A 144,179-nucleotide genomic window follows, 5' to 3' on the forward strand; every position below is an offset into this window, starting at 1 on the left:
TACCCTCGTGTTCCCCTTATGTGTACGGGGGGCTGGGGCGAGAGGGAGCCCCGGGACCGTGCGCCTGGGCCTTGCCCACCACGGAGCAGCAGCTGGGGATCCTGCAGGGGCCCTGGCCTTGCAGAGGGGAGCTGGGTTTCACACACCTGGGCCCCTGGGGTAATTGACCGCTGGTCTTCTTGCACCACAGCTGCAGCACCGGGGCCTGCAGGGCGCACCACACCGCCTGCAGCAGGCGCCCGCGCCCGGGCAAGCAGGACAGCCAGGAACCAGGAGGACTACCAGAGGCGGCATCTCCGGTTCCTGGACCGACAGCTCCGTCTCCAGGACCACTGGGTCCAGGAGGACCTCAGGCTGCGCCGGAGGAGTCTGGAGGCCCTGGAGGAGCAGGGCCGTGCCCTGCGAGGCCACCTCCAGAGCCGCTGGACCGCTTTCCATTTCCTCCTCCCCCTGCTCCCCCTCTTTCTCCCCCTCTTGCTCCCCCTGCTCCCCCTCTTTCTCCCCCTCTTGCTCCCCCTGCTCCCCCTGCTCCTCCTGCTTCCGCTCCTGCTTCCGCTCCTGCTTCCTCCACACCCCCTGTCCTCTCTGCCCCCCCCTCCATAACCATTCCCCACCGACGCCCCCGGACCCGCAGTGTGGCGAGACGGGAGAGGCAGCCAGACTCCCACCCCTGAGCTTTCCTTTCCCTTCCCCCCTTCCCTCCCCTCCCCTTCCAGCTCCCTCATCCCAGGTTTCCCCCTCCCTTCTCCCACCTTCATTCCTCCCTCCCCCACCCCAGTTCTCTGAAATAAACAGACGTTTTTGTTTGAAAAACAGGTGTCTTTATTTGACAGTAGGTAGGGAGGGGAAAGGGGAAGGGGGGGTAGGGTGGAAGAAGGCCCCGGTGGGGCATGCAGGGAGAGGTCAGTTCTCCTCCTCCTCCACCTGGAAGCTCTCCCGCAGGGCTTCCCGGATCCGGATGGCCCCCCGCTGGGCTTCCCGGACAGCGGCGGTGCGGGGCTGACCGTAGTGTCCAGCCATGCGGTCAGCCTCAGCCATCCAGGCTGGCAGGAAAGCCTCCCCCTTCCGCTCACACAAATTGTGGAGCACACAACATGCCGCCACCACGGGAGGGATGTTGTGCTCGGCCAGGTCCAGACGGGTGAGGAGGCATCGAAAGCGGGCTTTCAGTCGCCCGAAGGCCCCCTCCACCACGATGCGGGCCCTGCTCAGCCTGTTATTGAAGGCCTGGTGGGAGGGATTGAGGTGCCCCGTGTAGGGCTTCATGAGCCACGGCTGCAGTGGGTAGGCGGCATCCCCCACCAGGCAGACGGGCATGTCCACGTCCCCGACCCTGATGTGGCGGTCGGGGAAGAAGGTCCCGTCCTACAGCCGCTGGCACACGGAGGAGTTGCGGTACACCCGTGCGTCGTGTGCTTTGCCGGACCAGCCCACATTTATGTCCGTGAACTGTCCCCGGTGGTCACACACGGCCTGCAGGATGACGGAGAAGTACCCCTTGCAGTTCACGTAACGGGACGCCTGGTGTTCCGGGGCATGGATGGGGATGTGCGTCCCGTCGATGGCCCCCCCACAGTTCGGGAAGCCGAGGGCGCCGAATCCCCGGATGACGGCGTCTGGGTCGGTGAGGCGGACCACCCTGCGGAGCAGCACCCGGTTGATGGCCTTGACCACCTGCGGAGAGAGACACAGCAAAGCGTCAATCAGTGGGGCGCCCGGGTGGCTGGGAGCGTGCGTGTCCTGGCAGTGCCCCGCGCCCCACTCCCAGAAGCAACCCCCCTGGCGGTGTGTAGTACGGCCGGGACAGCCCGACCCCTCCGGTGCGGGGCGCCTTCGCCTCCTCCTGCCACCCCCTTTGTCCCTGGGGCGGCCCATCCCCTCCTCGCAGCCCCCCTCCCCCCCGGCTCGGTGGCCGACGAGCGCCGTACCTGCATGAGCACTGCTCCGACAGTGGATCTGCCCACGCCGAACTGGTTCCCGACGGATCGGTAGCTGTCCGGCGTGGAGAGCTTCCAGAGGGCGATGGCCACCCGCTTCTGGAGGGGGATGGCGGGCCTCATGCGAGTGTCCCTTCTTTGCAGGGCAGGGGCGAGCCACTCGCAGAGCTCCAGGAAGGTGTCCCTCCTCATCCTAAAGTTCTGGGTCCACTGTCGGTCCTCCCAGCACTCCAGGACGATGCGGTCCCACCAGTCGCTGCTGGTGTCCAGACGCCAGATGCGGCGGGGCACGCCGGTGCCGGGGCGCCGCCGCGGCTCCTCCATGGCCCCCAGGGCAGCCAGGCGGAGAGGCAGGGGGCTGACGTTCCCCAGGTGGTGCCAGGCAGCCTCGAGCCATTGGTGGCAGGCTTGTAGCAGCAAGTCCAGAACGTGCACCAGAAGGTGCAGGGCGAGCCGTGGCTCCATGTTGCCACCTGCGGCGGCCCCCCCCCCCGAAGGGAAGCACCGACACAGACGGGCACAGAGACCGATGCTTTGCTGTCCCTCGGCGAGGTTGGCAAGCAAGCAGGAAAAGCTGAGAACCGGCTGTCCAGGGGGGTCCCTTTAAGCACGAGCCTCAGATAGCCTCAGACAGCAGCCACACAAAGCAACTGCTGACCTGATGCCCTGCCAGAACCGGTTTCAGCTGCCCTTAAATGCCCCCCTGTGTCCAATCAGTGTGGACGCGCTAGTTCGAACTAGCAAAACGCTAGTTCGAACTAGTTTTTAGTTCTAGATGCGTTAGTTCGAACTAGCTTAGTTCGAATTAACTAATTCGAACTAAGTTAGTTCGAACTAGCGCTGTAGTGTAGACGTACCCTCAGAGAGTAGTTATTAATGGTTCACAGTCACGTTGGAAGAAGTTCTGCAGAGGTCAGTTTTGGGACTGGTTTTGTTCAATAGCTTCATCAACAATTTACATAATGGCATTGAGAGTCTACTTATAAAATTTGCAGATGATCCCAAGCTGGGAGGGGCTGCAAGTGCTTTGGAGGATAGGGTCATAATTCAAAATGATCTCAACAAACTAGAGAAATAGTCTGAGGAAAATAGGCTGAAGATTAATAAGGACAAAATGCAAAGTACTCCACTTAGGAAGGAACAATCAGTTTCACACATACTGAATGGGAAGTGACTGTCTAGGGAAGGAGTACTGCAGAAAGAGATCTAGGGGTCATAATGGACCACAAGCTAAATATAAGTCAACAGTGTCACACTGTTGCAAATAAGGCAACATGATTCTAGGGTGCATTAACTGGAGTGTTGTGAGCAAGACATGAGAAGTCATTCTTCTGCTCCACTCTGCACTGATTAGGCCTCAATTGGTGTATTGTGCCCAGTTCTGGGCATCACATATTTCAAGAAAGATATGGAGAAATTGGAGAGAAGAACAACAAAAATTAGGAAAAACTTCCTGCCTGTAATTGTGGTTAAACACTGACGTAAATTGCTTAGGGAGGTGGTGGAATCTCCATCACTGAAGATATCTAAGAGCAAGTTAGATAAACATCTATAAGGAGGATGATCTACATGGTGCTTGGTTCTGTCGTGAGGTTAGGGGACCTGACTTAATGACCTCTTGAAGTCCCTTTCAATTCTATTATTCTATGATTCTGTGTTTCTATTGCAGCACTAAAATAATTTGCCACTTTAATTATGGAAATATGTGTACTTGCACTGGATTTGTGGACTGTATACAATTCATGTTTGTTCATTATAATGTATTCACCAAACGTGACTTATTTGGCCAATGTTCTGCTTTATATAGCTCCTCCAGTAAAATAAGGGAATCCCAAATTATTTCAGTAACAGAAATATTCAGGATTCAGTCATCAGCCACAGAAGTTCACCGATATCTGGAATGAGAGCAATGAAAGGAAATAAAGAGAGCAATACTATACAACAATTTAGAATGAAAAGTGGGTAATATTGTTAGTATCCATGGGAGCAATTTAAACTGGCAGCATTTATTTACCCAATTTGGATTTGTACAGAGAAAATTCCATGGAATCTGAAGTATTGAGTCATGATCTTGGTTTCATGGCTCTTCTATCCACAGTGAATTAACTCATTGAGTTCTCTGGCAATATCAAATGAAACTGGAGTTGAGGGGGGGGGGTCAACATCTCTGAAAATAGGCAGCCCATTTGCAGGAAGTGTCTAATCATGGATTTAGGTGCCTAACTCCAAGCATTCACTCTTGAAAATTCTGGCTTTCATTTTGTTTTAAGTATTGTATTTAAAAATACTACATAGTGAAAGCTATTCAAATATATACACTTAGTGTGCCTTGATTTTTACTTATGGCATCCACTGTATTTCTGTTACTTAGAAAAGAGATGCTCACAAATACTGTGGTAAATGTAACTCATGAAAGTGATGTGTCACAGGCCACCTCTTCTGTGTAAATTGGCATAGTTCTATGAAAGTCAATAAAGCCACATTAAATTTAGACGGCCAAGAGCCAGGTCCTAAGACTTAGGTGACACATATCTTTATCCAAAGAAACAGTCACAATCATATTTAGGAGAAAATGAGCAAGTGAACCAGAAGAACTACCTAGAATTCATCTGTTTAATTCACAGGTGATGATTTAGTTCAGTTATATATGGTTCTGTGCTGCTTTACTTTGACTTTCATGTTTAATAAATTCAGAAGCAAAATTTACTCAAGTTTCACATCTATATTTGTCCAGTTTGTCAAATCAAGTTTCACATCCACCAAGTTTTATACCTATATTTACTTGTGTGATTTTGAAATATCCATGGTGATTGATAGAGCAGCAGTATGCTATTGATGACCTACTGATGGGGTGGGGCAAAAGGGGCAATTGCCACAGAGCTTGATGATTTAAAAGGGCCCAGGTTCCCAGAAGCTCCAGACCCTTTCAATCACTGCCAGAGGATGGTGTGGATCATTCCAGGCAGCACTGAGGGTTGGGAGGGTTGTGAACTGCTGTCAGGTTGGTACTGAGAGCAGGCTGCCCCAGCTCCACCCCTTTCATGAGGCCCCACTCCTTTTGGGAGTGCAGAGTTGCCTCTCTCACCTACCTTGTTCAAGCAATGAGGCAGTCGGTTCCCCTGAATTTTGGGTCAGTCCTCCATGTATCCATCCTTACATCCATGAAACTGGGGCTCCTTTTCCTGAATTCCAAGTTGTCAACGCTGTTCCCCACTCTGGAACTCTGAGTGCAGAAGGTGGGGGTCCACACAAGACCCTAAAATACCTTGCCTCTATTGGTTTATGCATAAAAGCTTCCCAAAGTCACAGATTCCTTGGCCTTGGGTGGTAGCTGTCACCACCAAGTAAACCAAAAACCCTTTTCTTCATGAACCCAGGAAGAAAGTATTAGGATATGTAAGAATTAATAGGGGTCCAGGAAGGCAATACAACAGTGGTAGGGGTCTGGCCAGAGCAGGCATTGTTCTTTGAACATGTTTTTTTCCCTTTGTCCTTGCAGCCTGGAAAGATAGATAAAGGGTCTGGCTAGAGCAGGTATTCTCCATTTTAATGTATAGAAATGCTCTTTCCCTTTGTTCTTGCAGTCTAGAAAGAACACTTGCTCTGTAAAAATTCTTTCAGGATCACATCCTTTGTAATCTCTGTAATCTGCTGAATCAGAAAGCATGTAATGTAGAAAAGTGCTGATCTAACTAAAAATCTTGTGCACAGTAAACAGAGGCAGGTATAATAGTATTAATTACCTGCCTATTAATATTCATTGTATATGAGTTAACATTTCTAAAAAATATTTAAGGGAAATATTGATAGATATGTGAATTAATACACTAAAATGGTTAAAAAAACTGTAACTGGTGCTGAATCATTGCTTACTTGGAACATTATGTTGGGGGTTTGAGGTGGAATGAGCATCCGCAATAAAGAGGTCCATTTTCTCCATCCGCTCCTGGGTATTCTGTTTCTTCTCTAACAGAAAGCACTTCGACTTCTTCTAGAAGGGTACCCCAACCTCTTTTAACACAAGAGAACTTTTAAAAAAAGAGAGAAATCAAACTCCAATCTCTGATAGCTGACCTCTCAATCTTAGGCATGCATACACAGACCTCCTACTATGTTCCAGGACAGAAGAATCAAATCATCGCCTTAAGGTGATTTTATTAACAAAACCAAAGGATATACTTGATAAAGCATACTTAGTTGCTAGTTGTTACAGAGCAACTGAGAAAAGGACAGCTTAAAACACAGAGAACTTGTATCTCTGGGATACAACTTAAAATACATTATACAAGGGGGTATATGAACTTGGCACAGAGAAGTGTAACCTAACAACAAAACAAAGAAAATAACCTGATCATGTCTAAATAGACATTTCATTCCCTATCTACTTACAGATTCATGGTTTAAGGTCCAGTCCATTACCAAGCCAAGTATTCCTTGTATACATGGTAGTTCTGCCTGGCTCACTTCATCTTGTTCTCCCAACTCCTGGCTTAAAACTCACACAAAGAAAAACAGCAGGCTTCCAATATCTTCCAATTCAAATTTCAACACCCTCTCCCATTGGCTCTCCTGGCTCCCTGCCAACACTCCCTAGCTACTTGATTTTAGCCCTTTAGTCTCTGAAAAAACTTAAAATACAAAAAATGGTCTTGCAGCACCTTAGGCTAGGTCTACACTACAGAATTCTTGCGCAAAAACTCACAGAGCGTCCGCACCTCAAGTGCATTTTTGTACAAGTAAAACAAAAGAGGGGTTTTTCTGGTGTAGGTATTCCTCCTTCTACAAGGAATAACTCCTTTTTGTGCAAGAGTTCTTGCACAAAAAGGTGAGCATGGATGGAGAACAGGTTTTTTTTGTGCAAAAAGAGGCAATCGAAAAAAGCACAGGTGCCCTGGTGGCCATTCTGTACATAGCAATCGGAGTTTCCTTTCGAGAGAGCATCCATGCAGTCTGGATGCTCTCTTTTGCAAAAGCGCAACACTTTTTCAATATGCCTTTGCAGTGTGGACGTGCTCTTGCGCAATACGTTTTTGCAGAAGAGCCCGTAGTGTAGACGTAGCCTTAGATACTAACAAAAATGTAAATGGTATCATGAGCTTTTGTGGGCACAACCCACTTCTTCAGATGAAAAAATTGGGTTGTGCCCAATGCCCATGAAAGCTCATGGTATCGTCTACAAGGTGCTGCAGGACCATTAATTGTTTTAAAAGTTTTTTTCAGTTACAGATAACACAGCTCTCCCTCTGATACCTTTAGTCATCAAATGCTGGCCAGCACTCCTCCTATCCATAACACAAGGATACATATCATTGGGAGTTTGAGATCACCACCACTTCTTCTCTCATAATCCTTCTGTGCTTGCTCTAGTCAAGTTTCAGGGCAATCCTTCCTTCTTTATTTTCTGTCCAGGCAAGTTTCTGCACAGGAAGATAATATTAAGCTTTAATTACTCTTGGCTAGGTTTGTAGTTGGTATAAAGTAACATCTCTCCATTGAAGTCAGTGGTGTTATTGAATTTATACCAGCTGAGGAGCTTGTTTATTAATTTTTTCTTGCTTTGTTAGTTATTATTGTAAAAGAACCAAGCCAACTATTGACAGAAATTTTACTATGTTCTTATTTTTTTCTGACGGAGGAGATTTGCAGTTTTTAAAATTTGTCTTTTACTTCAGCTGACATCTAGTTGTCTCTTGTATATGATTTTTAATTTAAGTAAAAAGAATATTATGATTGAAGAAAAGATATCTCTATTATAGTTCACTGAGCTCTAGGTCAGCATAGTTTCTCATTTATTTCATTTTGGTGTGTAATTTTTTACCATAGCTCTGTAGTAAATTTCTTACATTAAAAAGTTTTAATACAATTGAAAGCACATCAATAGGCAACATCCAATTTATGTGGCAATCCTGAACTGTAGTCATTGGCAATAGAGAAATAATAGAATAGAAGTTTTGACATGTTTTCTTTATTTTGTTTTTAGCAATTTCACACTAATCATATACAACTATTGCATGTTTTCAGTAAAATAAAATAGTAATGGGCGATGGCATTAGATCTGAATGACAACTCAAATCAAATCCAAGCCTCTGTCAGGCAAACAAAAGAAGCATATTCAAGGAAAATGTCAAGAAAAATTGCCTTTAGACAATCTCAAATATCTTGATCCTTCACAGATAGACCTGCACAGCCTCTGGTTAATTCTAAAGCATATGAGGGGGCATGACAGGAATGCATCATTTCTATAGGTGTGGTTCAAAATCTGATTTCAGAAAGCCAGAGTTCACTGAATATGTCTTTCTTATCTCGATAAGACATTAAAACCAGTTCCCTATTCTGTCTTCAGATTATTTTTAAGGTAAAATGATTCTGGCCTTTTGATGAAATATGTGCAAGAAACAACTGTGATGTGAGTACAGAATCCTTTCAGTATATTTTCAAAAGACCTAAAGCAGTTTATTAAATATGTTTATCAACATCAGTGAAGTAATTTTGTCTGTTTAGATGGCCTGTAGCTAGACAAAAATGAGCATGTAGAATCTTGCCATTTGGAGGCTTTTAGCTCTCTTGTTCTATATAACATTGTTTGTAATCAGATGTAACATGACAACAACATCTTGACAGGCTGATCATAACCTTCACTTGCAAAATTCATGCATCAAGACCGCAGACACATTCTTATTTAAACTATATTGTATTTATATACAGCAGGTGGATTTTGCTGCTAATCTGCTATAGAAAAACTGAAGAAATATTTAAGTTTTTATTGTTTTAATGCACAGCTTAGATATTTTCTATCTGAGAAAATTTAACTTTTCCCAGTCACACTAATTTATTTGGACAGTCATTCAGATTCACAAGACAATCGAAAAGAAGTTTCTATATATACTTCTGCTCCTTGGAGAATGTATGTCCAATTTTCTAGCTGCTAATCTGTTTCATAACCTCATGTTGGTGATAAGCAGGAGAGAGAGCCCCACCTCTGGGAAGGACTGTTCATATGAAGAGGTTATATCAGTGACTTTCATCCTGAGGTCCTATAACTCCATGCAACTTTTTGAAGATACCACGTGTCTCTTGAGTTGATCCATAAATATGGTTGGAACAATCAGAATATACCCATTATCTTCTCTGATGCACAAGCAATAGGGCTGAGTCAATGAACCAGAGCCATCAGGAATTGTTGTCCTCTCATTCTCCAGGCAAGTGGGCTAAAGAAGGGACAAAGAGGAGGAAACCTCATGTTTACCTGTATGAAGTAGTCAAGGAAACCTCAAAGGTTTCAAACTCCATGCAATTTTATTTCCTACACCTGGGCTTTTCTCGTGTAGACAAGAATGAGGACTTAAACAAAAGTTTTCAGATGTGGCCTGTATACCTATAAGCTAGAATGTCCTATACACAATCAGTCAAAATAAATTGAGAACATCAGTTTACATAATCTGAGAACCTGGTCCAAAGACTCCATTTGGACTTGCATTTTTGTTTTGTTTTGTTTTTCCAGATGACGATTAAAACTGCCAGCATTTGTTTTGTTTTGTTTTCCCTATCATTTATCTAGTCAGTCTATACATATTCTATCACATACAGTAATTATTTAAAAAATTAACCATGACACTGTCCTATTCAGTTAAGGCTTTGTATCATACCCAGCACCATATTAGTGAACCTAAATTTATTGCATCTAGTGCATGCTATTGCTTTATCGAATGAACATTGTGCAGACTTCATTATTTAAAAAATCTAAAATTCTATTTCAGAAACTTCTGATATTGCTTGTGTCCCTGGAAAAGCATTGTGCAGACACTTGCATCTAGTAGAATATTATTCATTTCTGAATACATAGAAACAGATCTCTGAATGAACAGCAATTTCTTATACAGTATTTAGTAAAAAGCAGTAACTAAAAACCAAAATAAGGTAAAGCATTCACTTTCATTATTGAATATTTTATCTTTATTATTGTAATAGAGTTACAGTGTGACATAAAATAAGGAGCTTTTGCTAAACTCTGTAAAGCAAATACATGCTTCTGCCATAAACAACCTCTATTAGATTTAGATTTTATTGCCACATTACTGCACTGATGTGCAATAAACATTCAATGTCATCTTTTTAAAATTATCCCAGGAGTAAACAGAAACTGTCCTCTATAAGAGTGTATCATTATTTTCAAGGAAGACTTACTATTATTACATGGTTTAGCAAAGCACTGTAAAAAAGCTACATAGCGAATACTTTGTATTTGATAAACTGTGCAATCAAATTTATACAGTATACTATTCACATAGACTAATAAACTAAGAGGTGATATTATGCAGTCATTGCATAGCAAAAAGCAGACTAATTAAGTAATATTCACATCTAATGTGCAAAATGCAGACCAAAAGGTATAGCTTGGAAGGTAAAACACCCTAACTGAACACACTAGATTAACGCCAAAATAACAAGATAAACAAGTACACAGAAGTTAAAGAGCCATATTTTATTTTTTTCTATACATATGTCTACACATGAACCAGAAGATGAAACATCCGCTTTAATAAACTCCAATCAAATTAGCTCATCAAATTTAGACAGGATTAAATGTTTGACAATGAAAAATAGTTTTTGGTTTTTTCTAAAGAAAACTCCAATGATTTGTTTTTATAGACTGTGAATTGTAACCTCTTGAATTATTGAGAAAGAGTTTAAAAAACATTGCCTAAAATGTAACTATGAAACTTGACTGTCTAATTAACTATTTTGCTGAAGGTTCATGTGGCATTGTTTTTAAATTAACTTAATATAATGTTTTGTGGATTCTGAAGTAATACTGGCAAAAATCCATCAATCTCTCAATTTCTCTGAAAAATCCTTATCTGAAATTTATACTTCTAAGAAGTTTTCAGTAGTAATGAAATTTACTAGAATTGTTTTAAAGGTAATACCATACCTGCAAAATGGACATCTTGTATTTAAAGCCCTTACATATTGTTCCTACAAATATATTGCTACAGTAAAAATGAAATGTAGTAAGTTTATCCAATAAAATCTATTTTCCTGTACATTCTTTTGTGTATGATTTTGTATTGAATGCTACATATATTACATCACTTATTGTAACAGTTATGTATCAGCAAATATAGCAGTAATATACAGACGATTTTTGTGTCTTAACAAGTATTTTACCAGTTTTTCCTACTAAATATACCCCATTTTTTAGTATTTATGCATGACCTGAGCAGACCAGTCATTTATCTAATAGTATACATTGGATGGCATTATCAAATTGCAAACGACTGTACACTTAGCCACTTTACAAATTTTCTCTTTCTTTCTTTCTTTCTTTCTTTCTTTCTTTCTTTCTTTCTTTCTTTCTTTCTTTCTTTCTTTCTTTCTTTCTTTCTTTCTTTCTTTCTTTCTTTCTTTCTTCCCTTTCCAGGACTACTGACTTTTTTAATGCAGGCTCTAAATATGTTTCCTTTACCATTTAACAACATATTAAGAGCTAAAATAGATGAACTCTACACAATATTTTAAGAACACAACTTTAAAAAAGTAAAAAAGTACAATCTCATGCTGCATATTTACATATATTATTTAAATACTATATTTTTCTTTTTGCTATCCATAAATTTTAATCTAAAGCTTTTTAATGTACTGTTTTATAAAAGAATACATTCAACATATCTAGAGCTTGCAAAACATTTTTTCTTTCTAAAACATATTATAAATAAAAGCTACCTGTAAAAGCATCCAGGTGTTGGTTTGATTACATGGGGGTAAAGGGCATTTGAATTCTATTCTTAATTGTGCAACTGATTTCATGTTTAGTCTAGTGACAAATTAATGCTTAGACCAAGACTGCCTGAAGACAGCAAATTAAAGCATTCATTGCCACTGAATCATAGGTGCTGTACAGTGATAAACTGCCCCAAAAGTATGCAGATTTTCCTGTCTTTAAGAACATCTAATATTATTAGACCAGTAACTGGAGATTGGGGAGGAGGAGAGAAAGAGCTGGAAATACAATGTATCTTATGGAATTTGACAAAATTCAAAGCTTTACAACCTTGAAAAAAACTACCACATAAACAGTGCTCTATAAATGGCAAGCACACTACAGAATGTGCTACACGAACATCGTATTTCCCCCAAAGTCATTTTGCATAAAATATTTCATGAAAATGTACAGTATCTTTGTTGGGACATTCAGTAATAAGCTATCTACAAATGATTTAGAATTTGTTTTCATTACTAAACTTTTCCTCTCCCTTCTTCAGAATCATGGTTCCCAGGTGTGTACATTGTTATGGCCTTAGTATACAGGATTACTTTTTTAAATATACTTTTTAAAATAAAGAAACCTTCATTTTCTTTAAGACAGAGGCAATGAAACAAATGGGAATTACTGTGCATCAAACAGAAAGCAATTCCCAGTGCAAAAGACTAAACAAAATTACATGAGTTAACAGGATTATTGATGTGGAGTTGGGGCTTTCAGCTGGGGTTCCCTGTTTAAGTAAGTTGCCCAGTAGACTAAATTAAAGATTCCAAAAAGCAGTGGAAAAGCTATTCTTGATAGTCGATCAATTTTGCTGACACTGTTAAAAGTTTTCTTGGGTTCTGCTGGTTTTGTTTCTGGTTTAACTTCTTTGGGCTCTATTGTTGCACTTTTAGCAATGGTAGCCAGTCCAGGGTCTCTGGCAATATTAGGGGTATAGCTTGTTGCTGCTGCTGTGTATGTGTTATTTTTCTTAATGAGAGGATCCTTCAGTTTCTTTGGCTGGGAAAAGAAAAACATAATTCTTATTTAGGCCCATCTTTTCAGTGGATAATATTGTTATAATATAATATAGTAAAAAGTGTTATTGCTTACAGGTTGAAATTATACATCAAACTGGACAAACTAGATGTTAAGTGTGCATGGAAATTTGCATAAAACACTGTATACAAGCACAAGGCGCAATCTTTAAATTTAAATTACTATTCCTGGAAATAAAGCAACTAATTAATTTCCCCAAAATATTAAGAATAAAAAATACATTTTAGAATAGGCTATTTTTTAGAGTGAAGCAAAGCAATATTTAGTAATATCTGCAATAACAATCCAAAAGTAGCAAACTAAACATAGTTCATTATCTTCTGAATCAAATGACTAGAACAAATAAATTGAATTTGAGAGATATCCAGAACATAAAATTATTTCCAAATTTGTCATTCAGATACCAAGACATATGTTGCATGATTTCTAATACAAATGATCATATATATCATTTTTATCTTCCTTATATTGAGGGTGCAACTACACTGCAGGGCTTAACTCGAAATAAGCTATGCAAATTGAGCTACATCAATTGTGTATCTCATTCTGAAATAGCTTATTTTGAAATAGAGAGCATCTACACAGCACTTATTTTGAAATAGCAGTCTCTTCCTTTGACTTCCCTTATTCCTCACACAAAGAATCATAGGCTATGTCTACACTGCAGAGAAAAGTCAGAAAAAGGTACGCAAATTGTGAACTGCAACTTGAATATATTTTTCTGCTTTTTTTCCAAAAGAGGCTTTTCTGAAATTTGGCCCTTCTACAAAGGGCCAAATTTTGGTAAAACCTCCTGTTTTGGAACATCCCTTATTGCTCTCACTGAGGCTATGTCTACAATAAACTGCTTCCAGAAAAAGCTACACAAATTGGCTACGTCTAGACTGGCATGATTTTCCGCAAATGCTTTTAATGGAAAAGTTTTCCGTTAAAAGCATTTGCGGAAAAGAGCGTTTAGATTGGCACAGACGCTTTTCCGCAAAACCAATCTAGATGCACTTTTGCGCAAAAAAGCCCCGATCACCATTTTCGCGATTGGGGATTTTTTGCGCAAAACAAATCTGAGCCGTCTACACTGGCCCTTTTGTGCAAAAGTTTTGCGCAAAAGGGACTTTTGCCTGATCAGGAGCAGCATAGTATTTCCACAAGAAGCACTGATTTCAGACAGTAGGAAGTCAGTGTTCTTGCGGAAATTCAAGTGGCCAGTGTAGACAACTGGCAAGTTTTTCCACAAAAGCAGCTGATTTTGCAGAAAAACTTGCCAGTTGCGAATTGTAATTTTTTTTTGTGTTGCTTTTTCTGATTCTTTTTTTGGAAGAGGGTTTTCAGAAGAAGCTAATCAGATTGGTCAGGCATGACTTGCCCTTGGTGACTCCATGTTGACTATTCCTGATTACTTTCCCCTCTTTCAAGTGCTTTGAAGTGGATTCCTTGAGGATCCCCTCCATGATTTTTCCAGGGATTGACATAAGACTTACTGGTATGTAGTTCCCTGGATTGTTCTTCTTCCCTTTTTTAAAGATGGGCACTACATTTACCTTTTTCCAGTCATCTGGGAGCTCTCCCAATCTCCACAAGTTTTCAAAGATAATGGCCAAAGGCTCTGCATTGACATTTGCCAACTCCCTTAGTACCCTAGGATGCATTAAATCTGGACCCATGGATTTGTGTATATCTAGCTTTTCTAAAAGTTCCTATTCTTTCTTCACGGAGGGATGCCCACCTCCATCCCATACTACATTGCCTGGTGCAGTAGTCTGGGAACTGACTTTGTCTGTGAAGACTGAGGCAAAAAACATAAAAATAAAAATTGAGTACTTCAGCTTTTCTCACATCATCTGTCACTGGGCTACCTCCCTCATCCAGTAAGGGCCCAACATCCTCTCTGATCACCCTCTTATTGCTAACATGACTGCAGAAACCTTTCTTGCTACCCTTTACATTCTTTGCTAGCTGCAATTCCAATTGCGCTTTCACCTTCCTGATTACTGCCCTACATTCTTGAGAAATATATTTATACTCCTCCATAGTCATCTTTGCAAGTTTCCACTTCTTATAAGCTTCCTTTTTTTGTGTTTAAGCTCACCCAGGATTTCCCTGGTAAGCCTACCTGGTTGCCTATTATATTTACTTTTCTTACTGCGCATCGGAAGGGTTTGGTCCTGTGCCTTCAATAAGGCTTCTTTAAAATACTGCCAGCTCTCCTGGATTCCTTTCCCCTTCATGTTAGCATCGCAGGGGATCCTGCCCATCAGTTCTGTGGGAGTCAAAGTCTGCTTTTCTGAAGTCCAGGGTGTGTATTTTGCTGCTCTCCTTTTTCCCTTTTGTCAGGATCCTGAAATCCACCAACACATGATCACTGCTGCCCAGGGTTACAGGAGTTGAAATAAGAAGTCCTTCAGCTTGACAGTATTTGGAAACTATTTCGAAATGATGCCTTTTGCTGATTACCACTGGGCTAGCTGAGTTGTAATGGTTGGTGTTTAAGAACATAAGAACATAAGACCCATATTGGGTTAGACCAACCGTCTATCCAGCCCAGTATCTTGTCTGCCGACAGTGGCCAATGCCAGATGCCCCAGAGTGGGAGAACACAATAGGTAATCCTCACGTGATCCCTCCCCTGTCACCCATCTCCAGAGAAATAGAGGCTAGAGACACCATTCCTGGCTAATAGACATAGAGGGGCCTAATCTCCATGCAGCTATATAGCTTTTTTTTTTTAACCCTGTTAAAGTCCTAGCCTTCACCACATCCTCAAAAAAGAAGTTCCACAAGTTGACTGTGCACTGTTTAATTCTGAACATGTACTGCTAGAAAACTGTATATCCCCAGGCCTTTTAAAAATATCTCACTGGAAAGTACAAACCATCCTAGAATGCTGCTAAATTAAACAGTGCTTATATCTCAATAGAAAGTGACTGAGTTATATTAGACATACTAGATCCTGGTCTTTGATCAGCCATTGTGCTAATTTGAACGTCTAAATTAGTCTTAAAGTCTTTTAAATGGCTTTAATATATCTGCCATATGGTAATCTCACCTGGCATAAAGCTGTAGGCAGTCCTACTTCCCACTATAGCCTTTGTAGATGAACAAGTTGGAAAATAAGTTTGGGTGGAAGGGAAAGGAAACATGAGGGAAGTACTATGGTGTTTCAGCTACCCCTGCTATGTCTCAGAAGGACTCTAAGCTATGTTTGACACTGAGGCCAAAATGTGATATTTTGCTCCTTGAACAGAAAAAGAAGGCATAGATGAAAAAGAACCTTTAACAGATTATTTTATTTATATAAACAAATATAATTCTGTATACATTTTTATTTATATTTTCTGTCCCCAACCTCCAAATAAGGGAAGAACAAGAAAAAAAAATAGAACCAGCGGAAAAAAGAAAGGGAGGCAAAGAGGAGAAAGTAGAGTGACTTCTCATTTTTCATCCAAGAGAAATTAATATTTCTAAAAAGTTAGACCAAATCCCTGTGTGAGGCCTCACTTCTTCAAAACTGTGGGGCAGCACGTATCCTTGAGGTTGAGGAAAAGCCTTCAAATCCGCTTCAGCATAAATGTTCCAGACTATTTCCACCTAATTCCTTTTCAAATTTGAATGAATGTTTATAGATTTCTACACTGGCCGCTTGAATTTCCGCAAAAGCACTGACTTCCTACTGTAAGAAATAAGTGGTTTTTGCGGAAATACTATGCTGCTCCTGTTTGGGCAAAAGTCCCTTTTGCGCAAAACTTTTGCGCAAAAGGGCCAGTGTAGACAGCTGAGATTTGTTTTGTGCAAAAAAGCCCCTATCGTGAAAATGGCGATCAGGGCTTTCTTGCGCAAAAGCGCGTCTAGATTAGCAACGGACGCTGTTCCGCAAAAAGTGCTTTTTTTTCCGAAAATTCTTTTAACGGAAAACTTTTCAGTTAAAAGCATTTCTGGAAAATCATGCCAGTCTAGACGTAGCCTTGATGTTGTCAACAGCTTTTGCTACTTGATCACATTTTAATCTAATTCATGATTATGTAGGGATAACTCACTATGGGCAAACCAGGTTCAAAGATAAATGCCGTCATTGCTGTTCATGAAGAAGCAGCAATGAAAAGTAGATGTTATAGAATGTGTGTGTGTGTCTGCAGATTCAGCCCTGTTTCATGTTTCACTGGTAATGTCAAAGGAATTTGATTCTTTGTTTTTACACACTGCTGTTGCTCTCATACGTTGATGTAAGGGATAAATGATGTTCAAAAATATGGGTGAGAGAGGGAGGAGCTAGTTTCTTCAGAATCATAAGAAGTCCCTGTTGTCTAATAACCATAACAAAGGCCTAAACCAGATTAATGAAGGCTACTGAGTGGCACTCGTTTTTCTCTATACTTGTCCTGCGGTTGCTTAACCAAAAATCAGCGGTGGAGCTTCCTGAGTAAAATCTGCATTGTCTTTCAGTATAGATTCTTTCATTTAGAGATTGCAAGCCTACAAAGCATGTTGTGAGTAGTAACTTCTCTGATAACATTCAAAAGGAAAATACCTCCATAGATGTCACAGTCACTTCTATCCCCCTTGTTTTTGTATAATTGTATACCACATAAATAGGTCTTTTTCTATACTTGGTTATGTGTGCCTGCCATCATCTACACACATTTTTCACTTTTGTTAATTTACGGTGCTGGGAGTGAAGAATTTTGAAGAAATAATAATGAAAAGGTTTTATTTTGTTCTCGATGTTTGTTGGTTTATAAGATAAAAGCCCCACAATTTGTTTCTGATTTCCACAGAAAAGGATGGTATATATATTTGCTAATATGTAACTTCCACTATTGTGGAATCTGATCAGAGATTCCCTTGAGGCTCTTCTCAGATGCAGATGAAGCCCATTCACAGAGTCATGATTTCTAGGCTTTTTCACTGAACTTATATTAAGAAATAAAGATTCACCTGGACAAGCTCCGATTATTCAAAACCCTGTAGTCTGTCTATTTAGCAACCATAGTATCCCACTCTTTGCACTGACTAATAGTCTCATAGGCTACGTCTACACTGGCCCCTTTTCTGGAAGGGGCATGTTAATTTCAGAGATCGCAATAGGGAAATCCGCGGGGATTTAAATATCCCCCGCGGCATTTAAATAAAAATGTCCGCCGCTTTTTTCCGGCTTTTAGAAAAGCCGGAAAAGAGCGTCTACACTGGCCCCGATCCTCCGGAAAAAGCGCCCTTTTCCGGAGGATCTTATTCCTTCAAAGTAGGAATAAGATCCTCCGGAAAAGGGAGCTTTTTCCGGAGGATCGGGGCCAGTGTAGACGCTCTTTTCCGGCTTTTCTAAAAGCCGGAAAAAAGCGGCGGACATTTTTATTTAAATGCCGTGGGGGATATTTAAATCCCCGCAGATTTCCCTATTGCGATCTCTGAAATTAACATGCCCCTTCCGGAAAAGGGGCCAATGTAGACGAGCCCATAGACTTTAAGGTCAGAAGGGACCATTATGATCATCTAGTCTGACCCCCTGCACAGTGCAGGCCACAGAATCTCACCCACCCCTCCCAGAATAATCCTCTCACCTATATCTCAGATATTGAAGCCTTCAAATACTTTGAAGACCCCGAGATGCAGAGAATCCTCTAGCTGTGAGCTGTACCCCATGCTACAGAGGAAAGCGAAAAACCTCCAGGGCCTCTGCCAATCTACCCTGGAGGAAAATTCCTTCCTCACCCCAAATATGGAGATCAGCTAAACCCTGAGCATGTGGGCAAGACTCATCAGCCAGACACCCAGAAAGTTCTCTATAGTTACTCCCTGTTGAACATACTGTACAGTTTAAGATATCCATGGTATTAGACCTAGATATTTCTGATTTCCATAGAAATCAGATTTCCATAGAAATACCTCTCTTATCCTTCAGAGATATGCTCTACCATGAAAGCTACCTTTTAGTGGCACAATTAAATAATTATTCATTGTGTCAGACAGAGCTCTCCAAAGGGCTGGATTTAGATTATGATATTCATTCCACGAGAAATGAGAATGACCATCACCATGTTCAGAACTTAATGGAAAGCTCATTTACTTAACTTAGTTTTCTCTCATCGATTTCTTCCTACTCCCAGACTTGCAAATAGGTCCCGATCCATAGCTTTTGAAAATCAAGAGACAGATATTAACTGCTTTTAGTGCACTTTGGATCGGGCTCACAGACACTACACATATCCCCTGTATGTCTGTCTGTCTGAGACACACACACACCAGCTATGTCTACACAGCAGCATTATTTTGAAATAACATAAGTTATTCCAAAATAATGTAGTGCGCTTCTAAACAGCAAGCTTGTTATTTCAAAATACAGTAAACTTCCGATAATCTGGCACCTTTAGGACCCAGGGGGTGCCGGACTATCAGATATGCTGGGCTATGAGGGGTCTGGAGTGGGGTGGGAGGGGTTGCCACCCCAGAGCCCTCATAACCCCCCCTTATGATAGTCCGGCTCTGCCCCAGGCATTCCTGGAATCAGCCGCTGATCTGTTTCAGCAGCGGCTGAATCGGGGACCTCTGGGGCAGAGCAGCTGGGGTCCTGCCGGGTTGGTCCCGCAGCGCCGTCCTTTGGTCCAAGGGGCAGCGCTACGTGACCAACCTGGCAGCACTCCAGCTGCTCTGCTCCCTGCTTCCCCGATTCAGCTGCTGGTCAGTTTCAGCAGCAGATGAATGGGGGAAGCCTGTCCAGCTGCCCCAGCACTTACGGGTTCCTGATGGTGCCGGACCATTAGGAGTCCCGGAGCATTGGATGCCGGACTAATGGAGTTCTACTGTAAATTCAAAATAAAGGGCTTCTTACTCTGACTCCTGTAACCCTCATTGTATCGGAAGAATGCTCTATTTTGAAATAACTGCTATATAGACATCACCAAATATCGAAATAAGCTATTTTGACTTAAGCTACACAATTAGCATAGCTTAAATTCCATATCTTATTTTGAGCTTAGTCCTGCTGTGTAGATGTGCACACACTCATGTGCATGTGTGCACACACACACAAACACACACACACAAAGTAGACAATCTAATCCTACTATAGAAAAAGAAAGGGTAGATTGGTAGAGGCCCTGGAGGTTTTTCACCTTCCTCTGTAGAATGGGGCACAGATCACAGCTGGAGGATTCTTTGCATCTTGGGGTCTTTAAACTATTTGAAGGCTTCAATATCTGAGGTATAGGTGAGAGGATTATTCCAGAAGTGGGTGGATGAGATCCTGTGGCCTGGGTTGTGCAGGGGGTCAGACTAGATGATCATAATGATACCTTCTGCACTTAAAGTCTATGAGTCTATGAGTCTATGAAAGAAAAAATAAAGAGAGACAGTTAAATAACTGGGAGGTGCTACACTGATGGGAACCATATAAAGACATGAAAGGAAGCAGGAGAGGAGTCTTGGTCTCAGTGTTAAGAGTGCCACAGTGTTAGCTTGAGTCAACTTGTATTTTTCATATTTGAGGCATGGGACAGGGATTGTGTCTTCCTCTTTTTGTCACACAGTGCTGCACATCCGAATGATGCTTTAAAAATGATAACGCTGATAATATGCAAATTATGAGGGGTTCCAACATACAGTTTTACCAGAAAATACTGAACAGAAATGTGCAATATATCCAGTAGATTATCTAAATCATTTTGATAAACAGACTTAATCAAGCACAAATATTATTAATAGATATAAATGTTCATATAATAAAATCTATTAAAGCTGTTACCTTTTCAGGAACAACACTTTTGCCATCCCATGCATAACCTCTCTTTGTGAAGTAGTTCACTGTTGCAAATTCAATGAGTGCTGAAAACACAAATGCATAGCACACTGCTATGAACCAATCCATAGCAGTGGCATAGGCCACCTTTGGAAGGGAATTTCTTGCACTGATGCTCAAAGTGGTCATTGTGAGGACAGTTGTAACACCTGTGAAGCAAGAACATCAGCATTTTTATCTCAGTTATTATATTTTTTATTTATCAACATGGATTCACAAATGAAACACAAATTTTGTTAATAGAAATATGTTTTCCAACCAAAGAATATTAAATTTCAAGTTACAATAATAATCTTCTGTCTTGATCATTTAACATGTGGAAGTGAGGTTTGTGCATTAGGAGACATCGTTGCTGCAACAGACGAGGAGTGCGTTGGGCAGGGGTGGACAAAAGGGCCTCCGTGGGCTGGTTCCAGCCCACCAAGTGGGTTGATCCAGCTGGTGGAGGCCCTGCCACTCCTCTGCCCCCAGGCTAATCAGGGCCTAGGGTCCGGGGAGCATTCGACACTTAGAGTCAACCCCGGAGGTTGATTCTAAGCCCTGTGCAACCAAGGGCAGGGCAGGGAGCGAGAGACTTCATACTCCCCCTGCCTCCCGGCCAATCAGGGGCATTCAAAGTCTCCTCCTGCCCTGCTCCCATCCTGCAGGGAGCATGCAACACTCTGATTGGCCTGGGGGAGAGGGGAGGAGAAGCGCGCAAAGTCTCCTCCCGCCCTGCAAGAGGAACGATGCTTAGAAGAGCGGTGTGGTCCTTGCAGGATAAAGGCAGGGTGGGAAGAGACTTTGCGTGCTCTCCCCCACCCCCAAGCCCTGATTGGCTGGGTGGCGGAGGGAAGTTTGTGAAGTCTCCTCCCACCGACAGAGGCACAGGCACCTAGAGGGAACTGCCACTTGTTCAGAACAGCTGGTGGGGGATGTTGGGGGCAAACACTTCACATGCTCACCCACTCCCAGACCAATCAGGATATGTGGGCGGGGAAGAATGAAGGGCCTGAGGCCTCACCCCTTCTGAAGCCGCACCCCTTCTGGGGTGGCCCGGGGCCACTTCAAAAATTTCTGAAGTGGCCCCTGGTCAAAAATTATTGCCCACTTCTGGTGTTGGGTAAGTGGCATTGTTTGCATTGACCACAATCAAGTAAAAGAGACTAGGAGTCCTGTGGCACCTTATAGACTAACAGATTTATTGGAGCATAAGTTTTTGTGGGCAAAGGCCCACTTCGTCAGATGCATCTCTTTATGCTCCAATAAATATGTTAATCTATAAGGTGCCACAGGACTCCTCGTCACTTTTGCAGAATCAGACAAACATGGCTACTCCCCTGATACTTGACACAGTCAAGTAGTTGTCAGTTTTATTATCTGGCCTTTTCAGATATCTGTGTATTTTCACTAGTGCTCAGTAAAGTGGTTATAAACTGTAGCGGTGTTTTAGTACATGACATTGTCTGCAGTTGTCAAGATAACTTGCAAATTTGTGATTTGATATAAATGTCCAGCTTGAACTGGGACAACTTAGAAATCAAGCAGATAACAGTGGAAAGATAATGTGACTTTGTATGTAAGAGGGACAAATGTGTTTTTTCAGTGTTACTGATAATACTGATAATCTTTTGCTGAACCATCTAACATGAGATATATGTGCTTCTTTTAGGCAGGAGTTTGGACACTATATCTCAGAATATATACAGTATATACAAGAAGTCCATGTAGTCATGCATCCTGTCTGTGATGGTAGACAGTTCAGCAATGCTTCAGATGAAGACAAAATTAAAACATGAGGCACCCACCCAGGGGCAGATGACCGTTTTGCGGGGCCCCGGGCAGCATAATTTCGCAGGGCCCCCCTTTGCCACGGCGCATGCGCGGGGCTTTTTGAAGCGCGGAGCCCGGTGCGGCCACCCCGTTCGCCCTGCCCTATATCCGTCCCTGCACCCACCTAAATTCCTTCCTGACCCTCAAAATTAAGCAGATTATGTCCCACAACATGAGATTAGATATACTATTTACGTAGACTGGACATAAATTCAGTGATTGACTAACATTTCAAAAACATTATTTTTAAATGAGACTTAATGATCATCCCAACAAAATTAATGAAACTGGAAGAAGAATGTCACCTAATCCCAATAGTTGTCTGGACTTATTGAATAACGTAATTTCCTTGTCCAGAAGAATTAGAGAAGGAGTTAATTTATGTCCCAATTCTGTTCTCACCTAACATTTTAGTAATCATGTAAGTTGCAAGTCTTTTTTCCATCTTGCCAATTATTTAATTTCATATCATAATAATGATAAAACAACTCACAATTATGTAAACTTCAGCTAGGTGTTGGATGCTGTCTATCTTATTTGTATAAGGGTTTTACTGTGCTGTATTTCCCACAAAAACAAAGGATATTAATTGTTTTTATTGCTGATTAACCTGTTTGGGGCTGAACGAAGTAGCAGGCATATTTGGAAAATATGTTACTCCACAATAACCCAAAATAGACTATGGTGCATGTTATGATACTGCATTTAGTTGAACTAATGTTTTGTACAGGTTTCTGTGCCATCACACAATGATGCTTTGGTAATAGTAAAGATAATGTAAAGTAAAGTAAAATATAATGATAATATAATTTGCATTTCTAGTAACAGAACTTTTAATTGACAGTAGGGAGATTGCATTGCTATCACAGATTTTTTTCAAGTGAAAGCTGGACATTTACATCAAATCACATATTCACAAGTTATCTTGACAAATGAAAAAAATTTCATATACTAAATCACTGCTACAGTTTATAAACACTGTATTGGGTATTAGTAAAAATATGCAGACATCTGAAAGATACTAAGGACAATATCTTGAATTTTATTCAATATCTTGAATATTATTGGAACCTAATGATGTTGTGGTTTTTGATCCTACAAGGAATTTATAAGATCTTATTCCACTTATGACTAATGAGCTTTTGTTGCTGTTATATAGTAAATCCTGCTATGCTGCAGTTTGTGTTTTTACTAATTGTGCTAAAAGAGTGCTATAAATCTATATATAGAATAATAGTATCATAGAATCATAGGGTTGGAACAGGCCTCAGGAGGTCATTGAGTCAAACCCCCTGCTTAAAGCAGGACTAATCCCAACTAAATCATCCCAGCCAGGGCTTTGTCATGATGGTACTTAAAAACCTGTAGGGATAGAGATTCCACCACCACCCAAGGTAGGCCATTCCATTGTTTCATCACACTCCTAAGTGAAATAATTTTTCATAATATCCAACCTTGATCTACCTCACTACAACTTGAGACCATTGCTCCTCGGTCTATCATCTGTCATCACAAAAAACAGCCTCTCTCCAGCCTCTCTGGAACTCCCTTTAAGGCAGTTGAAGAATGCTATCAAATTCCTCCTCACTCTTCTCTTCTACAGACTAAGCAAGCCCAAATCTCTCAGCCTCTCCTCATAAATCATGTGCTTCAGTCCCCTACTCATTTTCTGTACTGAGCTTCTCTGTGTGAATGCATGTATGAATATTCTCACATAAAATATTCAGAGACATTTTTTTCACAGTGAAGTTAGGAAATTAAAAAATAGAATTTAAGAATTGGTTCAAACATATGTAAAAATACACACGTAATCAGCAAAATAATTATATTCTAAAAAGAAGACTATTAAAATGTTTACATTCTTAAAGAAGTGTCAGAAGGCTTAAAAGAGCTGCATAAAAAATGGAGTATAATATCAGAGAGGTGTTAGTCTGTTTCAGTAAAAGAATGAGAAGTCCTGTGGCATGTTAAAGACTAGCTAATTTATTTGAGCATAAGTTTTTGTGTGCTGCAGAGCTAGCCAGATACCCAGAAGTCACCTACTACAGGACCGACCCAACAGAGAAAAGAACAGAACGGAATGACACTAGCAATTATCTACAGCTCCCAGGTAAAACCACTCCAGCGCATCCTCAAGGATCTACAATTCATCCTAGTTGATAATCTCTCACCCTTAAAGACCTTGGTAGGCAGGCCATTCCTTTCCTACAGACAGCCCCCCACTACACACTACACAACAGGAACACTAACCTAGGAAAAAATCCCTGCAAGAAACTGTGTTGCCAACTCTGTCCACATATCTATCTTAGTGATATCATAGGAACTAACCACATCAGTCACTCTATTGGAGCTCATTCATCTGCATATCTACTAATATGATGTGCTGGCAATGTCTCTCTGCCATGTACATTGGTCAAACCGGGCTAGTCTCTATGCAAAAGAATAAATGGACACAAATCAGATATCAAGAATGGTAACATTCAAAAACAAGTCAGAGAACACTTTGATCTTCCTTGACATTCATAACAGACCTGAAAATTGCCATACTTTATTTTAAAAAACCTTCAAAAACAGACTGCAGCGTGTAATTCAGAGCTCAAATTCATATGAATGTTGACACCATCAGACTGGGTTTGAAAGGGTCTTGGGATTATTAAAAATGATAATTTTCATCCTTTTGGTATTCTCACTTTCTTATCAACTATTGGCAGTGGGCCACATCCATCCTGATTGAATTAGCCTTCTTAGCACTAGTCTTCCCCATAGTAATGTAACACTCCCATCTTTGTATGTATGTATAAATCCCTGCCAAACTGAAACTTCCACATCAGGCATACAAAGAAGTGGGCTGCAGCCCACAAAAACTTATGGCAAAGTAAATTTGTTACTCTTTAATGTGTCATAGGACTTTAATGTCCCAGCCTGATATTGAGCCATTGGTCACTTCCCATTGAGCCTGACAATCTAGCCAGCTTTCTATCCACTTTACTTTCCATGTATCCAACCTGTACTTCCTTAACTTGCTGGCAAAAATATTGTGGGAGACTATATCAAAAGCTTTGCTGAATCGAGGTACATCACATCCACCACCTTCCCCATATCCACAAAGCCAGTTACCTAGTTATAGAAGGCAATCAGGTTGGACAGGTACCCAGAAGTCACCTACTACAGGACCGACCGACATGGACTTGGTGAATCCATGCTGACTATTCCTGATCACTTTCCTTTCTTCCAAGTGCTTCAGAATGGATTCCTTGATAATCCCCTCCATGATCTTTCCAGGGACTGAGGTTAGGCTGACCTATCTTTATGTCTCTAGATTGTCCTTCTTCCCTTTTTTAAAGATGGGCACTACATTTGTCTTTTTCCAGTTGTCTGGGACCCTCTCCAATCGTCATGAGTTTTCACAGATAATGGCCAATGGCTCTGCAATCACATCAGACAACTTCCTCAGCGTCCTCAGATGCATTAGACCTAGCCCCATGGATCTGTGCATGTCCAACTTTTCTTTGTTAACATTAAAATGCAGTGTTTTTGCTGTGACTAATCTCTACATGTTTTTTGGAACCCCCTACTTTGTCATGCTCTTGCACTATGTTGAGAGGAAAAATTGCTGCAGAAATGAGGTTTGTTGGATTTATGCACTTCCACTCCTGCCAGAAGCATTCTCAACTGTATAGTTATTACTTGAACAACACAGAATGAGCTGGAGCATATTGGAGAAATCTCACTCCCCTTCTTCTGTAATCCTCTAGGAGTGAGCAGGAGTGGGTCTGGGCATGGCATCAAGGCAGGCAGGAGCTTAAGCCATGGTTTACTGGTGATGAGCAAATGAAGGTTTACTGCAGAGGCATCAGTTGTTTCTCCTGTTTCATCCAGGTTGCCATGTGAGATATCAGTCTTCTCCAAATCACACAGAGGGAGCTGATTCTGACAGAATGTTGCCAGAAACCTGAACCTTATGCTGCAAATCTTTGTGCTGCAATAATGCCAGACCACTTACTGGCAGGCCTCCACAGAGACTCTGTGAGATGGATTAAAGTATTCCTCTATGAGAGCTTTATGTAGATGAGCTGGAAGGATTCCCACTCTGTCTCCAGACTCATTAACAAGCTGTTTGGGGGATGCACAAATCACAGCCAATTGCCTTACTTTAAGTAAGATTAAAAAAACGTGAGCTCACCAGAAGTGCCCTCCCCAGGATCAGTGTCCAACGGTGAGATGTCCTGGGAGGAGGGGATTGAAACCAAATTATACAAAATTTGTGGCTGTCAGTAACATCTGTTGCTCCACTCATCTGTTGACCATCCTCCTCCTCCTCTTTCTCATTCATGCTGTCCTCCACAGTGCTGTCCAAGGTTGCTTGAGGAGTGTCTTGGGAAGAATGCATGGACTGCCTAGGGAAGCTGGTTGAGTCCCCCCAAGGATTGTGTGCAGCTGCTTATTGAAGTGGCATGTTTGCAGTGATGCTTCAGACTGTCCATTTGCCTGCTTTGTCTTTTCATATAACTGCCTCAGCTCCTTTATTTTCACTCAGCACTGCTGGTGTTCCTGGCATATCCTTTCTCCTTAATGCCCTTTGCAATCTTGGCATAGATATACACATTTCTTTTCATAGTACTGTGAGAACAGATTTCTATATCCACACAGCAGTGAGGCCCAGGATCTCCCGAATGCTACATATTGGTGCTCCTCTGTGACCCTGGGAACTCATGAAACTGATTGAACTCATCGTCAGCTGTGCTGCTCAAGTGTGCTGCTCACTTTGAGGTGTGCTCACCATGCTAGCCACACAGGAAATTAACGTTCAAATTTTCCCGGGACTTTTCTTGTTCATCTGGGGAGTAGTAGAGTTGAAACTCCTGGCCTGATTGGTCACCACCGAGCATTGTAGGACACATCACAGAGGCCAAGAATATTGACTTTTACAGCACTGTGTCTGCACTACCGTAAAGTCAACCATGCAAGACTGAATTTAGCATTGCTCATCGTGAAAAGCAGGAGTATTGAAATCAGATTTAATAGTCCTTAAAGTTGAAGAATGGACCTGATGATGTGAACACATTGTTTAGAAAATCGACCTAATGCAGCTAAATTTGACCTAATCTCACAGTGTAGAACAGACCTCAGAGACCCTTCCATTCATCCCTGCCTGAATCCTATTCAGAGAGAAGTGATTAAGAATTTGTATCACTAATTTCTGTAGCTGCCCTGGGCTATAAGGTCATTTGAAGATCTAGCAGATAAGATCAACCCACAGATTTATTAAAGCTGGGATTTTCATTGGGCCACAAGATCATTTGAGGAGCTAGCAAGTTGAGATCAACCCACAGAGTTATTAAAGTTGGGAGTTTCAAGTGGGACAAGAACCATGGGAAAAACTCCCTTTGAATAAATTATCTTTGAAAATCCAAGCCAAAAGCTGTATTAGTCATTTTACTGTAGAACTTCTCTAACATAATTCCATCTACTAGAAAAGCAATTTTAAAATTATCTGTGATGGAGAATCCACCATAGCCCTTGAAAAATTGTTTCAATAGTCAATTATACGCACAGTTAAAAAATTGTACCTCATTTTCAGCCAGTCTGAATTAGTCTAGCTTTAACTTCTAGCAATTGGGTAATGTTAGCTTTTTTTCTCTGTTAGACTAAAGAATGCCTTATTAATACCCCATATTGCTACTTTACAGACTGTAATCAGGTCACCCTTAACCTTATGTTTCTTAATCTATATTAAATAAGCTTCTTGAGTCTGTTGGTATAAGGCATGTTCAAAAGCTTCAGAGAGGTAGCCGAGTTAGTCTGTAATTGGAAAAACCAAAAAATAATGAATAGTCTAGCAGCACCTTAAAGACATGTAGATGGTATCATGAGCTTTCTTGGGCACAACCCATTTGTTCAGCTGAATGGATTATTAAAAGTCCAGTTCCAAAATAAATAGGGGATGGGGAAAGGAAGAAGGAAGGGGAAAAATAGCATATTAGAGTGTTCATGTTACATGAAGTTGATAGAAAAGATACAAATTGTTCTTAAGTACCCATTGTTTGGTTGGCTAAGTCATTAGGATGTGGAAGGTAATGTGCTAGCCAGGTAATGTCTTTATTCATACCTTTGTGATGGGTCCCAAACTTGTAAATGAAGTTAAGTTCCAATGCTTTCCCGTGTATTTGGCTTGTGGAATTTTCCTGAAACAACACAGTGACTTTGAGATCCATTAATGAGTGCCTAGGCAGGTTAAAGCATTCTCCAACAGGTTTTTGTGTGTTGCCTTTTCGGATATCTGATTTGTGTCTGTTAATTCTTTCCTATAAAGCCTCTCCAGTTTGGCCAATATACATGGCAGAGGGGCATTGCTGGCTTTTGATGGCATAGATAACATTAGTGGCTGTACAGTTAAATGAGCCTCTGATGTAATGGCTGATGTGGTTGGGTCCAGTGATGAGATCGCTTGTGTAGATGTGTGGACAGAGCTGGCACCAGGGCTGATTGCAGGGATGGTTCCTGGATGATTATGATGGAGGTGTGCTGCATGGTTACTGAAGAGAATTTATTTCATGATGCCATCTACATGTTTTGTTAGTCTTTAAGATGTTGCTAGACCATTCATTGCTTTTTTAGGTATAAGGCATGTTTTCTAATCCTTTCTTCATGTGGTTCTTCTTTGAACTTTCTCCAATTTATCAATATCCTTCACCAGTGTTGAATACTGAAGTAAAATAGTCTCTCTACGCCAACATGAGAGTCTTCTGTTTATGTATCCCAGGATCATGTTAGCTCTTTAGGCCCTGGCATCATGGTAAAAGCTCATATTCAGCTGATTATCCACCATGATCTCTAAATCCTATTCAGAATTACTGCTTTCCAGATCTGTGCCTTGGCTGGGGGAGAGCAGGTGAGCTGGCCCAGCAGGACAGGATGGTGAGAAGTCCCAGAGAACAAGGAGGAGGGTGTCAGTGGCTTTGTCAGCACTCTGGGAAGCACCCCCAAGGGGTCCTCTGTGACCTCACCCTGTCACACCTACAATCCAATCCCCTAGCCCAGGTCATAACTCTCTCCTTCACCCAAACTCCCTCTCAGACCCCACATCCTCTCCTGCAACCCAATCCGTTCCTGGAGCGCTTTTCTACACCTAACCTCGATCCCAGACCCTGTATCCCCTCTATAAAAAAGTGAAGCTCCTGACCACTTACCAAAATCTTGGAGTGGCCCCCGCCCCAAAAAAAATTATTGCCCAACCCTGGCCTACAGTCTTGTTCCTAGATGTATACATTTACATTTAGCAATATTAAGATATATGTAAGATAAACCTTTTGAATATTACTTTTCAGTTTTATATAAACAAAAATAGTTTAAGATGTTCAGATCTAAAGCCAGATTATCATCAAATTATTTTTTAATTTTGCATTGTTGTTCATAAATTTAGACCTTATAAAATAGTCTGTTGCATTATTTTCAAAGTGAAGCACATTTCTTATCCACTTCTACCATGTCACATATTAAAGTTAAAGTAAGAGTGCTTTACTATATGTAGAATATGACCCTGGCAAATTTTTGTTTTGTTTCACTTACCAAATACAGTTCTTGCTGGAACAGATTCTCTGTTAAGCCAGAAGGAAACCTGGGACAGTATCACTGTCATGATGCATGGCAGATATGTCTGAATGACAAAGTAACCTATCTTTCTCTTCAAATGGAAGTGGGTAGTCATAACAACATACTCCCCTAGAAACCAATAAAAATAAAACACAATGAGAGCCTTTGCCAAATGCATAGATTAAAATCTTGTGTCTGAGTTTGTGCATCAGTAATAATTTCTTTATAATTTTTATCCACTGTTATTACAAATTTTGTTTGAGACAAGTTTTGTTTAGCCTGAAGAAATTTTTAAATAATGAATTGAGGGTGTATAGGCCTTTCATCTCAAATTCAGCTACTTTGGGCAGCGAATAAAATTTAATGTCAAAGTAAGTGATTTAGTGTCCTTTGTGTAAAAATGGTTATGGTGGTTTTGCAACGTCCAAAATTTAAATGAAACCCGAAGACTGATGTTTTTCATTCATATCAGGCTTAGGACACAAGGATTAGTTATGTTTGTATTGCCATTACTTGTGTTCTGCCTGTTCTGAAAATAGAAGGCCACTTTCTACTTCTATTAATTTAGTACCTTTCAATAGTAATACTTTCCCTTAATGTAATTGGCTGATCAGTGAATTATGACAGAGTTCTGTCCATAACTAGCTTTTCTGAATATTGCAAAACCATACAGAAACAACATTTCTGTGGAATTTGTCACTATACAAAAAGGTTTATAAAAGCTTAGAAAAGATACATGTGGCTTTAAAACTGAATGAAACCCTCTTCCTAAACAGAAGGTGATGCATGAAATCACTGTGATTCTCTTTTAAAATATAAACAACTGGCAATAGAACTGGTAAAGGAAAATCCTAAACTGAATTGAAAAACTGTGTCTAAACATTAACTGCTTGCCCTTTTCCTCTAATTCAGATTCCAGAAGATCATTCATAGGAACATTCTTGTCCACATATAATAACCCCGAGGAAAGCTTATAAATAGCTTTATTTGATGTTTGAATACATAATAAAAGACAGTGGCGGTGGGGAAGGGTGGGGGGGAGAGAGTAAGAGCATTAGATATGAATTCAGAGGTAGAGGAAAGGGTATATGAAGAGAAAGACATCTCTAAAATAAGACTGGCAGGAGCATTTTCAAGTGAAAACTAAGTAAGATGATTGATGTGATCAAACCCCTTCTTTTTTTATCATCCATTTATCTTGGGTTTTTTGTTTTGTTTTGTTTTGTTTTTTCGGCCTGTCTCTTTTTTTTTAGCTAGCAAAGCCAGCAAAGAAGAATTAATCTAAAATATGACAGCAGGAGTTATTTTAATAAAATCAAATATAGAAAAATCAGAATGGTATGTAAGCATTAATTCATTGTGTGTGGAGTTCAAGCTAAGAAGGTCAAAGAGTTAACACATCATACTACTCTGAATACTTATTTGACTGCTTAAATTATCAACGTATTTTTGACCTGTGAAAAATGATAACACGATTCAAAGGAGATAGGAAATTTTAAAAGTCTGAGATTAATAATGGCTTGGTTAATACTGCAGTTGCTTTGAGCTAGTCAAAGGTAACACTACACAGCACTTATTTTGAAATAAATCACTATTCCAAAATGTCCCTTACTCTTCATGGAATAAGTTTTACAAGGACGTCGGAATAGCGAGCCTGTGATTTTTCAAAATAATGGGCACGCTCAAAAGACGCAGAATAGCTCTGGTATCCCAAAATAGTGGTACAGTGTAGACATAGCCTAAGTGACATATTGCAGATGACCACACAAACTGGCAATAATGCCTGCTATTAAGTTACAAAATAAAATCCTTTTAATTAATTCTGAATGAATCTAAAATACTAACCGATTGTAATCAATTATTAAAAGACAGCCTCTTTGAGAGTGGTTGATTTAATGGTGGGAAGTGTACTGCTCTTTTGCTACTCTCTGAACATCTGACTTCTTGAACATTTCAGACTTTTTTTTTTAACTGAAATGCATAGGGGCATCCACTACCCCTACTGTTCATTGAGCTTATCAGCCATTCCCATATAATTCTGTTTTCAGAAGTCTATAATTCAGGTCAAGTCTATAACCTCTAGTCCAAAAGTTTTATAGGAAAAGTACTGCTCATAAGTTATCAAAATATATTTGACCAGTTTTAACTCCTCATTCAGAAAAAGCATTTAAAACATATTTAGTCATGTGCTTAAATCCCATTGATTTAAAATATGTCTAACAGACTGTTCATATGGTAAGCAATCTCCATATCATATTGTTTTATTTAATTTTCAACATGTTTTAAAAAACTCTGCTTTGAAACTTTGGGAGTCATTTTGATAATTAACATCTATTTGGTAAATAGGCCCTTTTTCATTTATTTACAATAATGGGGTGAAAACAATCTTAAATAGAGTTGTGATTGAACCAGACCATCATAGCTGAATACTTCCAGACTCTGAGATTTCATGTTGTATTCAAAATTTTGCTGCTGGATGCTTTTTCAAAAATGGGCCAAAACAAAACTCTAAATCCAAGTGCAGGGAGTGGTCTGATCCAATTCTAAACTCAAACTTTATTTATGAGGTCTAACTCTTATGTTCTTATGTTCTAACTCCAGCAATTAAAGTTCAAATATTTGTGAGGTATAAATCAAAATAGTTCTATTGGGGAACATGACATTGTAGTCAATAGCAGCAATTTCAGTACTTTTACCTTGTTTTCTGTGTTTACTTTTTTAAATGGTCTTTGGCTTTAAAAATAGAACATAAAGCTAGGTGTGTGCTGTAATACAAAGGGATGGGTGGTTAGAGTTAAAGACAAAGTATTAGCCATAATTTTATATTTCCTTATAATTGTACGTAGAAATCAGCCAGTTTCTGGTCTTTAAACCACATTAGTTTTCATTTAATATTTCTACAGTATAACTAACTAGAAAGAAAAGCTTATTTAGAAAAGAATCCTCTCAGCAAATGCATAGAGCATAAAGAAATAACAATATATCTGTTAGTGAGCACAAATATTGCTGATTTTTGCTGCAAACCAATATTTTCAGTGTCAAAATAATTTCCATATAAATAGAAATTTGTCAGAGTCTGTTAAGCACCTGGTTTTCTTTTCACAAAACCTTCCAGAAAATTAAAGACATTTTAAAGACTTGCTACATCAAAAAGTAATGTGTGGATTGTTGGGGAGTGACAATAGATTCATGTGCATCTCAAAAATTAAAAAGGGTTCAGTGACTCCATTGTCATTAAACAGTCATTAAACCAGTAGTAGCATTATTAGTTATTTATAAATAACATTTCCTAAACCAATGTTGTAGTGACAGCTTCATGCAAGGCAAAAGATATGTGTACGGCAGATTCTTTCTTTGACACCATACAATATTCATAACACCAACAGGATATTTTAGTCATACAATGTGTGACGTATAGAAACCCCTTACTGTAAACAGTTTGGAAGTAACCACATCCACAGATCTGAATATTAGGGCACAATGTAGTGTTTATGAGGCAGGAAAGAAGAAGAAGAATCAGGTGTACTGCTCCACTAAATAAATTCTATACCTCATAGAATATTTGTATCACCCCAACTTCCAATATAACTTGAAAAGTAGGAGGGAAAAAAGGCAGTCATCTGTTTATGGAATTTTTGGCAAATCTATACCTCATGAATGCATATAAAAAAAACCTCTGCAAGATTTTGGAAGCTTCTTCAAAACATCTCAATAACCCCATGGCAACCAAATGCATCTTTTGTCTAACAGTGGTTCTGGAAAGTGCAAATAGACATTATATATAGGAGTATCACCAAGAGACATCAGACTTTGTGTTAATAGAGCATTAATCTCATATAACTTTAAAAGTGGTAAGACTGTTCATACTTCTTATTAAACTTATTTTACATGATGATATTGGAGCCTTTTGAAGGGCAGGGAATATGCAGAGGGATTTTGTGTGTCTTTCCATAATGAGAGGAACAATTACTGCAATAACTCCCAAGTTTATATTTCCCATAACTGACAGAGTAGAAAGCAAAAATCAGTCTTTGATTATTAACTGTTTTTGAGCTTGTGAAGGGGCAGACAAGCCCCGCATTGAAGGGCAAAGGGCAGCCCAGGCCCAGCTGGCGGAAGAGGCCCTTCCCATCCAGCCCTGCTGGGCATGCTCCCAGCAAAGCCCAGGTATAAGAGAGCAGAAAGCCCTGCATCTGAGAGGGCAGCAGGAGGGTAGAAGGGAGCAGGCAACAACCCCAGTGTTTCTGCAGCAGCTGAAGCCAGAGACAGAGCCTGCAGTGGACTCTGGGAGTAAAGCCAGCAGCTACCCCTGCCTGAGACCGGAGCACCTGCAAGCCCAGCAGCAGCCCCGGCAAGTACCGACTCCGAGACAAGCAGACCTCAGGGGTGCCAGGGCGCGGTAGGAAGCAGCCCAGGGCAAGGGATTGCTAGAGCAGCTTGGCGTGTAGTGGACCGATTCCCCGCCGAGCAGGCAGGAGCAATTGTCTCTGCCTAAGGGCTCTAGGCTGGGACCTGGAGGAGAGGGTGGGCCTGGATCCCCCTACCACCCATTTTCCAACCCTGGACAGAAGGATCCCTGGCCCAGGAAAGGCTTCTACTGGCGGCTAGGCCTCAAAAGCCATATTTACCCTGATAATGGGGCATTGATTTTGAAGACTAGGAGGCAAGGGCCGTATTTACTCTAGGGGAGTGGCGCACCCCGCGATGGGGGGGGGGGGGGGGCGCACCCTGCAGCAGAGCTACAGTAGTATTTTGCTTAGGGCAAACACCATGGAGTAGAAGGCTCACTTACACATCTATGTGAAACAGTAACTTAGTGAATGACAGATCTGTTTCCTCCATAAATGCATTCATTTATCCGGTACTAACTTAAGAGGATTCTGTTGTATATGCAACTTTGGTGCAAAAAAGATTAGCTAACAGGCTTAACTTTAGGATTTAATAACTGTTGTTCCTAGTCTTTTCTAGTTTTCCTGCTTCTGTTCAGTAACATGTCTTTGTTACAGAAAGTACCCATTGTACAGAATTTAGCTATTTAGGCTTGTGTAGAAGGAAGTAAGAAAAAACATATAGAATGTTAATAAAATATAATTCAGTTCCCTGTAAGAATGCTCCAAAATGGTGATGGTAGTGACATTACACATTTTAGGTCTGTCTTCAGTAGTTTAAAGATTTATTATCTGTTTTCATAAGCAATTATAAAATAACTATCTCCTTCATATTGAATTATCATGTACTATGTCAAATATTAACTACATGATTTAAGTATCTTTCCAAGTTCTCGACTCTGTAAGTACCCTCTTACCTTCAACTGGTCAGAGGAAAAAGACATTTTGTTCAGAATAATTTATAAGGGGGGAAACTGATTCAATTAGGTTTTTCTATACCAGAGATTTTAGTCAGTGGAACTGCACTTCAACAGACACTCAGCATAGCCTCTTAAGATGTACTACCTTTCCTCAGCTCTTCTGCCCTAGCAGCCTTCCTCAGCTTATGCTACATTGACAACACCTTCATCATATGGACCCATGGGAAAGAGATCATTGAAGAATTCCACAGGGATTTCAACAACTTCCACCCCAGAATCTACCTTAGCTGGTATCAGTCCACACAAGATATCCACTTCCTTGACAATACAGTACAATTAAATGATGGACACATTACTACCACCCTATACTGGAAACTGACTGAATGTTATTCTTATCTACATGCCCCTAGCTTCCATTCAGAACACATCACATGATCCAGTGTTTACAGCCAGCCCCTAAGATATAACTGGATTTGATCCAATCCCACAGACAGAGACAAACACCTACAGGGTCTTTTTCAGGAATTTAAAAAACTTAAACACCCGCCTGGGGAAGTGAAAAAAACAGATTGACAGAGCCAGGTGAGTACCCAGGAATCTGTTCCTTCAAGACAGACCCAACAAAGAAAATAACAGAACACCACTAGCCCCTTACACCTACAGGCCCAAGCTCATACCGCATCATTGGCTATCTACAACTTCTCCTGGAAAATGATCCCTTACTCTCAGAGGTCTTGGGAAACAGGCCAATCCTCACCTACAGACAACCCCCTTGTCAGCAGCCACATATCACCCACATACTCTCAGGAACCTACACCTGCAATAAACCTCATTATCAACTCTGTCCACACAGCTATACTAGCGACACCATTACCAGATCTAACCACATCAGAGACTAATACAACTGCATATCCTCTAATGTGATATATGCCATCAAATGCCAGCAATGCCACTCTGCCATGTATATTGGTCAAACTGAACAATCTCTACAACAAAGGATTAATGGACACAAATCAGATGTTTGAAATGGTATCACACACAAACCTGTAGGGGAACATTTTAACCTGACCAGACACTCATTAATGGACTTTAAAGTAGCCATTCTTCTACAAAGGAATTTCACAAGCCAACTACAGAGAGAGAGAGAGAGAGAGAGAGCAGAATTGATCTTCATATGCAACTGCAACATTGTCTCACTTGATCTGAACAAAGACTTGAACTTATTAACATATTATAATGCCAGCTTTCCTTACATTCAACATGCTATGGGCCACTTCCAGCCCACTCAGTTAGCTTCATTAGCAATTGACTGGTAATACTCCTTTCTTAGTCTGAGGGTCCCCCCTTTTTTTTCTCCACTCTAGATCATCTCATCTGAAGAAGTGGGTTTTGCCCACGAAAGCTCATGATGCTGTATGTATATTTTTGTTAGTCTTTAAGGGGTCACAGGCCTATTTGTTTTTTTTTAAAAGTTGTTTTTAAAGTTACAGACTAACATGACTACCCCTCTGAGACTTTTTATACACTGTAAATTGATTTTACCCATCTACACTAGGGATTTGCACAGATGCAGTTTCCCCAGTTCTGAGAAATTCTGCTGCACTGATCCTGACTCCAGCAAAATCTTGCAGCTCCCATTGGCCAGTTTCCATCCAATAGGGATTGAGAAATTTTGCTGGGCGAGGGGGAATGTGTGAAGTCTTCCCCTTCTCATCCACAGCACAGAGAGCCATAGTGAGTAGCTAGCTACAGAGGTGGGTGGACCGGATTAAAAGAGCTGGTAGACTGGATCTGTCCCTGCTATAGAAGAAGCCTAAATATCTATATCTCAGTACTTCTTTAATTTTGTTTTACTTTCCTTATGTCATAATTCTGGTCTTTTGCAGAGAAGCATTGTTCTTTTCTGATATTTTTGGTTTACTGTAGTCATTTTCAGAGCCTACAGGCTCAAAGCCAGAGATCTTTAATAATTTTCTACTTAGTGAGATTTTTTTTCCTTTCAGTGACAGTTTTGTTAAGTAAAATGTGAGCTTTCAGTCATTCTCTATTATGTCTGCACTGTCTATAAAATGGAGAGAGCTTATATTCATCTATGGCTCCATCCCTCCTTCACTGGTACCCTGCAGAGAGCCCTCCACAGATATGAATGCAGGGAGGAGGTGAGCCAAAGACAAAAGTGGGGTTTAGGAAGAGCATAATTCATTCATTAAGTCCTGGAGGGAATTTATACAATAGGTCATGCTGCACAGTGGAAACCCTTTTTGTGGGTGATCACAGGAAGAGCCACATTGTAGAGCATCCCCAAACTGCAAGACCCTGTTGGAATCTGTACTGTCTGGGTTCTTAAGGGGTGTAAGATATCCAAAGTAAGACTTGAGGCATAGGACTTCCTCACAAATATCCCTGGACTCTGGTCATTCCCAAGGTCGATAGGAATTAGGCAGAATTTTTTGCTTTGTCCATTGCTGGACGGGGTGGGAGAAGGCAATCTGGCTTTCCTTCTTACCCATCTGCTAAATAGAGAAATTCAGATCAAACATCGTGGAACAGCAAAGTCTCTCAGAATTTTCCTCCCATAGCCTCCCATTGAGGTCATTTCTACAAGACAAGGATAGAGTAAAGACTGTAGAGGTGATATGTTTTGTTCATCACTTGTATTGGCTTTTAGCACAGGCATCTTGAGTGACATTCTGGCAAAGCTCATACTAATTTGAATCAGACTAGGATTTTGTTCCTTGTCTTTTTATTTGCATGTGAAGCACCATGTATATCTTCAATACTAAATAACAAATAACCATTTTTAATACATTCAAAATGGCTCTTTTAAATTTGTTTTGATATTTTATTGCAGACTTGAACTCCTCATATCTTCTGCTTAAGCTGTCTCATTCCTGATGCAACTGACAAAATAATTCTTAAGCAGTGATTTGAATTTTAAATTCTCTTTAGTTTTCTAGAGGGGACCTGCAAGTACCCTAGCAGATCCTCCCCTCCCCCCAAATATAGTTACTTGCTCGGTCTGTTTGTAAATTCCCCAAGCTGAGTAGTCACAGCACATCTGTATTAGAAGGCTCACTCTAAATGGACTCTTTTCTTTTTTTTTAATGTTCATTGATTTTACGAATGGCATTAAAAAAGCTCTCTGTTTATTCAGGTGTAAATGTACTAGTTTAGTTGAGCCACTGGTTCTGTCACTTTTAATATAACGTAACTAGTTCTCTTAATGGAGTGACTTTTTATAGTCCACTGACCATTCAATCTTGTCAACAGTGTAATATCTTGTTGATACCAAACTTTCAGTTTAACACTGCTTTTAAGACCTAGTCAAAATAAATAAATTAAAACTATTTAAAATGACTGCTGAGCAGTGGAAAAGCAACTTTTTTCATCCTGTCCAGAAACCTTAGTCATATGATACTGTGATAGTGAGTGAGCACTGTTTATACCTGGCAGCAAATAGTTTTGCATTAGAAATTAACAGAGCATATTTGTCTATGAGTAGCACCAAAAATAAAAATACTTTGAACTTATGTTTAATAATGCCTATTGGGGGATCTCTGAGTTTTGTAGATACAATAAAAAATTAGAACTGAAGCACAGAGAAATATGTGACTTCCCTAAACTTATACATAAACATCGATGACAGAGCTTAGACCTGAACCCAGATTTTTTTGATGCCTGATAAGGTTTCTTAACTAATGGCCTATTCTTTTCTATCATAAATTTCATGGGTGAACAAACAAATGTTGGTGGCTTTAATAGGATTTCTATATCACACATTTGGACTTCCCAATCAGCATTTAGGCTTGTAAAACATAATTTGTGTACCCTATCTGTTCGGGAGATCAAATATGAGATTTCAACAACCTAGGATATGTTTATATTTCAAATTTAATTTTTCTGTTACTAATATTAGGATTTCATTTTATGCCTACCTTATTGCAATTATTCAACTTGTGTTAATTCTCATGATATTTTAAAGTACAAACAAGTTTGCTTTCTGCCCTTATCTGGCAATATAGAATAGTGTATTTTATCTGCAATATAAACTCTATATACAGTGATTTATAATGAAAAATATTTTATTAGCAGGATATTATCCTTTCTCATTACTGCTTGTAATTTTTTCACATTCATAGCAGAAAAAGATAACAGCGAGAAGAATATTTCCTTTTTGATGTAATTACTAATATAATTAGATGCTGCATGTCACTATTGTAAACTTTGAATTGTAAAACATTTTAATCATCAGTTCAAATATGAAAATAGTTATGGTACCAGAACACACTGCCATTTTAGATTTCAATGCCCTCTTGTTTAGAATCACTTGACATTACAATCTATGTCTCTTTTACTTTCTTAGTTCTGTTATGGCATCTTATCAATACAAACTTTTCTCACCCCCAACAAGACAATGCTTTATTACATACCTGTACTAGACTGAACAATTCCAGAGTCCACAGTTTGTCCCAAAAGATCATATTGGTTCAATCGTGAGCCATCTTCTGCTACAACCACAGACCTTGCTGGTTCTCTTGTCCATTCATACACAACCTCTGCTCTGGTATAGGCATCTAATTTAAAAGAAAAATATTTCATTATCTAGCCTTTTACATTCTATTGCCTTTGAAATCTGAGAGGATGAAATCCACCTCTTCCCCATCCCATTCCTGACAATGAAAAGCCAGAATATATCATACTTTGTGCAGGAAACACCAAAGAGATAGAAGAGAGGACTTGAAATTTGCATCTCCTCATTCACGGGCATGCCAAGGACCACTTGAATTTTTGTAGCTTCCAAACTATGACGAAAATGGTAGTCACACTCTTCTGTACCTATACGCAATGTGAGTCCAAATAAACCTCAATGGCCTCCTCTTATGTCAACATGATTTGAACTTTAGCCTTGGCATGCATATCCCATCTGTAATCCACAACTCCCTCTTCACACTGTTTCATGAGGCTTAAGTGACAAAGAAGCCACACATTCATCTAAACCCAGATAGGCATCTGTTTCAGCTATCTGATCAGTTTCTATGTGGCAAGCTGAGGTGTGAATATATCTTGCACTAGCATGATGTGCACTGATTGTCCATATGGACTCTCCAGGAAATTGGAGTGATTTGATTTATGCTGCTTTGGAATTAGAGTACATCAGAGCACACTAAGGAACTTTTAATGCTTGGCAGTAGGTTTGGCATAGACAGTGCTTGGCAGACTAGATTTACATTCCAGCTTTCTATACGCTAACTGCTCACATAGACATGCCCTGAGACTTCCTGGGCATAGATTATTCTGAACTAGGCTGAATATATTTTTTTATACCTGTCCAGAAACCGTAGTCATATGACTAAGGTGCCAGTAGTGATTATCCTGGTTCAAACTTACTTATAACTTTACTTAACAAAAAAGAAAAAAGGCTTTGCATTTCCCATTCTCCAAAATGCAGTTTCAGTCTAGTATGTTACATAAATGCATCAGTGACATTACCCACATAGCATTGCATTGTATGGTCCAATAAAGTATTTGTGTCCTGTAATGGCTTGGTCACTAACAAAGAATCAAACAATTTGTGAATATTTTTTCTCTTTATGTTGTAAACGATTCATCCCATCATTTTTCCTGGCATGGTATTCGGCAATCTAAGGGTATGTCCACACTGCAAAGTTATTTTGAAATAACGGTAATTCCGTAATTTCAATATAATTTCAAAATAACAGATGGTTTATTCCAACTGCTGTAAACCTCATTCTACAAAGAATAATGCCTATTCTGAAATAGTTATTTCAAAATAAGGCAAGTGTAGACACTACACTTCTACTATTTCAAAATAGCCCCTTATCACTGCCATTCTAAGTTATTCCTCCAGAGGCTCTGAATCGAGATAGCACATCTACATTAGGTATGCCTTCCTTGGACAAATTTTGAGGCTTCCTTGCAGTGTAGATGTACTATTTTGAAATAAGCTATACTAGCATCCACACAACAATGGCATTATTTCAAAAGAAAATTGAAGTAATGGAGGGCTTTTTCCAACATTGGTAAACCTCATTCCACAAGGAATAACACTTCTTCTGAAAAAGCTCTTGGAAGAAGGTGTTGCTATGTCGAAATAGCTCCTCACCAGGGCCATTTTAAGTTATTCTTCCCCAGTAACTCCTGGGGCTCTAAATCAAGATAGCACGTCCACATTAGGGGAGCCTGCCTCAGACTAATTTTGAGGCTTCCCTGTAGTGCGGATACTCTATTTTGAAATAAGCTCTTCTGGAAGTGTACGTCTACACTAGCTCCCTAGTTTGAACTAGGGAGGCTAATGAGGACGACTGAAATTGCTAATGAAGTGCGGGATTTAAATATCCCGTGCTTGATTAGCATAGTCCCGTCCAGTGGCCGTTTTGGAAACTGACTAGCCTGAAGTAACTGCCCACATCTATACGCGGCAGAGAAGCGGGATTCCGAGATTAAACCACTTAGTTTGAATTAACTGTTAAACCTCAGTCCACGAGGAATAATAGTTAATTCAAACTAAGGGGTTTATCTTGGAATCTTGCTTCTCTACCGCATATAGACGCGGGCAGTTACTTCGGGCTAGTCAGTTTCCAAAATGGTGACCGGATTGGAATATGCTAATCAAGCACGGGATATTTAAATACCGTGCTTCATTAGCAATTTTAGTCACCCTCATTAGCCTCCCTAGTTCGAACTAGGGGGCTAGTGTAGATGTACGCAAAGATATCTTTTTTTTCCAAAAGAAGCTTGCAGTGTAGATGTACTCGTAGGGTGTGTCTAGACTACATGGCTCCGTCAACGGAGTCAGGTAAATTAGTTTATTTGGCATAGTCAAAATAATTTAAATAATCCCAGCTTCATTAAAATAAACATGGCCACCGCGCTGTGCTGACGATCAGCTGATCCAGCACAGTGCGGCAGTCTAGACGCGGATCTGTCGGCTGGGGAAGCCTTTACCGACCAATCCCTTATGCTTTGTGAAACGAGGTTTACATTCTATTAAATACTTTTTTCTCTTTAATTTGTTCATATCCCGTTCTCATTAGGTTCATGTCTTTTACATAAAAAACGTCAAGTTCTTAAAATATGTAAGTTTTATAAAACACAAGATAAATAAAAGTTATACAACCTAAATATGAATTTCATCACTGTATTTCAATCAAGCATTTAAAACTACTGTCATAGTAAACAAGGAACTCGTTGCTTTAATGAATAAAAGGTAAGAAATATTTTGAGCATATCACATTTATTGTAAGCAATTTGTAATGCTTCTTAACTACCTAGTTACTTACCTAGTTAACCTAATTGTTTTTCATACTATTGCACAGCGATAAACTACATGAGAGTTTTATGAATGTAAAAGCTTAACTTACCTGTTAAAATAACACACAGAAAAACTTTTAAATAAAACTAACATACAATGTGAGAATCTCCTTTACTTATTTGACGGCACCTAAAGCAATAAGTAACCTAAGGCTGAGGATACACTTCAAGCATGGCTTTCTGTTTGCCATGAGGACTTTTTTCTTCAGGCTGCCATGAGATTCTATTCTTAAGTAAAGGAGAAAGGTCTCTCTGAGGTGCTCTTCCAAATTTCACACAAGCCATTCAGTTGAAGCCATATATATCAAGATTCAAGGCTAGCCTTGCCTTGAGCAGACTGCCTCATCAGGTATTCACAATCACAACATCCAATATGTATAAGACTTTTAGTTGAGGAAGCCATGTTAATTCCAAGTCTCTGCTATGACTGAGAGATGTGGGTGACCTATAGAAAACACCAGCATTTTATTTGGAAAATCTGCAACAAAACATGGGAGACCTATCACTTCAGTAATGCCAACTCCTTTAGAATTGAGGCTCTTTCTCAACCTTTTTTTTATAAGCTTCAGAGAGGTAGCTGAGTTAGTCTGTAACAGAAAAAACTTAACTTAAAAAACAACAAATAGTCTAGTAGCACTTTAAAGAGTAACAAAACATGTAGATGGTATCATGAGCTTTCGTGGGCAGAAGTGGGTTTTGCCCTCAAAAGCTCATGATACCATTTACATGTTTTGTTACTTTTTAAAGTGCTACTAGACTACTGTTTCTTAAGTTTTTCCTTTTTTATAAAGTACCTTTTTTTTATAAAAATTATAAGTACCCCCAATGCACCAACCCTCCCCCAGACCCAGGCACCCCATCCCCCCATTCCAATACACCCACTCCTTCACCAGAGCCAGGTACCGCAGGTACAGGATGAGTAAGGTGGCTTTAAAGTGGTTGCTCCTGCCACCCGGCCTGGCTGCCTCTGCTTGATCACAGTTTGCCCAAGGAGGCAGCATGTGGCCTGCCAGGTGCTCCCAGCCAGTGCCGTAACTAGCTAATTTTGCACCTGAGGCAAGACTAGAAAATTGCACCCCTTCATGTTTATATATTCATAGTAGTTATTTAATAGAAAAAGGGAAATTACATAAATAGCAATAATTAATTTTAGTTCATTAAAACTTCTTTTGCAATAAACCACCATCACTGGCAAGCAGAGAAATACTTGCAGGGCAATTTCCAAATTTGGATAAGATTTGGCCAGATTATATTCATGAATTAACTGTAGAAGGTCCAAACTAGTCACAGATGAAACATTTGCAACAGAGCTGAATCTCTGACAAAATTTCTGAGACATTCAAAGCACTGTCATATTTAAAACTTAAATCCATTGTTGCTTTTTGAAGATTAGCTGTATCCATTTTAACAAAAGAATCGCCTGAAAAAAAATCCTGCTTCAATTCTTAAACTTAAATACAATAGCCTTTAAATGGCTCACACTGCCCATTAAAATAGTTATCTTGAAAACTGGAAACATATGTTTAAGGGATTGCCACATTGACTTTACCACGGGTCTCATAAAGGAAACATCTTTTTAGAAATTGGACAACGGCGCCACTAGGGAGCTGTGGATGTTGACTGTCCTCGGCGCGGGCAGGGGTGTTGATGTGGTGCGAGGCATGAGTGAAGATAGCTTAGTATAGTGGTCTCCAACTTTTTACACCCAAGATCACTTTTTAAATGTCAGGACCAAGATCTACCCCATCCCTTCCTCAAGACCCCACCTCTTCCTTGAGGTCCCGCCCTCTCTGTTCCCCTCCTTTCCATCACTTGCTGTCCCCAGCTCTTATACACTCTCACTGGGTTGAGATGGGAGGTGCAGGCTCCGGGGTGGGGAGGGGGGAATGAGGGATTTGGGTGTGGGAAGCGGTGAGAGGTGCAAGCTCTGGAAGGGAAAGTGGGTGCAGGAGGAGGCGGAGAAGGGAATGTTGGCTCAGGGAGGGGGCTCCAGGCTGGAGAGTGTTGGGGTCAGGTGGAGGGTTGGGGTGCTGAGCAAGCCACAGGCTTGTGGATGTGAGGGTGCAGGAGTTTGGGTTGGGGATGTGAGGGGCTCAGGGCAAGGAGATTGGGAGTATGATGTGCTCAGGACACAGATTTGTGGTGTGTTGAAAGTGCAGGTACACCACAGATTTGTGGTGTGTCGAAAGGAGTGTTGTGGCAGAAGACTGAGGATATGGGGGTGCAGGAGTTTGGGGATGTGAGAGGCTCAGGACAGGGGGTTCCAGTGTATAATAGGCTCAGATTTTGGGTCGGCGTGCAGGAGTGTTATGATCCTGTGGCCAGATGAGCGGTTGGCCCCAATTTGGGTCTTGTTGGCCAGGCTTCATTTTTAAATACAATATTATGTCAAACACAAAAGATTTCAGCATTGTCTTCATTTATGAAAGGGGCGGGAAACCTGTTTTGAGTCGGGGTCACTGACCCACAGAAAAGTCAGTTGGGGCCACGCAAGTGAGATGCAAAAAAGCAACCCCTCCAACCCTCTCCATGCCTCACTAATGTGGCCCCAACTGTGCTGGTGGGGGAAGAGAACAGGGTTTTGGGGCAGGGTATTGGTGGGTGCTGGAGCAGGTGGCAGGGTGCCGGTGGGTGCTGGGAGAGGGTGCAGGTGGGGGCTGGGGCAAGGTACTGATGGGGGAAGGGTCTGGCCAGTGGGAGGGGACAGGGACAGATGACGCCAGTACCTGGGGATTCTGCAGCTGTGTACCAGCTCTGGGGTCTCAGGCAGCACATGCACTGCTTCCCCTTCCCCAAACAGCTGGCACATTTCCTGAACAGCTGGGTCTGTGGTGCACCAGCGACTCCTTCCCCTGCTGCCTACCGGGGGGGAAGTGGGAGTCCCGGAACCGCACCAGCTCCAACTGCATGGAGCTCTGTTCTTCAGTCCCAGTGACAGCTGCATGCTTCCTGAGTGGTTGGAGCTGATGCGGTCCTGGGACTCCTACTGCCTCCCCGCAGGAAGACAGCAGGAGAAGGAGGTCACTGGTGCACCACAGACCCACCTTTTTAGGCAGCACACCAGCTGTTTGGGGAGGAGAAGTGCACCCCGTGCACTTCCTGAAACCCCAGACATGGCGCACAGCTGCAGGACTGCACCCCTCATCTGTGTGCCTTGCCCTTGTTATGGTCCTGCTCCTGGCTCACCATTATGCATCACATGGGCTTGTGTGCTTTGGTCCTGCCCCAGCCCAATGCCCCCCTAGCAGGGTGCGCTGAGGCACAATTCAATAAAGACAGTGCTTGACAATTACTGCTATGTTGAGCAGTTAGCTATAATAATAAGATTTTAGTTTATGGAGTGACTTTTTTGACCATGAGAAGCCTTGATTTAGGTTAATGTTCTCCTGGGCCCATACAGACACATTGTATGATTTAGTCAAAATATGCAATGTTAATAGACCATGAGTATTGAAAAATGCCCTCATCTTTCATCTAAGTGCACACTTTTAAGTATAAATCTCACCATAGGCAAATATGGTCATATTTAGCCATCTTCCCACCTTCATGTGAATATGATAATCCATTTTTCTTCCAAATAAAAATGACTAGGAAACTGTATCACCCATCTGATAGATACCAAGACAAAAGATTTCCTAAACACTTAAGGTATGTCTACACTTGCCCCCTAGTTCAAACTAGGGATGCAAATGAAGCATACCAAAATTGCTAGTGAAGCATGGGATTTAAATATCCCACGCTTGATTATCATATTCATGGCCAGTCGCCATTTTAAAAAGCCGATAGCCCGAATTAACTTGACGCATGTAGATGCGGTATTCCGATCCAAAACCCTTCCCCTCTAATTAACTGTTACTCCTCATGCAATGAGGAGTAAAGGTTAATTCGAGGGAAGGGTTTTGTATTGGACTACCACATCTACATGCGGCGAGTTAATTCGGGATACCGGCTTTTTAAAATGCTGACTAGTCGGGAATATGCTAATAAAGCACAGGATATTTAAATCCCATGCTTCATTAGCAACTTTGATATTCTTCGTTTGCCTCCCTAGTTTGAACTAGGGGGCAAGTGTAGACATACGCTTAGATAATTCAGAAACTGCTGAAACGAACACAGTAATAATGGAAATGAGACTACATCATGAATTCATTCTGATGTGTGTGTGTGTGTGTGTGTGTGTGTGTTTCAATCACCCAGCCCTGGGTGTCAGCAAGGTACACAGAAGAGAGACAATGAGTTAATAAACTTTTTTAATGTGTATGGCTGGCCAGAAAACAAGAATTTTGTTTCAGGAAAAATGTAAAGGTTTGACATTTGTTTCAGTGAACTTTTAAAAATAATTCTGAATTTTATACTCCAGAACCAGACCTGCCACTAGGACAAGGAGTGAATGGAGGAAACTGCTTCATGGCCTAGTGATTCTAAAGGGATGAGGCTGCCATCCACTGCTGCTGTTACAGTGGCAATGCCCAGAATCCCAGGGCACTTTGGGTAGCTCTAAGGGCAGGAGGGGGGCAGCATAGTACACTCAGGTCAGTACTCAGGGCTGGCAGCCTTTGGACCCACCTCTTCTGTCCAAGGACCATCCCATTCTGGGAACACAGAGTGTCTGCCCCCCCACCTTGCCCAAGGGCCTACGTGGCTATCAGTTCCCCTGCACAGAACAGCTAATAGTCTCATGGTCAAGATAGAGTCAGACAGAACAGGGTCTTACCTGCACCATCCAAAAACGAGGTGAATGCCCTAACTAACAAGCTATTGGCTAGAAATTCTATCCTCAGCTTTGGAACCTGCTACATTTTTCCTAATTTTTTGGAGGGGAGTGAAGGGCGATTGATAAAGCAATATTTTCCTAGAGGAAAAATATTCCATCAAAAAATTTGTAACCAGTTCTAAGTCTGAGGCCTTAGTTCTGCTACTGGGTCCATATTGTCCTCTCTAGGGAAATAAACTGTGTAGCCTACTGGAAACTATCAAGAGTTTTATCCTTATCAATCCATTTAGGAAGAAAATGTTTGCTATCTCATCCCCATGATATTATTCACCTCCTTCAAGGAACTGATAATGACTTCAGATCCCTGAAGACCAAGATCTTGTGTATAATAGATTTATCCCTCCAAAATGGCTTCAAGCTATTACATAAAATAGCAACTTGGTAGTACAGCTTTTGCTGTCTACCACACTTGCAAGAATAACCTAACCTGGACTTGTGTAACAGCCAGCCAGAGGGAGCCTAGATTAAAATAGAAAATCTTGAAAGAACATCCAATACAAAGTTCACATATTTGGTAGGCTCTCTGGTGCTTCAGTTTTCTCAGAACATTTGTAGCCATGTGCCCTACTACAGTTAGAGGTTTTATTTATTTTCTTCTTGTTCATAGGAGATAGCCAGAAATGTTTCCTGGAGGATCTGAAAGAAAGTTTGGCATTTAAAAGGTACCAATTCTGGTCAGCTGTCCTCAGAGATTCTAAGCTTTTTATCCACTGAATCCCAGCACTATACAAAATTGTATATAGAAGACAGGTAACTATATAGCAGTACTGTAATAGATCAATCCTTTCCTAGAGTAAATAGAATAATTCAGTTCAAAGTAAATTATCAGCTTGTCTGTTACCCAGTGAGAATGAAGTGAATGAGTAATTATCCATTATCAATGAAATGTCCCAATTCTTCTGGAAAGAGAAATAGCCATTGAGGAAATAATTTGTATCCTATTAAATGTTCACTCATTTTGTCTTCTTTTTTCATGTTGAATTAGATAAAATAAACCTGTTATTTCTTCTGTTTCCAGAACTTTCTCAAAATTTAACTTTTTGATATGCATACTTTCAAATTATTTAAAAATAATATTTTTATCTGAAAAATGGGAATATGTAGGATGGTCAAGAGTTAAGAGTCAAGAGTTTGGTCTCAGCCATGTTGCCTATCAACAAAAAATTTCTTCAGTAAAATCCTGGTCCCACTGAAAGCAGTAGCAAAATTCTAGTTCACATTATTCAATAAATCTGCTAATATGAGCTAAAAATCATAGGAATGGGACACTCTCATGAGATTTTTAAGGATTTTATCTCAAGAAGTTCCAAAACATCATCTTTTTCTCATTATATCTTTGTACCTTTAACTTTAGTAATAGGAACATTTGAGCATCTTTAAAAAGAATTTATTTTTATTTGGTTTTAAAAATGTGCACACTGCACGGAATGAATTCACTTATATCTGAATCAATTCATCCATTCATGGATCTATAATGCTGATCTTACTCAGTATCAAACAAAAATTCCTTTACAGTAAAGCTTAAAATGGGTTTCTATATGCCATGCTGCAAAGCTATTATCTACATCTTTGAAGTATAGCCATTTCTCTCTTTGGTCAATGTTTAGACAAGATTTTGAATTATAGTTAGTTGTGTAGAAAAAGTTCATTTAAAAAAACCTGGAAATATTGAAAAAAATACAAGCTTTTATGGTTTTAAATAATCTTATGCTCTGATATGATGTAAAACATTTGTCACGTAGCCTTGAAAATGGGGAATCAGAGTTAAAAATAAACTTACAGCTTCCAAATTTCAATGGGCAAGCATGTGCATCCATTGGAAAGTCTTCTAAATGCATTGGACATTCTGCTCTCACAGTCAATCTACAATGGATTCATAAACAAAACAAAAAATTATACCTTCATGCAATTAAGAAACATAATTATATAGACAATTATATAAAGGAAATAATTAATAAATACAATTATAAATATATTTGCTTAGTGATCAACAGAGGAACACAAAGAATTGTTGTCATATTTCACAAACTTCTAAAAGATGTTTTGCAAGTGGCTGTGTTTTTTAAAAAAGTGATTTTTTTTTTCAGTCATACTATAAATTTTTGCTCAGTTCTAAATGTTGCTTAACTGGCTTGAAATCTTCCACAAGTCTAATATTAATGTGTTCATACAGTCTTTCCTCAGGCAAAATTCTCATTGATAATGGGAATTTTGCCTGAGTAACGAGAGTATCAGGACAATAATGGACAAAATATTAAGGAGCTTGTTTAGTTTCCTCTTCAGTAGCTTTATGTTTGACAATTATCCAGTTATTTAATATCATCAGTCATGGGTATCAGATATTACAACATATGCCTTTATTTCATTTCCAAGATATTTACAATACTGACCTGATGCATAGCCCACTGGCATTTAATGAGATGCTTTCCACTGAGTTCAATGGCATTAGATGAGGAACTCTCTTTTTAAATGTCTGTCTCAGTTTGATAATGAACCTAAAGCTACACAATGGTGCAAACACTGCAGGAAAGTTGGCCACCCAAAAGAGTGAACTAGAAGTATGTGTTTGAAAGGAGACTTCCAAATAAAGTTTTCTAAAATTATTTAATTTGGTTGTCCACAGTCAATGATTCTTGAAGCCACGAAGAAAGTTTGAACACACATTTATAAAATCACAATTGACTGTTACCCTGAATATGAAATAAAAATGTAGTTGTGTAGATACACTTTGCCCATTTTATGCATAGTTCTTTAGAATGTCCAGTACCAATGTGTTAAAGTGATGTATGTGTGATGATGACATCTCAAACGAGACAGATACTCATTATATAATATAAAGCTCAGACATTAAGAAATCATCTGAGGCACACATTCATTACGCTGACAAAATTTCTATTGCCTTCATAGTATATACTTCCGTGATCCCTCAAGAGTATAATCACGTGCAATAAAATCTTCACCTTATTGAAATAATTCTAAGGTGGTTTGGAGATTGAAATGTACTTAAAACAAAAGATTTGTTACTGATGCATTAGCTTGGAATACATTCAAGCTAGACACCCGGCTGGTAAAACAAAGATTTGATCAGGTTGGAGTAAAAAATATTGCACAGTAAGACAGATAAAATAGGTAAGGCAGTGGTCCCCAACCTTTTGAGGTTGTCGGGCGCCAGGGGGCATGGCCGTTTGCCCGCCGGGCGCCAGGGGGCGGGGACACTTGCGCGCCCGGGGGCGGCCCCCCCCAGCCACGTGCCCGGGGGCGGGGCCCCACCTAGCCACGCGCCCGGGGGCAGGGCCCCCCCATAGCTGTGCGTCCGGGGGCAGGGCCCCCTCCAAGGGCCGCGCGCCCAGGGCCGGCGCTCCCCCACCCCCGCCGAGTGCCGCGCGCCCGGGGCCGGTGCTCCCCCCCCGCCGAGTGCCGCGCGCCCGGGGCCGGGGCCGGGGCCGGCGCTCCCCTCCGCCCCCTCCCGCCGAGTGCCGTGCGCCCGGCGCTCCCCCCGCCAAGCGCGCTTCCCCCGCAAGCGCCCGTGCACCATGTGCCCGGGGCCAGGCCAGCCCCGAACACCTGGCGGGCACATTGAAATGCCCCTGCGGGTGCCCGCGGGCACCGTGTTGGGGACCATGGAGGTAAGGTAATGACATCAGGATGTATAGTGTCCCTGAAAGTCAAGCACCACACATCAGCAAGGAAAGGTCAGTAAAACTTGAATATTATAGAGAAATTGCACGCATGTGCTTTTACAAGTGAAAGGTAAGAAAGACAACTAATAATGGCTAAAAGGATATATTTGAACAATGCACTGCAAAATGGTACTCTTGGACATTAGGCTGCTAACATCCAAGAATTTGGGGAAACCAAAACAAGAGTCACCTAGACTTGCATAATTGCCAGCTGAAAAAGTCTGACTCCAACTTAGACAGTCTTGAAAGACATCTCAGAATAATTTTGCATATTTGACATGCTCCTAGGAGCATGGAGATTTGAATTTCTCAAAACACTCAGGACACCTGTCCCATCTTTTAACATTTTTAGAAGTGTTAAAAGAAATCTCAATACTCCCACAAGAATCAATCTGATCAGCTTGATTAGTCTCTAAAGAATTACTTTATATTTTGAAAACCAGTGAGACAAAACTGGCAGCTGTCTAGATGCAAAAAAACAGAAATATAAGCAAACAAAAAAAATTCCTTTTCCATTGTTTGTTAAAAGGCTTTTCAATCAAAAAAATTGTCAGTCCTTTGTTTTCTATAACAATGTGTGCAAAAATTGATTATTTCTTTTCCTGACTGCATTTAGCACAAGTTCAAGAGTATCCAAATTATCCATATGATAAATTTCTAATAGAAAGTACGTCCATCGATGAAACATGTTCCCAACAATTTCTCAGATTCTTCAAACAACTTGCTTTTTCTTGTTACTGTATGTCTAAAAAGATGAATGCCCATTTTTAGACTATAATATCCTTCTATATTTCCCATGGAAAATGGAAAGTGTGCAAAAACCTCTATGCCCTAATTTTTTTAAATCCTCATCGTGCTATAAATATACCTTCACATTTTAGGTCTACTTCGCTGGAGTGTGAGTATTCAGGCTTCATTGTGCTGTTAAACTGGGATTCTCAAACAAGCAACTCCAATTTCAGGTCCATTAAAAGCTAGTTGACACTGGAGGGCTAATTCTCCTAGAGCCTTTCAAAATCACATTACATGGAGTTTTAAAATGACCAAGGTGTGGCATAAGAAAAATGATTACATTGCAAGCTTCTGAATTTGTCAATACTGGTATGACCTATTGTGAAAATTACTATTAAGCCTAAAATTCAAACATACAGTTATCAGAAAGAAATATTTCTCCATTCTTTTTGATGAAATTATACAGTAAAAAAAGTAGTAATTTCAAATTAAATGAACCCCTCTCACACACATACTGTATTTTTATTCTTACCTCATTGTATACAGCAGTGTCCCATCCTCTGTAATTCGTAGTAGTTTGTTAGGCATCGTCATGTTGTGAGCCACTGATTTCTTTCCATTGTGGAAGAAAGTATCAGGTGTCCAGATCTTGCTGGCCATTAAATTATTTAGCCGGAGGACTGTCATGGGTCCTTTGAATTTTAATCTCTCATCTCTCCAACTTTGACGGAAAAATACATCTATTGTGTATTCCTAGAGGAATTCATACAACGGAAAAACTCTCAAGATGTCACATTTTGTAATTCAAGTTTTTGACAGGTGATCAGTGATCGAGGATATGGGGGAAGGGACATAACGCCTTATTCTCTCCTCATCTACAAATAGTTTAAAAGTAGGATATAACTCCTGATTTATATCAGTGTAAATGAGAGAATACATCCTTGACAATAACCATTGATCATTAAGGAATGAAATATTTTAACGTGATACAAAGCAGTATAACCAGAAGCAACAGAATGAAATTACAAAACAATTATAATATATAAAATTTTATATATCTTTGAAATAGTATTCCAAATGGAGGAGTAGAAAAGATTTAAATTAGACTAGATGAAGTATGATAAAATAACGAGTAGGAAATTCCAGCCATCTGTAGCTGTTATGATGCTATGATGAATATGAAGTTATTGAAAAACATGGTAATTTAAAATTACACTGTACAATCATCCATTGTTTTTTACTAAAGAATGAGCCTACCTTTAGACTTTTTGACCAAAGACCAATGGCAAACCATGAAGGAGAATGGCCCTGCCATAAATATTACACATACAAGTAACAGAACTGCAGCTATCTAAGAATAAAGCCAGTAAAGACAGACATTCTAGAAAGAATGGAAGAAATTAAGTATGACACCAGATTCAACTAGACTAAGTCACCTTGAAATAGTCCATTTATTTTTTATACATGTTAGTATTTCATGGAGAAGAATCCATGGCGAGATGTTTTCTAATTGGTAACTATCAGCTACATTACAGGCTATTTAGCCTGAAAGGTTACAGTATATGCTTCATCTGTTTGGCATGATGTTCTAACCATGTTAGTATTTTAATTGTTTTCAATCGCCTAGTGCAATGGTTTCAAACTTTTTTTCTCATGACCCAGTTGAAGAAAATTGTTGATGCCCATGACACAACATAATTTAACTAGAGTGTAGGCTCCAGTGTGGGGCTGATGATGAGAGCTTTGGGCTGTAGTAGGGGGCTCCAGCTTTGGGGGGAGGGATCAGGGCTGGGGCAGGACGGGCTTACCTTGTGTGGCTCCTAGTCAGCAGTGCAGCGATGATGCAAAGGCAGCTTCCTGCCTCTCCTGTTACCGCATACAATGCTGCATCACAGAAGCAGTCAATAGCAGGTTCCTAACCGATGGGAGTGCAGAGCTAGTGCTCAGGGTAGGAGCTGTGTGCGGAGCCCTTTCCCCTTAGGAGTCGATATTGTTACCGGCCACTTCTGTGGCAAATTGCAGTCTGTGGTGCCAAGACAGGCAGGTAGCCTGCCTTTGCATCACTCTGATCACCTGATCACCCTGCAAAAATGAGACCCAGTGCCTGACATTCCATGACCCAGTAATGAGTTGTGACCCATAGTTTGAAAACCCCTGACCCACTGACTCCTACTCCACCCATGTGCTTCTAATTAAGTGGATGCTGGATCAAGGTCCCCATAAGGAACCACTTAAGTCAATGGGACTTTGGCCATTGACTTTGAGGGCAGTCAGGATTTCACCCCCATGTTTATGCAAAAGCAGATGTGAGGATGGGTGATATTATGGTCAGCAGGTGAGAGGAAATTGTTGGCTTTTCATCATATTTTCTCTAAGCTCTACTCAAAACTTACTTACACGGGAGTATAAATATATTGCTTGAGAATGAAGGGGAGTTATCGGGAAGGAGGAAGCACAATTGGAATTGCAGCTAGCAAGGGATGTGATGGATAACAAGAAAGATTTCTACAGACATGTTAGGAATAAGAGGGTCATCAGCGAGGGTGTGGGACCCTTACTGGATGAGAGAGGTAACCTAGTGACAGATGATGTGGGAAAAACTGAAGTACTCAATGCTTTCTTTGCTTCTGTCTTCATGGAAAAGGTCAGCGCTCAGACAAATGCACTAGGTGACACAGTATGGGAAGGAGGTGAACAGCCCGTGGTGGGTAAAGAACAGGTTAGGAACTATTTAGAAAAGCTAAACATACACAAATCCATGGGCCCGGATTTAATGCATCCGAGGGTACTAAGGAAGTTGGCAAATATCACTGTGGAGCCTTTGGCCATTATCTTTGAAAACTTGTGGAGATCAGGAGAGGTCCCAGATGATTGGAAAAAGACAAATGAAGTGCCCATCTTTTAAAAAGGGAAGAAGGATGATCCAGAGAACAACAGACCAGTTAGTCTTACCTCAGTCCCTGGAAAAATCATAGAGGGGATCTTCAAGGAATCCATTTTGAAGCACTTGGAAGAGGGGAAATTGATCAGGAATAGTCAGCATGGATTCACAAAGGGCAAGTCATGCCTGACCAATCTGATTAGTTTCTATGAAGCGGTAACTGGCACTATGGACACGAGGAAGTCAGTGGACGTGATATACCTAGATTTTAACAAAGCTTCTGAGACGGTCTCCCACAATATTCTTGCCAGTAAGTTAAGGGAATATAGATTGTATAAATGTACTGTAAGATGGATAGAAAGCTGGCTAGACTGCCGAGCCCAATGGGTAGTGATCAACGGCTCAGTGTCAGGTTGCCAGTCGGTTTCTAGTGGAGTGCCTCAAGGATCTGTTCTAGGATAGGTTTTATTCAACATCTTTATTAATGACCTGGGCGAGAGGATGGGTTGCACCGTCAGGGTATGTCTACACTACCCTCCTAGTTCGAACTAGCAGGGTAATGTAGGCATACTGCACTTGCAAATGAAGCCCGGGATTTGAATTTCCCGGGCTTCATTTGCATAAGCGGGGCGCCACCATTTTTAAAACCCCGCTCGTTCAAACCCCGTGCAGCACGGCTACACAGGGCACGAACTAGGTAGTTCGAACTAGGCTTCCTAGTTCGAACTACCGTTACTCCTCATTCCACAAGGAGTAACGGTAGTTTGAACTAGGAAGCCTAGTTCGAACTACCTAGTTTGTGCCCCGTGTAGCCGCGCTGCACGGGGTTCGAACGAGCGGGGTTTTAAAAATGGAGGCGCCCCGCTTATGCAAATGAAGCCCGGGAAATTCAAATCCCGGGCTTCATTTGCAAGTGTGGTATGCCTACATTACCCTGCTAGTTCGAACTAGTGGGGTAGTGTAGACATACCCTCAGCAAGTTCACAGATGACACTAAGCTAGGGGGAGAGGTAGATACACTGGAGGGCAGGGATAGAGTCCAGAGTGACCTGGACAGATGAGAGCATTGGGCCAAAAGAAATCTAATGAGGTTAAACAAGGAGAAGTGTAGAGTCCTGCACTTGGGATGGAAGAATCCCAAGCATAGTTACAGGCTGGGGACCGAATGGCTAAGAAGCAGTTCTGCAGAAAAGGGCCTGGGGATTACAGTGGATGAGAAGCGGGATATGAGTCAACAGTGTGCCCTTGTAGCCAAGAGAGCTAATGGCATATTAGGGTACATTAGGAGGAGCATTGCCAACAGATCCAGAGAAGTGATTATTCCCCTTTATTCGGCTCTGGTGAGGTCACATCTGGAGTATTGTGTCTAGTTCTGGGCCCCCCACTATAGAAATTATGTGTATGCATTGGAGAGGGTCCAGTGGAGGGCAACCAAAATGATTAGGGGCCTGGAGCATATGACCTATGAGGAGAGGCTGAAGGATTTGGTTTTGGTTAGTATGCAGAAGAGAAGAGTGAGGGGGGATTTGCTAGGAGCCTTCAACTTCCTGAAGGGAGGTTCCAAAGAGGAAGGAGAGAAGCTGTTCACAGTAGTGACGGATGGCAGAACAAGGAGCAATGGTCTCATGTTACAGTGGGAGAGGCTTAGGTTGGATATTAGGAAAAACTATTTCGTTAGAAGGGTTGTGAAGCACTTGAATGGGTTACTTAAGGAGGTGGTGGAATCTCCATCCTTAGAGGTTTTTAAGTCTCAGCTTGACAAAGCCCTGTCTGGGTTGATTTACTTGGGATTGGTCCTGTCTTGGGCAGGGGACTGGACTTGATGACCTCCTGAGGTCTCATCCAGCTCTGTGATTCTATGATTCTATTCTATGATTCTATAGTGAAAGATAAGCACGGGAAGTGACAGCCTGGCAGCATAGAAGAAATTGTTCACTTGTATCTGATACTACAGAAAGGGGAGACAGTGGGATGATGTGAAAGTTTGGAAGGAAGACACTAAGGAGCTCCGTCAGTCACTGTAGATTAGTATAGGGGGACCTAAAATTGAGAGATCAGGTGTCTGACCAAATGATTAGATGACAGAGGAAGGAAAGCAGAGAGAAAGTGTTTATGGGCCTTATCAAGACTTCTGCATTTCCTGATTACCCTCAACCCCAGAAAACTGTTTCCCAGAACATTCAGTGTTCATCTACACTGCACCCTTACCTCGAAATAAGCTATGCAATTTCTGCTACGCAAATTACATAGCTTATTTCACTGTTATTTTGAAATAGCTTATTTTGCAATTTGGTGCTATGTACACAGTGCCAAATTTCAAAATAAGGTGCTATTCTAAAATGTCCCTTATCCCTTGTGCAATGAGGTTTACAGGGGCATCAGAATAGACATAGTCTCACTGAAATTTAGAAAGAAATATGTTTTGGCTTTGCTCACATTTTGTTAGAGTGCGCTATACACCATTGCCCAAGCAATATTTCTGCTAAAATGAAAGCTATCAGAAAGCCAGTTTTAACATTAAATGGTCAGATCTTCTGATCAGACTGAGTATGGATCTTGTGACTGGGGCATTACTTAACAGAGCAGGAAAATATGCAGTTACACAATATCCTTGCTTTAATTCTGGAAAATATGCAGTTACACAAGCCAGACAAGGATCTGACTATACCATTTACATCTAGGATTGGTCACATATTCATTAATGGGAATGTAATGAGAGAAAAATAAATTAACTCTCTATATCCACACAAGAAATCATACAATTGTTAAATATTATTGCTTTTGGATAAGTTTGTAAGGCCTAGAAAAATTAAATTTAACATTTTCTGTGTTTGCCTAACCCTATCTATTGCCTATTATTTATTATCATCTGTTTGTTTGTTTGTACTGTTATTATTTTACTTATTTTTTAGGAACACCCAAAGACCCCATTTGGCTAGTTGCTATAAAAATATATAGCATATAGAAAGAATAAAATTTCGTTTTAATAACAGATCTCAGTAGTGCATTTCTTTGCTCAAGATTAGTGTTCAGAAAGTTAAAAGCATTTAAAAGAAAATAAAACTTTTAGGAACTATCCTATCTTTTTATACCTAATGGTCCCCTTTCTTACATAAATTCAGCTATACTGCTGTTGTTATATTAATTCTTTGTTTTACTATACACTTATGCTTAATTTTGAAAATAGATTACCTTATTTTCTAGAATTATATTTCTGCCCAAATGTCAAGTGTCACATAAAGGTAGACATGTATCAGCAGTGTCAAATCAGATTCAACCTGTATTCAATAATGAAATAACCTGAACCAACAAAATCTAAGTAAGATAGAAAGTTCAGCCTTGGCATAGTCCTATATACACCAGTAAACCTACAAACTGTCTTGAACATAAGTCTATGCTATGGGAATGCCCCCACGTGCATTGCTCACAGGTTAGCATGCACTGGTGGAATTCCACAATGAAACTAGCTATCCATGTTCAGACAAGAGTCCATCTAAGCAAATAGATGGGGAAAATGTGTTCATTTATTATTTCAAATATTAAAATTATTTTTGATTCAACCATGCACATTGTCCCTTAATATTTGCTTCCTGTGAACATCTAAACCAAGCTGCAAAAAGAAGCCAAGATTTTCAAAAATGGCTAGTGATTTGGGGTGCTGATCTTGAGACATTTTAAAGGATCCCAATTTTCAGAATGTGCCAGGCAGCCATCTTTGAAAGCCAGGTCACTTTAAGGTGTCCTATTGAGCACTTAAAAATCACATTTAAAAATTTAAACTGCTGCATTTTTAGTTTAAAAGCCTAACTATTTACTGAAAATTAATTTCAAATTGCATACTTATATTTAAAATACTTGGGTTGCATTGTGATGGTTGGTTATATCAATTGTCAAATCCGGGAAGAGAAGCAACCTGAAATGACTTACTTAAGTTATCAACAGAAGAGCAAACAGAGAAAAATAGTTGCACATAAATAAACTGCAGTCCAAGAAACTGAAGTAATATAGTTATAATTTCAAATCACTAATAAATATAAAAATTCACAATCTGTTTGAAGTTTATATGCAAGCAGAAGAAAAACAAAACTCATCAACTACATTATTTGCTCTGAGTTTTTTCAGTCAGTAAAATCAACCTTTTGCAGCTGCTTCCCATCTTAGTGTGTGTGCACTGAGAACATGGGATACTTGATCCACTCATTCTTATCAATTACCTTTCATTGGAAAGGACTAAAATCTAAAGGAGCAGTTGACTAGTCTGTGCAGCCCAACACACTGATACACCTGCCTCTTTTAATAGAATCTTCAAAGTAGTATCAGTTGCAGTTTTCAAATCAGTTGTGTTAATGACGTCATCAACTTCAAGGAACATTAGAATGGTGACTTTGGGAGAAATACCAAAAAGTGGCACATGAAAAATAACTAATTTTTGGAGAAACACGTTGGCTGTGTCTACATTGGCAAGATTTTGCGCAAAAGCGGGTGCTACACTGGCCGTGAGTTCTTGCGCAAGAACACTGACGTTCTAATGTGTGAAATCAGTGCTTCTTGCGCAAGAACTATGACGCTCCCGCTCAGGAATAAGCCCTCTTGCAAAGTGTTCTTGCGCAAGAGGCCAGTGTAGACAGGCAACATGAATTTCTTGCACAAGAAAGCCCGATGGTTAAAATGGCCATCAGAACTTCCTTGCACAAGAGAGCGTCTACACTGGCACGGATGCTTTTGTGCAAAAGCACATCTCTTGCGCAAAAGCACATGCCAGCGTTGAGACGCTCTCTTGTTCAAATACTCTAATGCAAAAACTCATGCGTTAAAGAGTATTTGCACAAAATCTTGCCAATGTAGACATAGCCTTTGTCTATAATCCCATGAATGAATGCTGTGTTGTTCAGCTAGAACCTCAATTAGCTGCTGGGTAAATGCCAACTATAACTTTTGAGACTGGCCCAATTTATATGCCCAAAGGAATTAATTACTTTCATAGGATAGTTCTTCCTCTTACATTTTTCTTTTCCAGTTCTGTTGATGTTGCAGATGATTGATTTAAACAGAAAAAAATAAAATTCTAATTAATTAGTGATAGAAATATAGCCGTGTTAGTCTGGGGTAGCTGAAGCAAAATGCAGGACAATGTTAGTCTTTAAAGTGCTACATTGTCCTGCATTTTGCTTTAATTAATTAGTGTATTTCCAGTTCTCATTTTTACACTGATAGTAGGTATTGAGGAAGTTTTAATAGCCATACCCCAGACCAAATTTCTCAGTACATGTGAGAGGGGAAATGGTTCACTTTATATGCAAAAAAGGAAAGGAACTTACCTCTTTTTTTAAGGTAATTTTTAAGCTTAAGGCCAATACCTACAGCAGCTTTGCTAGAGGTCTCTAAACATATGAATCCCTTGTAATTATGCAGCAATTAGGGTTTGATTTCCACACCATGATGGGACGATTCAGATTCTCATCATGAATCTTTTTTGACAAGCCAATATCTAGGAAATTCACTTCTAACTGATCAGCAGCATTTAATTTTAAAACATGGGTTCTACGTTCTCAGCCTCATGCTGTAGGCTTACGTGTTTTAAAGTAATATGCTTTTCTGAAAATTGGATCAGCGGTGTTCCAATTTGGACTGAGTGATCATTTTCTCAAGGATACTAATCTATTCAAAATGACTAAGTATGAGCAGAATTCTATACTATGATGCATGTATATCAATTATAACCCAGAATTAAACTCACAGAAACTGCTAATTTAAGGGCCATAATTAATAAGAATAGATAAGTGTAAAAGCTGACGTGATTCTGAAACCAAAATATATATAAAAATGAGTTAGGTATAAGGTTATTGCAGATCCCGCCTAAAGATTATTGCTATAAAAATATAGAATGTCACTTACCATATCATGGTCGGAAACAGGTCCAAAGCTGGTGACGAAGATGTCAGTCTTCACTTCAGTTACACGCTCTGATGAAGCAAGAAATTATGTGTCTATCAACAGCCTTCATTAGAGCTAACCACCACAAACTCTCACTCAAATAGAACAGTTATTGACTTTGATAAGCTATTCTAAATTGGTGTATAATGTGGAATTGATAATTTACTGCATATAGATGTAATTTCACAGTTAATATTTCCAGCAACTGTTTTTTTATTGAAGTGTCAAAATACAGCTTTTTGAAACATGAGTTTTTATGCCAGGCTTTGAAATCTCTTTGCAGACAGGTCATAGTTCTATTGCTAATTAAAACTTTAAATTAATCTTTGACTAATATACCTATTTGTTTCAACACTATAAAGAGTACTCAATAGCCAATACTGGACTCAGCTCTCATATTATGTGTCCAATATTTCTGGGAAATTCTAATAAAGTTCTCCATTAATTAACCCTCAGATAGCCTTCTGTGTATATGTATGTACGTTAGATATTTATATAATATACAGAGACACAGAGAGAAAAATACAGAATGAATACAGTATTATGTGACATGATATAAAGGTATTTTTATTTCCTGAGGTTATGAGTGCAGTCATTTAGAAACCTCTAAAATGTACATAAAATGCGTGTATGTGTGTGTGCGCGCGCATGATCTAAGAATTATTTTGGGGAAGTTATATGGATTGTGCTATACAGGAGGTGAGATTAGATAATTACAATGGTCCCTTCCCATCTTGAAAATTATTGGACACTATGAATCTATATTCAGTTCTGAATATTAACCATCCTAGACACCAGGCCAATACATTTTGGGGGACTTTCCAAATGTGGAAAGAAGGAAGAATACATTTCTCAGATTTTAAATAAAATAACAGCTGTAAAGTATCAGTTGTTGAGAGAACTGAAATATTAGAAGTAGTCCCCGAGAAAATAGTTTAATTAAACATAGTGGAAGGGAGGTGATCAAAGGTCTATGATAAAGGACGTTTGTCATACGGTTTTATATCAGGAATCAGGGTCTGGGCTAGAAATAGTCTCTGGGTAATTTACAAGTGCAGCTGACCTGTAGTAGGCTGCCTGATGGGCTACCCAGTCAGATTCATTAAAGGAGTCAGCGAACTGACTCGTATGTCCAGCTACAGCAACAGTTGAGCAGCTGTTCAAAGCATTTGACCATCATTGCAATAGTTCCTGCTCCAGCTTTGGATCCAACCTTGTTGCACTCCAAGTAACCTGGTCCTAACCTTTGGCACCAATTCCTGACGGCTGACTCTCACTCTAACTATTGGACATTACTCCTACTTCAAATGGGTATGACCACCCACATCCTTTCACTGTCACATTGAAGCATACTATATAGCTACCACATACATTTTACAAAATACACATATCCCTTCAAAGTTACAAAATAACGCAATAGATAAAATATTAATTTAAAAAATGTCTTTTGAAATTCAAACTGATTTCATTTGATTGGACTCTGGTGGACTCACTTTAAAAAACACAAGTTATTGCGCCTTAGAAAGGTCAGTAGCAAAAATTAATTCATGTTCATCAATAAAAACATTTACAAACTCAAAATCTTTATATATGAAATCAAAAGTTATAAAGAGAAAGCAATAATTGTACATATTAATTTTATTTCTATTGAAAATATCTAAAACTACATATTCAAAATCTTATTTTAAAACATGAAGAATTTTAACAGTTAATTATCAAAATGTAGTATTAGTTGTGATGTAGTTCACCATCACAGGTAATGTAATAAACAAAGTTATTGTATTTTTTTATCAAGTCAGTGTAGAACACTGTGTAGAACATTGACTTGATAAAAAGATACAATAACTTTGTTAATTACATTAGCTGTGATGGTGGACTACATCACAACTAATACTACATTTTGATAATTAACCATTAAATTTCCGTATATTTTAAATAGCAGAAAAGAAAATCTCAAACATATCTTTAAAAAAATGTACAGAAGAAATTTCCTTGAGCTATTCTTTGTTATACAAAGCTGCAACTGAATTTCCTCATGTCTTTTGAATTCTAAAACTTTTATGTTTAGATAGCTGCAGGAGCCAGCAAACAGAGCTGTAAACAGGGGAGTTTGAGTGGGAGTTTGTAAAGGGAGTTTGGATATTGGGACTTGTTTGGGGTTTGTTTTTGCGTTCACCGGACTAATAGGATTTTGGTGAGAAAGTAGATAAAACACAGAGGCAGTAGTGGCCATGGCCCAAGTAGTAGAGAACACAAGGAGGATGATTGGATGTGATAGCTGCGGTATGTACATGATTCTGGAGGGGGTACCTGAAAGGAGTTTTGTTTGAATGAAGTGCTGCCTGATAGAGCTGATGGAAGAAAAGATCCGAGGACTGGAGATGCAGGTGGAAACTCTGGTCGAGTTTAGAAGGGGGGTTGAGCAGATGATGGGGCAAAGGCATGACGTGGCTGAAGGGGAAAGCTTAGATATGCAGATGGAAGCAGGATCAAGGGCCTCAGAGGGGGGACTGCTGGGCAAAGAAAATGGACAGTGGAAGCATGTGACTAAGAGAACTAGGCAGAGGAAAAGATGGGTCAGTGAAGGAAAAATAGAGCTCAAGAACAGGTATGTGGAGTTGGAGAATGAAGAAGGGGTACAGCAGGTAGATAATGAAGATGGAAGGGTAAGGAAGAAGAGACAGTGGCTAGTCCCATAGATAAAGGGGAAGAGTTAATGGAGACAATACCAATAATGAGTATTAGGAGGATACAGGATGGGTTAAAGAGGATTACAAGGGAAAATAGGAATGGTAAGGACTTGCAGCCAGAGGAAGCAAGAGATAGACCAGAGAATTGTACTGTCACTAGGAAAAGGCATGTCTACGTGATTGGGTACTCTATATTGAGAAGAATAGATAGGCCTGTAACCAGAGCTGATCCACAGAATAGAAAGATGTGCTGTCTGCCAGGTGCTAAGATATGAGATGTGGAACTGAGGTTGAAGAGGATTAAGGGAGCAGGAAGGAATCCATTGATCATCCTTCATGTAGGAACAAATGATACGGCTAGATTCTCGCTGGAACGAATTAAGGGAGACTATGCTAGGCTGGGGAGGACACTCAAGGAAATTGAGGCTCAGGTGATCTTTAGTGGGATTCTGCCTGTTCCTAGAGAAGAGCAATTAAGATGTGACAGGATTATGATGATCAATAGATGGCTTAGGCAGTGGTGCTATAAGGAAGGCTTTGGGATGTATGGTCACTGGGAGGAATTTATGGACAGAGGACTGTTCTCTCGGGATGGACTTCACCTAAGTAGGGAGGGAAATAGACTTCTAGGATGGAGGCTGGCTCAACTGATTAAGAGAGCTTTAAACTAGGAATTTGGGGGAGAGGGTTGGGAGATATCCAGGAAATCTCTACATCGGATTTTAACACTGAGAGGGAGGAAAACGAAGTAAGAAAGGATATAGCTGGGGGTAGGAGAACGTACATGAGGAAGGGTAGGGTGGATACTAGTCTAATAGGTCATATTTTAGGTACAACGTCCATGCCAAATGGGGTAAAGAATGTGAGTGAGGCCAAACAGCAAAAATTAAGATGTTTGTACACATGCGAGGAGCCTAGGTAACAAAATGGAGGAACTAGAGCTATTGGTCCAGGAAGTGAAACCAGATATTACAGGAATAACAGAAAAATGGTGGAATACTAGGCATGACTGGAGTACAGGTATTGAAGGGTATGTGCTGTTTAGGAAAGACAGAAATAAGGGTAAAGGTGGTGGAGTCGCATTGTATATCAAAGATGAGGTAGATTGTAAAGAAATAAAAAGTGATGGAATGGAGAAGACAGAGTCTGTTTGGGCAAAAATCACATTGGGGAAGAAAACTATCAGATCCTCCCCTGGGATAGTCCTTGGGGTCTGTTATAGACCACCAGGATCCAACTTGGATATGGATAGAGACCTCTTTAATGTTTTTAATGAAGTATAATGATAGAAATGTAGCCGTGTTAGTCTGGTGTAGCTGAAACAAAAAACAGGACTACATAGCACTTTAAAGACTAACAAGATGGTTTATTAGGTGATGAGCTTTCGTGGGCCAGACCCACTTCCTCAGATCAAATAGTGGAAGAAAATTTGTCCTTTTCATATGTGTTAACTTTTTTAAATTGTATCCTTTGGTATGCATGGTTGTGACAATTTTCTTCCAGTATTTGATCTGAGCAAGTGGGTCTGGCCCATGAAAGCTCATCACCTAATAAACCATCTTGTTAGTCTTTAAAGTGTTACTTAGTCCTGTTTTTAATGAAGTAAATACTCATGGAAACTGCTTAATCATGGGAGATTTTAACTTTCCAGATATAAACTGGAGAACAAGTGCTAATTATATTAATAGGGCTCAGATTTTCCTAGATGTAATAGCTGATTAATTCCTTCATCAAGTAGTTGCTGAACCAACAAGGGGGGATGCTATTTTAGATTTGGTTTTGGTGAGTAGCGAGGACCTCATAGATGAAATGGTTGTAGGGGACAACCTTGGCTCGAGTGATCATGAGCTAATTCAGTTCAAATTAAATGGAAGGATAAACAAAAATAAATCTGAGAGTAGGGTTTTAAATTTCAAAAGGGCTAACTTTAATAAATTCTGGAAATTAGTTAGGGAATTTGATTGGACTAAAGAAATTATGGATCTTGAGGTGGAGGAGTCCTGGGATTATTTTAAGTTAAAGTTGCAGAAGCTGTCAGAAGCCTGTATCCCAAGAAAAGGGAAAAAAATTATAGGCAGGTGTGTTAGACCAAGCTGGATGAGCAAGCATCTCAGAGAGGTGATTAAGAAAAAGCAGAAAGCATATAAGGAGTGGAAAATGGGAGGGATCAGTAAAGAAAACTACCTTATTGAGGTTAGAGCATGTAGGGACAAAGTGAGAGAGGCTAAAAGTCAGGTAGAATTGGACCTTGCAAAGGGAATTAAAACCAATAGTAAAAGGTTTTATAGCCATATAAATAGGAAAAAAACAAAAAAAAAGAAGTAGGACCACTGATTACTAAGAATGGAGTGGAGGTTAAGGATAATCTAGGAATGGCCCAATATCTAAACAAATACTTTGTTTCAGTCTTTAATGAGGCTAATGAAGAGCTTAAGGATAATGGTAACATAACAAATGGGACTAGGGATATGGAGGTAGATATTACCATATCCGAGGTAAAAGCCAAACTTGAACAGCTTAATGGGAGTTAATCGGGTGGGGGGGGGGGGGGGTGTGGCAGATAATCTTCATCCAAGAATATTAATGGAACTGGTACATAAAATTGCAAGTCCATTCACAAAAACTTTAATAAATCTCTAAACTCAGGGGCTGTACCAGTTGACTGGAGAATTGCTAATATAGTTCCTCTTTTTAAGAAAGGGAAAATGTGGTACCTGGGTAATTATAGGCCTGTTAGTTTGACATCTGTAGTTTGCAAGATCTTGGAAAAAATTTCAAAGGAGAAAGTAGTTAGAGACACTGAGGCTAATGGCAATTGGGACAAATTACAACATGGTTTAACAAAAGGTAGATCGTTCCAAACCAACCTGATCTCCTTTTTTGAGAAAGTAACAGATTTTTTAGATAAAGGAAATGCAGTGGATCTGATCTACCTCGACTTTAGAAAGGCATTTGATACAGTACCACATGGGGAATTTATTGGTTAAATTGGAAAAGATAGGGTATGTCTACACTACCACCCTAGTTTGAACTAGGGTGGTAATGTAGGCAATCGGAGTTGCAAATGAAGCCTGGGATTTGAATTTCCTGGGCTTCATTTGCATATTTTCGGGCGCCGCCATTTTTAAATGTCCGCTAGTGCGGACTCCATGCCGCGCGGCTACACACGGCACGGACTAGTTAGTTCAGACTAGGCTTCCTACTCTGAACTACCGTTACTCCTCGTGAAACGGAGTCTGCACTAGCGGACATTTAAAAATGGCGGTGCCCGGCAATATGCAAATGAAGCCCAGGAAATTCAAATCCCGGGCTTCATTTGCAACTCTGGTTGCCTACATTACCACCCTGGTTCGAACTATGGTGGTAGTGTAGACATACCCATAGGGATTAATATGAAAGTTGAGAGGTGGATAAGCAACTGGTTAAAGGGGAGACTACAGCACGTCATATTGAAAGGTGAACTGTCAGGTTGGAGGAAGGTTACTAGCGGAGTTCCTCAGGGTAGGTCTACACTACCCTGCTAGTTCGAACTAGCGGGGTAATAGGCATACTGCACTTGCAAATGAAGCCTGGGATTTGAATTTCCTGGGCTTCATTTGCATAAGCGGGGCTCCGCCATTTTTAAAACCCCTCTCGTTCGAACCCTGTGCCGCGCGGCTACACAGGGCACGAACTAGGTAATTTGAACTAGGCTTCCTAGTTCGAACTACCATTACTCCTCGTGGAATGAGGAGTAACGGTAGTTCGGTCTAGGAAGCCTAGTCCGAACTACCTAGTTCGTGCCGCGTGTAGCCGCGCAGCACGGGGTTCGAACGAGCAGGGATTTAAAAATGGCGGCGCCCAGTTTATGCAAATGAAGCCCGGGAAATTCAAATCCCGGGCTTCATTTGCAAGTGCGATATGCCTACATTACCCTCCTAGTTCGAACTAGGAGGGTAGTGTAGACATACCCTAAATGCATAAACTTACACTTCTCACTATTAAATTTCATCCTATTGCTATCACTCCAATTTACAAGGTCATCCAGATCTTCTTGTATGATATCCCGATCCTTTTCTGAATTGGCAATACCTCCCAACTTTGTGTCATCCGCAAATTTTATCAGGACACTTCCACTTTTGGTGCCAAGGCCTGCTAGCACCCCGGCGCGGTGGACGGGGGGTCACTCCCTCCGGAACCCGTCCACCCATGGACGCCAAAAGCGTCCTGCCCCGGGCTCCTTACTCCCTCCCTCCGGGCGGCTCTTGGTGGTGCCGCCCCAACTCCCAGAACTTATCCTGGGTCGGTTGCTCAGATCCTGGGTCGTTCAGGGGAAGTCGCCGGGGAGAGCTCCCTGGGCCGGGTCAGCTCTCGGCTTGACTGTTCCCTCTGGGTCCGGCACGGTGGGGTCCGGCCCTCGTCATAGGAGGGGCTGGTCGACCGCCAGTGGCGACGGGTGTTCCTATGGCCCCGGGGCCAAGGTCTGGCCACCCGTCGGCCTGGGTGGCATTCGGGGTCCGTCCTCGGTTGGGGGCCGCTCCTCTGCCGCTGCGAGGAGGCTGCCCCCAACCGCGCCGGCGACGAGCCTCTTCAAAGTGGCCCGCCGCGCCGGCCGCTGCCCCAGGCCCCTCCCCTTCCGGCAGCGTGCTGGCCTCCGCCCCCACCGCATGCCCGCCTCGCTCCGCCCCGCCCCCGTCCCGCGGGGCCTCGAGAGAGGGGCCAATGCTCCCCTGTCGGTGCAGGCGCAGCAGCAAATGGTCCTGCCGGCTCCTCCAACTCACGCCAGGGTAACGCCGGGGGGCTCGGGACTGGCCACCGGTTCCCGGTGGGGGGTGGCCCCAGCCAGCCTTCCCCCAGGTCAATGACAGCTCGTCACAGTCAGCAATAAAAAGATTAAATAAAATTGGCCCCAAAACTGATCCCTGAGGGTATGTCTACATTACCCTCCTAGTTCGAACTAGGAGGGTAATGTAGGCATACCGCACTTGCAAATGAAGCCCGGGATTTGAATTTGAATCACCCTCTCCACCCAACTCCTGCTTTTAGAGACCTCTATCCTGTCCCCCCTCCGTTTCCTCTTTTCTAAGCTGAAAAGTCCCAGTCTCTTTAGCCTCTCTTCATATGGGACCTGTTCCCAACCCCTGATCATTTTAGTTGCCCTCCCCTCTCCCAGGGTATGTCTACACTACCCTCCTAGTTCGAACTAGGAGGGTAATGTATGCATACCGCACTTGCTAATGAAGCCCGGGATTTGAATTTCCCGGGCTTCATTAGCATAAGCGGGGAGCCGCCATTTTTAAATCCCCGCTGCTTCGAACCCCGTGTAGCGCGGCTACACGGGGCTCGAACTAGGTAGTTCGGAGTAGGGTGCCTATTCCGAACTACCGGTACACCTCGTTTCACGAGGAGTACCGGTAGTTCGGAATAGGACCCTAGTCCGAACTACCTAGTTCGAGCCCCGTGTAGCCGCGCTACACGGGGTTCGAAGCAGCGGGGATTTAAAAATGGCGGCTCCCCGCTTATGCTAATGAAGCCCGGGAAATTCAAATCCCGGGCTTCATTAGCAAGTGCGGTATGCATACATTACCCTCCTAGTTCGAACTAGCGGGGTAGTGTAGACATACCCCCAGTGTCTCTCTTCCCCTCTCCCACCTCCTTTTCCCAGTCTCCCCCAGTTTTGTTCAATAAAGACAGATTCTATTTTGGAAGACACGTTATCTTTATTTTGTACATCAAGAAGAGGGGCTAGGGAAGGGTAAGTGGAAGGAGGTGAGGAAGGAATGGGGCATGTGCCCCCGATGGGGAGGACTGGGCTGGCTCTGCGGGCTTCTGGGGGTGGAAGCTGTCCTGCAGCCCCCAAATTGCCCCCTCTCCCCAGATGGCAGCCTGCGGCAAGTGCAGCTGAGTGCTGTGATGTGCCCAGTGTGGGTAGTCTGGGCACTCCAAGACAGGACTGCTTTGCAAGTGGGGCACCCCTGAGAACTGTCTGTCCGGGGTGGGGGTCGGGACCCTTTAAGCACAGCCCTCGGCTAGCCTGAGACAGCAGCTCCACGCTCTAAGTCCTCCTCTGATGCCCTGCCGGCACTGCTTCCGGCCATCCTTAACCCCGGTTCAGGGTCCACTTAATGTGGACTTGCGAGTTCAAATTAGCAAAACGCTAATTCGAACTAGTTTTTTAGTCTGGATCTGTTAGTTTGAATTAGCTTTGTTCAAATTCACTAATTCGAACTAAGTTAGTTAGAATTAGCGCTGTAGTGTAGAGATAACCTCAGAGAAGTAAGCAAGCCTGCAGCAAATCCTGAGAAATGGCTGTCCAGGAGGATCCCTTTAAGCACGTGTCTCACATAGCCTTAGGCAACAGCATCCAGAAGTAACTGCTGACCTAACGCCCTTGCCTTTTATGTGAGAGAGCATCCAATGAGTGTGGATTCTCTCATTCAAAAAAGCAGATCGCTTTTTCGATCCACTTTGACATATTACCTTTGGAAGAGATCTTCTGAAAAAGCTTCTTTTGAAAGAAGCTTGCAGTCTAGATGTACCCGCTGAGTTATAGATCAATTATAGGAGTGGATTGGTTAGGTTCTGTTGCCTGGAGGTCAAACTAGATGATTGCACTACTTGCTCCTCACCTTATGTCTATGGATCAAGACCACAATAAGGACATCAAAGTTTTACACACAGATATGACCTAAACCAAAACTGTGAGTGAATTCAAGTCTGATTTGTATGGATTACTCTGATCTCTAATATGCATATTTTTATAACATTATCAGTCTGTATTTGGAATGTTTTTGTCATGATTATACTCTAAACATCATGGATATTTGTGAAAATAATTTTCCCAGGATAGAGGAGTTCTCAGAGACACAGAGAGCTTTGCATTATTCATGTACACATATATGGATTTACAATAATTATATCCAGGTAGTGTTCAGGAAACTCAAGCATATCATAGATCCAATAGCTCAAAATAACTTTTATCCCTTGTATGAAAAGCACAAAAAATATTTTTTTTACATTATGAAGTATAGACAAAAGTTATGATATAACAGAGCTTGAGTAACAGTAATCCACATGGGATTTCTAATATGTGTTTGAACAATAACTACAAAAATCATTAAGGGGTATCAGGCTAGTTCTTCCAGTCAAACCTACATTTCTTGTTCCCCTACTTCTGCAGGATTGTTTTGTACAATCCACTTATTGTATTCTTCCATGCAGGACCTTATGAAGGGGCCATATTGCCTTTACAACTGTGCCAGGCTGAAAGGTCACAGATACCAGATAATCCCTCAAGTGGCAGGGGAGGAATGTATACATGTGGGGAAAGAGCATCCCAAAGCCTTATAGGGAAACCTCGCCCTACAGATCTGAGGGTACCATGCGTGAAGAATGCCTGGCCATCTTCATATCCCTTTCCCACTATTGACTCAGCCCAGTTTGTGGTCATTCTGTGTAGTCCAAAACTGTTAGCTGCCCATCCCCACTGTCCCTATATTCAGTAGACCCAGATCATTGGCTAATGAAGCATTCCTTTCTCCTGGAAAATCTGAGGTTCCCCTAGTAGCACTTACAGCAGCTACTTCCTGTCTTTAACACCACAGGAAGGTATCCACTGCACTCAAATTACCGCAGAACCTAAAAATCATATTGGGCAGGCAGCTCCATTTCAATTCCTTATGTTACCTCCTTTCCATTGGTATCATTGTACCTTTAATCTGCCTTACACTATGCAGCTGAAAGGATCAGAATGTGATAGTTTTATTTAGTGTGTTTTTGAACACCTGTAGTAATGAGGCTCAGCTACTTCCCTTAAGAAAAATTCTATTATCTAATTTATTTCCTTCTTAATATTTCCCTTATGTCTCAGCTGATTTTCCCATTTTCCCTTGCCCCCTCGCTTCCAGTAAATTTTTACCCTCATATACTTACAGGCATTCACGAGGCTGCTCTTGGACACAGTCTTGCCTGACTTTCCTTTTTTTCCACGAACAAATAACTGCAAGCATAGCTTTAAGTCTATGTTTATGGATGGAAATAACAGCTGCTATTTACTGTAGATGTGAGAGAAGCAGATATCTAAATCACAGAACCATAGAATCATAGGGTTGGAAGAGACCCTAGGAACTCACTGAGTCCAACCATCTGCCCAAGGCAGGGTCAGCCCTAACTAAATCATCCCAGCCAGGACTCTGTCAAACAGGGACTTAAAAACATATAGGGATGGAGATTCTACCATCTCCCTAGGTAACCTATGCCAGTGCTTCACCACCCTCCTAGTGAAATAGTTTTTCCTAATATCCAACCTAGACCTCCCCCAATGCAATTTGAGATCACTGCTCCTCATTCTGTCATCTGTCACCACTGAGAACAGCCTCTCTCTGTCCTCTTTGCAACTTCCCTTCAGATAGTTAAATCTCCCTTCATTCTTCTCTTCTGTAGACTAAACACGCCCAAATTCCTCAGCCTCTCCTCATAAGTCATGTTCTCCAGTTCCCTAATCATTTGTATTGCCCTCTACAGGACTTTGTGCAATGTGTCCACATCCTTTCTGTAATGGGGGGGAACGGGGGAGGGGAGGAAGAGGCAGAATTGGACGCAATACTCGAGATGTGGCCTCACCAATACCGAATAATGGGGAATAATCATTTCCCTAGATCTGGTGGCAATTCTCCTCCTAATGCACCCTAATATGTTGTTAGCCTTCTTGGCTACAAGGACACACTGTGGACTCATATCCAGCTTCTCATCCACTGTAATCCCATGCCTTTTTCTGCTGAACTGCTGCTTAACAAGTCAGTACCCAGCCTGTAACAATACTTGGGATTCTTCAAGTCCAGGATTCTGCTCTTGTCCTTGTTGACCCACGTCAGATTTCTTTTGGCCCAGTCCTCCAATTTGTCTATGTCACTCTGGACATATCCCTACTCTGCAACATATCTACCACTTCCCCTAATTTAGTGTCATCTGAAAACTTGCTGAGGGTACAGTCCATCCCTTTATCTAGGTTTGGTGTCGGCAACCTTTCAGAAGTGGCATGCCAAGATTTAATTTTTTCATGGATATGTGTGCCGGGGGGAGGAGAGGAATGGGGGTACGGCAGGCTGGGTATGGTGACCATATTTTCTGATCCAGCTGCAGCTAGGAAGAGTGATTTAATTTAAATTATAAAACTGATTAAGCATTTTAACTTTCTCATATTAGTTTATCAAACTTCATTTTAAATAAAGTAAAATATTTATTTATTAAATAAAGTAAATTACTTTAATTTTGTGACCAACACAAACGGTTTCAATGTTTTCTTTATTTATGGCAGGGGTGGAGAACTTTTTTGAGTCAGGGGCCAGATTTACTTTTCTGGAAGTCTGGAGTTAGTGGATTTTACAGACCCCCCTTAGGCTCTGGGGTAGGAACAAAAATGAGGGGTTCAGTGTGTGAGATGGGGTTGCCAGCGAGTAGGACAGGGATGGGGTGCAGGATCTGGGAGAGAGGTGGAGTGCAGAAAGGGGAGAGGTTGCAAGGTCTGGGTAAGAGGTTGCAAGGTCTGGATGGGAGGCTGCAAGAAGCAGACTGGGAGTAGGGTGTCTGGCCAGGTGGAGGGAGCAGGAGCATGGCAGGGTGCAGTGCGTTGCCAGGAGAGAGGATGCAGGGGCAAGTGTGGATGCAGGAGCAGACTGATGGTAGGTGTCTGGCCAGGTCAGGGGGAAGTACAGGAGCAGGATGGGGGTAGGGTGTCAGGCCAGGAGGGAGGCTGCAGGAAAAAGGGAGGGTGACAGAGCTTATTGAGGGTGCAGGATTTTGGCAGGGGGAGACATGAGTGAGGAGGAAGGGTCTGTGGTGGTCTGGGCATGAAGGGGGACACTTATTTGGCTTTGCATCCCCTTGCGGCAACTGCCATGGCCATGCTGTCCCAGGCCACCTTAGAGGCCCCACTGCCGCTGTTGCAGCCCATGCAGTCAGGGCCATTTCTGGAGACCAGAGGTGCCACTGCTGCCGCCACATGGTCCCTGGCTGGCCCTGGAAGCCCCGCTGCCATGCGGTCCAGAGCTGGCCCTGGAGGCCCCACTACCACTGCCATGTGGTCCAGGGCTGATCCCGGAGCCCAGAGACACTGCTGCCACTGACATGCAGTCCCAGGCTGTCCCCTGACTGTGTGACTGCTGCAGCAGCACATCTGGTCCCCAGCTGAGGCACAGCTGAGGCGCCTCAGACCTACTACTGCCTCCTCCCACTGCATTCTGACCTGCTGCAAGGAGGAGGGAGTGGTCTCCACTGGCTGCACAGGAGAGGGGGGGTGGGGTTGAGCTCTCTCCCGTGTTTGAAAGCTTGTCTCTCTCATCAACAAAAGTCCAGTAAAAGGTATTAACTCACCCTCCTTCTCTCACTTCATTTTGTACCACATACCTGGAAGTTGCAGGTGCAAAATATAGAGCTGCTTTTTAGAAATCATCCCTTTTGCAATCTTTTTTCTATTATGTGCATACTCAGTTACCATAATCTAATGACATCTTCTCATCTCCTCCAATATTTTTAATACTTTCAAACTTATCAACCTTTTAAAAAGGTCAGTGTATTCAGTGCTATATACTCTACTTTACGTGTGTCCTTATCAATGTCGTCATCAGAATCTCCACATTTTATATTAAATCAGTATAGTATAAGTATTGCTTAGATTTTTCGATTAAAGGGAGTTTCTAGAAGAAAATCTAATACAGGAAAGTTCCCAGCACATGGTGGGACTTAGGAATAAAAACTTAGGAATAAAAAAAAAAAACCTCAGCTGCGCCTAGACTGCCTAAAAACCTCAGCTGCGCCTAAACTTGCCAGCTGTCTACACTGGCCGCTTGAATTTCCGCAAGAACACGGACTTCCTACTGTCTGAAATCAGTGCTTCTTGCGGAAATGCTATGCTGCTCCTGTTAGGGCAAAAGTCCTTTTGCACAAAAGGGCCAGTGTAGACAGCTCAGATTTGTTTTGCGCAAAAAAGCCCCGATTGCGAAAATGGTGATCAGGGCTTTTTTGCGCAAAAGCGCGTCTAGATTGGCACGGAAGCTTTTCCGCAAAAAGTGCTTATGTGGAAAAGTGTCCGTGCCAATCTAGATGCTCTTTTCCGCAAATGCTTTTAACGGAAAACTTTTCCATTAAAAGCATTTGCGGAAAATCATGCCAGTCTAGACGTAGCCCTCTAGTATAAAATCCAACAACCCTAGCCCTCACATAATGCCAGTGCTCCAGACTTTATCTTAGCTCTCCAACACTCTCCAATATAATGGACTATATTATTGTATGCTTTTAAAACATACAACTCATTGCCCACAATTCTGGTATATTTAGGGCTTATTTCATAGAATCATAGAACCATAGAGCTGGAAGAAACCTTAGAAGGTCATCAAGCCCAGCCCCCTGCTCAAGGCAGGACCAATCCCAATTAAATCAACCCAGCCAGGGCTTTGTCAAGCCATTCCACTGCTTCACCACCCTCCTAGTGAAATAGTTTTTCCTAATATCCAACTTGGACCTCTCCCACCGCAACCTGAGACTTGTTCTTTGTTCTGCCTTCCATCACTACTGTGAACAGCCTCTCTCCATCCTCTTTGGAACCTCCCTTCAGGAAGTTGAAGGCTGCTATCAAATCCCCTTCACTCTTTTATTCTGCAGACTAAATAGACCCAACTCCCTCAGCCTTTCCTCATACGTCATATGCTCCAGCCTCCTAATCTTTTTGGTTGTCCTCTGCTGGATCCTCTCCAATGCATCCACATCCTTCCTGTAATTGGGGGCCCAAAACTGGACACAATATTCCAGATGTGGCCTCACCAGAGCCGAGTAAAGAGGAATAATCATATCTCTGGATCAACTGGCAATGGTCCTCTTAATGCAGTCCAATATGCCATTCGCCTTCTTGGCTACAAGGGCACACCGTTGACTCATGTCCAGCTTATCCACTGTAATCCCCAGGTCCTTTTCTACAGAACTGCTACTTAGCCATTTGGTCCCCAGCCTGTTTAAAGATGTTTTCCTTAGTTATAGTTTTTGGGGTTCTTCAGTCACTCTCAGAAATACATCTGAGTAGAAAAGTTAAGCTATTCACTCAAGTAAAAATATTATATAATCAAAATAAATAAATAATATGGCCTAAAGCCATGGCTATAGATAAATGAACTCACAACATCACTCAGAAGAGGGAAAGGAAGTCTATACAAAGTTTTATGCTACCTTTTGTGCTACTCTAGTCCTACACCAGTTCCTTTCCAAGCTGTTCTCTATGGGTGCATCTAGACAGCACCCTTCTGTCAGAATAAGCTGTGCAATTTGCACTTATTCCGAGTCTAGATCAAAAGAGGTTATTTTGAAATGTGGCACTGGCTATACAGGGTGCATCTACACAGCAGGGCTGTGTATTAACTCAAAATAAGCTACATCAATTGCATTGCTTATTTCAAAATAGCTTATTTCAAAATTGGGAGCATCTACATAGCACTTATTTTGAAATAAAGAACTCTTCCTCAAACTTTCCTTATTCCTCATACAATGAGGGTAATAGGAGTTGGAGTAAGAAGTCCTCCAGCTTGACAGTATTTCGACATTATTTCGAAATAACTGCCTGGTTGTACAGACATGGACTAAGTTATTTTGAAATAATACTAGTTTCAAAATAATGTTGCTGTGTAGACGTACCCACGGTGCCAAAGTTGAAAATAAGGCACTATTTCGACAAATCCTTTAACCCTCATGGAACCCCTTATCACTCGAACGCTTTTAAAGATGCGGCATTGCTATTTTAAGATACCTCCGGTATCCTGAAAGAGCAACGCAGTCTAGACATACCCTCAGTGTAAGCAGGAGAAAAATCAGGGCTGTTCAAACTCTGCCCAGTTATCAATGACCCAAATAAATAGCAGCTGGAGATCAGCAGTTGGTTAGGCACCTGGTATAGGAGATGCTACACTGACTCTACATCAATGGAAGACTCCACTTACACTGGATAGATCATCTCATAGCTGTGTTCATGCCTTAGGGTACAGGCCTATGCACACAAATACTCACTAGAAATCTCTGGTTGTTTCACCCTCTATAAAATAGCATTTAAAATAAATTATTATAAGATTCTCTTATCCCATTAACAATTTCAACAAAGAAAAAGAGTGTATTTCCTTTTTCTTTACCTTTATCAATTTCTGTGCATAGTCCTAGAAAATTTTAAAGTAATTCATGGTTGGTGCAAAAATCAAGTAAGAATTTGAATAACTACTCATATTTTGGGGGGGCTCATATGATATCAGATTTTATAATATATTCCCTTTCTCATTGTTTTCTATGATGTATGCACTTACAATAGCAGTTGACTGAAATGTAGAGTGGTATTAGTCAAGGATAAAGGAATATTCATTTCCAGACTAATCCAAGGATTTACATGAAAGTGGGTATAATATTAGTACATCAAGTGGACAAAGTAATTACTTGTTTTGTTGCATATTAGCCTCAAAATTACAGTCGAAATCCTTAATATAGAATAATCCATTGCTTTCTGTAGTTCTTAAAGAAAAAAAGAATAATTTATAAAAAAATAAAGATAATCATCCCAGGAGTCAATGAACTTAGACAGGGATGAATTTGACTTCATCTTCAAGGACTGTGGTAAAAGGGAAGAATTAACAGCCACAAACTAAATGCACTTACTTTTTAATATCTGATTTTTTTTGCATGGTTAGGGGATAATATACATATTAAATCTTATTATAGAAAAATGTTCTCTACAATGAAAGCTTCTTTTTCTTGAAAACTAACAGATGTTGGAAAACAAGATAAATTACATATTTTATTCTATTTTTTTCCTGGAGAGTGGAAAGGAAAACAAATTGTGGCATCTCAAAGGTCATCAAAATAATTTCATATAATAAGATTATGTCTACATTTAGAAACTTTTCCATGAAAAGTCATCATATAATGTATCATTTTGCTAAAGCAGACATGAACAAGTATCTATCTGGATGCAGATTTCCTATTCTTTTTGTGAATTGTAAATACAGTTTATTTCCTGCTAAAGAAGCACAAAGGGTGGTAGTGTAGACATACCCATAGAGTCTTAACAACACTATTATACAAGAAGGAATGGCAGTTTAACCCTTCTGCCTTTCTATAGTTAGGTAATTAAACTGAAGAAGTAATAGGTATTGTGTAACTATAGAGGCAAAGACTGGTGGGCCGAATCTTGATATCCTTACCTAACACAAACCCTATAATCTTTGTTGAGACATTTGTATAAGTAAGAAAGTGGAATCTAGGGTCATGTTCTATTGTAAATTAAATCAATGGGAATTTGGTTGGTTGTCTTCAGATATTAGGTTTTTAGAATCTCCCTGGCCCAGTAATGGGGAACCTTTTTTGGGTTGGGGGCTGCTGACTCAAAAAAATCAGTTGGAGGGCTGCACACAAGTCAGAAGAAAAAAACAACTCCCAACCCCAAAACATTAGGTCCTCACTGACATGGTACCCACATTTCCCTCACACACCAGAGCCTAGCGGGACCCTGACTAGTAGATTTTATGTGCTCCAGTCCTGTGGGCAGGGAGGGCCGAAGGGAGCTGGAGCACCAGTGAGGGTTCCCCAATGCTGGGGGAAGCCCAGTGCCATAGGTGCTGGATCCAGGCAAACCAGGGGCCTCATCCGGCACCTGGGCCTTAGGTTCCAAACCTCTGCTCTAGCCCATTGAAATCAGCCAAGTCCTGGGTCAGACTTTTTGTTCCTCATTCATGAAAAACTCAGTGCATGTTTGTTGAACTGAGGGCCACATATTTTATCATAGTTTATAGATGTGTATTTGTATGAGTATATACAGATTGGTGTTTTACTAAAATGTCTTCTATATTAAAAATGTTCGATAAATCTGCAAAGCAAATGTGAACGTAAAAACAATCACTTTAAATTTCATTTTGCTCTGAGGGACAACCTCTAAAATGACAATATCACACACCTCCTAAACCTGGTCTCAGGCGATTATCATAGCCATCCAGCAGACGATCCAGTATCCTAGTAAACACTGTAGTGTTGTCTTTAATTTCATCTTGTAATGAAGTTTGTCCATAGCTGAAATCAAAGAGCAGTTAACATTATAAATCATCAATCTACCAGTAACTCTACAAAACAATTCCAAAATCTGCTTAATCTTGCTTACACTGATTTATGGAGACAAAATCTCTTCCATAATACCAGATTGTAGTGCATTACATGGTTCTTTTTCTTAAATATTTTCTTTTTAAAGAACACATTTGGAATAAAAGCTTAGGTTAACACAAGCTCATTTCTACAAATAGAAAGCAAATGGAACATGGTTTCTTTATTGCTTACTCCGTTATTTATTAATGGCTATAATTTTTCATTTTTTATATTCCACAATGATATTTGTACTTATCAGAAAATTACAATGTATTTGATTTATAACAGTTATCAAGAGCTCAGATGAAGAGAAATACATAATACATTAAAAATGAATGAAATTTCAATACTGATAATATTTTCTAAAATAAAGAGTAAATATATAATGCAGAGAAGTATCCTTCATAAACATTCATGCAGACCAATTGACATTTGTGCAGAGCTTACTAGAGAAAAAGAGTGAGAGCAAAACATTTACTAATATGATGAAATTGTTAACAGATACATACATATTAATCGCTTCCTTAGGGTGGTATGTTTTTACTTTCCTTTTTCCATTAGATTAATTTAAAAAGAATAAATACAATTATTCCATGTAAGTGCATAGTCAAGCTTTGTTTTGACATAGAAACCTTCTTTTTCTGTAAAGCTTGTCTCCCAGGTTCCTATTGCTGCAGTAGTAATTCAGACAGAAGTCCTACTAAAGTCAGTGGAAAGTTTTGTCTGAATAAGGTTGGCAGAATAAAAGTCTTTGAACTTGATTATTGTAATGTCACACTGGAGTACATCAGGATGAAGTCTGTTTTAATCAATGGCATTAAACAGGCATAAGTGAGATCAGAATAAGTCTTTTAACTACCTAAAGTCCTTCCCAAACACAGGTCATGGCTAATTCTTCTTAATCAACTATTATGCTTGCTTTGGGGCCAAATCTTGTAATTATAGAATCTAGGACTGAAAGAGACCTCAGGAGGAAGTCTAGTCCAGGACCAACTCCAAGTAAGTCATTCCAGCAAGTACTTTATCATCCCTTCCCTTAAAAACGTCTAAGGATGGAGATTCCACCACCTCCCAAGCCAACCATTCCAGTGTTTCACCATCCTCCTAGTGAAATAGTTTTCCTAATATCCAATCCAGACCTCCCCCACAACAACTTGAGACCTTTGCTTTTTGTTCTGTCATCTGTCACCACTGAGAATAGCCTGGCTCCATCCTCTTTGGAGCCCCCATTCAGGTAGTTGAAAGCTGCTATCAAATCTCCCCTCATTCTTCTATTTTGGAGATTCAATAATGCCCAGTACCCTCAGCCTCTCCTCATAAGTCATATGTCCCATTCCTTTAATAATTTGTGTTGCCCTCTGCTGGACTCCTCTCCAATTTGTCCACAACCTTTCTGTAGTGGAGTGGCGTGTACTCCATCTATTACCATGTGAAACTGCCATTAAACATCGTTGTTGCTAGTGGGATTTGGCCTTTTAATTCAAATTGCTTTCCAGTACATAATTTTGTTATATATATTTATTACTGAACCAGATAACCAATACGGTGGAGCTGCTGAACACCTTTTGTAGGGTGATAGCTTGCTGAAAACTATTAGAAAACTATTAGAAAACTATTACACTCAGCCAACATACTTCCTATATATACATTAATAAAGAGAGTTCAGCATTCTTCCAGACCTAGTTGTTCTAATCAGCCAGGACCATTTTAAAAAGAAGAAATGGGTATGTAAAATATCAACTATAAAAAACCCTATTGTTTCCTTTTACCTCATCAATTTAGTCTTGTTTGCAGAGCCTACATGCATGAAAATGGGAAACAGTGTATCTGTTTGTATGGCCTTTTCTATGGGACAGAAACATCACTCTTACATTAACTTTCAAAGAGGTTTTGAATAAAGGACAACACAGATTTAAGCAACTAACAGAATCTACTTTTACAAGTTTTTCACCACCATTTTATTTCATGTGTTGTTTGGAGGGCCATATAATTCCTTTTGTTACTGGGAACCTGTAAAACAAAGATATCTACACTTCTGTTTCTAATGAACAGAATTAAATGACAGATACATTTCCCAATAAATTGTATCAATAAATTAGATCACATTTCTTTTAAGCTACCATAAACAAATATTTTTACTATGATGATTTTCATTTTTGAAGTGATCATTTAAAATATGTGTCATCTGAAAATATTTACATATGTCTTTTCAGATGTTACTTTTATGTTAATTTACAAATTACAATGATGTATTATACTTTTCTCCCATGTGCATTTCATTTTGAAAGATCCATTCCCACATCTGCTACAGAAAGGTACGGTACAGGATTTTTCTCTGGATTAAATTCTGCAAAAATACTTATTGTTTATGAACAAACTGTTGTGCATACATATCTCAAGGAGAGCAGAAGGTCATCAAGATTAAGGTAGAAGAAAGTACTCTTTTGTAAGGTTGATGAGAATAAATATATGTGTATCTCTGGGATAAAGGAAGTAAGAAGTGATGGACAAATGGAATGTAATCTGAGAGGATGTGATAAAACATAATTATGCCATTAATTCTATTTCTGGGTGTGGAATTTTAAGTACGTTTACTTAATTCCTATTATTTTTCCAAAAGCAAATGTGGTAGAAGATGTTTTGCTTTTAATTAATTTATGTATCAGTATAACATGAGCTGTTTGCACAAGTGTAACAGACAATATATAAATTCCATATAACAGCGATATTTTTCCAGCGTAAAATGAGTGTCCAAAATCAGGAAACCATTCTTGGTAAAATAGCCTAAATACAGATTTTTATTTTCTTTGAACAGAAGCATCTGATTGAAAAATATGCATTTCCCCTATAAGTGAAATTTTATTTTATTAGAATACTATATTTGCCAAAGAATAAACACAAATCTAAAATTAAAATCAAGTGAAGTGCTTGGATAAAATATCTTCCTAAACAGATATATTTGATGTGAGATATGTACATTTTGAAGACAAATATTGAAGTTACTGTATGTGACTGTGGTTTCCTAAACCATTGCACAATAAAACACTGTATACTAACTCCATCTACAGGTCATTATAATGGTGACACTTCATATAATTTTTCAAAAGCAGTCAAATGTATTTTAATTCTCATTTAAGATTATAGTCCTTTCAAATTAATATACTTCCAGGGAGACGTAATTTCACAATATACCTAGGAAATGAAAGAGCAAGATGAAATACCTAATGAATACTTTACATTATCACTTGTTGGATTTTTAAACAAAGGTATTTTTAAATCTATCTTGTTCATTCAACACATATATTAAACTATATGCATACACTATTTACATCTTTTTTTAGAAGAAACATTCATGAAGAATAGACCTTTTTATCTTCTTGTATCAATCTAAGCTTTTCTGATTGGTCATGAGATAAATTTCTCTACAGATGCAGAATAAAAGATAAAAAAGAAGAAATGATAAAAATCGGTGCATAAAATATTTTCTAAGGCTTATTGATTGTGGGGAAAATATGTCTTTAATGACCTTTATTCATTAGGTAGGATTGTAATATTTTAAAATATAATAAAATACATATTTGCACTCCCATGGACAGTGAATTTTGGATTGTACTTTCCTTTTCAACTATATGCCAGTTTAGCTCATATGTTTAGTAATCAAATAAGTAATAATCAAATAATTAATAATCATGAATGGTACTATCTCTAATGCTAATTCTACACACAATTTATATCAAATAGATTAAACAGTGTGCACTTTCAAACCCATAGTTCTGTGGCAGGGCCTAATCCTGCAAATTCTTAGGCATGTAAGGCCTAAGCAAGGGCTAGTTTCATGGGTAAGAACTTCTTTCATGAGTAAGGGTTTGCAGAAATAAGTATCAAAACTGTTTTATTTAACAAGTTAGGACTCAATAGAGAATCCAATGGGAGTTTTGCCCCTGATTTGGTCTAGAATACTGAATAATAGAAATATCATTCTATTAGATTCCCAATCACAACTGAAATATAGAATACGATCTCATACTCTTTACCATTGAGTAGAAAGGACACTATAAATATTTATATGTATTTAATTGGTAATTTGCTTTAATATGATTCAAACAGTTTCTGTTGAAGATTTTCCTAATCTTAGAATAAAGATGTTATGCAAACAAATTGTAGTTTTCATTCACTGTTCATTATTTAGAGTTAGCTGGGATTTGAACAGAGATTACTTCCCTACAGTACACTAAATAGAGCCCAGTCCATGTGATAGTTGTTCTTATGCCTTTATAACAAAGTAAAAGGGCTAAATTTCTTTTTTTAAAAAGCTTTTAAAATATCTGCCCCACCTTCTTCCAGGTAGTGTAGTCAAAAGCAGGGTCCAGGCCCAAAGACAGTCACAAAGAGCTAGAATGCTCTTCATGTTGGATACTGAAAGCTGGAAATGAAAATAAGAAACAATCAACAACCCTTGCACAACAACAATGACTTTGGAAAACACAAAAGGTCTCAAGTAACTTAAGCTAAATAATGTGATGTCAGTCAATGACCTCACTGTACTACTGTCTGTCTCTCAGTGTAAAAACAAAAATGGTGTCCTATCCATTCACCTCTTTGTTTTCTTTTACGGGACTTTTTTTACACACATAGCAGACGGTTTTTAATCTTGTTATATTTCTCTTCAACTTTTTTTAAAATATAGATTACTGAATTAAAGTGCTTAGCAGCAGTTTAATGCCACTGTTCAGGATCCTCCTGAGTTGACAATGTCAAGTATTTTTATGATATCTGGGAATAACCAAATACAGTTGTGTATTTTTTGCTTTTTTTACTTACTTGAGTGCAGATGTGCCATTCAGGGTCTCTGCTAGTGACTGAATGGAGCAATTTCTTTGGTTATAAGTTTATCTTGGCATAATGGACACAACTTTTTTTAGAGACTTTCCTGTTTATAGTCTCTTGTTTATTGAAGCATTATTGTGTAACTAATGTAATGTTTGGACTCGCATTCTGAGATCTGCTGCTAAGTATGCACTCTAGTACTTCCGTCAGGCTAAAGGACACACTTTATTAATCAAACCATGTGCTGAATGCCTACATACAGTCTTCTAAATCTCTAGCCATTTTCACTGCCTGACGCTAGGAAACGTTTCCGCATAAACAGTGGGGATTTTTTTGCCTCTCAAATGGTTCCCGAGTTATTTATTTATTATTCCACAGTTTAATCTAAACAGACACCAATTAAAGTAAAAAGTGAGCGGACCCTATATATTTTCCAGTAAGTCTAGAAACAAACTTGGCTGGTAATTGTGGTATTTATTCAACATTCACATAAATGGCTAGATGCTGCTGCAGATCTATCAATAAATATATTCCAGCACACATATGGTGTACTGGAATCCAGTAACTTTCCAGTGTTCGTGAATTAAAACAAAAGCAAAATCGTAAAAACTCTATTTTCTCCTAAGACTCAAAATGAGGAAAAAAAGTGCCAGATGAATAATGAAATACAATTAAGGTGTTTATAGTGAAGTGATCTGCAGGTAAACATTCAATAGGTTTGTACTAATCTAGGTGGATATGACACCGATTAGATAGAGATCGTCATTTTAAATTGCACAGTTATCATGTCCCTTATAATATGAAATGTAACATCTGTAGTGTTAAAACCACCTACTCCTGTTAACTTTTGTTTTTGCAAAAGATTCCACAGTGTGACAAAAAACCGAATCACTCTCAACTATCTTCCCTGATCTGATGAGCCCCCTCAACCATTCCCCCCTTAAATAAAAGCAGAGAGACATCATAATTGCTGGAGAAGTAGTGTCTAGCAGTCTAAAAATCATATGCAAACATGCATTTTAAGGGAGCATTAGGTGATTCCAGTTCCCTCCATCCATCCCAAACCAGACATTACTCTAAAGATTTTTCAGTTTTCCTATTCAAAATGGGAGGAAGCCCCACACATCTCTGATCATTTTAGTAGCGTCCATTGGAAACGATGCATTTGAATGCCTTTCTTGGTGCACGAGGAGAAATTCGCCTTGCTCTGAGGCGCAGATTTAGACATGTTTTCCTTCCTGCATTTCAACTTTTGTATTTTCCTCACCTCTTCCTGAGAAAGTCAATTTCCCCAGCCCTGAAAATATTTTTTTCTAAGGGACTATTTTCAGATCTGTTCATGTAATAATGCCCACCGATCGCTGCGGTTTCTCAACCTGTGGTGGTGGGGGGGGGGGGGGGGAGGATTGAAAATGCACCTGCTTAGGGCGGGATGGATTGATCATCTATATACATAGATGTGTTTCCCGAAAAAACCAGAGCGATCAAAGGTTTGTTAGCAATAAATAAACAGTTCTTACCTAGAGCCCTTCTGGGCACAGGTTCGCAGAATCACTGAAAAAGTCTGTCAGAGAAAATCGCTCAAGAAACGGAGGCAGCTTGAAGGTAAGGAGCCTTCGGAGAGGCTGAGGATGTGCTGCGTTCCCCGGCTCTGTTTCAGTCATTCGGTCTCTGCCATCATGGATTCTACTGGTGCTTTGGTGTTAAAGACTTAACACACAAATTTCTTTTCCCAGTATTCCGACCACAGCTATACAACAAAAGGTTTCTCTTTACCAAGACTGTAGTAATACGTCCCAGGGTAAACCGGATGTGAAATAGGCTGTGACTTCATGCCAGAGAGATTTTATTTTAGAAAGGAAGGTGGTACCAAGCTCTCATCTACAGACCAATCCGCCCATTTTTTTATATGCAGCACAATTTAACTTCCAGTGCTCTCGCCCTAATCCCTTTCTTTCTGGCTGCAGACTCAAATCCTTCTACAATCTGCAGCATTATTATTATTATTTTCGGGGGGAGAGGAGTGTGCACAGTTAGGGGCTGGGCGATTACATTTGGAGTCTTTTGACACTTGCAGATTACAAAACACCCTGTTTTAAGGCTTTTACATTAAAAATACAACCGATCTGCGTTAGCAGTTAACCTTTGCTCATATAGTTAATCGCTGCATAAATATGAATGAAGTCGAGCTAGGAAATATCGAGAAGGCAGCATAAAGCAAATCTGTCCATCTATATACATAGGCATGGGTAGATGTAGATACAGATATATACAAAGAAATGCATTGTGTTGCCAATTAAACCAAAGTACTATGCATTGTAGATGAAGACCATACGAAATCAAATTAAAGCCTCTGTTGGTTTGTGCTCATTTAATGGTAGGTGACAGATTTATCTAGAGTGGTCTTTGCTATTGACAATAGGGAGAGAACATATTATTTCAGGTCTATTTCTGGGGGCGGGAAATAGCGGTGTATAGAAATTCGTATGAGTGTTTATAGGCTGGCTATTTCATGCGTATAGAGATGTGGATCCTGTTCTGTTTCCCGACAGTTTGATTTACCTGCTGTTAATAAACAGCGAGGAGATGAGATTATATTATATCAATTAGAACAAATATTTCCTTCCTACCAAGCTCCACCCCTCTCCTTCAGTGTCATTGTCTTAGGATACATCTGTCACAGCCCTGCAAAATAATAGCAAAATCAGGCGACCAATACGACACAATGATACCCCAGGAAATATTGCGCGCGCCTGCGGCATACGTGAGTCTATATACACATTCCCTTCCCCCAAGAACTGACTGTGGGACTCATCTTTAGATTTTATGAATGGAATGGGTTCGCTTAGGACCCTTTGCGGTGTGATGTAGGGAGAGGACCGGTATTACTGGGTCTTTTACTGGGGACCTATTTCAGTAGGCAGCAGGAGCTGTCCATTCAGTTCCAAAGCACTGGGAGCTCTCCTCGGTTCTGCAGCGGACCGAGCTGACCACTGTTTACCATCGATACAGAACTGTCTAGAGAACCCTAAGGTTGCTGAGCGCCATGCTCAACAGCGAGTATTGCCATCTTCTTAGATCAATTTGCTGCATGCCTGTGAAATGGGGTCGCCTAAAAAGCTACACGGACATTGTTGTCCTTTTTAAAATTAGTGAGGTTTTCAGTCTCTTTACGGTGGCTGCAGGTTTTCTGGACTCTACAGGGACTTTGATAGGGTATGAATGTTTTGCTGGCCATAACAGAAGACCTGGAGGACTTTTGTCATAAATGACATTTCAAGGCTAAGAATAGTTCCCATACCTGCAGTTTATTAGATATAACATATTGACAACCCCCGGTGGTATAGTGGTCTGTAGCTAATCCCAAAGGTTAGCATCAATTAAAGGCTTAATTAACTTTCCCCTCCACATCAGTAGACTGTGCAAACCAGGGGGTGTGCACTGCTTCAGTGGAAAAGCCAAGATGGGACTTTGGACACATCAAAGTTGGTGAGATTTCATTATACTTTCAGAGAGTATGACCCAATCACATATGCTATAGAAGCTGGTGACCATAAAGTTAGATCATGGCATATCTCAGTATCTCCAAAGTCCTGTAATATTGCATGTGTATGCCCACCACACAGGTGTATGGGCTTTCTTTAGGGTTAACAATATTTAGTGAAAGGGTTAAATGACCCCTTAGTTTTAAGTCAGAGAGAGCTGCAAGGGGGACATATGCAATATTATATCAGTCACACATTGTACAGAAGATAATTTTTGATCATGCTCTTTTCTCATATGCTTACCAGGGGTATTTTTGCATTTCATCATGGAACATGATCCTGCTTCCCCTGGAGTTAAAATCCCTAGTGGTGGCAACAGTCCCAGTATCATGCCCCAATCTTTCTGTACTGCTATCTTTTCAAACCTCATATTGTGTAACATTCTGCACACAATACATAACTTCCAATATATATTGCATTATTAGTGTCTGCAACAGACTATGAAGGATTTGAGAACAATGCCATTCATAGCGGTTGCTGGCAATAACTTTCAAGCTGTCAAGGTGCTGGGAAAGTGTTGATGAAGGATTTAAGATATTGTAGCCTGAGCATCTGCTTGGCCTAAAACAGACAAATGAAATTCCTAATAATATTCCAGGAGCTCTCACTTTTATTATAACATGCACAAAATAGGCAAAAGATAGCTACACACAGAAAATTTTTAAAGATCAGTGGTTGATTGGTACATTCTAGGCTTTGTTTCTCCATATTTCTATTTCAGTTCACCTCATTTTGGCTCAAGGTTGTTCACAGTGCACAGACTATCAAAAGACATTCAAGGAATTGTTAAATGGTTTACAGTCAGCATTTACCAGAGAAATTAGAAGAATGGCTGGTATGAGGCCACTCATGCCTTGTTCCGTGGTAAGATATACTTTCCAAATGCATTGCATTTCAAACTGTTCCTTCCAATGATTGGTATAATCATCTCTACATTAATTGTCTAATTCTACAATTGTTATTTTTGCAGTGAAGTGTTAGAGAATTTTGGCTGACTAGTATTTAAAATTAAAGGAGTATGTCTTGGATGAATGGACTTTAAGGTGGCAGAAAGCTGGCTAAATCATCAGGGTCAATTGGTAGTGATCAATGGCTTGATGTCTAGTTGGCAGCCAGTATTAAGAGGAGTGCCCCAGGGGTCAGTCTTGGAGCTAGATGTGTTCAACATCTTTATTAATGATCTGGATTTGGGAATGGTTTACACCCTCAGCAACTCTGCAAACAACACTAAGCTGGGCAGATATACTGAGCAGTATTTTAAATAAGCCTTATTGAAGGCTCAGGAACAAACCATCTCGATGCTCAGTAAGAAAAGCAAATATGGTAGGCAAATCCTTGGTGAGCTTAAACACAAAAAGGAAAATTATAAGAAATGGAAACTTGGATAGATGACCAGGGAAGAGTATAAATATATTGATCAAGAATGCAGGGGAGTAATCAGGAAGGTGAAATCACGATTGGAATTGCAGCTAGCAAGAGATGTGAATGGTAACAAAGTTTTCTATAGGCATGTTAACAATAAGAGGGTCATCAGAGAGGGTGTGGGGCCCTTACTGGATGAGGAAGGTAACTTAGTGACAGATGACATGGGAAAAGCTGAAGTACTCAATGCTTTCTTTGCCGTTGTCTTCACAGACAAGGTCAGTGCCCAGACTACTGCACTAGGCAATGCAATATGGGAAGGAGGTGGGCAGCCCTCGGTGGAGAAAGAACAGGTTAAGAACTATTTAGAAAAGCTAGACATACACAGATCCAAGGATTTAATGCATCTGAGGATACTGAAGGAGTTGGCAAATGTCATTGCAGAGCCTTTGGCCATTATCTTTGAAAACTTGTGGAGATCAGGAGAGGTCCCAGATGATTGGAAAAAGGCAAATGTAGTGCCCATCTTTAAAGAAGGACAATCAAGGGAAGTACAGACCAGTAAGTCTTACTTCAGTCCCCAGAAAAATCATGGAGGGGATCATCAAGGAATCCATTTTGAAGCACTTGGAAGAGAGGAAAGTGATCAAGAATAGTGAGCATGGATTCATCAAAGGCAAGTCATGCCTGACCAATCTGATTAGCTTCTGTGATGAGGTAAGTGACACTGCAGAAATGAGGAAGTCAGCGGATATGATATACCTTGACTTTAGCAAAACTTCTGATACAGTCTCCCACAATATTCTAACCAGCAAGTTAAGGGAGTATGGTTTGGATAAATGGACTGTAAGGTGAATAGAATGCTGGCTAGATTGTCATGCCCAATGGGTAGTGATCAACAACTTGATATCTGGTTGCTGGTCGGTTTCAAGCGCAGTGCACCAAGGATCGGTTCTAGAGCAGTTTTGTTTAACTTCTTTATTAATGATCTGGATGAAGGGATGGATTGCAGCCCTCAGCAAGTTTGTGGATGACACTAAGCTAAGGGGAGAGGTAGATACGTTAGAGGGCAGGGATAAGGTGCAGAGTGACCTAGACAAATTAGAGGATTGGGTCAGAAGAATTCTGATGAGGTTCAACAAGGACAGAATAATCTCAAGGATTGTTACAGGCTGGGGATCAACTGGCTAAGTAGCATTTCAGCAGAAAAGGACCTGTGGATTACAGTGGATGAGAAGCTGGATATGAGTCAGCAGTGTGCCCTTGTAGCCAAGAAGGCTAATGGCATATTAGGGTGCATTAGGAGGAGCATTTCCAGAAGAGCTAGGGAAGTTATTATTCCCTTTTATTCGGCACTGGTGAGGCCACATCTGGAGTACTGCATCTGATTCTGGGCCCCCCACTCCAGAAAAGATGTGGTCACATTGGAGAGGGTCCAGCAAAGGGCAACCAAAATGATTAGCGGGGTGGAGCACATGACCTACAAGGAGAGGCTGAGGTATTTGGGCTTATTAGTCTGCAGAAGAGAAAAGTGAGGGGGGATTTGATAGCAGCCTTCAACTTCCTGAAGGGAGGTTCCAGAAAAGATGGTGGGAGGCTGTTCTCAATAGTGATGGATGGCAGAACAAGGTGCAGTGGTCTCAAGTTACAGTGTGGGAGGTCTAGGTTGGCTATTAAGAAAAAATATTTCACTAGAAGGGTGGTGAAGTACTCGACTGGGTTACCTCAGGAGGTGGTGGAATCTCAATCCCTAGAGGATTTTTAAGACCCAGCTTGACAAAGCCCTGGCTGGGATAATTTCATTGGGATTGGTCCTACTGTGGGCAGGGGGTTGGACTCGATGACCTCCTGAAGTTTCTTCCAGCCATAGGATTCTATGACTGGAGGGTAGGAGTAGAGTCTGGAGGGTAGGGTGACTTAGACAATTTGGAGGATTGGCCAAAAGAAATCTGTAGAGCCCTTGAACGCCTACAAATATCCACTTTATATCTGTGGGTATCCTCATCCACGGACATGGATGCAGATATTCACAGCTCATTTTTATGGATACAAATGAAGATATGGATACACATTTTGTATCCACATAGGGCTCTAGAAATCTGATGTGGTTCAACAAACACAAATGCAGAATCCTGCACTTAAGATTAAAAAAAATTCCATGCACTGCTATAGGCTGGGGACCCACTGGATAAGCAGCAGTTGTACAGAAAAAGGTCTAGGAATTATAGTAGACGAGAAGCTGGATATGAGTCAACAATGTGCCTTTGTTGCCAAGAAGGTCAACTGTAATTTGAGCTGCGCTAGTTGGAGGATTTTCATCAGACTGAGGGAAGCGATTATTTCCCTCTGTTTAGCATTGGTGAGGCTGAATCTGATGTATTGCATACAGTTTTATCTCCCCTCCCCACCCAGTTACAGGGCCGGCCCAAGGTATTCTGGTGACTCGGGCATGGGTGCGCAGCACTGCCCCCGGGTGCATGGCGTATGCGTGGCCCGGCAACAGCTGCTGGCGCGCAGCCGAGGCCCAGCCCCGGTGCACACGGTGCATGCTCGGCCTGGCTATGGCTGCTGACGTGCAGCCCAGGGCCCACCCTTAGGGCGCACGGCGCAAGCGCAGCCCAGTCCAGCCCAGCCGTCGCACGCGCCGGGCCGTGTAGAGCCCCGCGGCCATGGGGGGAAGGGCTCTGCTGGCCGGCGCCACGGGGATGTGGGCGGGCCGGCGCTGTGGAAGCCAGGCGCGCAGTGCCTGATGGCAGCTGTAAGGGATGCCGCGCACCCCTTAGAGCTGCCATCAGGCACCCCGCAGCAGTTGGCGCCCTGGGCAGCTGCCCGACTCGCCCATGCCTCCATCCGGCCCTGCCCGGTATAAAAGGTTCTGGACAAACTGGAAAGAATCCAGCAGAGGTCAACAAAAATGATTGGTGGCGGGTGCATGACTTAGGAAGAGAGACTAGGTATGAGTCTTATTTAGTCTGCAAAAGAGAAGTATAAGGATTTGATAAGAGCCTTTAACTTCATTTTTGGGGGTTCCAAAGAGGATGGAGCTAGACTATTCTCAGTGGTTGCAGATGACAGAACAAGAAGCAATGGTCACAAGTTGCAGTGGTAGAGATCTAGGTTGGATATTAGGAAAAAAACTGTTTCACTAGCAGGATTGTGAAGCACTGTAACAGTGGTGGAATCTCTATCCTTAGAGGCTTTTAAGGCAAGGCTGGACAAACCCTTGCTGGAATGAGTTAGTTGGGGTTGGTCCTGCTTAGAGCAGCTGTTGGACCTGACTTCCTGAAGTCTCTTCAAATTCAAATATTCTATGATTTTATTTAAAATAGGACCCTTAGTTGACATTGAAATAGTGAAGTGTCTTTAGTGACACACATTCCATTAGAATCTGAAGGGCTACGTCTAGACTGGCATGATTTTCCGCAAATGCTTTTAACAGAAAATTTTTTCTGTTAAAAGTATTTGCGGAAAAGAGCGTCTAGATTGGCACGGACGCTTTTCCACAAAAGCACTTTTTGCAGAAAAGCATCAGTGCCAATCTAGACGCAGTTTTGTGCAAGAAAGCCCCAATCGCCATTTTCGCGATCGGGGCTTTTTTGTGCAAAACAATACCGCGTTGTCTACACTGGCCCTCTTGCGCAAAAGCATTTGCACAAGAGGGCTTTTGCCCTAACAGGAGCAGCATAGCATTTCCGCAAGAACACTGACAATCTTACATGAGATCGTCAGTGTTCTTACGGAAATTCAAGTGGCCAGTGTAGACAGCTGGTAAGTTTTTCCCCAAAAGCACCTGCCAGTCTAGACGCTGCCAAGATGTATGGCTATGAACCCCTTGCACTGAACTGAAAATTCCAGCCTTATACATAAAGAGTTATATTTGTTACAGTAACAAAAAGTCATGTAATTGAAGAAGATATTGTAAATATAAATACATTTTTAACATTAGGCCTTCTTTTTCCAGTTGTTCATTGCAAAATTGCACAAATAAATAGACATTCATTATTTTATGTGTTTTTCTCATTCAAATAAATGACTGCATCCATTTTAAAGAAATGTGGTTACTATAATATTACACTTAGAGGAAATATATTTCATGCCACAATTTCATCTGTAGTATATTTAAGATAAATTCTATTGCAAATCAGTGGAGCTACACTGGAGATACTGAAATGGCAATTGCTACCACACTTTTATCAGTTTACTAACACTGGGATATAAAATAAAAGTGTTTTGTTTCTCTTTTACTTGGACACTCAGGATTATATGGAATGGTTCATTCTGCTCTTGTATAATTGCCGTACTCCAAAGGATAAGAAGATTTTGGGGTTCTCCCTGGGTGAAGATATTGATTTCAAATAAGAAGCAGCACATTATTTCTTTAATTCTTTCCCTTAAAAATATAGCATAAAACCAATCATTTTTCCTATGTGGCTGAGATTCCAGCCCATCAGTTAGATCTATAGCCCAGCTTTTCCCATTTCCTTTCAAAGCCTGTTAGCATGGACCTCATTTCAATCAATAGGAGATGATAAAAATATTTGCATTTATTGAAAGAAAAGGATTGGTTTATGATGTGCTGGGATTATAAAATAATTGCTGTTGAAAAAATGGAGATTCCTAGTTTTGAAAGAAAGAAAGCAATTGACAGCATGTTTTTCAAAGTAATTGCCTCCAAATAGGATGTATTTGCAAAGAATGAAAAGGAAATATATTGCAGGTCTTTTACCATTCTTAGTCTGCTCTGGTCTCAAGGGCATGTTCCAATGCCCATTGAGATTAATGGGAGTTTTCCATTGACTTCAGTGGGTTTTGGAGTGTATCCTGTGTCTAAGACTAGGTCTACACTGCAAAGAAAAGTTGGAAAAAGATATGCAAATTGCAAACTGCAATTTGCGTATCTTTTCCCGCTTTTCTTTTGAAAGAGGCTTTTCCAAAATTTAGTTTCAAGAGGGAGTTTGGAAGGGGAGTGGGAAGGGGGGGTGAGGTACACTCACCATTCTTTAAAACCTTTAAACTAAATTATAATCAAAACTTCCTGATTTAAATAGAAAAACCCTACCAGTAACCTAGGTAGCTGTAGGAGAGAATTCAGGTAGAAGCCCAGCAGCAGCATGGAATCTATCCTGTTTATTACACTCAGTGTAGCATGTATGACAGGGTTGCCAACCATCAGTTGGCAACACTGTCCCTGAAGCCAGCAGGCCCTGCCTCACAGGGGCCCAGAGGTGACCAGGGGACCACACTTCCCACTCCCTTCCCCTCCCATGGACAAGCAGGCCAGGGAAGTGTCTGGCTACAGTGGGATCCCATGGGTGGGAGAGAGGCATGACACAGCTTTGGGGGTCAGGGTGGCTGAACTGGAGGAGCTAAGGGAGGCAGAGCTGTATGTTGATAAGGCTTTCCAGGACACCGTAGAATTATCCCACCTCTGGTCAGACAGCCCCTGCACTGTTAAAGAGAATGAAAGTCTCAGGGAAATAGAGCAGTCAATGGGAGCAGAGGGAAACCTTCCCATAGTTGGGACCTTCCTTCCAGATGATGTTGGAGTATCCTCTCACACTCAGGTTACCTCTTCGGGGGAGGGAACTCCAGTCATTAGGAAAAGGCAGGTGTTAGTAATGGGATATTTGATCATTAGAAATATAAATAGCTGGGTTTGCAATGACTGGGAGAACCATATGGTGACTTGCCTGCCTGGTGTGAAGGTTGCGGATCTCTTGAGGTATCTACATATACTTATGTGTAGTGCTAGGGAGGAACCAGTGGTCGTGGTACATGTAGGTACTAATGACATAGGGTAGGGTAGCAGAGATGTCCTGGAGGCCAAAATTAGACTGTTAGGAAAGAGACTGAATTCAGGACTTCTATGGTGGCAGTCTCAGAAATGCTTCCAGTTCCACGCACAAGGCCAGGTAAGCAGGCAGAGCTTCAGAGTCTCAATGCATGGATGAGATGATGGTGTAGAGAGGAGGGGCTTAGATTTATTAGGAACTGGGGAAACTTTTGGGATGGGGGAGCCTGTACAGGAAGGATGGACTCCACATAAACCAAAGTGGATCCAGATTGCTGGCACTTAACATTAAAAAGGTTGCAGAGCAGTTTTTAAACTAAGAGATGGGAGAAAGCCGATTGGTGCAGAGGAGCACATGGATCAGACAGAGACATCTATTAGGGGTGGTTCTATTAATAAAGATGCTCTAGGTTCTAGTCAGGAGGAGAGGATGGAACTATGCATCAGATCAGAAAGAGTTCTTTTGGAAAAAGGTGTGTGTGGAGGTGGAAGAGGCTTTTTTTCTGAAGAAGAGAACCCTCCTGGCCCTCACAGGGAGCAACACCAGGTCCCAGGACCCAGCCAATGGCAGCAAATGGCATGTGCCCTCCTGGCTGGAGCAGAGATCCTGTGTCTCCTCAAGCTGTGGGGGGAGGAGGAAACCGTGCAGCATCTCCACTCCCAGATCAGAAATGCTGATATCTATGGCTGGATGGCCAAGACCTTGGCAAAGAGGGGACACTGCTCCCCAGACTTAGAATTGGTCCAGAGTAAGATCAAGGAGCTCTGCCAGGGCTACGCCAGGACCAGGGAGCTCTCACTCTGGGGCAGGACCCCACTCTTACCCCTACTAGAAGGAGCTCCCTCATATCCTGGGGAGGTGGGGAAGCCCTTTCCCACCCATTGTGGGACTTGAGACACCTGTCGTTACTCGCCTGGAGCTCTCTGCCAAGGAGGAGAAGAAAGATGAGGGACAGCAGGTGCAAGAGGAGGCAGTATGGTGACCCTCACCCTCGAGCCGGTACGTCAGGGCCTGGACGTGTTGCAGGCATCCTCTGACAGTGGGGAGGGATCACTAGGTGAGTGCTCTTAGTTTTACACACATATACAGGGCAGGAGAGGTGGACGTAGGAGGGATGGGGTACACTTGTCGTTCGGCCTTCTTGGCCTGGCCATCGTGCTGCAGTTGGTGCACATGGAAGCACAATACAGTGCCGGGCTGCAACACACAGCCTCAGGAGCACCCCTGGGATTTGCTCACAGACTCAGGGGAGGCCATACACATGTGCGACCCCTTGCGGGGGGATGCTCTTCCACTGGAAGCAGGCTGGGGACAAGGGTGCAGGCATGACCCCATACAGACTGAGCAGTGCTGCACACAGCACACAGATATGCCTGCCTGCAGAAGGCACAACCCGCTCCCACGTACAACACTGCCATGTGTGTGCAGGCCCCATGGAGGGCAAGGCTGCGTCATGCCTCTCTCCCATCCATGGGATCCCACTGTAGCCAGACACTTCCCTGGCCTGCTTGTGCATGGGAGGGGCAGGGAGCGGGAAGTGTGGTCCCCTGGGCACCTCGGGGCCCCTGTGAGGCAGGGCCTGCTGGCTTCAGGGACAGTGTTTGCATGGATGACTGACTGTCTCCCCTTCTTTATTCTCCACAGCTGGACTAGCCATCACTGAAGGTCAAGCCACACCAGCCGAGGCAGCTGCCTGACTTTGAGGGAGCCACACACACACAAGGGTGCACGAGGACCTCCTGAGGCAGCATATGAGCATCCTTTGCGACATGCAGCAGACCCTGGTGCAGAAGGCCCTGGAGGATGTGAGTGGTGAAGCCGCATGTGGGACTAGCTTGTGCGGCAGGGTGTCAATATGTGTGCCTCACCCATCCAGGTTCTTAGCCTCCCTCCTTCCTCTCCTATCCAGGTTCTCAGCTTCCCTCCTCCTGAGTTGATTTTATTCAAAGAAAAAGACAAAGTTTGTTTTGTCAAATCAAAACAGGTGTGTTAACTGAGAATTAAGGAAAAGGGGAAGGAAGAGATTCTGGTGGAAAAGGGATAGTGGATCAAGGCCTCTAGTGGGGAGACCTTGAGGAGAGTTACTGGAGTCCTTGAGAGAAACTTTCCCTCAGAGCCTCCTGGATGCGTACCCTGCCTGATGTGCCTGGCAGATGGCAACTGTGCGCAGTTGATCAATGGCTCTCCCTTTCTGGCCAGCCTATGCCCCCAACCCCAGTAGGAAGGCCTCCCTGTTGCTCTCCACAATGTTGGGGAGGTCACAACACACCTAGATGACCTCAGGGATGTTGTGCTCCCCCATGTCGAGGCGGGTCAAGAGGCACCTGAACCTCACCTTCAGGTGCCCAAAGGCACATTTCACATGGATGCAGGCCTGGCTAAGGTGGGCATTGAATTGGTCCCTGCTGGTGTCCAGAGAATCGGTGTATGACTTCATAAGCCACGGCATGAGAGGGTAGGCCATGTCCCCCATGATGCACAGTGGCATGTTCACGTCCCCGATGCAAAATTCATGCTTGGGGAAGAATGTGCCAACCTCCAGCTTCCTGTAGAGGCGTGAGTTTCTAAAAATGTGGGCGTTATGCACCTTGCCCAACCACCCAAAGAAAATGTCTGTGAAGTGTCCACGGTGGTCGACCAGGGCCTGCAGGACCATGGAGAAGTAGCCCATGCAGTTTATGTATTGGGCTGCTCAATGATTTGGTGCATGGATTGGGATGTGGGTGTCATCAATTGCTCCCTCGCAGTTAGGGAACCCCAGGGCAGCAAATCCAACAACAATCAGGTCCAGGTCTCCCAGGTGGATGACCCTGTGCAGCAGGGCTGAGTCGAAGGTCCTCACAACCCGCAGAAGGAGACAAACACACAAAATAGAGAATGAGAAGGAGTGCTTGAGCCCTTGGGAGGTGCCCATCCCCCTCTGCTCCCCCCCTCAAATATCCCAGGAGCCATCCCCTATGAGGCTGCTTCCCAGCAGGGATGTGTGAGGGCAGAACGGCACAACCCCCAAGGGGTGGGGCTTTCTCCTCACCTCCAGTCTACCCCAGCACCTCCACCCCTCTTTCCCTAGGGTCCCCCTTTCCAGGACTCCCCACCCCTGCAGGGACTGCAGCCTGAGAGTGCGTTACCTCCAAAAGGAGGGCCCCGACAGTGGACTTCCCTATGCTGAACTGGTTGCCCACCTATCGGTAGCTCTCTAGGGTAGCAAGCTTCCAGACAGTAATGGCAACCCGCATTTTCAGGGGGATGGCAGGCTGCAGGTGGGTGTCATGTCGTTGGAAGACAGGGGTGAGCCAGACACACAGCTCCAAAAAGGTGGCCTCCCATATGTGGAAGTTTTGGAGCCACTGCTGGTTGGCCCACTGTTCCATAACCAGCCGGTCCCACCAGTCGGAATGGATGTCCAGCCTCGCCACTGAGGGGTGAGGTTGCAAGGGTCTTGCTCCCGCACACAGGGAGAGGGTCTCAAGGATGGACTCCGTGTCGAGCTTGTGTAGGTCCATAAAGGCAGCCTACAGAAACTGCAGCATGGCCATTTGGGGCCATCGCATACCCAGAGGCACCTCTGGCTCCATGGCAAGAAGAATGCTGTGGCATCCAAAAGCTGGGCAACTAGAGCATGCACTGCTAAAGCTTTGCTGTCCCTCGGAGAGGTAGGCAAGCAAGCAAATGGCTGTCCGGGAGGTCTCTTGAAGCACATTTCTCAGCTAGCCTTAGGCAACAATGCCCAGAAGCAACTGCTGACCTAGTGCCCTGCCTGAACTGATTCCATGTGGCGTTATATGCGAACCAGTAAATATGGATGCTCTCTTTTGAAAAAGTAGATTACATTTTCATTGTGCTTTTGCTGTGTAGATGCTCTCTTTTGAAAAAATCTCTTGTGGAAAAGCTTCTTCAGAAAGAAGCTTGCAGTCTAGACATAGCCAGGGCCTTCCACTGATTTGGAAGCAACCAGAGATGTAACTTAACGCAGCAGTTTATTCCATCCTGGCTACAAACCTACCTTTCTTTCTTTCTTTCTTTCTTTCTTTCTTTCTTTCTTTCTTTCTTTCTTTCTTTCTTTCTTTCTTTCTTTCTTTCTTTCTTTCTTTCTTTCTTTCTTTCTTTCTTTCACTTTTAGATTTTAGATGCTAAAGGATTGGCAACAGGATTTTTGGGTATGATCTGAGTTGTATATTGACCTAGATGTGTGGCTAGACCTTTGGAATCAGAAAACCTCTATTTTAAAGAGACACTCATATTTAAATCCAGTGTTTTTGGGGCGATACAAAGACTGGAATGCCTCGGAAAACTGCTTTTATGACTTCTTGTTAGCCAGTGTGGTGAGAAAAGTTTATGTTTGTGACTGGATTGGTATATCTTATAAAAGAATAAATACCAGCATTTTGGGGGTATATTTGTCCTGTTTCTCAGCAGTGTAACCTGAATTTGGTGTTCTCAGTTGTGACCCATTAAGTTACAGTGACCTACAATTACATATATATCTTTGTGTGTGGATAGTATACACACAGCATAAATACGTAAAATTGCTGACATGTTCCAGGAGAAGTGCTCTTGTATGATGTGTCCTGAATAGCCAAAGGATCAGAATAAAGCAAATGAAACCAAGAGATTTACGCTAAACAGCAGATCAGATAAAGAATTAAAATAATGTCCATCTGTTCCAGAGCTTTGAACTCTGTTAGTTACAAGTCTTGCTCATGTGATAAAACAAATATTTTGTGTGTGTGTGTGTGTGTGTATATATAAAATTAAGATTTTATTTTTAATGAATGTGTTGCTACTCTCCCTTCATAGACTTATGGAAATTCAATTAGTTAGATTTATTTTTAACTTCAGTATACAACAGCACAAAAAAAGAGTGATTATCTCTTGACAGATAACATTTCTACAGTTGACCGCTGATGATATCAGTCAGGAATATATACATATGATGCCTCCTTTTTTTTTCCTTAAAATAAATGAGTAGAAAGGAGAGAAGACTTGATTGGGAAATCTTGATGAGAATCTTTATAAGAATACATTTGATTGTTCTCAAAGAAACACCTGGATTTGAGTTACTGTATTCCAGGGCTATTCAACACACGGCCCACAGGATGCATTCAGCCCACAGCCTATTTGTTTGCAGCCCAAACTGTGCAGTTTGGGTTTACACAGGATTCAACACGCAGCCTGAGGGTAGGATCCTTTGAACATGGCCTCCACTGAGAACATGCTCCACAATGGCGAGGCATTTCCCAAGTGGGGTAAGCATTGAAAGATGCAAGTGGATGGGCTGGCTGGAACAGATGGGTACAGGGTGTCGGTATTTCTAGGCCCCAGGGAGGAGGTGCTGGGAGCATCAGAGTGTGAAAGAAGCTATTGCATATATTTTTGCATATATATGCAACCACACTTAAGTTGTGGCCCTTGGCATGTGCTGTGAGTATTATTGTGGCCTCTGGAGCTTCCTAAGTTGAGTAGCCCTGCTAAATACCATTAAAAAAAATGGATGTTCTTTTTGAGTACATGTTGAAAGACTGAAATTTACATTTATTTCGTACCAAACAATGAACATATTTCGTACCAAATAATTAGGACAAAGTACTAGAGAACAAACTAATGGCAAAAACCTTAAAAAATGCTAAAATGCTAAAATGCTCTTATACGGTTTGCCAACCTCCTGTAAAAAGTCACTTGCAAATTTATGACATCAGTCATGAAGTGTTGTTAGCACCTAAGACAGCAACCTACATTTTTAGTTTCACAAAATTAATTTGGTGGTGGTATCTGAAAATAGCAAGCTACACCAAATTAATTTTGTGAAACAGGTTGCAATCATAGGTGCTAACAACACTTCATGACTGATGTCATAATGGAATAAAGCTATTAGAATCCTTTTTAAAAAGAAAATTTAGAATTTATATACAGCGACACCAGAAAAGGAATCAAGATCTTGGACAAGGGTATGCGAGGCTTTAAAAGACAAGAAAGGAATATAAAAATCCTGTAACTTATAACTTATAACTATATAGCCCAACTTTCTGGAAGCTTTTGTGATGGTGGCCACTGATGAAATATGAAGCAGGTCTAGTTCAAACTCTTTTTCTTCTTCTCTATTTTGGAAACAACTGGGTTTTCCTGAATGCAACATTTCCACCTTATGGCAAATATTCCCTCTGCTTCACCCAGCCCTACTGATGAGGTGAAAACATCCAAACCCTATCCCTTTCCAGAGCCTTTATAATCCCTTCATAATAGCTCACCTAGGCTTTACTATCACAACTATTCTCCATTCAGAACTACTGAACTCAATTGTCTGGCTGAATTGGAGCCCTGGTCTACTGGCTTGCTATCTGACCTAGGACAGGTCATTTAAATTAACCTTCAATCATTACTCAGCTAAAACTCTCTTAGGATATGTCTACACGACAGCACTATTTTGAGCTAACTTAATTCAAATTAGTTAATTCAAACTAAGCTAATTCGAATTAATGCATCTAGACCTAAAAACTAATTCGACTTAGCGTTTTGCTAATTCAAAGTAGCATGTCCACATTGAGTGGACCCTGAAACAAAGTTAAGGCTGGCCGGAACCAGTGCCGGCAGGGCATCCGGTTAGGACTTAGGGTGTGGAGCTGCTGCCTCAGGCTAGCCGAGGGCTGTGTTTAAAGGGAGCCGACCCCCACCCCAGACAGACAGTTCTCAGGGTTCACCTCTTGCTTGTCTACCTCGATGAGGGGCAGCAAAGCAGTCATGTCTTGGAGTGCCCTGAGTGCCCACACTGGGAACATCATAGCATTCAGCCACCAGCCCGGCTACACTTGCTGCAGATTGCCATCCAGGGGGGGATCAGTCGGGGGGCTGTCAGGATCCAGAAGGCCCTGCAGGAGAGCTTCCACCCCAAGGAGCCCGCAGACCCACCCCAGTCCTCCCCATCGGAGCCTCTTGCCCCATTCCTCCCTCACCTCCTTCCACTTACCCCTCCCTAGCCCCCCTTCCAGATGTAAAAAATAAAGGACACGTGTTCAAAAATAGGAACTCTCTTTATTTAACAAAACTGGGGGGGTGGGATTAACCTCAGGGGAGACTGGGAAAAGGAGGTGGGAGAGGGGAAGAGAGAGGGTGGGAGACTGGAGTGCGAAACCTGGGAGGAGGGAGCTGGAAGGGGGAAGCCAGGGAAAGAAGGAGGGGAAGTATAAAACTATGGTAGGCCATATCTTCCGTACTGTGTACAGATGTAGTCTCCTTACCACAAAAAAGATATTTTGGCCTTTGAAAGGGTTCAGAAAAGGGCAACTAAAATGATCAGGGGTTTGGAACAGGTCCCATATGAAGAGAGGCTAAAGCGACTGGGACTTTTCAGCTTAGAAAAGAGGAGACTGAGGGGGGATATGGTAGAGGTCTATAAAATCATGAGTGGTATAGAGAGGGTGAATAAAGAAAAGTTCTTCATTAGTTCCCAAAATATAAGGACTAGAGGACACCAAATGAAATGAATGGACAGCAGCCCCGGGGGAGCCGCCAGCCTGGTCCCGGGAAGAGGCGGAGGGCTGGGTGGCAGCGGGTGGTTGGCTCATGCTGTGCCAGGTGCAGGGTCTGCTGGCTGGGTGCTGGCAGGCTTGCAACTGGCACAAGCACTGTAGCCAGACCGTGCACCTTTAAGGTCTCCGGGGCCAGGAGGGGGGCAGAAAAGTTTCCCTGGTTTGCCCCAGAGTGGCCACCAGGGCAACCTGGGAAGGGCTAGCCTCCAACTAGTTCGAATTAAGTGGCTATACAGCCCTTAATTCGAACTACTTAATTCGAACTAGGCATTAGTCCTCATAGAATGAGGTTTACCTAGTTCGAATTAAGCGCTCTGCTAGTTCGCATTAAGTTCCAGCTAGCAGTTTGCATGTATAGACGCTATTAAAGTTAATTCGAACTAACAGCTGTTAGTTCGAATTAACTGTAGTATAGACATACCCTTAGATATCAGTGGCATTTTTGACTGAGTAAAGACTGCGTGACCTGGGTATTTATAAGGGTGTTCTTCAGTAATTATATAAAAGTATATTAAACCTTTTGGGGTACTTGGATTAAATTAATATTTTATATTTGGATGTATGTATGACACAACATGACACAGTATGTACTTTATGACTGCTGAAGCAGTAAAGTGTAGATCAAGCTGTAGAATGGTGATTTTAGTCCTGAAGCAATTTTGCACATAGTGGTCATCACATTTATTTATGTGTGTATGGTTTAGATTTAGAATGTACATAGCTAATCTACTATTTAAACAATTGAGAAAACACTTGAGTATTATCCTGGAGAGTTATAGATTCATATTTTATTTCTAAGTGACCTTTCCTGATAAAATGTTGATGCAGTCAAGTGTGATAAATGTGTAGGTGCTTAGGTACTGCTCTAAATCTTGATCATATTAAAAAAGTAATGATGTCAGTGAAATGTTATACTTGAATACTCATCTTTTGCACTTCCTTACATGTTTAGATGTTCCTGATAAAAAAAAAATATATTTGTTATATTGCACACTGGTGCATTCAGTTTTATTGTATGGCCATGATTTTTTTTAACATTGCAAAAATTCATTTTTTTCAGAGTCACTTCATTCAAAAGCACCTGAAAAAATTTTCTGAAGGGTTAAAAAAAGGGGGGAAATATCTTTGCTTAGGGATCAAGCATATGAAATCTCAATACAAAAGCAGAATTTGTATTTTCAGACAGTTGTTGAACAATGACAATACACATCATAACTAAATTCTTACACATTATACACATTATAACTAAATGTATGCTATTCATTGCCAAATGAATTCCATTTTTTGAGAAAATCTTTCATTTTAACACCTTTGATAACCCAAGATAGTATAATTTATATTTTAATAAGTACCGGAGAAAGTTTTTTAAATAGTCATTAACCTAAGCAATTTTGTATGTCAAGGACAAGATTTTCAGCTAATATAAATCAGTGTATCTCTATTAAAGTCAACGTGCTTCCATTGACTTGCATCAGTTGAATTTTTAGTCCATGAATGCTACTCTGTTGAAATAAGTCATCATGCGCTGCAGATGCTTAGGGTCATTTGGGAACAGTCAGTTAATTTAATGTGAATACATATTTAGCATTTCCATTCTTTACTCCCTTCTTTCATTTTTTGTTAATATATTTCTTGGTATCTTGGATATTATTGTACACTTTTGCCCATTATGAAGTTTGTTCTTCATGACAATTAATATCTATATTTGCTAGTCTACTACATAAAGTATATGGCTGTGTCTACACTGCACCCCTTTTCCGGAAAAGGGATGCAGATTAGACACTTCGGAATTGCAAATCTGCGGGGGATGTAAATATCCCCCGCGGCATTTGCATTTACATGGCTGCCGCTTTTTTCCAGCTTGGGGATAAGCCGGAGAAAAGCGCCAGTCTAGATGCGATTCTCTGGAAAATAAGCCCTTTTCCGGAGGATTTCTTATTCCTACTTGAAAGGGCTTATTTTCCGGAGAATCGCGTCTAGACTGGCGCTTTTCTCCGGCTTATCCCCAAGCTGGAAAAAAGCGGCAGCCATGTAAATGGAAATGCTGCGTGGGATATTTAAATCCCCCGCGGATTTGCAATTCTGACTCGTCACATTAGCATCCCTTTTCAGGAAAGGGATGCCAATGTAGACGTAGCCCTCATGTATTTTGAAAAGTGACTTTGTAAAAATGTTACTTCCTTAGTCAATCATTTTACTCCCTATTTACTGTTATGGCTACCTAAACAAAATTAGAGACAAATTCTGTCTTTCTCTACAATGGTGTAACTGCAGAATAACTCCATTGAAATCAATCCAGATATACTGGATTAAAATTGGTATAAATGAGAATAAAATATACTTAGTACTGCTATGTAAACTTGGAGTTGATAATAAATACAGTTGTAGGACCAAATTCTACCCTTTTGAAGGCAAAAGCATTGCACCTAAGGGCAGGTAATGAAAACATTGTGTTTGCATAAGTTTAACTGGGGGCAGAGCTTGGCCTACAGAATCTTTATTACTAGCAAAGATGCATAAGTCACAAAGAATTCAGACTTACTTTAAGATTAAATGTCGAGCTTGCAGGTAATGAAATTACTTTTTTCTTATACACTGTGAACCTTTGCTCTGGAAGTCACTATGCTTAATTTCAGATGAAATTCATACTTTAAAGCAGGGATGGGGAACCTTTTTTGGGTCAGGGGCCACTGACCCACAGAAAAGTCAGTTGGGGGCTGCACACAAGTGAGAAACAATAAAAACCATCCCTCATTAGTGTGGGCTCCCCTATGCTTGGGGGAGTCCCGAGCATCAGGGGTTGGATCCAGGAAAGACAGGGGCCTTAGGTTCCCCACAACTGCTTTAGAAAGATAAAAGACTTAGAGTGAAATCCTGGCTCCATAAAAGTCAGTAGCAAAATTCCCATGAACATTCAAGGGGCTAAGATTTCAACTTGAATGATCACATGCTGACAAATGATCAATACTAATTAGAATCTTTAAAAAGCTGTGATTCAGAATAAGATCTCCATTTCCCATTGCATTATCCATTACACCTCCCCGTACTTCCCCACTTCTGCAATATTTTGTAAAAAATGAAATAAACGAATAGATTATGCAAATTCTAAATAGCTAGTGGGCCACTGAGTTTAAAACTCAAAAAGTGTCTTGATCTGTCCAATTATTTGGCTTTTTTTTAATAAGATAGGTAAGCAGGACTCAGTTTTGCATCCCTAGATGCTGCCGCCTAGTATTTACTCACAGAGGTGGTCCCAAATACTCCATGTATAAAAACTGTAGATGCAAGCCTATAGAATATTTCACCTAAGAGAAGTATAAGACTTTCAGTTATTTATGTAGCTGGATATGCCTACCTTAACCCAACCTTCCAAGTCTAGTGTAGACCTGGCCTAATATTACACATAGCTTTAATTCAAGCATCTTTATAAGAAAGATTCTATGATGACATGTTAAGACTGTGACATAAAGCAACAGACATTATGACACATTTTGGTCCCTAAGTAGTAAGCAACTAAATATTTAATCACATTAAAGAGAATTAAGGTTTCATGAATTTCTCCTATATTATGAATGCTGCCACAAGGCTGCATGGTTGACATTACATACATGGATTAAAGACAGCGACTTTAATATTGTGTCTGAAATATATCAAACAGCCTTGCTTTGTATTATATGACAAAATAGATGCAAAATGTCAGTAAGACAAGATTGATGCAAACTACAGTGTACATCAGATGATAGTAGCATCAGACTGCTTAGTCTTGGGATTCTTTTACAGAGTAAGAAGGAGGAAATGAGTAAGAGAAGAAAGGTTTTAAAGCAATCACTTGAAGATAATAGTCCAGCAGTGTGAGGAATCTAGAATGCAAAGGAAGCACCTCTCAAAATGCAAATTGTAGCGTAATTAAGAACATAAGAACATAAGAATGGCCATACTGGGTCAGACCAAAGGTCCATCTAGCTCAGTATCCAGTCTGCTGACAATGGCCAATGCCGGATGCCCCAGAGTCAGTGAACAGAACGGATAATCATAACATGATCCCTCTCCTATCATCCATTTCCATCTTGTGACAAACAGAGGGTAGGGACATCTTTCTGCCCATCTTGGCTAATAAGTATTTATGGACCTAACCCCCATTAATTTATCTAGTTTTTTCTTGAACCCTGTTAGGCAATGTCTATACCAGAAAACTATTTTAAAATTACTAAAATCAACTTAACAACTCCCAATTTAACAAAATTGAAATAGTGTGTCCCCATTATGGAGAAGCACTGAAATTAGTTAGAATTATTCCAAAATAGTGTGTTCACATTGAACGGAGCCTGCTTTGGACTTAGGGTACGTCTAGACTACATGCCTCTGTCACCAGAGGCATGTAGATTAGGTTACTAGACATAGGAAAATGAAGCGGCGATTTAAATAATCGCCACTTCATCTACATTTACATGGCTGCCGCGCTGAGCCGACAAACAGCTGATCAGCTGTTTGTCGGCTCAGCGCGATAGTCTGGACGTGCGGGTGTCGACATCAAAGGTTTTTGTCGACCACCCAGGCATACCTCATCCCAGGAGGCATACCTGGGTGGTCGACAAATACCTTTGATGTCGACACCCGCATGTCCAGACTATTTGTCAGCTCAGCGCGGCAGCCATGTAAATTTAAATGAAGCGGCGATTGTTTAAATCGCCGCTTCATTTACCTATGTCTGGTAGCCTAATCTACATGCCTCTGCTGACAGAGGCATGTAGTCTAGACGTACCCTTAGAGTCCTCAGAAGCACTCTGAGGAGGGCACCAGGAGCAATGTTCTGTAGGGTGTCTGCCTGCATGGCCACGCACAAAAAATTCTAAGCCCACCCACCTCCTTCACACAGCCGCACAGCAGCATTCACCTTCCAGCTGATGGTGGTATGCTTAATGTACTTGAAATTAGACTCCATTCTCCCATACTTGTAATGAAATAAAAGAATCTTTAAAAATGGAAGGAAAAAGAGATTTGCTGTATTACTAATCATAAGCAGTAGAATATGGAAAATCTAAACATTCTTCAGTATTGTACAAAGCACAGCCATGGGCCATCTAAAATATACATCTCTGTATTACTCTTAGCTTTATAAAGAGTGTGAGGGTGAGGGGGAAGGTTGTCTGATTTTGAACCAGAAACCAGAAGCTGCTGATTGTGCTTCTAATAGTAACAGTAACAGCACAGGTAGGAGGAATGCTGTGCAACTCTTCCTTTGTATTCTTCCTTGAAACTTTATTAATCTGAAATTATTATTTGCTTGGTGCTCTCTGTGAAACTACTGACAGTGACATTTTTACTACTAACTGCAATTAAAACTGTTGTCAAATGCATTCTTCATCTCCCAGTACTGATACAAACATTATTTACCAGCTTACCATAAGCTTCTTGTGCTTCTGCCATAAATTATATGTGTCATTAATAGTACCCATTTCTGGTTACTCTTCCCAATACAGCCCAGAAGACATATTCCATTTTAATTTTGAGTCTGCATGTTCCTTTGGAAGATTCAATGAATTAACTGTAGATGCACACTGATAATAAATAGTTCTCCGTAGCTGGTGATTTATCTGGCTAGGATACTGTAGTAGTGTCTTTAACTATGCACTGAAGACATTTGTCTAAATATTGAGCTTGAATTGTCCCAATGATGGTTCAGGTACATGTGATTCTGTTCAGCATGTATACACAGCGTTCTGAAAAACTGCAATTTTCAGGCCGTTGCAGCTCAGTTGTCTGTGAGAAGATTTGGCTATGTCTACACTGGCCACTGAACAACAAAGCTTATGTCCTTCAGGGTATGTCTACACTACCCCGCTAGTTCGAACTAGCAGGGTAATGTAGGCATACCGCACTTGCAAATGAAGCCGGGGATTTGAATTTCCCGGGCTTCATTTGCATAAGCGGGGAGCCACCATTTTTAAAACCCCGCTGGTTCGAACCCCGTGAAATGAGGAGTAACGGTAGTTCGAACTAGGAAGCCTAGTTCGAACTACCTAGTTTGTGCCCCGTGTAGCCGCGCTGCACGGGGTTCGAACCAGCGGGGTTTTAAAAATGGCGGCTCTCCGCTTATGCAAATGAAGCCCGGGAAATTCAAATCCCGGGCTTCATTTGCAAGTGCGGTATACCTACATTACCCCGCTAGTTTGAACTAGGAGGGTAGTGTAGACATACCCTCAGAGATGTTACCCCTTGCCTCCCAAGACAAAAGTTTTACAGTGGCAAGTACCAGTGTGATCAGTTTGTGGTGGGCAGGAATGCTGTCCTGATGACAGTGTGAATGCCATTTGTTGGGGGTGGAAGTATTTTGTCAGCAAAAGAGCTAATAAACAGCAACTTCACTGCCTGACTTTTAGTGGCATGCATATGTTGCCACTGATCCCAGGAGTTAGTGCCTTGCCAGGCCTGTCAAGGGTGGGGGAGGGGGAAAGAGGGCAGTTTCCCTGGGACGTTAGGTACATCTACATTGCACCGGTAGCTCAAAACAAGTTACACAATTTGAGCTACACAAATTGGTAGATTATTTCAAGTGTATTTTGAAATAGCTTGTTCTGAAATTTGACATTGTCTACAGATGGCTACCCAGGTCCTGGAGCCACTGCTGCTGAGCATACCCCTCAATCTCCTGGATACCATGGAATGCCATTTCTGGTGGCAGGAGACAAGCTCAGACTGGTGGGACAGAATTGTCCAGCAGGGATGGGATGATCAGCAGTGGCTGCAGAACTTCCTTATGGGCAAGGCCACATTTCTGGAGCTCTGCAACTAGCTCACCCCTGCCCCACCATTCCTGTGTAGAAATAGAATGGAAGCTCGCCATGCCAGACAGCTCCCACTTAGTCAGGAACCAGTTCAGCATGGGGAAATTGACAGCTGGGGCCATATTCATGCAGCTAGCCATGGCCATCAACCACATTCTGCTATGGATGGTCATCACTCTGGTCAACATAGATACCATAGTGGACAGCTTTATCATCCTGGGCTTCCCAAATGCGTGCGGTGGGGCATAGACAGCATGCACATCCCTATACTCGCCTCCAACCACAATGCCTTGAACTTTATCAACATGAAGGGATATTTCTCCATGGTGCGGTAGGCCCTCATGGATTACAAGGAAAGCTTCACCGACATCAACACTGGATAGTTGGGAAAGGCACATGACTCCCGCATCTTCCTAAATTGCTGCTTCTTCCAAAATATGCATGCCGACACTTTTTCTCCTGACCTCACCATCAGAGTGGGGCGGTGGACATGCCCATTGCAATTCTAGGTGGCACAGTGTATTCCTTGCTCCCCTGGCTCATGCCCTATATGGGCAACCTGGACCACAGCAAGAAACAGTTCAACACCAGGATGAGCAGGTGCTGCACGGTCATGGAATGTGCGTTTGGCTGTTTAAAAGGAAGGTTCAGGAGTCTCCTCACCAGTCTGGACCTCAGCAAGTGCAACATCCCCTCTGTGGTGCCAGCCTGTTGTGTGTTCCACAGCCTATGAGAAAGCAAGGGGGAGACTTTTCTAACAGGGTGGGGGGCAGAGGCTAAACATCTTGCCAGGGAGTTTGGGCCAGTGGACACCAGTGCCATCAGGAGAACACATCAAGGGGCTGTGCTCATCAGAGAGGCCTTGAGGAAGAGTTTCATGCAAGGCCAGTTCTAAGATTCTCCATTGTGCCTCTCCACAAGGGGCCCCCACATTCCCTGTGTGTGCATTTCATTCCCCACCCCTCTCTTACCCTGCCCTTCCTTCCCATCTTTCCCCCTCCTTCGCAAAGCAAACAATAAATCCCAGGAAAACACAGGACTCTTTACTGAGGGGATATGCAACAAGCGAAGGCCTGGGTAAAGACCCTGGAATGGGGAAGGGAGACTCAGGGATGCAGCTTGGAACGGCACCTGCCTCTGGGTGGTCTGGAGGCTTTGGCTCTTGGGGAGCCTTTTAGGGAAAGTCAGGGGATGCGATGAAGAGGTGGCTGGTGGCTCACTCTGTGCATGGCATCATGCAACTCCATCAGGGTATGTCTACACTACCCCGCTAGTTCGAACTAGCGGGGTAATGTATGCATACCGCACTTGCTAATGAAGCCCGGGATTTGAATTTCCCGGGCTTCATTAGCATAAGCAGGGAGCCGCCATTTTTAAATCCCCGCTGCTTCGAACCCCGTGTAGCGCGGCTACACGGGGTTCGAACTAGGTAGTTCGGACTAGGGTCCTATTCCGAACTACCGTTACTCCTCGTGAAACGAGGTGTACCGGTAGTTCGGAATAGGCACCCTAGTCCGAACTACCTAGTTCGAGCCCCGTGTAGCCGCGCTACACGGGGTTCGAAGCAGCGGGGATTTAAAAATGGCGGCTCCCCGCTTATGCTAATGAAGCCCGGGAAATTCAAATCCCGGGCTTCATTAGCAAGTGCGGTATGCATACATTACCCCGCTAGTTCGAACTAGGGGGTAGTGTAGACATACCCTCCTTGAGGTGAGGTAGGAGAACATGGCATTGTGCTGGCATACCAGCTACTCCCAGGTGGCTTTCCTCTGCTCCTGGTCAGCCCATTCCTCCTTATGACTGGCCCGGCACTCCTCCTGGTTGGAGGCCTGCTTCTGGTACTCATACTTGAATCCCTGGACAAGGGACTCGAGGCAGGCCATCTGCTCCTGCATGAGCTCCTCTCAGGTGCATTTCCACCTGAGGATCCCACTCAGTCTGGTAGATAGAGTGGAAGGTCGGGTATGTGACAAGCTTGCAGCTGTTTGTGAAGAAAAGTTAAAAGGGCAGTCATCCCAGGAGACACTGTGTATGAAGCCTAGCACTAATCTCTGAGGGTATGTCTACACTACAACGTTAATTCGAACTAACTTAGGGTATGTCTACACTACCCTCCTAGTTCGAACTAGGAGGGTAATGTATGCATACCGCACTTGCTAATGAAGCCCGGGATTTGAATTTCCCGGGCTTCATTAGCATAAGCGGGGAGCCGCCATTTTTAAATCCCCGCTGCTTCGAACCCCGTGTAGCGCGGCTACACGGGGCTCGAACTAGGTAGTTCGGACTAGGGTGCCTATTCCGAACAACCGGTACACCTCGTTTCACGAGGAGTAACGGTAGTTCGGAATAGGACCCTAGTCCGAACTACCTAGTTCGAGCCCCGTGTAGCCGCGCTACACGGGGTTCGAAGCAGCGGGGATTTAAAAATGGCGGCTCCCCGCTTATGCTAATGAAGCCCGGGAAATTCAAATCCCGGGCTTCATTAGCAAGTGCGGTATGCATACATTACCCCGCTAGTTCGAACTAGCGGGGTAGTGTAGACATACCCTATGTTCGAATTAGTTAATTCGAACTAAGCTAATTCGAACTAACGGATCCAGACTAAAAAACTAGTTCAAATTAGCGTTTTGCTAATTCGAACTAGCATGTCCACATTAAGTGGACCCTGAACCAGGCTTAAGGATGGCCGGAAGCAGTGCCGGCAGGGCATCAGATTAGGACTTAGAGCGTGGAGATGCTGTGTCAGGCTAGCTGAGGGCTGTGCTTAAAGGGTCCTGACCCCCACCCCGGACAGACAGTTCTCAGGGGTGCCCCGCTTCCAAAGCAGTCCTGGCTTGGATTGCCCGGAGTACCCACACTGGGCACATCACACCACTCGGCCATCAGCCCAGCTGCACTTGCTGCAGGCTGCCATCTGGGGAGAGGGGGCAATTGGGGGGTTGTAGGAGAGCTTCCACCCCAAAAGCCCGCAGAGCCAGCCCAGTCCTCCCCATCAGGGGTGCATACCCCATTCCTCCCTCACCTCCTTCCACTTACCCTTCCCTAGCCCCTCTTCTTGATGTACAAAATAAAGATAACGTGTCTTCCAAAATGGAATCTGACTTTATTGAACAAAACTGGGAGGGACTGGGAAAAGGAGGTGGGAGAGGGGAAGAGAGAGGGTGGGAGAGGGGAGGGCAACTAAAATGATCAGGGGTTGGGAACAGGTCCCAGATGAGAGACTGGGACTTTTCAGCTTAGAAAAGAGGAGACGGAGGGGGGATAGGATAGAGGTCTCTAAATGCAGGAGTTGGGTGGAGAGGGTGCATACAGAAAAGTTCTTCGTGAGTTCCCATAAAGAAGGACTAGAGGACACCAAAGGAAAGGAATGGGTAGCAGGCTTCAAACTAGTAACAGAAAGTTCTTCTTCACAAAGCAAAGAGTCAACCTGTAGAACTCCTTGCTGCAGGAGGCTGTGAAGGCTAGAACTAGAACAGAGTTTAAAGGGAAGTAAGATCAAGCCATGGAGGTTGGGTCCATGGAGTGCTATTAGCCAGGGGGTAGGAGTGGTGTCCCTGCCCAAGGTTTGTGGAAGGCTGGAGAGGGATGGCATGAGACAAATGGCTTGGTCACTGTCTTCAGTCCATCCCCTCCAGGGTCCCTAGGGTTGGCCGCTGTCAGCAGACAGGCTACTGGGCTAGATGGACCTTTGGTCTGACCCAGTACGGCCATTGTAAGCTCAGGGCTCAGAGTCGGGGGTCTCAGTGGACCACCTTGATTTTCATGCACACCTGCTCCTGGGTGGCCAGGCTGGCAGCTCTCCTGCCCTAGCCGGCCACTTTCCTGTGCCTAGTGCGGAGGTCGTGGACGAGGTCCACGATGTCCGCACTAGCCCAGGCGGGTGCCCGCCTCTTGCAGTCCCGGGCAAGCTCCCGGGAGCCACCAGCCTGGTCCCAGGAAGAGGGGGAGGGCTGGGGGGCATCGGATGGCTGGCTCGATCCGTGCCAGGTGCAGGGTCTGCTGGCTGGGTGCTGGCAGGCTTGCACCTGGCACGGGCACCGTAGCCAGCCCGTGCTCCTTTAAGGGGTGCGGGGCCGGGAGGGGGGCATAGAGTTTCCCTGGTGTTGGCCAGAGTGGCCACCAGGGAAACCTGGGGAGGGCTAGCCTCCCACTAATTCGAATTAAGGGGCTACACACCCCTTAATTTGAACTAGCTAGTTCGAACTAGGCTTAATCCTCGTAAAATGAGGTTTACCTAGTTCGAACTAAGCGCTCCGTTAGTTCGAATTAAGTTCGAACTAACGGAGCGCTAGTGTAGCGCCTATGAAAGTTAGTTCGAACTAACTCTGTAGTGTAGACATACCCTGAGCCAGTACCAAAGGTCTCAGTTCAGATGATGGCCATGTGCTTCAAGCAAGGCCAAACGTTGCCAAGACAGTAGGTACTTTCCAGTAGGGGGACAGATGTCCCAGGGGAGCATCAAAACACCCACTTGGGTCCATCTATATTGTAGTTTTCTTGTGGAAAAGCATATGCAAATGAAGTGCGGCATGGAATATCACCACACTTCATTTTTTTCAGGAAGAATGGCTCTTGTGCAACAGGGGGTTTTTGTGCAAAAAGGAGTCATCTACACTGCTCGTCTTTGCACAAAAGCCTCTTGTGCAAAAACAGCTTCACATTACTTATGCAAATGAAATGCGGTGATATTCCACACCACACTTCATTTGCATATGCTTTTCCATAAGAAGGCTACAGTATAGACATAGCCTTGGAGATGGAGATGTGATTCCCAGTTCAAAGAAAACACCTGCATTACCTCTGATTGAGCTAGTGCCTCAAAATGTGGTAGCATGGGGATTAACTACCCTGAGGCTATGTCTACACTCGCGGCTTCTTGCGCAAGTATGGCCGTTCTTGCACAAGAATCTGCAGAGCGTCTACACTGCCCATCTGCTCTTGCACAAGCAAATGTACAGTACGGTGTGATAAGAGACAGCTCCGGAACACCATTTGGGGCAGGGCTCACTGACCATGTTGCTCTCCTCTGCTTCTCCTGCAGTGGGACCCCCTGCCAGTGAGGGACCTTCCAGCCCCATCCTGCCGGCACAAAGGATCCAGGGCCCATCGCAGCGCTCCCGGGGCTGCCATCACCTGCTCCGCTGCCACGTCTACACGATTGAGTGCATGGAGCGCGCTCTGACGGAGAAGATCCACGCAGATGCGGAGTGGCAGGAGTGGGTGTGGGGCCAGTACCTGGAGCGCTGCGACTGTGTGTGCACTCTCCTGGGCACCATTGCAGACTGGATGGGCCCTGGGCAGCAGCCCAATGCTGTCAGGCTACCCTCTGCCACCTCCAGCTCTCCCCCAACTTCTCCTCCTGCCTTGCGCATGCCCCCTCCTGAGGTCTCCCCTGCCCTGCCCATGCCCCCTCCCGAGGTCCCCCACCCTTGGCAAACCCTGGTGCAGCCTTCCCCAACCCGACACGAGGGGCAGAGGCACCCCTGCACTCATGGGGGTTGGAGAGGCCTCCATTTACAATCATGAGGCCCTCCCAGTTCAGGGTCCCCTCCTCCCCCCTCCCCACAGTGCACTCCCTTCACCGTGTAACTAAAAGTGCATTATCTAAAGCAAGTGCATTTTATTTATTGGGAGGTGAGGGAAGGGTGGCGGAAAGGGGTGGTGATGGGAGTGGGAAGTGGGGGCGCAGGGACATCCCTGCAGTCAGAGGTGTAGGGGTGGTCTATTGAGGGGCCTGGTCCAGCATCACCCGGAGGGCTTCCCAACCCCATGGCGATTGGTCTTCCAGGTGGTGGCCATTTGGGGCTGCTGGTAGGCCTGGCCCTCACCTGTCATCCACCCCGGGAGGAAGGCCTCCCTCTTCCCCTCAATAATATTATGGAGGACGCAGCATGCCGAGATGACCTCTGGGATGTACTGCACCCTCATTTCCAAGCGAGTCAGAAGGCACCTGAACCGTGCCTTCAGATGCCCAAAGGCACACTCTACGGGATTGTGAGCCTGGTCCAACTGGCTGTTGAAGGTGGCCTGGCTGTGGTCCAAGTGGCCGGCGTATGGCCACATCAGCCAGGCCATCAGGAGGTAGGCCACATCCTCCAAGATTCAGGCTAGCATCCTGACATCCCCAATGGTGAATTCCCCCTGGGAGAAATAGGTGCCCGCCTCCAGCCTGTGGCACAGGCCTGAGTGCCTGAAGATGCCAGCGTCGTGGGCCCAGCCGGACCACCCCACATAAATGTCCTGGAACCGGCCCTGGTGGTCCACTAGCACCTGGAGCACCACTGAGCAGTAGCCCTTCCGGTTTATGAACCGGGCCGCTTGGTGCTCTGTCGCCTGGATGGGGATATGGGTCTTGTCTACGGCTCCCCCACAGTTTGGGAACCCGAAGTCGGCAATGGTGGTGTCCACATCATGGGGGTGGATCACCCTCTAGAGCAGCACGTCATTGATGGCATTGACGACCTGCAGAGGGGCACATGGGAGCACAGGGGATGCATGGAATGAGACACAGTGCATACATGGGCCCCTGGGGTGTGCTCACTCTCCGTTTGATGGCCCCCCCCATGCAGGCCAGGGCCCTCTGCCCCCCGGGATTCCTCCTCCCCACCAGCGGGGCTATGTGCAGGAGGGACAGCATGACCCCCTGGGCTTCCCCCTTCCCCTACAGCCTCCCCACACCCGGTCTGGCCCCTTCCCTCCCCCAGGACGAGCCTGTGGTCCATGGAGGGCCTTACCTGCTGGACAACCGTTCCAATGGTGGACCTGCCCATCCCGAACTGGTTTGCCATGGAGCGGTAGCTGTCCAGGGTGGCTGGTTTCCACAGGGCAATTGCAACCCTCTTCTCCACGGGGATGGCGGGGTGCAGGCGGGTGTCCTGCTTCCGGAGCGCAGGGATGAGCCAGGTTCAGAGCTCATGGAATGTCCCCCTGAGCTTCCGGAAGTTCTGCATCCATTGCTGGTCACCCCATTGTCCCAGCACCAGGCGCTCCCACCAGTCCCCACTGGTGTCGTAACTCCAGAGGCACCTGTCAGTGGTGGGGTGCAAGTTCCCAAGCCCAGCTGCAGCCGTGGCGAGGTCCTGCACCTGCTGCCCAGTCTCCAACTCCTGCTGGGGCAATGTGACTCCCTGGTGGAGGAGCTCCACAGCCTCTACCATGTCCATGAGGAGACGTTGCTGGCTGGGGTCCTCCTCTGGTTCCATGGCTGTGACGGTGGCTGCAAGGGTGCCATGGGGCATTTGCCAGGAACAGAGGTGACAGGTGCTGTTGTGGCTCTCGCTCCCTCAAAAAGGGTGGCGTCAGCATGCAGCCACAGGGAAACGGCCGTCCAGGAGTCCCTTTAAATATGTTTCCCAGTGGGGGTCTGATGCATGCCCACAGATGCAGATTTTGACTCCCTCAGAGATCTGATGGAAAGAATCCCCTGGGATGTTAACATGAAGGGAAAAGGAGTCCAGGACAGCTGGCAGTATTTTAAAGAAGCCTTATTGAAGGCACAGAAAGAAACCATCCCGACGCGTAGCAAGAGAGGCAAACCTGGTAGGAGACCGGATTGGCTTACAGGGGAAATCCTTGGTGAACTTAAGCACAAAAAGGAAGCTTACAGAAAGTGGAAACTTGGACAAATGACTAGGGAGGAGTTTAAATGTATAGTTCGAGAATGCCGGGGGGTTATCAGGAAGGTGAAAGCGCAAATGGAGTTACGACTGGCTAAGGATGTGAAGGATAACAAGAAAGGTTTCTACAGGCATGTCAACAAGAAGAAGGTGATCAGAGAGGGTGTGCAGTCCCTAATGGATGAAGGAGGTAACCTAGTGAAAGATGATGTGGGGAAAGCTGAAGTACTCAATGCTTTCTTTGCCTCTGTATTCACGGACAAGGTCGGCTCCTGAACTTCTGTGCTAAGTGACGCAAGATGGGAAGAAGATGGACAGCCCTTGGTGGGTAAAGAGCAGGTTAGGAACTATTTAGAAAAGCTAAATGTACACAAATCCATGGGTAATGCACCCGAGGGTACTGAGGGAGTTGGCAAATGTCATTGAGGAGCCTTCGGCCATTATCTTTGAAAAGTCGTGGAGATCGGGAGAAATCCCGGATGATTGGAAAAAGGCAAATGTAGTGCCCATCTTCAAAAAAGGGAAGAAGGACGATCCAGGGAACTATAGGCCGGTCAGTCTTACCTCGGTTCCCAGAAAAATCATGGAAGGGATCCTAAAGAAATCCATTTTGAGACACTTGGATGAGAGGAAAGTGATCAGGAATAGTCAGCATGGATTCACAAAGGGCAAGTCGTGCCTGACCAATCTGATTAGCTTCTATGATGAGGTAACTGGCTCGGTGGACATGGGAAAGTCAGTGGATGTTATATACCTTGACTTTAGCAAGGCTTTTGATACGGTCTCCCACAATATTCTTGCCAGCAAGTTAAGGGAATGTGGATTGGATAAATGGACGCTAAGATGGATAGAAAGATGGCTAGAAGGCCGGGCCCAGCGGGTAGTGATCAACGGTTCGATGTCAGGATGGCGGTCGGTTTCTAGTGGAGTGCCCCAAGGTTCGGTTCTAGGACCGGTTTTGTTCAATATCTTTATTAATGACCTGGATGACGGGATAGATTGCACCCTCAGCAAGTTTGCAGATGACACTAAGCTGGGGGGAGAGGCAGATACGCTTAAGGACAGAGATAGGTTCCAGAGTGACTTAGACAAATTGGAGGATTGGGCCACTAGAAATCTCATGAGATTCAACAAAGACAAGTGTAGAGTCCTGCACTTGGGACGGAAGAATCCCAAGCATAGTTACAGGCTGGGGACCAACCAGTTAAGTAGTAGTTCTGCAGAAAAGGACCTGGGGGTTATAGTGGATGAGAAGCTAGATATGAGTCAGCAGTGTGCCCTTGTAGCCAAGAAGGCTAATGGCATATTAGGATGCATTAAGAGGAGCATTGCCAGCAGATCCAGAGATGTCATCATTCCCCTTTATTCGGCTTTGGTGAGGCCACATCTGGAGTATTGTGTCCAGTTCTGGGCCCCCCACTACAAAAAGGATGCGGAAGCATTGGAGAGGGTCCAGCGGAGGGCAACCAAAATGATTAGGGGGCTGGAGCATATGACCTACGAGGAGAGGCTGAGGGACTTGGGTCTGTTTAGTCTGCAGAAGCGAAGAGTGAGGGGGGATTTGATAGCAGCCTTCAACTTCCTGAAGGGAGGTTCCAAAGAGGATGGAGAGAGGCTGTTCTCAGTAGTGACAGATGGCAGAACAAGGAGCAATGGTCTCAAGTTGTGGTGGGAGAGGTCCAGATTGGATATTAGGAAAAACTATTTTACTAGAAGGGTAGTGAAGCATTGGAATGGGTTACCTAGGGAAGTAGTGGAGTCTCCATCCCTAGAGGTATTTAAGTCTCGGCTTGACAAAGCCCTGGCCGGGTTGATTTAGATGGGATTGGTCCTGCCTAGAGCGGGGGGCTGGACTTGACGACCTTCTGGGGTCTCTTCCAGTTCTATGATTCTATGATAAGGGGATGGTTGGATGAAATAACATGATCTTGGTAACTAATTGACCATTCATTATCAGTTGGAAATAGGTCAATGGAGGGATGATAGGAGTTGCTATAGGGAACTTTCTGGGTGTCTGGCTGGTGAGTCTTGCCCACATGCTCAGGGTTTAGCTGATCGCCATATTTGGGGTCGGGAAGGAATTTTCCTCCAGGGTAGATTGGCAGAGGCCCTGGAGGTTTTTCGCCTTCCTCTGTAGCATTGGGCACAGATCACAGCTGAAGGACTCTCTGCATGTTGGGTCCTTCAAAGTATTTGAATGCTTCAATATCTTTGATATAGGTGAGAGGATTATTCTAAAAGGGGTGGTTGAGATTCTGTGGCCTGCACTGTGCAGGGGGTCAGACTAGATGATCATAATGGTCCCTTCTGACCTTAAAGTCTATGAGTCTATGAGTCTATGAGATGCTGCTGGTGACTTCTTGACACGGCTGAATTTCTTCCAGAGACACGGTCTTGCACAAGGGCTTCCCGCCAGCGTGGATGCTTTCTTGCGCAAGAGCTCAGCATTCTTACGATGCGGTTCTGGCCAGTGTGGACATTTGCTTGCAGAAGAGATCTTGCGCAAGTATACTTGTGTAAGATATTCTTGTGCAAGAACCTGCCAGTGTAGACATAGCCTGAGTGTGTACCCATCCAAGACTATAGACACAGATTTGGGGTAACTAGCTCCTGCTGCTGGTAGCACTGCCATAGTTCCACTATTTTTAGTATACTGGTTTGATCAGAGCTAGAACAGGCATCTATCCTCAGGCTGAGAACCCATGCCCAGCTTAAAGTGTAGACAGAGCCTAACTCCAGCTCCAGCATTCCAAAACCTAATAGTAATGGCTCTTCAACTTTTCCATAGAGTCTGCTTGTAAAGACCAGGACATTCTCGGATTCAGCAGATTGTTTGCTGTTGCTTTGAAGTGGGGGGGTAGGGGAAAGGAGGAGTGGGAGGAGATAAGTGTATTATAGGATGCTAACAAAATTAACCCAGAACCAACTGGAAGCCTAACCCAGAATGCAAAGAGGCTGCAGGAACTGTGGGATAGCTACCCAAAGTGCATCACTGTCAGAGTTGAAGGTAGCCACCTTACTGTCAACCTCATGTGCTCTGTTGACCTCATGTGCACAATGAGGACATGCACCTTCGAATTTACAAAATTGGGTAATAAAAACCAACCTTAATAAATTCAACCTAATCTTGTAGTGTAAAGACATACCCTTAAAAGGCCATGCAAATCATAGACAGTGCTTCTAGACAGTGTTTGGACCTGCCGTGAGGGATGGGACTGGATTCGATAACCTCTTGAGGTCCCTCCCAATTCTATGATTCTATATGTAACATGCCCTGAAAGTTAATAAACCTAGGTTATAGCAGATCAACAGTTGAAGGGCATTCCAGAGACCCAGAAAAAAAACAACAACAACAAAACCAACATTTCTTTATGACTTCCTGATCTCTACTAATTCTCTCCAGTGCCTTTCTGATGCTGGCACATTATTTTTATCAGGCCAATCAGCTGAATGCCTGACATGGCCATGTTGTAATTGGCAACTGTTTCATTTCCACTGCTTCATTAACTCATTTTTTGGGTCCTTCCGTATTGTCTCATAGTCCTGTGAAGATGGAAGATTATTCTGGTGAGGTTGAACTTAATTGAGCCATCTATATAGAATTCTCAGACTTGTTTTTGTTAGAGGAATGACAAAGTGTGTGTTTACATTCAGAATTGTGGTGTTTTGTGATTTACTATAAGAAGATTTGTTTTAGTGGGATAGTTTCAAGTTAGATTTAAAGGTTCCATAATGAATATGTGTTCAGTGTTCAACAAAGGGCTAACTGGAAATGGCAGCAAAATATTATGCCATATTTACAAGGTCATTTATAAATTCTAGAGTGCTTTCAAAGATATATTATTTTCAGAGTGCAGGCAGTTCAATATCTGGTGCTTAGACAGAAACTTTGTTGAGGTGGACGTGCTCAACAGAGATTACCCCATAATTACATTTTAAGTGTAATCTTAATTTCAGTGTGTCCACACTAATGTTCTGAGTAGTACTTCTCAAAGAAAAAGATTTAAAGAAACTTTGCAGTAAAGGAGAAAGGGTGACAACATGTCAGGGAGTAAACCACTTATGACCAGCTTCTAGCCAGCTAACTGCACTTATAGGTAATCAGTACGCTCGCTGTCTCGGAACTAAGACATTGGCCACAGAACGATTTGACTGCTTATAAGCATGACTCTCACAACACTTCACCAGCTGCTCAATACATACCATACCCATCAGTTAGCTGCATTTGCCTTGTTTCAGTCTCTGCTCCTGTATTGTTCCAGCCTTTTCCCCTCTGTCTTCAATCTTCTGGCGTCAATCTTTGGTTCTGCCTCTGGTTTGTCCTCAGCTCTGGCATTTGACCACTGTCTCTCTGGTACTGACCTTGGCTCATTTCCTGGATTCTGCTCAACCTGAACCCAGCTATAACTAGATGGCCAAACTCTTGTTTCCATCAGTAGGTCCAATTACCACAGCGAGGACTCTTGTCCAGATGAGAATTTGTAAACTGTTTTACAGGGGAAAGGAATCAGAAGGAGAGAGGCAGTCAAATGTAACAGAGAAGAACCTTATAAGAGCTGGGTCTCTTCTGACTATATTGTGCCAATTATTACAATTGAAATCTACACAAGAACATCTTAAGAGCCTATTTTGCAAGGTAAAATCTGAAAGTATCCCATTAATCCACAATTTTAAATAACTGAGTTAACATTATATACATAAACAGCTTTCCTCACAAAGAAGGCAAACACTTATTTAGAACTCTCAAAAAGTGACCTATATAATTTTACTGATTACAACCCAGTAAAGATCCAGTAGTTAATATTAAGATCACCTTGCAAAAGAAATAACTTAGGAAAGGATTTTGGTGAAGCTTGTTTTTCTTGAAATTGAATTTTGGAAGCTGTGGGTTATGAAAAGAACCTAGGCAATAGAGGAACAATTTAAATATGGTTTAAGATATGAAATGGGTAGGAAAACAGAAATAAAATCTCCTACTGTGCTTTATAAACAAAAAATCTGAGAAGTAGATAACTGACAGAGAAATAACATGAGCTTTTAGCAGAAAATGTGCTGGATTCTTCCATCATTGTGTGAATGCAGGAGCACAAATAAGTCAGCGAGTTGGCCTGTCCAAGTTCCTTAGGACAGAGGAACTTTGGTAATTGAACTAAAGCAGAGGTTCTTAAACTTTTTAACACCGGGGACCAGTAAAACAATTCACAAGCTTTTGGAGGACCAGTAACATTCATTTGCGTGTTTGCATATTCATTAAACAAATGATGAATATGCAAATAAATTGTTTCTGGTCCTCCCAAAGCCCCAAAGCCAACTTTAGCAAAGCTTTTGATACGGTCACCCCCAATATTCTTGCCAGCAAGTTAAGGGACTATGGATTGGATAAATGGACTGTAAGATGGATAGAAAGCTGGCTAGACCAGGGTTTCCCAAACTTTTTACTTTAGTTGGAGCCCAGTTTTTTTCAGTACTGTTTTTTGTAGCCCAAAAATATAAAAGCATATAAAAATGAAAAATGAATAATTTTTCACTGTTTATTGTTTATTCACAATAATAATAGTACACAATATAAATCTTGATATAAAATACTCCCTTATTACCTTAATTACAATTTAACCAGTAGAATTTTAACATTGTAAAGTTTCTTTATTTATAATTGAATGAGTTGAATATGTCATTTTTTATGTGTGCACTTTATAGCATTTAAATAACTAAAAAGAGAACTAATGGGAAGGGTGATGTTGTTTTGTATCACATAGCAACTTTCTGTCAGAAGCAAAAGAAGAAAGTTTTATCCTCAAATCTGGTTCGACATTCAATCTATTTCTATATTTATTTTTTAAGAAAACCAAAGACGAGAAACTAGTTTCACACTTATATGTCATGACAAAAGGCATTAAGAATTTGACTGCTTTCTCAGATAAATGTGAATATTCATTTCTACAGCTCAACCAAAAGTCAATCAAGGAGAGTTGATCAAAGTTCTCTTTTAAGGCAGAGTCACAGGAAAGTTCAATTAATGAATCCACTTCTGATGCATTCAATTATAATATTTTTTCATTTTCGGTGTCAACAGTAAACGGGTTCTTAATCCGCATTTTATTGGTGTCAATTGGAGGAAAATATTCATTTAAGCTTGATGTTAGCCCCAAGAGATGTTCTTGGATTGCCGCAGAAATCACATCAGAGATATTAGTTTCATCATATTTTTCTTCTAATTCAGTTAAAGTACAAAAAGATTTAAAGTTTCTCTTGTTAACTCGCTGTGCCCATAAACAAAGTTTTTAACTATTGCCTCAACTTTTTGTGAACTTTGAAAATATTAATTTTAGTGCCTTGTAAATTCAGACTTAAGTCATTTAAAAGACAAAATATGTCACATAAGTAAGCCACCATTGTTAACCAATCAAATTCATGAAACCTGTCTTTAAATATAAATATAACATCTTTTGCTGATGGAGGGTGTCGCTCCAAGAATAATAAAACTTCACCCTTCATTTCAAAGAGTCATTTCAAAATGTTTCCTTTCGACAGCCATTGAACCTCACAATGTAGTAAGAGATCTCATGTTCACTTCCTAATTCGTTGCACAAAGCAGTAAAGATTCTGGAATTCAAAGGACGAGATTTTATATAATTTATAAACTTCACACATTCTTGAAGAGTGGCACTCAAAAGTGATGGCATAGTTTTTACAGCTAGTGTCTCTCTGTGAATACTACAGTGCACCCATGCACAGTCTGGCGAATCCGTGGGACAAGCCCAGTGCAAAACCCTGCCATTGCTCGAGCCTCATCACTGCTCAGTCCAACACATTTTTTCCAGTCAATATCACTTTGAATAATAAAATAATCGATTAGCTTAAAAATTTCGGCAGCCATTGTTCTTGCTTGAAATGGTGTACAAAATAAGAAATCTTGAATGGAGCTTTTGTAATCATATCTAACAAAACACATCAAATTGGCAGCATCAGCTATATCAGAGCTTTCGTCCACTTGTAATGCAAAAAACTGACTATTCTGTATTCAACGTGGGAGAGTTCCTTCAATATTTTTCGTCATATCTTCAATTCTTCATTTCACTGTATTGTTGGATAAAGACAGCGAACCCAACTGATTTCCTTTTTTTCCTCCATAAATACAGGATGCAATGCAGGAAGTCTTAACTTTTCGCCAACAGTATGTGGATAACCTGTCTTGGCTATTAGTTTTAAAACTTCATATGAAGCCAACGTAAAGTTTTCATTTGAAGAGCACATAGAAAGTGAACTTTTCATACTTTTTTTTAACAAAAGATAATACATTTCTCTTATTTATGAAAAATTCGATGGGCTTATTTGCGTATTCTTGATGTTTGCATTCCAAATGGTGTTTCAGTTTTGATGGTTTCATGCACTCATTGGATAGTTCTGCGCGACAGATTATACATAATAACAAGCCATTATCATTACCAACACTTATAAAACCAAATTTCAAATACTCGTCAGAATAATTGCTCATCCAAGGAGTTTCTTATTCTCACTTGTATGAGGCTGCACATCGTTCAAACATTTGTTGTATTTCCAGTCACATTCTTCAGGCATTTATGCATACTGAAGATGAAAACAAGAGGGCATTTAATTGAAAATAAATGAAGAAAACTTAAGCAGTTAACCTAAGAAGACGTGCACATTGTTGCACCATGAAGAAACAAGCTGACAGGAAAACCAATGACACAGCCTCGGCTGCATGAAAACACGTGCACATCAGGGAGACAAAGCCGTTTCCCTGGGTCCTACCGCCACCCTTGCCAAGTGGCTTGCGCTCCCCCAGCAGTGCCCAAGCGCTGTGCTGCCCGTGAAGAGAGCCCGCCCCTAGGCATGGGCTGGCAGCTCTCAGCCTGTGCCCCCTTTTCTCTGGAGGAGCCAGCGGGCAGCAGGGCGCTAGGACCGGGCAAAACTCGCTCACCCATCCACCCACCAAGGAAATAAGTGCTGCCTGGGATCCTGCTCATTATTCCGAGCCCTGGTGGGGAGATGCACGGAGACCGCCACCATCCAGCAACCCCGGCTATATCCTCCACCCAGGGCATGGTGGACCCAGTGCCGCAAGGGCAATCTGGGAACCCGGAACACCTGGCTGCATCCTCTTCCCAGCTCAGCCCAGGGCTTGGGGGACCTGGCACTGCAAGGGGGATCTGGGAGCCCAGAACACCCTGGCAGCCATGCTGAGGCCCGGTATTTTTTTTCCACAGACCGGTACTGGGCCGTGCACCACAGTTTGGTAAATGCTGAACTAAAGCATCATTCCAACTAGGAGCATTAGACTGATGGCAATGTATCTGTGATGAGTAGGAGGAGTGCTAGCCAATACCCAATAACTAAGGGGTTAAACTCAGGAAGGGTATGTCTACACTGCCACCCTGGTTCGAACTAGGGTAGCTAATGTAGGCATTCAAACTTGCAAATGAAGCCCGGGATTTATATATCCCGGGCTTCATTTGCATGTTCCCGGGTGGGCAGGAGGAATAATGGTAGTTCGAATTAGGAGCTTTAATTCAAACTACCTAGTGTGTGCCGTGTGTAGCTGCAGGCAGGTAGTTAGAACTACGGGCATTTAAAAATGGCGCCCGCCCGGGAACATACATATTTAAATCCCGGGCTTCATTTGCAAGTTCAAATGCCTACATTAGCCACCCCAGTTCGAACTAGGGTGGCAGTGTAGACATATCTGAAGCCAGCAAGGGCGTTGGCAGGGAGCCAGAGGAACCAATGAGCACATGGTGCTGGAATTTGAATTGTATAAGATACCTTGCCTGTTTTCTTTATTGGGGAGAGTTAAACCAGAAGTTGAGAGACAGAGAATGATTTAAATCCAGGCAGGACTAGCGTGCCTCCAAGAATTTCGGGGCATGTAAGTGGACTAAACTAAGAAAGGACTGTGAGTAAATAAAGAGAAAAATTGAATCTTCTCACAATCAGGATATTTTTCTTTATTTTGTAGTTTGGTTTGGACTGCTCTCTGTAAACCTATGCTTCCTCTCCTCCATTCACCATCTAAGCATTGTTCCCAGAGATGTTCTCTGTGTTTTAATTTGTTTTTCTTATTTGCTCTGCAACACCTAGCAATCAAGTATGCTTTATTAAGCATATTTTTGTTTTGTAATAAAAATAACTTTTTAAAAATGATTATTTGATTTTTGTGTCCTAGAAGGTAACAGCAGGTCTTTCTGTGTCTGTCTGCATGCCTCATACTAAGAGGTCATCTACCAGAGTCTGTAGTTTGTTTTTTTTCTTCTCTTTTTTTCAAGCTGTTATGTGGTAAAAGAGCTTGGGGTTCCCCTGAGGGAGAATTCAAGTGTTCCCCCCTGTTTTTAAGGAAAAATCATTTGATGATGGTGGCTACCTCCCAAAGTTAGTAAGGCTGTGACTCTGGGGAGTTTTTATAAGCAAAGCCTGTAGACGCAAGGTATTTTTTCCTAGGTTTTCTTGAGGGCCCCCACTTTCTGCACTTGGAGTGCTATAGCGGGGATCAACCCTGACAGCATCAATTTATATTCCAGCTCCATATGAGAACTTTACCAAAAAAATGTGTAAGACCTCTGTTCTTTCATAGTAAAAGTGCCTTTTGATGCAGGTCCCATATCTCTTTGGGTGTGTCTACACTACCACCCTAGTTCGAACTAGGGTGGTAATGTAGGCATACCACACTTGCAAATGAAGCCCGGGATTTGAATTTCCCGGGCTTCATTTGCATAAGCCGGCCGGCGCCATTTTTAAATGCCGGCTTGTTCGAACCCTGTGCCGTGGAACAAGGTGTACAGATAGTTCAGAATGGCTTGCTAGTTTGAACTATCTAGCCCGTGCCGCGTGTAGCCACGCGGCACGGGGTTCGAACAAGCCGACATTTAAAAATGGCGCCGGCCGGCTTATGCAAATGAAGCCCGGGAAATTCAAATCCCGGGCTTCATTTGCAAGTGCAGTATGCCTACATTACCCCGCTAGTTCGAACTAGCGGGGTAGTGTAGACATACCCTTTTTAGTTAAAGGAGATAATTTGATATATGGTTCTAAGTACTGATTGCCAATGATTGTATGATTTGCATGTTAAGGTATAAAACTTGGTGCATGAATTAGCACTTTAGTTAAAATAATTAGTTTTCAGAAACTGGATAAATGGGGCTATTAATCTAAAAATATAGTGGGTGAGGTTTCAGTAGGAAATCAAAAATTTCTGCTCTCAACCCTTTGCAAACTATATGGACCCCTTCATTTATTTGATCTGATTTCTAGCTGAATGCATCCAAAAATACTGAGATAGGTTCTGAAAGGCTGAGATTTATGGCATCTGTTATATCATTTGGAGTTATTGAGGTCAGAAAGAAATTGCTTGAAACACAGAGAGCTGCAGCTGCTGTAAGCTTCCATTTTATTTCATAACACAAAACTAGCTAGAACCAGCCAAAACTGTCTGAGCTAACCCCCAATGACCTAACTCAGCTACCATAACAAGATCTATCACTGTAGCAACCTATATTGTCACAACAATATTACACAACATATTCCTCCCCCTTTACTAAAACAAACACTAAATTAGAGAATGAGGATAGATTGCCTCAGTTCCCAGCTAACCCCAGGGATTACTTTGCCCCATAACCATGGGTTAACTTTAACTAAAGATCCAGCCATTGAGGATGCTTTCTTTCTTTAGATGGATTATGTCAGACATCTGCTATTTTTGCATCCAAAGATGTTATGGGTGCAGGCCTGACAATGGGCTCTGAACTCAAAGTGTGAACAGGTGATGTTGTCATATCATCCCACTCAGGGAAGGAGTTTGTTTTCATTGCAGATTGTGATGGAGAAGGAGAGTCAGGAACAGGTGTGTAGCCAGCCAGAGTAAGTCTAAGGTCCGACACTGGGTTCCCAAAGTACAAAATACGCCACACAGGTATTAGTCAAACACAAGTAGTTTATAATAGCTGTGCCTCATAACTGGTAGATCAACATAACAAAGAAGCGGCATATCTTAAGTCTCTTCCTGCAAGCCTGGGACCCCGCGTAGGCTGCGGACGAAGTGGGAGGTTGTCTCAGCTTCCGAGGTGCCGGTACCCAAAGCCCATTGGTGAAGTCCAATTTGCTAGGCTCTGAGGCAGCCTTAAATACAGTTTTCCTGCCTTGTTTGGCAGTTTGGAATTTCCAGGGGTTACTCATTTGTGCTGATGTAGGGCTTAGCTACTAGTTATCTATCTGGTTCTAATTTGGATCTTCTTGTTATTTGGCCCTGTTTACGTGATCAGTACGTTAGGGTAAACAGAATTGTTTATACGTTCTTGCCCTTTACCCTTATCTTTACTTGTTCTTGTTATACTGGCAACAATGCTTATCTTAAATTGCATATGTTCCCAAAGACTTGCTTCTGGCCCATCGGAAAAAGGGAGAGAGGGAAAGAATGCAGGCCTCACCACCCCTAAACTAGCACGTACAAAGTTCTTCTGCAATTGACCACTACAAGGTGACTCTTGACTTGGTAGCTCACCAGTAGTGGTGAAGTCAGGCAACTCAACTGGAGATGTGTTCTGGGGGCAGGCATAACTTGACAACAACTGATTTACATGCCACCACCAGAGGAGATCGTCTGCAGTCTGGACAGTATAGGAAACAGGTCCTGTTTGAGTGATGATGGTGGCAATGACCCTGTAGTGAGTTAGTGTGTCCTCCCACTGACCCAAGGTGGAAACTCCAATCAACACCCCTTTGTGGGTGGTGCCAGAATCACTCAACTCCACTGTCAAGCCTGTACCCCACTCCGGCACAACAAATGCAGAAGTGGGGGCCACAAAAGCACCCCAAAATCTGATCTCCACAGACATTCATACAAAAGCTTCCCCCCAAATACCCGGACATTGGGAAATAAAAACTACTGCCACCACCCACGTATGTGTAAGAAAACCAGTGAAGAAATCACTTGGGAAATTTCATCCCTAAGATACCACCAGGACACAAAAAATAACCAATACCGGTTAATTAGAAAAAGAAAACAAACTTTTATTGTCAAAACAATATTACCATTGCAAACGTAATCAAGGTAGCTAGATGGTAAAGGCCACCAATTTATATACTCATGGGGGATTCCCCAATGGGCTCAAATCATAGTTTAAAAAGAGAGGAAAAACCCACTTTTAACAGCACTGACATCATTTCGCATTCCCAAACCAGGAAACAAATAAAACCTGATGGGTTAACTAACCTTGTCCTACTTACACATATAAGAAGTCCATTCTTGGGAGAGAGACAGGTCTTCCCATTTCCCTGTTACCTGGAAGAAACCTCTGACTCAGACAAAGGAGGGAAATGTTAAAAATTCCTTTCTCCCAATTTGACATCCCTACCTGCATTACTATTGGCTGACCAGACACCTTGCTAGGTTAACCCTTTAGTCCCCAGGCTGCTGGCCAGCCCTTATGGTTATGACACCTGCCCACAGGAAACAGGAAGCTAGGACTGGGAGTATAAGAAGGGAAGCTCCCACCTCAGTCGGAGCTCGGCTGCCGAGCAGGGCAGAGGCTCTTCCCTAGACCCAGTATAGGAAGGCCCTACTGCACTGTTCTCTGCTGGATGACTGGGTTGGACTGCCCAGGCCGCTACCAGGCCCTGAACCCAGGCCTAGACCACCCTGGCTGCTGCTGGACCGGGATCCCGGGACTTATCTGAAGAGTCCTCTGCCCAGGCACACCAATCCACCCGGAACCTCCGGATCCATGCAAGGCCCAGACGAGTGGGCCAGACTGCCCGGACCCTTATCTGCCCTGGACCCCGAACCTATGGACATGCTGCCAGTGCCACCATCCACAGCCGACACCGAGGAGCAGCATCTGTGCCAGGTAGAACCCGAGGAGGAATGGGGAAGTGGCCCAGGGACAGCCAACATCAGCGGGGCAGTGTGCTGTGACTTGGAGCCCTGCTGACCCAGTGATCTGGACGGCATGCTACTGCTTGGAGGCCTGCTGATCCAGTGGTCCCTGGGCTGGGGCACGGTGGAGTAGGAAGGGTCCACATCCCCCCTGCCACCTCTGCCCTTGGGTGGCAGGTTCCCCCTGTGGGGCAAATCCCCTGCGCTTGTTGGTTCTCCGCCACCAATGAGCTCCGACCCGGGGTCCTGCCTGCACATAGGCTGGTGCCTTTAAACCAGTGGTCTCCAACCTTTTTATACCCAAGATCACTTTTTAAATGACAGACCAAGCCAAGATCTACTGCCCCACCTCCTTCTTGAAGCTCTGCCCCTTTCTTGAAGCCCTGCCCCTTTCTATTCTCCTCCTCTCCATCACTTGCTATCTCCAATCCTTATTCTGCTGGTTTTTTTTTCAATTCTTCTATAGGAAGAGATTTTTCCAACATTTGGCCTGTGTAGACTGGACCAAATGTCAGAAAACCCCCTTCTTTTGGATGCCTCCTTATTCCTCGTGGAAAGAGGAATATAGGGGTGACCAAAAGAGCATGTTAGCTCTTCCACTAAAAAAAGCGGAAGAACAAACGCATCCCTGGATGCAGAAGAGTTTTTCTGGGATCTCTCCAGAATCCTGAAAAACTCCTAGGCTACGTCTAGACTGGCATGATTTTCCGCAAATGCTTTTAATGGAAAAGTTTTTCCGTTAAAAGCATTTGTGGAAAAGAGCATCTAGATTGGCACGGACGCTTTTCCGTAAAAGCACTTTTTGCGGAAAAGCATCCGTGCCAATCTAGAAACGGTTTTGCGCAAGAAAGCCCTGATTGCCATTTTTGCGATCGGGGCTTTTTTGCGCAAAACAATACCGTGTTGTCTACACTGGCCCTCTTACGCAAAAGCATTTGCACAAGAGGGCTTTTGCCCGAACGAGAGCAGCATAGCATTTCCCCAAGAATACTGGCAATCTTACATGAGATCGTCAGTGTTCTTGCGGAAATTCAAGTGGCCAGTGTAGACAGCTGGCAAGTTTTTCCACAAAAGCAGCTGCCAGTCTAGACGCAGCCCTACAGACTAGCGGTACCCTTGCTGGGTTGAAACAGGATGTGTAGGCTCTGGGGTGGGAATGAGGGATTTGGGTGTGGGAAGGGGTGAGAGGTGCAAGCTCTGGGAGGAAATCTGGATGCAGGAAGAGGTAGAGAAGGGGACACTGGCTCGGGGAGGGGGTTCCAGGCTGGACAGTGTTGAGGTACTAAGCAAGCTACAGGCTTGTGGATGTGAGGGTGCAGGAATTTGGTTTGGGGTATGTGAGGGGCTCAGGGCAGGGGGTTTCAGTGCATGATAAGCTCAGATCTAGAATCTGGGGGAAGGGGGAGTGCAGGAGTGGCTGTGGCCAGATGGGGGTGTGGCCCCAATTGCGGGTTTGTTGGCCAGGCTTCATTTTTAAATAAAATACTGTCTTATACAAAAAGTTTCTGCATTGTCTTTATTTATGAGAAGGGCACGGAACCTGTATAGAGTCAGGGGTCACTGACCCACAGAAAAGTCAGTTGGGAGCAGGGGACATGGTACTGGGGAAGGGTGCTAGTGGGTGCTGGGGCAGGGAACAGGGTGCCAGTGGGGGCAGGGTTCTGCGTCTGGGGGCAGTGGCAAGGAACAGGTTTCTGCAGCAGGGAAGAGGGTGCCAGTGGGGACAGAGTTCTGTGGCTGAAGGCAGGGGAGAGGAAACAGGATGCCAGGAGGACAGGTTTCTGCAGCAAGGGACAGGTTTCTGCAGCGGGGGGGGGGGGGGGGGGGGGGGTGGCAGCGGGGAACAGGTTTCTGCAGCGGGGGGCAGAGGGCCGGAGGCGACAGGTTTCTGCAGAGTGGAGACAGGTTTCTGCAGTGGTGGGTGACAGGTTTCTGCAATGGGGGACAGGGGGACAGGTTTCTGCAGTAGGGGGCAGGGTGCCAGTGCAGATTGGTTTCTGCAGTGGGGGAGCAGGTTTCTGCAGCAGTGGGCAGGTTTCTGCAGAGGGAGGACAGGGGAGAGGGAAGGGGGGGCAGGAGGGTGAGGGACAAGGTTCTGCAGTGGGGGGCAGGAACAGGGTTTGGGGTGCCAGTGGGGTCAGGGAGTCCCCTACACCAGCCTCTGTTGTGTGCTCCCTCCGGAGCCAACCCCCCCCCCCCACGCGGAGGAAGGAAGCCCCGTCGCGTGCCTCTTTCAGGCTTGACTCCCCGTTCCCGTGGAGCAGGGAAGCCAGTGCACATGACCCCTCAAGGCCGCCCCCACCCCGCACAGAACAGGGAAGCCCGCATACATGCTCCTTCTGGGCCTGACTCCGCCCTCCCGCAGAGAAGGGAAAGCCTCTGGGGACTTACTTGGTAAGTTCCTGGAATGCCAGGGAGCTGGGGCAAGGAACCCCTGGAAGTGATGCGCAGCTGTAGGACTTCCGTCCACACCGCGGGAAGCTGCCACTATCTCCATTGTTGCTCGAGGTACGGAGTGGTGCTTCTTGGGGGTGGGAGGAAATGGGGGGCCCAGAATGCCTCGCGATCGATTGGTCAAGGCCTCAGGATTGACCAGTCAATCACAATTGACTGGTTGGTGACCACGGCTTTAAATCTTATAGATTATTTATTATTTAGTATTTACCTTGTGGACTGTTTGCCAGACTGTTTGTTGCCCCGCTCTAACCCAGGGCCAGGGCATATAGACTGCCAGCTGGCTTATTCGAAAGTGTTTGTTTATTTTCTGGCCTGCCCGAACGAGGGTGTGGCCTCTAGACTGTTACCTGGGTTACCAGACACTGCTTGATTGTTTGTTTGTTGCCCCGTCCCGCATAAGGGCGAGGCTGTTAGAACTGAGATTTGGCCTCCAGCCAGGCCTGTGGCCCCAGATTCCAGAGGCTCGTAGTGAGTCAGCATGGCCTCCCACTGACATGAACTACTACAGGCCCATTTAGCTCCAGAAGCATAGTTCCAAGCCAAACTGTCTGTCCAGGACTAAAGGTTCAGTCTTTTACTCTGGATGCACACCTGATGACTTGATCTTGCTTTTGACAATGCACAATTTGTTGTGGTTCAGAAGGTTTCAGCAGATCAGATCAAAGCAAGTTTGCAGCTGATGTTCCATCATTAGAAAGATGGTATGGTTGTAGCATAAGGTGTGTTTCTGTAGGAAACTCCTGAGAAATGAAATGTGGACGGCTGTCACTTACAAGTTGTTCTGGCAGACCCAAATGACTAACAATTCTGCACAGTCTTTGGATAGTACTCTCAGCAGCACGGAAAGCATTATATAAACTTCTGGCCATTTGGAATGAGTATCTACCACCACCAAGAACATGCTTCTTTCAAATGGGCCTCAGTTTTTCAGGCCTGTCTGATGGGTATAGAGGTGCCAACTGAGGTATATTCCTTGAATTGAAATACAATCTCTTGCCTTTCCTTCAATGGCACCATCTAAACCAGGCCATGAAGATTTGCTTTGTGCAATTTCTTTCATTCATTCCTTCACCTGAATGTTGCTGTTCTCACATCTGTGATCTCAGTAGTGTGGAATAATGCCATCCATATTTGGGGTCGGGAAGGAATTTTCCTCCAGGGTAGATTGGCTGAAGCCCTGAGGTTTTTTGCTTTCTTCTGTAGCATATGGCACGGATCACTTGCTGGAGGATTCTTTGCATCTTGGGGTCTTTAAACCATCATTTGAGGACTTCAGTATCTGAGATATAGGTGAGAGGATTATTCCAGGAGTGGGTGGGTGAGATTCTGTGGCCTGCATTGTGCAGGAGATCAGACTAGATGATCTTAATGGTCCCTTCTGACCTTAAAGTCTATGAGTCTATGAGGTTAGCTTCAACTTTTGACCTGATGGCATATGGCACTTCAGATATGCATATGGCATATGGCAGTTCTGGCCTTCAGATATTTTGGTTGGCTGCCAAGTTTAATGTTTCACGATGGTTCCCCTTATACTTCCCAGATCCTCTCCAAAAACAGCGTCATGTTTCCTCAATATATCAGTCAGACTTGTTCCTTCTTCAGTCATCCGGTGCACTTTTTCCCAGTTCAGCTGGATCTTCCTAAGCCACAATCTACCCATTAAGGCTGGGTAATGGCCTTTCATCGCAAACAGTGGCAATTCAGCAGTCTGTCCACCTTAAGATCAGTAGTGCCCAACAGGGGTACTGCTTTTCCCATATATGTCTTCAGAACGATCTTTGTGGCCTTAAGCAGAAGGGTCTTTAGCTTTTCCTTGTACACAGTGTCTGAGACCAATGAAACAGCTGCACTGGTTTGCCATCCAACTGCATGGTACACAGTATTGATGGGAGCTTGTTGCCAAAGGCAAAACATAGCATGGCGTTTCTTCTTCAGTCTGGGGGTTACCTTGATCATCCTGAGTCTGCTCAATGGTATGCAGATTTTTCTTTTTGTTCCACCAGACCACAGGCCTTTTTTTCTTTTGTTTGCAGGCACACTCAATGTAGTGTCCCTTTTCTCCACACTGTTGACACACTAGGTCCTACACCAGCATTCTGATGCATGGTGACCTGGCTTGCCACAGCGGTAATGTTCCTGGCTTCCCACCGTTTCGTGGGTAGGTTCTTGGGACACTTTATGCACCCTAAGGGATGCACTAAGGTATTGTGCCACACCTGTGGCCAGTTCCATGGAGACTGCAATGTCTACAGCCTTATGTAGGGTGAACTGGGGCTCTGGTAATAGGTGCTCCCATATAGCTTCACTGTGCAAGCCACACACTAACCTGTCACATATGGCATCATTTAACACCTCCCTAAATTCACAATGTTCCACAAGCTGTTTTGAAGATGTTCAAAGCTACAAATTGTTTCGGCTTTCTTTTTGGTCTCTTTTGTGGAACCTGTACCTTTCTGCAATTATCAGTGATTTTGGAGCATAACGTGACCTCAGGATTTCCACAATGTCACTGTAAGATTTGGTCTCTGCCTTATCAGGGTTCAGCAAACTGTATAACAGGGAGTAGTAGTTCTTTGCCCCTACAACAGTTAAGAACATTGGCACCTTCTATTCCTTAATGTCATTTGCAATAACAAAAATTTCAAAATGCTCAGTAGGTACTTGCCATTACTCTATAGTTTTCTCAAAAGGTCCCTGCAGCCTTTAGTTTAGGCGTGACTGCTGCATCTCCTTTCCTTTCCTTTCCTTTCCTTTCTCTCTCTTTTTGTCTCTCTCTTTCTTTTAATCTTCCATCCTCCGGTCAGAACAAAGCAGTCCTTGATTCTAGTTTCAGTTTGCACTGTCTGTGTAGCAGTTAGTTCTCACCCCTCTTTCCAGAAGACCAAAAAGATTTGGTTTTTTACATTGACTTCTACTTTATTTGTTGCTGGAGGAAGCACAGATATTCCACCCTGATCGCCACTTTGTTATATCATTTGGAGTTACAGAGTTTAGGAAGAAATCGCTTGAAACACAGAACTGCAGCAGTTGGAAGTTTCCATTTTATTCCATAACACAGAACTAGCTAGAAACAGCCAAAACCAGCTGGGCTAACCCCAATGACCCAACACAGTTACTATAACAACAACAAGATCTATCACTACAACAATCCAATACACAACAGTATCTATCTCTAGAATCATATCATAAAGTGCTACCAGACTATTTGTTGTTTTTTAAGTTTATAGTGAGTTAGTACTTCCAGGGAAGATATTAAAGCATGGCAGTTTCAGGCACTTCTACAAATTGCAAAAAAGCAGTCCTTTGAAATATTTATTTTTTCAAGTAAATGAAATTCCCAGGGTAAACAGCATTGTTCGATTACAGTCAATACTATAAATATGTTTATAGATAGGTGTTAGTAAAATGCATGTTATGAATTCCTGACAGATTTTTCTGTTATGAAATGCCACTCCAAAATTTAAAGAAAGGAGAACTTGCCTAAGGGACCCCATAAAGGTTGGTTGCAAAACCTATATCAGCATGGTCTAAGATAGTTGTATCCAAGTTAAGAACCCTGTTTTGTCTGTATATAGGCTCCAGTGTTTGGGAAATTTTCCTTGAGGTTCTGAGCCTATTGAAACAGCTCTAAAGTCTAAACATAAAAGATGAAATCAAATAAAAGGACCCTAAAAGCCGTCAGGAAATGATGTCCATCAGAATGACCTATGGGAATCCTGTCACAAGTCCTGGAGTAGATTCTAGGCAGCACTGTGGCACATTGAGCATCCTTGGGAGGCTGCTGTACCTGAGACAGTCCCTGAGGACCGGCTAAACTCTGCAGACCCTGAACCAGTCTGGGGACATAACAGTGGTTTACTCTCACCACAGACCCCATTTCTCTCCATGCTGAGAGTTTTGTGCTATACCTCTGAGGCTATATGTATACTTGCAGATGGGGTGATGATATTTCCCAGCTTGTACATACTTGTGCTAGCTCTGCTCAAGCTAGCTTGCTAAAAATAAGCAGTGTAGCTGAGACAGCATGGGAAGATTAGGATATAGGCCCTAGTAAGTCCCCAAGGACTCCAGGAAGGTATCCATTACTGTGAATGGACATTGACATTGAAGATACCTTAAAAATAAAATGTTCTTCCCGTGGATATCCAACCCCACATCTCTACCTACGCATACACACTCAGGGTATGTCTACACTACCATCCTAGTTCGAACTAGGGTGGTAATGTAGGCAACCGGAGTTGCAAATGAAGCCTGGGATTTGAATTTCCCGGGCTTCATTTGCATAAAGCCGGGCGCCGCCATTTTTAAATGTCCGCTAGTGGGGACTCCGTGCCGCGCGGCTACACGCGGCATGGACTAGGTAGTTCGGACTAGGCTTCCTAGTTTCACGAGGAGTAACGGTAGTTCGGACTAGGAAGCCTAGTTTCACGAGGAGTAACGGAGTCTAGACCATCCCTGATAGACATTTATCTAATCTATTCTTAAATATCTCCAGAGATGGGGATTCCACAACCTCCCTGGGCAATTTATTCCAGTGTTTGACTACCCTGACAGTTAGGAACTTTTTCCTAATGTCCAACCTAAACCTCCCTTGCTGCAGTTTAAGCCCATTGCTTCTTGTTCTATCCCCAGAGGCCAAGACGAACAAGTTTTCTCCCTCCTCCTTATGACATTCTTTTAGATACCTGAAACGGCTATCATGTCTCACCTCAGTCTTCTCTTTTCTAAACTAAACCAACCCAAATTCTTTCAGCCTTCCTTCATAGGTTATGTTCCCTAGACCTTTAATCATTCTTGTTGCTCTTCTCTGGACCCTCTCCAATTTCTCCACATCTTTCTTGAAATGCGGTACCCAGAACTTGACACAATACTCCAACTGAGGCCTAACCAACGCAGAGTAGAGCAGAAGAATGACTTTTCATGTCTTGCTCACAACACTCCTGTTAATGTATCCTAAAATCATGTTTGCTTTTTTTGCAACAGCATCACACTGCAGACTCATATTCAGCTTGTGGTCCACTATAACCCCTAGATTCCTTTCTGCCGTACTCCTTCCTAGACAGTCACTTCCCATTCTGTATGTGTGAAACTGATTGTTCCTTCCTAAATGGAGCACTTTACATTTGTCTTTATTAAACTTCATCCTGTTTACCTCATACCATTTCTCCAATTTGTCCAGATCATTTTGAATTATGCCCCTATCCTCCAGAGCAGTCGCAACCCCTCCCAGCTTGGTATCATCTGCAAACTTAATAAGAGTACTTTCTATGCCAATATTTAAATTGTTGATGAAGATATTGAAGAGAGACAGTCCCAAAACAGACCCCTGCGGAACCCCACTTGTTATACCTTTCCAGCAGGATTGTGAACCATTAATAATTACCCTCTGAGTACGAGTATCAGAGGGGTAGCCGTGTTAGTCTGAATCTGCAAAAGCGACGAGGAGTCCTGTGGCACCTTATAGACTAACTGAAGTGTAGGAGTATGGTTACACTGTAGACCAGGGGGACGGGGAGCAAAGCAGAGCAAAGCCGTGGAGCCTGAGGGCAGCAGGACAGCCACGGCACATCTGGGCTGTCCCGCTGCCCCCGTGCTCCGCGGCTTTGCTCCGGGTGCCTGTGGTACAGCAGCTGGGGCGCTGCCGGTTGGTCCCGTAGCGCCGTTCTGGGCGCTACAGGACCAACCCGGCAGCACCCCAGCTGCTCTGGTCAGTTTCAGCAGTGGCTGAATCAGGACGCCTGGGGCAGAGCAGCTTGGGTGCTGCTGGGTTGGTCCAGCGGCGGCGCTACTGGACCAACCCAGCGGCACCCCGGCTGCTCTGCCCCAGGCGTCCCAAAGTCAGCTGCTGCTGAAACTGACCAGTGGCTGACTTCAGGAAGTCCCTGCCTGGGGCTTCCTGGAATCAGCTGCTGATCAGTTTCAGCAGCAGCTGACTTGGGGATGCCTGGGGTTCTTAAGTTTAATCTGTATGTAAGTCAGAACTGGCCAGATTCAGCCACTGTTGAAACTGATCAGTTTCAGCAGCGGCTGAATCTGGACGCCAGTTCCGACTTACATACAGATTCAACTTAAGAACAAACCTACAGTCCCTATCTTGTACGTAACCCAGGGACTGCCTGTATTTGTACCTATTCATCTTAAATAAGAATTCATGAATTAACGTAAGTGAGGAAAATGATGTATCACAGAGTACACTAGAAAATGCAGAGAGAACTGGACTATTAAAACTGAGATAAAATCCATAAATCAAAGGAAAGATAGGCAGAAAGATAAAGAGAAAAAAATTAGAAGCATTTCCCACCTCATCTCTTTGAAAAAAAAATTGAATAACAATGCAATACCTGTTGCTTTATTGATATATTTTCTGTGTGGTGTCTATCTGATAGAACAGTTTATGGAATTTGAAATGTAAGATATCTCTAATAACTTCTCATTGAAAGCAAGTAATGTCATTTATTATGCACTTCCAAATAATGTCTTCTAGAACTTTTAACAAAGCAAAATAAGGGATGTCAAACTGGGAGAAAGGAATTTTTAACGTTTCCCTCCTTTGTCTGAGTCAGAGAGGTTTCTTCCATGTAACAGGGAAATGGGAAGGCCTGTCTCTCTCCCGAGAATGGACTTCTTATATGTGTAAGTAGGGCAAAGTTAAAAAATTTTCTGTGTGTATTTTTAATACCTATTGCAGTAAAGATTGTCATAAGTTTGTATTAGACACAATGTGAGAATGGCTGTTGTGGGTCCCGAAACTCCCCAAACGATGTAGAACACAAAGGTTTTAATTTTGTGACTAGTAGTGGGGGACAAACCTAGGGAATTTTCTGGTCAGATTCTGAGCGCCAAAAATCCCAATTATATTCCAAAACTCCCCAGTTTATTTGGACTCTCATTTATTTTGAAAGTGAATTAATTTCAAATCCAGCAGAGCCTGGAACGAATACCAGTAATAGAGGCCACTAATGATAGTTTTTCAGAAATGATTTCTACAAAATGAATTAGCCCTTTCTAAAGAATACATAAACAATAGGAAGTAAAACACATTTGTTTATAAGCCGAATTCAAAGCCTATAGAAGTCAATGGGATACCAGTTATTGCATAGGAAAAGTAACTCTCTCTACATAAAGCCTGCAGTGGTAAATCAATAAGTCAATTAATAGCAAAGCAATCATGATTCTTCCCATTGTTCAGCATTAGTTTTGGTTTGCTGTGGCTGTATAGTAAAATGGCAGAGAAAGTTCAGGACAGTGGTTCTCAAACAGTAGGTCGAATCTCCTTTTAATAGAGTTACTGGGGCTGGCTTACACTTGCTGGAGCCTGGGCCAAAGCCTAAGCCCCACTGCCCAGGGCTGATGCCTAAGTCAGAGCCCAAGTGATTGGCACCAAAGCCAAAGCCCAACAATTTCAGTTCTGGGCAGCAGGGCTCAAGTTACAGTCCCTGCCTGGGTTTTGGCTTTGTTCCTTCCCAACACTCCCACATGGGGCAGCAGGGCTTGGGCAAGCTCAGCCCTCTCCTGGGGTCAGAGGATTTTGCAGTGTAATGACATTTGAAAAATACTGAGGCTATGTCTACACTGTTTGTTTTTTGCAGATGAGGAAATACAAATGAAGCGCTCATTTGTAAATCCCATGCTCTCATTTGCATATTCTCTTCTGATCCTTTTTGGGGAAGAGGTTTTTGCAAAAAAACCTGCAGTTGTTATGGGGCCATTTTTTGGGAAAACCCTTTTGCACAAGATCCTGTAAATCACATTTTTTGAGGAATAAGGGACATTGCATAAAAGGGGTTTTTTTCCCCAAAAGATGGCCCCGTCTACACTGCTGTTTTTTTATAAAAACCTCTTCCTCAAAAAGGATCGGACGAGAATATGCAAATGAGAGCATGAGATTTGCAAACGAGCACGAGATTTGCATTTCCTCTTCCTCAAAAAATGAACAGTGCAGACATAGGCCGAGTTAGTAATTCATTCTGAACAAATAATCTAACTCATTCACATTGAACTGCAGGCAGGCAAGTGCTCTGGGCTATGAACAAGTTATTGGTAACTCGGAGGGGAGCATGAAAAAAACTGTCAAACAATCTTCATGTTTAAAAATAAATGTTATCTCCAGAATCGTTACTGGTTTCTTATATACCCCCCTCTTTCTCTTCCAGCTTCCAATACAGAGAAGCCTAAGGTGGTGATTCAAAGGTGACAACAGTGCACAAGTGCCAGAAGAACACCTATCAACATCTCAAATAGTGGAGTTGTGACTTGGAGGCTACATCTACACTGCAGGCTTTTTGCGCAAGAACAGCTGTTCTTGAGCAAAAACTTGCAGAGTGTCTACACTGGACGTGAGTTCTTGCGCAAGTAAATTTACAGTACAGCATCAGAAAACAGGGCTTCTTCCGGAAGAGTTATCCCTCTCTCCACGAGGAATAAGCTCTCTTGTGCAAGAGCTCTTTCACAAGAAGGCAGTGTACACAGGCAACATGAATGTATTGCACAAGAAAGCCCTATGGCTAAAATGGCCATCAGATCTTTCTCGCGCAAGAGAGCATCCACACTCCCATGGACGCTCTTGCACAAAAGCACATCTTTTGCGCAAAATCACATGGCAGTGTGGACACACTTTTGTGGAAGACCTTTTGCACAAGAACTCTTGTGCAAAACAGTTCTTGCGCAAGAAGCCTGAAGTGTAAACGTAGCCCAATAGTATTCTTATCACACAGAGAATGATAAAACTCCACTCTTCTAGCGGGTCAGAAGAAGTGTATGAGCTTCCTTCCTTAGAGAACAGACAAGTGCTTCAAATGGATACTGAATCAAAAGGTGTAAATAAATAGGTAAGAGCCACTCATTAGTGGCATTCATAAAAATGAGCAGACTGGTTTTATCTCCAGATTGCATTGTGATGGAAATCACTGAGATAAGTGAGTTAAAGGTGCAGAGATTCCTCAGTGAAAAAAGTCTTTTCCCCCAGCCACAGATGTTAGAACTAGAGATGTAAGTACCCAAACACTTAAAAAAAAATCAAAAGCTGTTACCCATGGCTGGCTTTTGTCAGTGTTTGTCTTTTTCAGTTTGTCATTCATTTCAGAGAATTAGCTCATTCCTAACAGTTCATTAAGGAGTGCCAGAGAAAAGTTCATGTTCAAATGTATTTTTCAAAAGTAGAAATGAATGCTACTTTATCAAAAGGCCATATTTTGATGCATGCAAAGTTAAACAAAATCTTTCTTTACCATTGGGTCATGATCATGATTTTGAATCTCCCGCATGCTAACATGCAGAAAGCTCAAAATAATGTATAATATCCAAGATCCTCAGTTAGTGTACACCAGCAAAGCTCTGAAATCAATAGAGCTATGCTTATTTATATCAGCAGAGTAACTTGCCTTTCTACTTCTTGATTTTACACTTCTGATGTAAGTTAAAATAATGGTAATGATTCAGAGTAGATAGCTCACAAGAGCCAAAGCAGTATGTTTGAGATTCACTTTGTCTCTTGATAGACTAGAATGTTATGTTTACTGCTATAGAAAATGCTATTTTTTCCTTTTGTGCATGTTTGTGGAGGATTTTATCATTTATTTCTCTATCAATATCCCTGAAGGAGGACTTCTTTTTTTATGTTGGCCATGTTGCATGACTGAATGAATGACACAAAGATCAGGAAAATATTCTAGTCCTGGACTTCCCTAACTAGTTTTAAGTCATGACAACATAGGTTAATTTCATATGTGCAGACCTCTAATGTCTACCAGAGCTGACTTCAAACTGCTCTAAGGCAGTAATAGTCTCTTAATGTAGTACAGTTCAACCGCACAATTTTCCTACTAACAGTAACTTTTATATTATCTTATACTGGCAGTTCACTATACAAACAAACATAAATAAGGGTAGTTTATTGTACAGTGTTGTTTACATGAAAAGAAAATCACATTCTACTTTTGAAAATTAAATTTCCTATTATTAGAGTTAAGAACAGCAAGTTACCTGACAGTAAGTAACTTAACTAGGTAGGCCATAACTTCAAAAATCACCACTAATTTCAAAAAACTATGTGGCCACTGAAGGACAAATTCAGCTCTAGGAAGTTGATACCAATAAAACCAGAAGGATTACACAGATGTAACCTAGTGAAAATTCGACCCTTGATATTTCAGCCTCTTTACAGCTTTGTTATCCACCCACCTGGATTTGTGATTATTTTCACCCTATAGAAAGCCTCACAAAGATTTTTCAACTTCCTTCTTATAGTTGATCTTTCTTCCTTCAAGAGATCCATGTGATCAGGGCAATACCCTAAACTGACAAATGTGTAGTTCACCTGGCAGGCCCCCCACACTGCTGTATTTACCTGCACCTTTGCAGGTTCAGGGGAGCACAGCTCCTGTTGGCCACAGATCACTGTTCCCAGTCAATAGGATCTGAGATCACCTCTACCTAAGGAGGTGTAGGTAAATATAGAGGCACTGGCCCACCAGATGAACTACTGCCATTTTATTGCCCACCTTTGGTGTACATCCTCTGGAAATTAATGAGAACTTTTCACAGAAGACTGTAGCTTTAGCAAAACCTAAAGAAATCAAGCTTGGTAATCATAAGGAAACAAGCAGAATTTACCCACTGATCTTTGATTTTCACATCTTTTTGTCTGATGCACGAGTTCAGTATCTCCTATTACCTCTCCCACCCTTCAAATAAGATCCTCCAAAAATCTGTTTGGCTTTTTTTTCCACTTACTTGCAAAATAAAATGCACTTCCTGAAGTTTTTATTTTTCTCTTTTCCACAAAAATAGTAAAACGATAAATTCACTGGAAGTGCTTGACATACTAAATATATTTTCACAAAGTTCTGTTTACCACAGTCCTCTCTGTGGAAGTTTGAACTGAGGAAGCAGAATTGTATTAAGATATACCGATGCCCTAAAATATGTAAAGTTTAAGAGGCTCCAAAACGTTACCGAAAAATGTGTATTATTCCAATAGAAAGGATAATAAAATAGAAATAATAAATAATAATAAAGTTTTCCATTTGAATATATACTGCTACATAGGCAAGGATGCAATTAAATTGCAATTAAATTTTAAAAAAAATTGTATTTAGAGGCCCCTCGTAATATGAGGCCTTAAAATGTAATTTACTTAATGTATACATAAACCCAGTACTGTGAAGGAGGGATGGTCATTTGTGAGGGCCTGGACCCTCAGGTCTAATTCCAGTCCCAAATCTTCAGAGACCTATTTCTGAATTCCATATTAAATGCAGCAGCCTTTGAGGAGAACAGATGATCTTCATCTCATGAATTTTTGGGGGTAGAAGACAAAAGTTCAGTGCTGTTGGCTCTACAGCTGATCATAATAAACCTTTTGCCCTGATTTAGTGTCATAGCTAAACCATAAAATCAACTCTAAAGAGGAAACAAATCAGCCTATATCAAATAGCTTCCCTAGGTGCTGTTTCAAGTCGATACGTTGTTTTCACTTTTCTGCTGCAAAATACAATGAGAAGTGAAGTCTGTCCTTTGAGCTGTCTCTCAAGCATCTTTATATAGAGTAATAGGAGGAGGAGGAGTTTGTTGCTATTATTTTATTATTTACTCTACGTTCTTTAAGGTATTGTTATCAAGACTGAAAACTTGTAAGTTCCATAACACTTTTCTCATCTGCAGCAACAAAATATCTATTTTACTTGATAAATGGTGGTGAAACAAAAATTGACAGATTGCCACTTCAGTGACCAGCAACCAGACATATAACTTTGGAGGAAAGAGGGGAACTCCATAAAATCCATGATGGTCTTCATGCTGTAGACCTAAGATATCTTTTCAGTGCATAACTTAGGTAATAGGCATCATGAAAAACTGAGATAAATTAGTCAAATTGCTGCTAATATAAGACTGGTTTGTGTAGCCTATAGAATTAAGTTGCTTGCCTATTATGCTAATAATATGACTGTGTTGATTCAGATTAATTCATTGATATTTTAATGGGTAGATTTAGTATAGAGGTAATTATTAAGAGCTGCAATACAATAAATCTGCAAAAGGTAATAATAGGCCGTCTGCAAGATCAGCTGAAGCTAAGGTTAGTAAATTTCTGTGGTTGAGACACAGGTCTCACCCTGCCCCGGGTCATACTTTATTCATAGCTTCCCTGGAACGAAAAGGGGAAATTATGTCTGGAACCTTTCACCCAGATAGCAAAGATGAGTTGCATATGATTGGATGGTGATAGGAAAAAAAACACCCTCAGATTCAGCAAATGCATCATAGTTTGGAAAGTCCCAAAATAACTGGTTCAGGTCTAGCTGAGTAATAGGGTTGGACACAGCATGTGATAGACCACCACAAAGGCCCATGGTAACAAACTAACATATATGATAATAAGGTGAGATCATTGATACATTGACCTATAGGAAAAGGACACTTCAACATTAGAAACATCCCTTACTGAATATGCACCAAACATACTAAAGCCAGCGTTAACATTTTATAAAAGTGACAGTCCCAGCCTATGGCAGTAGAAGAATAAGATGTAGTTCTTGAAAGGTGCCAGAATGATGGCCCCAGGTGATGATGGGGAAGGTGAAGGTAATGATAAAGATGATGGACTAACACCTAAGATTGTTCTAGAAGGAATGATGTAAGTATATGGTATGGAAATATAGATGTACATTCCCTATCTATCTTATGAAATTTGAGAGTTTGTGACTCTGCTAATTACATTAATAAAATATATTTGTAAATAAGCACAAGTTCCTATAGTCTGAGTGTTGCAACTATGCACATCAGGGTACCCAGCCATGGCATAATTGAATAGTGGGCCTGATCCTGGGACAAAGAACCTGTGAACCCTAAAGGTGGTAACTGGAAATTCATAAGTAATCTTAGATCAGGCAACATTTGAAAAAACACTTTTAATCATCAGCTTATCAGGCCCTATGGCTGGCTAACTATTCTGCTGAAAGCTCAATTCAGATGAGAACTGCTGGGGTTTTTT

At 42.3% G+C, this 144,179-nt stretch overlaps 1 protein-coding gene across 2 annotated transcripts; it reads right to left on the reverse strand.

The window, feature by feature from the left end:
* Window positions 1–6,035: 6,035 nt before the first annotated feature.
* Window positions 6,036–85,122, reverse strand: GABRA1 (gamma-aminobutyric acid type A receptor subunit alpha1). Of its 2 annotated transcripts, XR_012896302.1 has the most exons (12): window positions 84,743–85,122; window positions 82,730–82,818; window positions 78,214–78,326; window positions 60,532–60,599; window positions 52,288–52,508; window positions 49,124–49,206; window positions 39,668–39,811; window positions 29,906–30,058; window positions 20,471–20,673; window positions 11,661–12,702; window positions 8,915–9,145; window positions 6,036–7,354 (listed from the first exon to the last, which is right to left on the reverse strand). XR_012896302.1 is itself a non-coding variant. In XM_006111191.4 (10 exons), exons 2-10 carry the CDS (start codon window positions 82,801–82,803, stop codon window positions 12,394–12,396), a joined length of 1,368 nt encoding a protein of 455 aa, XP_006111253.1. In that variant the 5' UTR covers window positions 82,804–82,818; window positions 84,743–85,122; the 3' UTR covers window positions 9,726–12,393. The 2 variants fall into 2 exon arrangements, 1 of the variants encoding a protein (XP_006111253.1); XM_006111191.4 differs by lacking the exons at window positions 6,036–7,354; window positions 8,915–9,145 and having other exon boundaries at window positions 9,726–12,702.
* Window positions 85,123–144,179: the final 59,057 nt, after the last annotated feature.

The sequence above is a fragment of the Pelodiscus sinensis genome, chromosome 17, assembly GCF_049634645.1.
Source record: "Pelodiscus sinensis isolate JC-2024 chromosome 17, ASM4963464v1, whole genome shotgun sequence".
NCBI classification, from domain to species: domain Eukaryota; kingdom Metazoa; phylum Chordata; order Testudines; family Trionychidae; genus Pelodiscus; species Pelodiscus sinensis.

Coding starts and splice junctions, on each gene's coding strand:
- GABRA1 (XM_006111191.4), bottom strand. CDS start 82,803: ATGAAGAGCATTCTAGCTCTTTGTGACTGTCTTTGGGCCTGGACCCTG. Junction 39,812..49,123: donor CCCATTGAAATTTGGAAGCT/GTAAGTTTATTT, acceptor CTTTTAAATTAG/ATGCCTATACCAGAGCAGAG. Junction 20,674..29,905: donor TCCAGCAAGAACTGTATTTG/GTAAGTGAAACA, acceptor CTTGCTTCACAG/GTGTTACAACTGTCCTCACA.